The sequence below is a fragment of the Balearica regulorum genome, chromosome 8 (genome assembly GCF_011004875.1).
Source record: "Balearica regulorum gibbericeps isolate bBalReg1 chromosome 8, bBalReg1.pri, whole genome shotgun sequence".
NCBI classification, from domain to species: Eukaryota; Metazoa; Chordata; class Aves; order Gruiformes; family Gruidae; genus Balearica; species Balearica regulorum.
In genome coordinates, this window is record NC_046191.1 from 24,397,097 (window position 1) to 24,541,275 (window position 144,179).

Below are 144,179 nucleotides of genomic sequence, written 5' to 3' on the forward strand. Positions count from 1 at the left end.
TAAAGATAATTTCTTAATAAGATCCATGGCATCATCAGGTTATACAATTAATTTGTCTGTTCTTGCATCACTAAATGCATTTGTTTAAATTTTATTTTTAGTTTTTAACACAAGTATTTGGTGTCTTAGTTTTTTGGTTTTTTGGTTTTTGGTGGTTTTGTTGGTTTTTTTTTTTTTGTCAAAGAAGCTATTGTTTGTGATGGCTAAAATATCTCAGTTTCCTTTATTTGGAAATGGCTATATTTTAGCCACTGCACTAGCTAAGTATATAGCTGAATTTGCTAATTTGTTGTAGAATATTTATCTTAGCTATTTAACAGCTATCTGATAACAGTAGTAGAAGAGGGATACTGCCTGATAGAACAACATGAACACATGACAAAACAAACTTCAGAACATAGTAAGAATGCCAAGCTAACTGGATAACAGACTGTTCATACCAGCAATTTGCAGGCCTGAGAGACCGACAGTCAAAACCAGGCTCTTAGGATTTGGTGGCAATACTACATAGCACGTGGCCTACGCCAGCTCTCTCTTACAGGTCGTTGAATGGATGCCACATCATTTATCACAGAAGTGTTGGGTCCTTGGAAGGATGACAGAAGATGCTATAGATGCAGTTTTGCATCTATTATAACTGTTTTAGAAGTCCTGCTATACAGTGAAGGAATTTAGTGCACTCAAATTCCCCGCTATCTTAGCTCGATAATATGGATTCTGTTTGTTGTTGTTTTTTTAAATTTTCTTCTAAGTTTCTTCATACTGGCAATCAGCAGAGTTAAATATACAAGAATCATTCTGTCCTTTTTCATGTTGACATTGGTGATAGTATCCACTTGGTAAGTTCACTCCAGTATAAAGTCCTATATAGATTCCTTTGGGGATGTGTAGCATATGATTCACAGTTTGCAATACAAATACCCTGATACATCACTTATTTACTATTAGTATTTGATTATTATACCATTTTGCAAAGTCTTAAAACCATGTTTTAATTAGTGTTGCTTGGAGCAGTTCAGAATATATATATATATATATTTTTATTTTCCTTGAAAGCAGAAGCTCTAATGGGTATAATTTATGCTCTCTTTGCATGCAGCATTTCAATGAGAAGGTTATTACATGGCACATCCCCGTTCAGGTGTTTGTAGTAGAGGTATTCTTCAGCCTGCATACTGATGGCCCGGATTTCTGGTAGTCGCAGGAGAAGCTGCCCAAATTTGTCTGTTTGCTGTGGGTAATTACACATTGTGTAGTCCAGCAGAGCAGCATTCACTTGTTCCTGAACACCTTCCACAAGCTGGAAGTTCTCAAGATTTTTGACATCTGAATGATAATTAAAAAAAAAAGTAACATTTCAGTTGCATTTTAATTCCTGTTTACAAAGGCAATGTTTCACTAAATGGCTGTATTCTTTTTTTCCTCCTGACAAAAGCATACTTTACAAGCTGCTGAATATTCAGTGAACCCTTTTGCCAACTTTCCTGGGAAAATGATCACAAAAGAGCTTTAGCGGAGTGTCTTGTTGAAATTCTGCATATACCTCAAATCAATTAGACACCAATGGAGTCTGAGCAAGGTCAGCTCTTTTCACAGCTTACAAAAAGAAAGGTTGAGGATTCCTAAAGTAGAAGACCATAATATATTGCTAGCAAATGAGTCCCAAGAGGAAGCCCTATCTTTAACCTAGTATGTTACACAATTCATATAATTCTGTATTAATTTTTCTGACCCAAGGTGAAATCTGTGTCCAGGGTATGATGTAGTTAATTCTAATAAAAAGTGACAGGGTTCTTGTTTCTGTTTGACATTTTCTAAATGATTCTGAAAGCCTTTGACTTGTCTAGCCTATGTTAATGAACCATCTGGTACACTCCAGTGACTGCCAAAATAATCTTCCCTACTAGAAACTCTCTAAAATATATATTTCACTGACTAATGATCTTTATAAAATGAAATCATTGTCCTTTGGGTGAAATACCAGATAAGAATGGTGCCCTTTAACCTGAATATGGCTTCTGAAATCCAACACACTGATTTTTTTTAATTTTCTTTTTTTCTTTTTTTTTTTTTTTATTGGACAACAGGGGCATTTGCATCAGTAAGGCAGGTACAGGTTGTTCGCTCTGCCTCTGTTTGATTGTCTTCTGCTCCTATACAGCAAGTTCAAGCTCTGGAAATGCTGGCCAGTATATTAACTCCTCATTATTTGCTTCCCTGTGTAAAAGTTACTTTGATGGCATTGTCTTTTGACATGTCTAGAGAATGCAGAAGTTATTCCAAAGCTTGCCAACTACAGCTCTTCTATAATGCAGAAAGAGTGAGGTGACCAAAGTGCTCCTGCTGGGAGAACTTGTTTTGGTTGATGTTTGATCATTTATACCATCAGTAGAGTGCTGTAACACAGTTTCTGATAATGCTAAAGCATGGCAATACTGAGCATAACTATGCTGCTAATTCACTTTGAATGAAGATAAATCTGCTCTTCTATGGATATTCTTGGAGCACAGAAGTTGGGGAATTTGGTGTTGTAAATGCCAGCCTTTGATTGGAGGGGAAATGAGTGGTTTCCTTCCCAAAACAGGAACACGTGTTGGTCCCTCAATCCATCAGCAGCCTGGGAGGCTGTGGAAATTGGGTCTCACTGCACCTTTTCCTAGAAGTGCTTTAAATAGAGCAAATATTGGTTCCTGCACATAACTGTGTGCTTGAACATGAGGGAAATGGTTGGAGGAGGCAAACATTTTCTTCAGGACAAGAGGATAGGAAGGATGCCACGGACCCCAATGGCAGCCCAGGGTAGCACGCGCAGCCTCCAGGGCCTGAGTTACAGGCTTTGAGCAGGAGCCTCTCTGGAGCGTGCGGGCTGCAGGTTCACTCTTGCCTGAGCTGGAGTGAGCGTTTCCTGCTGGGGTCATTACTGCCTGCCTCTTTCCTGTCCCAGTTTCACTGTGGAAATGAAGCAAGTGGCTCCTGGATTTGTGCTGCTTGCTTGGGAACCAGGGACACGACCTCCGTCCGAATTTTGGTAGCTGGCTTAAGGAACTCACTAGCAATACTTGAATTATGATGACTGTCCAACAAAGTTTGTCTGAACTTTGCATTATCCAGAGTAAGGAGAATTGAAAACTTCAAAGGTGCTATGCCTGGTCCCTTAGCTATTTAATCTCATTTATCCAAAGTCTTTTCGCCAGCGTCTCTGGAGATCTTTGGAAAATCATGTTTTCATGTATTATGCTGGACATTTTCTCACACAAAATATAGCTGTTTATTTTTTATGTACCTGCATGAGACTCCCAAGGTATTCTGTAGCGAGTATAACCTGGTTTAAAAATTGGGTGTTCTAAGCATATTTTCATAAAGTTAAGAAAGGAACAGTAACAATTATTTGAAATAGGTTGCTTTCAGATGCAAAATGCAATCATGAATGAATTGTTAGAACATAAGAAATTCCCACAGAAAACAGGGACTATGCTGAAGATTAAACTGTGTTCAGATCAAATGTATAATGATTTCAGAATCGGTATTTTGAACTTGTTTCCCCTGTGAAAAATAACTTTAAACATCAGGAAGTTTTAGAAACTTTAAATTCAAAGTGCATCTTTCTGTTGCTGCCTGTCTGTTTTCAATCATACTATGAGATTAAATTGTGCTGACTTCTTGGAAAACCAGGTTCGTTCTCATTTTTGCTCTCTTTCTAAATGTTACTGTGTGGAATATATTTTTATTGGTAACATCACGAAATCAATTTTTACAAAGATCAAGAAGAAACAAAATCTGAGAATTGCAAATTTTCTGTGTTTTCCTGCAAAAGTGGTGAATTCAATGTATGTTTTAGATGCATTCAGTCTTCAGCTGTATTGATATCATACTCCTAGTCAAAAGGAGGCATAATATTTTATCTCTGTTGCCCCCATATACAGGACCAGTGGCTTCTGGCAGGAGGTGTACTTGTGCATTGTATAGGTGTTCCTATACGCTTGTCAGCTACATGGCCTGGCTTGAATTGCATGGAAGTTGCAGAACTACGGGGGGAAGAAGGTCAGTGTTGTTTTTTTTTCCTCATTTCAGTGAACACTTCTTTAAATATTCATATGTGGCAACATAAGCACTGAAGTCAGATGTAAAAATAAGTCCAATTAACACCGACAGTAAACAAAAAGTGGTTCTGGGGCTTCTATACCACATCCAGCCTGAGGAAATACTTTTAATGTATTTCCTCTAAACAAATTCTTGATATTTGTGGTGAGGCTCAGTGCTTGTAAACCAGATGTTATTAGTTATCCAGTGAAAATATGTAGAATCTTCCTGACTGTTTCTATGCTGAATCAGATACTCATAGCCCAAATGATTACAGTTTAGGACATCATTACAGAATTCACCTGTGTATAGACCTCTCCAGGACTGCAATTGTAATAGTAGGGATGTAAAGGGAACTTGATGACCAGATATGTATTTTGGAGTGAGACTTCATGAAATAACCAAGATTTTTGGATATGACTTTTGATAAGTGCTCTCCTCTCAGGTATATTAACAATAAATGCTGCAGTAAAGCAAACGAGAGAAATTGAACAGAGAGAGAGAAGTCAAAGGAAATGTGCTGCGCAAAGCTCCGTTCTCAGTCTCAAGCTCTTGTATGATATTTTGTATATGGTTAAAAAAGGGGTTTGCCAAACACATAGTTGCAATATAAATTACGTAGTTATCTTTGAGAGAAAGAATCACAAACTCTAGCTCTAATAAAGATGAATAACAACAAAGAAAAACATGTGAATATTAAGTTATTTCCAGTAGCTCCAAGTTCTGCAGGTAGAACAAGAAATGCTATACAGTTTTCCCTTCTGGTACTTAGTATTTATTTGATAACAATACAAATGTTATTAAATGACAGCTTTGGTTTGTAAGTAGATGGTTTCCCTGTGGTTTGGTTTTGGGTTTTTTCTCAGTATTTATTATATAACTGGCTAAAGGTATGTGATTTAGTTTTCCAACTATTTTTTTTTTTAAATGAAGATCCTTTGAATGTTAATGAGTTAACTTGGTGAAACATCAAGCAATGCTGGTGTAAGTCTGCTGAAGGCAGTGCTGCACAATGAGCGTGAAATCCGCTACCAATGTGCACAGCACAACAGTCTTTTATGCTTTCATAGAATTCTTCATTCCTATCTGCTTTTTAGAATTGGAATGTCTCTTATCAATCTTTACATCGGTTAGTAACAATTTAAAGTACACATGTTTAAGCTTAATGCAAGAAATCATTTTCTGAGATTTAGATGCTTGTAAATTAAGTGAGCGGGAATAGGCCCCCCCTCCCACCCACACACCCTTTAAATCCTAGCAGCTAGAAAAAGTGTTTTGTGTTGCTACAGTAAGTATCAGTCTCTTATCTCTTCTACTTTATTCACTCAGGGACTAATTACCAACTTTTTACATGAAACAGCCTTACTGTGAGCTCACAGTGGGGCGCACATCTTTTTCTATCCTTATTGGAAAGTAAACCCTTAGGTCTTCTGGAATATATTATATGTTTTACAAGAAATAGCAATTGCTTTTCTGTCAAACAAAGAATTTTTGTTCTCTATAGCTTACTTTTGATGATTAAGACAAAAACAGTATTATAGTGTGTCAGGATCTGCTCTGCAGTCACAGTAAAGATATGCCAGTATTCCCAGAAATCTCCTCATTTTGATTGTTTTCTACATCTGCTATAAAACTGTGCATTAAGCTGAAACTGCATACAACATTCAGCCCGAGGAGAACACTTTTGCATATTTTCCCCAAAAATGGGTCTGGTCTTTAGAGGGGGAAAATATTTAGGTTTCAGAGAGATTTTCTCCCTCTCATATTCCAAACATGAAATACTGAAAATTTGGTGGTGTACTAATCTGTAGAGAGCTTCTCTTGGTCTGGGAATTTTGAAAAGAAAAATGAAACAGAATGAGAGATTAAAATTTGAAAAATAGTAACTCCTTAGGAGATGCATCAATATTTCCCAAAGAAAGCTGGTTAAATTTTACTGCTCATGTCTTTTATCAGATACTCTTTCTACATGAAGCGATGGAGAGGTGAGTACACAGACCGTTCAGCTGCCTCTCCGCATTTTGCACCATTGCAAGTCCTGGTTTTGCAAGGACGAAGTAAGGTTGTGTTTAGGCTTCTCCATGGGGAGAAATTTCTCACTTTCACAAGGCTGGAAACAGTCTTACATACTGCAGGCAATAGGACTCGATACCAGTCCAGGGTAGAGCTTCTTCACCCTGAATGGGCTGATGAGCCCCATCGTTTAAGGACTTTATTAAAACCCAACTGGCCCGAATGTTTACGATGTCTTCCAAACTCTAGTGATGGTATTTTTGGTCAGGGTGACCTTCAGGCTGACCCTCCAAGAGGTTTGTCTGTGCTTTCCAGCCAGACAAGCAGCATTGCCTCCGCTTAGAAACATGCTGTTTTATCAGGGACAGATACACCGTGCCTCCTCAGCCTGAAGTTGGGGTTCCTGTCAGAGGCTTTGGTGTGAGGCCAATCCCCGTTTGACCTTTCCCCAGAGGAGTTCAAAGAAAGGGCATTGCCCAGGACTGAGGTGACATTACCAAACCTTTCTCTATTTAAACACAGCTTTTTCCTAATTTTTTTCCCCGCTTTCTGCTAGCCTTGCAAACCCTGTGGGTAACAGGACTTAAAACACAGGTAGATTTTTGACATGTGATAACAATTTTTTTGAGGGCGAGAGTAGTAATGGTTGATAAAGTGCCAATCTCTGAAAATTACCCACAATTCTCCTTCATTGAATCTAATGGCAACAACAGTGGTTCCATATAGCACATCTGTCACAAAGGCAGATGTGTGCCATTCTATAGCTAAGCCTTCTTGACAGACAAAATGCTATAATGAAGGAAGATTTATGGTAAAGATAAGCTCCTTACTGCAAAATTCCCCTCAATTTTATTACAGCAGGGTTGTGCTGAATATTATTCACTTAGAAGTCATGGGAAACAATTCTTGATGGATATGTTTGTTAATCAGTGGTAAGGCACTATATTTTGCACGTTCCAAACTTTGAAAAACCTTTACATTATAACAATAGAAAGCACTTTTATTTTCAAGTCCAAACTGAACGTGTAGAAAACTTTTCCTGTCTTTAGAAGGATTATTTTTTTTTTTTGGCAGTGGTTAAGCTATCTGTAACAGTGCAATGATCGATCTCTGTTTATTAGGGTCATAAAGTAATTTTCATTTTCAGTTGAACATAACTTCAGATAATGGGCATATTGTTTTGAAAATCTTGATTAAATTCTTCTACAGCGACGTATTTCATTCTCGCCTAAGTATTGGACAAAATTATATATATTTTTAAAGTGAAAATAAGATGCTTGTGAGAGAACAAGCTGTAATTCTCAGGCTGAATCCTATTTCATCCCCTCAGTCTTCAATCGTGATGGACCTTTGGTTTGTTTCAGGACAGCTCAGACTCAACTAAAACATGTTTTAGTGTTGTTTTATAGTGGTAGGCTTCTTTCTAGTGCTATTTAAAATATTGAAGTGTATTTTTCTATTCTGAAAAGAATGTAAAATGATAGATTCTTACTGAGAACATCAGCTCCTGATGCCTATTAAGACCCATGCTTATTGGCTTTTGTGAATAATTTTGTAATTGCTTTCACTACTGTTAGCTCTGCAATGGAAAGGGAGCGATGGGGAAATAAGCTTGAATTCCTCTCCTTGCATGACTGTGAAATTATGTTACTAAATTTCAGTTGCTTCTTTTCTTGCAGACCCAGTAAAGACAAAGGGCAAAGCCTAATATGATTTCTTGAATCTTTATGACTGATGTAATTACTGAGTCATCACTCAGGAAAATAAAACAGCTTGACTTTCAACAGCTCAGGCTGATTTACTCAAAAGTTAAACAAACAAACAAAAATCTCCACCTGCTTCTTGCCCTGGCACCCCAGGAACCTACATCCTTATTACTTGCAAATGAGGCATACGTGATATGGTGGTCATCGAAACACAATAAAACAAGATCCTGCCAGGCCTCTTTGGAGGAAGAGCTGCTCACAAGCCCCGGCCCAAAGTCCACAGCCAGCTACACCCTTAAATACAAAGTGCAGTGTTTCTCACCGAGAATCATGAGGTTAAAGCGTGACCAGGTACAGCCACACAGCCAGGGGTGTGGAGAGCCAGTTGGGATACCTGGGTGGGATACTATGGCCTGGGACAGACCATGGGCACCAAGTCCCAAGCAGTGGTTCCACTGCTGGCGTTTCATCTTAGCCATGCCTAAACTCCAGTACCACATCACTTACTTTCACTTTGTAAAGCTTCCTCTGTGCCTGGAGTTACGCCCCTGTTGATGTCCCAGACTTGCTCCTGCTTTGGGTGAGCAACACAACATGTTGCTTCTCTCTTACTCATCAGGGACTGAGGGCAGCCTATTGCCTGAAGGCTTATCCTGTAGGTATTTTGATCCACGCTTAAGCGTTCACTGACTGGATTAGGTTCCATGTAAGAGGGTAGCTGCTGCTTTCCTTGAAGACATGACAGAGGAACAGGAATTTGAAGAGCGCTTGCTCTGTCATGTCTTCAAGGGAATTCCCCAAACAACTGGAGTCTCCCACCATGCCAGAGGGTGGTCTTAGCTACTGCTAGCTACAGGTGGTGCTCAGTGAAGGTGTGCTCCAGTCTTCGGGTTGAAGCTCTGCTGCTGCACTGAAAAAGATAAGCCTAGGTCATTTAAGCCCAAGTTTATAACCTGCCTTTGCAGGCTGGTGGTGAGGGACCCTGCCTGGGCCGATGTGGGTTTCTGGTTCCTGTTTCCAGGTTTGTTTGTATATTTGACCTAGTGACCACTTAAGGCAAACGACAGATCAAACCTAGAAAAAATATCTCAATCTAAGTCTTTCTTTGCCAGGGAAAAATTGTGTAACCGCTATCCTGTGGAGCCATGGTCATACTTGTATGCTGGCACATGTTGATAAACTGGGGCAGAAGTGATTTAGCGAAGGTCTCGCATACAAACTGAGAAAAAGCGTGAGTAAAAACTCATCTTCCCTAACTATTCCCACAATGCCAGGTTCATATTATATGTCTGGGCTAGAAATGTTTGTCTTCCGAATATTCAGTTGGAATAAGCATAGGTAAGAAAACTAGTATGTTAATTGTCATGATATCAGCGGGCTTCAGTATCTATATATGCTTAAATGCAGACAAATCTACAGCCATAGCACTAGTTTATATCACACAGTTACCAGAAAAAAGTATCACATTTGACAAAAGCAGAAACTAGGCTTCTGATAAGAGTTAAAAAAATCAGAATAAATAGTAACTGGTTTCCCCAGTTAATTTCTGAAACATCATTTTAATATTCAATAGCACATGAACAATACAGGATTGTTGGTGTTTTAAAGGGTACTGGCTGTCAATGTCTACAATTTGTAGGGTGTGAATGGTTTAAGATGTCATAAATATTTATGAAGTTCCTGGGAATGGTGATAGGGACATCATACAAAATCCTTGAAGTTATGAACTGAGGCAGAAAGAGTGTTATATGCAACTTGCAATAATAGACAGTGCGGCATAATGTAGACAGGAGCAAGAAACAATCTATGATTTAGCTGAGAAGAAGCTGAATGTTTAGGAAAAAAGAAATGTAAATTCTAGAAAGATTTGCTTTTATCTAGAAAATATTTGCTCTGCTTTTGCTTAGACATTTGCAACTTTTCTGAATGATTTGATTTATTGCACTTATGAGAAGCTTGCACATTACCTATCCTTTCCCTTTCTATCCCTCTCCTACTACTCAAGTACTGTTTAAAATAGGAATAATGGACCAGATTTATCTCAGAGGTATTTCTACTGCTGCCACTGGAACTACACCAAGGAGTGATATAGTCCTAAAAGAAGAAATATAAATATTTTCTGGAAAAATATTGAATATAAATTTCTACTTAGGCTAAAACACAGAAGTGCAGCTGCCACTGAAACCCTTTTGAGTAGCAGGCTGTATCCTTTTATAAAGCCCATCTGTCTCTGCAGAGTATAAAAAATGCATGATCATAAAAAGCAGTACTCCTTAGGGGAAAAATCTCTCTGTACTAATCTTGTAGTCACTTTACAAAACAGTTTTTAATCCCAAATTTGCATTTGATTTTCAGTCAGGAACTTTTGTGGTTTTTGCAAAGTTTTCTTATTCCATTAGAATAAGATATGAGGTACAGTTTGTTCAGGTGGCAAGTCCAGACTATGAATAAACCAACGTTATCATATGAAAGAGAATTAAACAGGCAGATCCAAGTGGGGATATATTAAGCCAAATTTAAGCTCCAGTAGTTGAATTTAGCCTGTACTAGATGTCTGGTTTGCCTCAGGATATATTCAGCTTTCCAGCTAATCGACTGAGGAAAACTGCCTCAGGTATGATAAAATTTACAAGAGACCTCAGTCGAATAGCTCTTGTTATAAATACTAGCTTAAAGGCATTCTTCTGGTCTTTGGGATCAGGACTGTATTTGCATTTAATTATTATATTTCAAACTTTTTTGAACTTGGCTAAAAATATTAGACCAGCCAGTTATATCATTGTAGTGGTTTCCAGGTAAGGGTAGAACTTCATGCCACTTTTTTGTTATTTGGTGAATTTTGTTTGGCTTTATCCTTTTGTTTAGATCCAAAGTCCCACGGGAGCAAAACTTATTACGATATATTCCCTTTAAAAGAAGGAAATATAGTTAAACAAAGGTGTTTTAGTGATATGCTGAGCTAAGAGGTACAATACTATGACTTTCTGTCAACATAATTGTCAAGTAATTCAGAGTTTTAAATCTTTTGCAATATTTTGAGACAGGGCTTAGTGTGAGACAATCAACCAATCATCTTTCAGACATTCATTTCAAAAACTTATTTTTCCTCTCTTGATACTTTTGAAGACGTGATTTTACTAGTTTTATGTGACAATATTTATCCTAATAAGGTTTGTTTGGTTTTTTTCACTGAACTAAGTTGTATGAGTGGAAGCTGATTCTGGTTTAGAAAGAACATGAAAAAGATAGTCACCTCTGCCTGTGTAAGATATGGGCAGTGGAAATCAGTAAAAGAACTATTTTCCTATATAATTATGTTGAAATAATATAAAGCAAAATGCATTCATTTAATTGCTCAGTGCTGAAAGCACTATAGTAGAAACAAATATATGACTCCTATTAGGCAAACATTTGACTTTTATTATTTAGAAGAGCTAGACTTTACTTTGGGCAGTTACAGTTATTTACTGTGTAAATGTAGCTGCATACAGGTCACGAGACCATTGATGGTACATTGAAGCGGTTGTCTCTCAGATGTGTCAATTCATTGACAAAAAAATTGCTGGCTTAGATGAAAAGCGCCAGTGAGTTTGGTCCCATTGTATACATGTGTGTATCAGTCATTAGATCGTTACCACGCCTGACTGCAACAGCCCATGAATTTGCTTAAATGCAATGCATGATGCACTGGTGCTCCTCACTGAGTGACAGCAGAGCTGGTGGCCCTGAGCCAGGGCTCCTGCCCTGTCCCTCTGGCTGGCCCAGGCCACTGGGCCTCCTGCTAGGTGGTAGGAAAAAGCACTTTGTTCTCCTGTACTCTCAGTCTTGCTTTCATGGACAGTAAACACAACTAAGGTAAGTAATTTTCTGCTGCTGTATTTCAAAGCATATTGTCTCTGACATTGCAACTTCCACTCAGAACAGTAGGCAAATTTCATTTTTTACTGTGATATGTCTGTGCTTAGTTGTGGAAGTCGTTTGGCAAATAAGAGTGACAGAAGCACAAATGGGCACATCTGCAACACCTTTGCACTCTGCAAGTGTCAGTGCTGACACGCAGGAAACACTGGAGAGTCACCCAGGTGTGTGTTAGCCTTTGGACTCTTTTCCCAAAGACTTTGATGTGTATACCACTCTTTTTTTGTCCTCATTGCTTACACTTTTAAACACACAAATAGGAAAACTAAAGAAAAATCCACCTGAAAGTCCCTCTGGCAACTTGGTTACTCATCAGTTAAACAGATGGGGGAGAGAAGTGTGGAATAGAGGAAATATTCTTACACCTGCATTTCAGATATGAGGCTCTTAAAAGAGAGTTTTATTTCTCAGCTAGCTCTCATCTCTTGACAAGAAGCCTTGATCAGAAAGGACTGGAGGCTCTTAGATAGTGCCTCAGCACACTTTTAACGTTTCAATTGCTCAATAAGGAATGGCAGAAATAAGTCAGGTAAACTCCAGATTTGTGCTCACTGCTCAGCTCAGACTCAAATGTTTGGTCAGATATGGATGAAATATTTCCATAGACAACACAGTCATAGGTTTAACATAAGGAGCATGAATTAAGGGGCTCCGGATCCCCATTAGCCTCTGGAGCTGCCCCTAACATGGTGCCAAGCAACTCATGTTCCCTGCACGAGGGCAGAGGTAGTTTTTGGCCCCTGATGCCACATGCCAGATGAAGGAAGCGAGTGCGCCTCTGGCACTGCACAGTGTCTGCTGTGATGGTCTGCAGAGGGGCTTGGGAACATGAGGGAGCTTAGTTTCATGCAAACCGAGGTTTGCACTTTCCCTGCCCTGGCCAGGCTTGCTCCACCAGTGACATACATATCCTCAGGGTCCCGGTGATGCTCTGCCAAGTCCCTTGATGCTTTATTGAATTAGACTGTGGATTTTGTCTTTATTGCTTAGGATCTGGAAGGATTTTTAAATTCTAGATCCACCTAAATCAACACTCATTGGATTAAGGTTGGTTCTAGCTAGATCTCACTGTACTCTTCAAAGCAGGGATGTTTCCCCACCTGTAGGTATTTTTTTTTACAGACAGGACTGTGAATTGCTATTTGGAATGGAATTTGTTCTATTTTTCATTTTATGGTAAAAGTTATATGAGTTAGTACTATGAAAATTGTAAAAGAAATTCAGATTTCTTTCTTTTAAGGTTAATTTTCCTGAAAATGATGTCCAGGCCAAGAAATAGAGCTTTCCTGTAACCCTGCGGCCATGGCAGACAGTGGGATATGTATTTGGCAGGATACAATTCATGCAAGTACACAGGTGCATCCTCGTGCTTTGGTTTCATGGAAATGCACAGGCTTTCAAATGTAAGGTATTCAGCAACAAACAATGCATTTATAGTTGTAAATCGGCATAGTCTCAAAATGCCAAAGTAACCACTAACTCCCATGGCAGAACTGCCCACCCACCCTGACCCTGCAGGGACTCCTACCCAATTGCTGGAGAAATGGCCTGGACAAGCTCAAGGCAATACACTCACATGTTTCCTGTTGTTCTTGCCTCTCTTAATTTACATTCACTAACTGGAAGTTAATGTGTTCCCAGAGGCAAATAAATATATTTAAAACAAAAATTATACTATTTTTTTTCCAAACTATGTGTTGAAGAGCAGCTCAGTGCTTCTCCTAGTGCTGGGTCCTAGGAGCACCTCTGAGTCTGTGGTAACACTGTAGTACCTCTTTCACCTCTACTCTATCTGTGTTTAACACAGAGATTATTGGTCTGTTCACCTTAAACAAAGTCAGCTTACTTTGACTAGCAAGATGTAGACTAGTTCAACAAAGATTAACACAATTCTTACCACTTCTGTCCAACCAAGCCTAATTAGCTTACAGTTAAGCACAGCTCAGCAATACTTTATTTATTTTGATATTAATTTCCTGTGTCAGCTTCAGGTTTAAAAAAAAAAAAAAAGCACAGATCACAGCACAGAAAATACAAATCAAGCCTGACACCTGGGGAAAAAAATCACATACTGGAAAAACTTGACACAGAATCCAGTGGTGTCAAAAATCCTAGATATTTGTTGTTTCAAATTCAGACATTCTTCATTTAGACCAAAATAACAGACATTTATAGTGTACCTTACTGCTGGTGACTATTTAACAGCTAGGTGCTCTCACAGCATGGTACTTTTTATGTGCACAGTAATGAAAGTTCGCTATTGATTTTTCTGTAGCTGCTTGTAACTATTATAGTTGATACATCAATAGAAAAGGAAAGCACAATGTTTCACAGGAGGCAGAAAATCAGAGAATACATGATGCTGTGACAGTAAATCATGGCATAATCTCAAGAATTGATAGATGGTTACTGCTAACTTGAAACCCATGGCTTTCTCTGAAAAGACTAGCCTATAATCGCCCAATATGTTCTAACAGACTGACTGCCTGTAATAGTGGTAAAGGACACAACACAATGTTTCATCTTCAAAATAATGGTTTCATGAGCCAGGTTGTTTTGTTGTGGTGGAATTCGTTTTGTGTCTTACTGTGGAAGGAGGGAGAAAGAACGATTTGAATGCCATTTAGACTAGTACTCAAATGTTGTAGGAAAAAGAATTTTTTTTTTTCTTCAGAAAAGAGGACAGAAGGTTTTTGTTTAAAAAATAAAAAAAAAGAAGAAGAGGAGAAGTTGTCATTAATTTTTAACTTGCAAAAGTCTGCAGTTAGTTGAAAAGGAAACGCAAAAGAGCTGATTATTCTTGAGATCAAAATATTGGAGCTGTTTTCTCAAGAAAGGCAAATGCAGAGAAAATACATTTACCATGGCTGTTTCCAGTTCCACGGCATCCTGAAAGGGAGCCAAAGGCATGTAAGTAATTGAAAGCTCTTTTAAGTGTCTGCTTCTCTCTGCCACATTTTTGAGGGGCACAACTATCTCTGAATTTTACAGTATGCCTGGTGAATTTTTAGCGGGAATGTTCTTAATTGCTTTGTTCCTTCTTTACTCCCAGGCTCATCTCTGGTAGTTTTAGCTATGGTTTTAATTAATTGTGAGGGTCTTTTTTCCCTGTTTCAAATCAGAAAGGGAGGAAGGAACGCGGGTGAGAGCTGGCCAGCTGGAGCACAGTGTGCAGTCTAGATGACACCACTCCCACCGTAACCTCTTAGCAGTATTCCTCTCTGAAAGACTATTTTCAGTGCGCAATGTTTTCCAGCACTACTTTAGGGGATGTGAGTTGATACCTGTCCTTTTCAACCTTGCTAGTGACTCCATTCTCTAAAGCCAAATGTCTCCCAGAAGAGATGGACTTAGACAAGAGGAAAAGGCTTTCTCAAGCTACCACCGATCCAGACTGCCTCCAATGGGCCTTGAAGAACAGCCTGTATCATTTGTTCTGCTTAGGCTATGGGGTTTCCCCCAGTGCAAGACTGGATAGCATTGTCTGTCTTGTCCTAAGCAGTTCACTGATCTATATCACAATTTTTGGGAGAGGAAAGATGCTGTTGTAGTGTCATTCCCCGTTTTGCAAGCCACATGGACTGTTCTGGGGCTTACTCTTTCGGTTTGTCCCATGCTTGATGGCTCTGCACACGACCACAGCAATATAGAGAACCCGTGCTCTGAGAGGTTCATCCAATCTTGGTAGCAGCTTTGCCAGAGCCTAAGGAGTTGCAATTTTCACCTCACTCCTCTTTCCTGCCAGCCGAAGTCATCAGAACACACTCCAAGCCATGGGCTTGGGAAAGAGTGTTTCTGCACAGTCCCCTTCTGCCTCCCAATTCATGATCACAGCTGCATTCAAGGCTGGGCCATAAAGCTTGTTTCTGAATTTTCCTTCATTGTTTCTTTCCTGTTTGCTTCTATTTCCTCCCTCTCCACCTCTGGCTTGCCTTCAATCACAGTTCCATGGTTTCTCTTTCCTTCCTGGCCTTTTCCCACTGTTTTCTTGACGCCTTTCCTATTTCAAGCCCTCCGGTCTCTCTCTGTTCCTCTGATCCACATCACTGGTGTCCCTTGTTTTCATTGACCGCTCCTGGCTCCTGGGCTGCCCAGGTATCCTCTTCTCTGCCACTCTTCTCCCATCACTCTTGCAGATTCTTTCTTTCCCCTGGCCTCCTGTTTAATTCTCGTGCTACTTCTTTTCACTGTTTCTTTACACTATTTCACACCTCTATTTTAACTCCCTCCGAGATAGCCATTGCTTTCGTTTCTCTTCCAGTGTCCAATCTTGCACAAGCATAAAGGGGTAGGAGAAAGAGGGGAATTTGTCATAGTCTACAGTGCATCTCCAATAAATGGCTGACAGTCACCCATATATAACCTTTCAGGTAAGAGCCTCTGCAATGTGTGTTTATAATTAGAAATACATGAGAGGCAGTTTTAGTCTATATGTTCTGGTTTTAAAAGTATTTAATAAGTTGTCTGCTACAACTGCAAACTGAATTTAGCCATGACATTCCTTTAGGACGTTCCATGTTCAGTGAAGCACCTAAACACATGTTCAGATTATGACTATAGGGTGGTCTTATTGGGTCCAAGATTAAGGCTATTAATTCATTTATCTATGTCTTAATATGCTGTGAAACTTGGCTAACAAAAGTAGCTGCTGATGCCAAACACTTCTGCCAATAACAGCTAAAAAGATTCTACATAATCCCATACTTCCTCTGTTACATATATAATACATTCAAACTTGCACCTTAAACATCTAAAACATATATTAAAAATGGGGCAGAAATTGTAAAAGTATTCCAAAAGTAGACACACATGTAAAATGTGGGTTATGTGCAGGTAATTTTTCCCCCTTACAGGAGCTGTTTAAAAGCCATACTTACTAGTATTCCGTAAACATATTAGAGAGGGAAAAAAGTGCAGAGCTCACTGATTGGGTTATTCTGAAATCCCCACTGTCTCCATACAAAGGCAGCAGTACAGAATACAAATATTGCTTGATACCCATGTTTCTAATTACTTGCAAGATTTGTATCTAAGAATTATATGACCTAATTTTCTCTCAAGCATCTAATCCTATTGTTATTTCAAAAACTTGTAAAATATGCATTTTAGAAAAAAGCATGGAAAAGTACTTGCTGAAGATGGTTAATTTTTTTTTTCCATGGCTTGCAGTTGTCAGACAAGCAGACAACATAAACCAGTAATGATCAGATTGGATCAAATTCATGCCTCGAATAATGCCATTGTACTCAACAGTTACATGAGAGATGGATTTGCAACATTCATTGCATTTCATGAAATAAAATCAGGACAAATCAACAGTGATTATTAATTTTCCTCTGTAAGTTAGTGTAGTTTATTCAAAAAACTCAATCAGCCATGAAACAGAAGGCTTTCTCTGGAATTCCTGCAAGAATTTTATCATTCTTGACTCTTACACCCACGGCTGAGATGAATGATTAAGGATTTATTTATTAAAAATACTGGTTTAATTCTTTACTATACCTTATAACCCCGGCATTTGTATTTTATTCCCTTTATGTGTTTGGTTTGGGTTTTTTCCCCACAAAAATAATTGATTGGAGATTTCATTAAGATAGATACCTGTAAAATAGACACTGTCCTATTTTCATGCTGCCTGCACAATGTGTGGAACCTCCACAGGAGGCTGGACTAAAACCTGTCAGCTCACTGAAAAAGTGTTCTTAGGAGCAAATGGTTGTTTATCAAAGTCGTCACTCCATACATCATCGTTTAGCATCTATAAGAAATTTAAGAACTGATTTTTAATTGTTTGGCTTTGCTATGGGTTTTGACAGATAAAGTGAAGGGAATATGTCTTTGCTTTTGTTTCTCTACAAAGAAATGAAAAAAAGCAGAGAAATGAAAGAACAGAGCAAAAGAAAATCCACTTGGTCCTGCAATGTGCTAAAATGCTAAAATTCACTTCTAAAAATAGTCTCTCAAAAGATGAATTTTCAAGGTTTTTTGCAAAGTTTGAGACCCTAATATGAAAATAGAGCAAGGAACTACTTTCATGTTGAGTAATTTAAAAAGGACAGGATCACATTTTCTCAAAATCTATTCAAGATATTTTAAATCAGATTCCTTTTTACAATGGTCTTTGTTACGGTATCTGTAGATATTTCAAACAACATTGTTTCAATTTGGTTGTACCTCACATAGTATCTTTAATACTCTGGATTTCACCATTATTTACAAAGATAGATAACTATTGTTTTCATTTACCAGATAGGGTAGTTGAGATATCATTCAAGAGACTTCAAAGCTCCATACTCAATAATGGAGTTAGAAGCAGAATTAGAGACAAGAGGGTTGATTTCTCTGTTGGGCAATGCTGGCTCCACAAAAAGAGAACATCCCTCATGAGATGATTCTGAAATGAGGTTTTGTCCATATTCATTTGCTTTACTTTCCCAGAGGATTAAAGGAGAAAAGTGGAATAGCTCTTCTAGTGGCAGAGTGGAGTAGCCTGGCTGCTTTGCTTGAGACCCAGAGCAGAGTTAAATGTTCTCTTGGACCTCATTATCTCTAATAAAAGATTTATCCTTAGTTTCCAAGGCAATGTGGGACATGCAGCAGCAAGGGACTATATAAAATTGCTGAAAACTGCTCACATTAGAAGTTATCAAATTTGAACTTGGCAAATGGAGAAAAGTTTGTAAAAACTGCGAAATTAGGATTCATTATAGATTTAAACTTCTTGCCTATGAAATTTACTTTCACTGATTTGGGGACAAGAAAGGACCGATATAATCATCATTATCACCACCTCCTTCAGCCTCCTGCTCAAATGCAAGCCATGGATCTCCATCCAGCAGTTGGACATTGAGTCTATAACTTTTGATTGAGCTGTGTCATAATAATTTAGAGAAGTGGTCATCTTGATTTCAGATGTCAAGAAACAGAGCCTCCATTATACCCAGAGATGAGGTCTTCCAAAAGACAGTGATCTTCACCTATAAATTTGCCTATTTCTAATATAATTAATCCCCAAACTAATAGTACATAGCTAATCCTGCAAATCTGTTCTCATTGACTTCCATGGGATGTGCACAGGAGCCATTGTTTACTAGATTAAACTTTTAACAAATACCAATGGTGCCTCACCATATTACATTTCCATTACCACAGCATTTCTTCCTTTGGCCTCGGCAAATGCTGCTGCCAAGATACCCTTCCGAGCTCATTCCTTCCCTGTCTTTTTGCATCTTCCCTTTTCCCTGCTACATCACAGATAAATTGTCTTCACTTTCAAGATCTTGTACCTGTTCCTTCCTTACCTATCATCAGTCATTCAGCATTATGAGGTCATCTCCTGCTTCTGACTTGCCCACAATGCCATCGCCATTTCCCACTCACCGCCTTTCCAGACCAAGTACTTTTCTGCTTTCTCCTCTCTGCCTTTCACGCTTAATATGCCAGATCTATTTATCCACCTTCATATTACCTCTCAAAATTTTGCTGTGACATTTGAGACAAGCCTGGGCTGTAAGTGTGTTGGAATTGTGTCTGTCATCCTTTGTCTGTGAGTCAACACCTGTTCATCATCACATGCAGATTGTATACTTTAAAGGAGCATTTTAAAATATCACCTGCCATTAAGGATTCATAATCATGAAATTAGGAAATGTTACTATGGGTAAGTTTGGCACAGTGAAAGGATCGTCTCATTCTACGTTCTCTGGTTTCCTTCCCAGCCTATCTGCAGATGAGACAGTAGTTTCAAAAAGCCTGTCTGAAATACCGTTAGTCCAGCAAAAAATAATCAAGAATACAAGGAGGCAAATATTTTGTCAGAAATTAGTATGTGGAAAAATGTACTTAAATAAATCTTGGTTTTATCTATTAGTCAGCTGTCAGCTAATAATAAATTATATTCAGTCCCTCCCTTGTTATAAATACATATTGATTAGCTTTAAACTCTGAACTTCAGAATGAGTTATATCTGGTCATTGCTAAACTGCTCTCTTCACTAAGAAAAAAAATCCCCAACACCTATTATACTGCATTTAATTAAGACAAGCATCAGCTTTATGTACCATTATTTGCTTCTGCCAAGTCTCCATGGTATAAATATTGAGCAGTCACATCTCTTGAATACTAATCGATCCTTCCTGAATTCCAAATGATTACATAAAGTTTAGGAAATGTTTCTTTGCCAGTATTATCCTCTGATGCTTACTGTAGTTAGGCATTAGGGTTGAGATATGAGCCTGGATTTGACAAATGTGCAGTAGGTATTTTTCTAAATTCAGACGTAATGTGGGGAAGCTTGAAAGCCCTGGCTGAATGCTAATTGTGCAGAACCCCTTGACTGCTCGCTTACTGGTGTTCACCAGGTGCAATCTTACAAGTACACTTGGGTAACAAAATGGATGAATATAAGAAAACTGCCAATGGATTTAATACAACAACCTCATAATAACAGCCCAGTTATATATGTGTATTATAAATAACATATATATATATAAAACTGGTGTAAAAGTAGTTGAAGATTTACAAACTACCAAAAGTAAAAGTGGCTAGAAAGAAGAAAACTGCATTAAACCCGAAGTACTGTTTGTCACTGCGAGTAAGAAGTGAACACGTTTGTGATGACAGGTCCATCCCTGGATAACAGCTCTGTTATTGGCTTGCATTGGCTTGCCAAGGAAGACTGTCATGAGATACTTTTCAAATTCACAGCACCTACTTCAGATCTGGGGATTGAAGGTGCTTTGAGGAGACAAAGTAGTGTTATCTGTGATCTTCTTGGTATCCTGCCAAAGAACCACCAGGCCCATTTTAAAGGAAGGAGAATAGAGTCCCTGAAAACTACAAATGGCTCACACCTACCCAATGAGAGGATGAGAATGGCCGTGCTGGCACTCTGGATCATCTAGACTGCTGTCCCATCTTTGACAGTGACCAGGAGCAGATGCCTTAGGGAACAGTTTAAGAAGCAGCAAAGCAATACCTCCCAGGAGCAGTTGCTCAGGCTCCAGCAGCTGGAGGTTTGCAACAGCCAGAAGTAACAGGTTTTGATTTTCATAGATTTCAGTGGATTTTCCTTCCGTTAAATTCTCCAGGGACATTGGTAACCACAAAAACTTTCAGCATCATCTACTCCTTAGATCAAGGAGTGCCAGAGCTGGATAATATGCTGTGTTGAAGAATGAATTCTTGGGTTTTGAGTCAGTCACCTGCTAGTTTAATTAGTTTCATTCTGATATTAAAATACCAGAATGATGGGAGGAAGAAGAAACTTTTTGGCTAATTCTTGTTCTTAGTAAGTTCCCATATTCCATGGACTGAGCTTTGAAAAGCTAGTGCAGTCTTATTAAACAGAGAGCGTAAAAGGCAGATCTGTATTTGTAAAAGGTATAATATGATCATTAGGAAGGCTGCAATAAATGCCAAAATTTGCTAGGTTATGCCTTTATGTCTGTATTACACTTAGGTGTCCATAATCTTGCATGAATTTTCCAGTCTTGTTTCCTGTTTTCCTCTTGGTCTGATAAAGTCTCCTGCCTCACTAATTCCTTCATTTCTTTCTCCTATTCTTTTTGTTTATGTACCCTTAAGCATTATAAGTACTGCAAAAAATTAATCAATATTCCTTGATATATTACTTCCAGTTGATGCTTACACACTTATTTTCCTATCTGCATACATGATACCCCAAATTAAACCCTCAGCAAAAACTGTGGAAGTGAAAATATGTGCAGCCCCATATTTCATCATTGTTTGCTGCTGCATTTTTTCTTATCTTTTCTGTATATTTAGATTGCAAGCTCACAGAGGCAGAGATTCTGGCTAGTCTGTAAATCTAATAGATCAATGATGTTACATAAAGTGTATTAAAAAGTGCAATAGCTAATATAAAATGTGGATGTTTTTCAGCTCCAGAATGTTGCACAACTGCATTGATGTGAGTTACTGGAACCAGGTGAAACGGAGCACAGGCAGACTTTGTGTTGCTGCTCCTCGAGTGCATGTTTGCAGAAAGCTCCTTCTAGTCCTGTGAGTGGTGAGGGTTGAGTCTGCCTCAAAAATGCTTCATTTCAGCCTGTTTCACCTGAATAAAGATCTTAACAGGCATGCATCTTTTCCAAAAATGCAAATGGTGGAGGCCAGTACCTTCAATACCTCCTCCCATCTCAGCTCTGACACTTTAGGGAGACTGAAAGCAAGAAAAGATTTATTTATTAATATTCCTCTTATTTAACAGAAATGGGAATGGAACGTTGCATATCCGGATGGATTTCTGCTGAACCCTTAAGTAAGGCTATGGTTTGTTTGAAAATTGAGTTCTTTTTTTCTTTGTTTGTTTGTTTTTTGTTGTTGTTTAGGCGAGAGCCCATTGTTTGCCATCCACAGCAATCAAATGTTTACCATTTCTACAGCACCCTCTTGTCTCATGTTAAGTGAGATGTGAGATCAATAGTGGCTCTGCAATTATTTGTCCATTGATAAAGCCTTCATTTCTTAAATGAAGTACATTTATCTGCGTCCTGACAATGATAAGGGAGCAGTACCAGTCAGCTGCTGCCTAGTCTAGCATTTAGCTCCACAGGCAGACAAGTGCCTGGACATGGGTCAAATGATGTCTAACTTTCTTCCTATTGGCATTTCACTTTACAAACTGCTCTGATGGGAGGTTTGACAAATCATCCTTGCTGAGTTCAGATAATAAAAACTAGCTGGACAAATGGGAAGTTTTGGTAAAGAGAAAACAATGGCTGATTTCAGGTTAAGTGACTAGTCTGTAAAGCTACCGGATAGTAAAATGAAGAGATCTGTTGCATCAGAAGATGATAGAAAGTATCCCATGTAAGGCACTCATTTGGTTCTTCAAACATCATTTAAATTTAGTCATTTAGCAAATTTAATTGCTGAAAAATTGATCTGAACTTTATTCTGTGATAGGAAGCGAATCAATGAAAGAGTGAGACACATTTTGGCTGCAGTAAAAACAGTGTGAAATTCTCTTTGGTGTTATGAGGCCAAGATTTCACCCCAGTGGAACATGGCACTCTATTTCAGCCCCAGAATTAGAGAATTCAACAGCACATGGGGGCTGAGTTTTGGGGTGTGTGTGTGTTTGTTTTTAATTTCTAATTCTGATTTATGACAAAGGAAGGAGTTTCCAAACTAATGTCAAATTTGGTAATGAAAATTCAAAGAGGCTGCAAAACTGACACATTTGGGTTTTATATCTGTAGTGTATCTTGATTTAAACCAGCAATTGTTGAAGACTAACCATTTGTATTTATTTTTAGGCCTACTTTCTGATAATGTGTACTGTGGGCTATACTAGTTATATGCTGTAGAAAAATGAGGTGTATTATTACTTGGGGATTAAGGTAAAGAAACTGCGTTATCGTCAATTTGGCTAGCTTTGGGGAAGCCAGATATGTTTATTCTCATTTAGTGGTAAATTTGATAAACAGTTATACAACTATGTGATCAGCATCTTTCTCAGATGTGCTCTTTCCATGTTTTTGACATGAGTTCATAAAGTAATATTAAAAGTAGGTTTAACATTCAAATCTGTCAAAGAATTCTTTATTCTTTCCCCGTTTTGCAACATGTGCCTGGCCACTAACTCCCCATCAACTGTGTGATTATAGTTGCTGAATTGTCATGGCTCTGTCTTGGTTCTTTTTGCGTGAAAGAAACCTGCCAATGCAACTAAGTACTCAAGAAAATCCAGGTTTGTGTATCTCTCGAGCTACTTATTTTTTTTTATCCATGTATGTTCAGATTGTGGAAAAAAATAATGGCTGATATACCTGAGTTAAACTGTGGTTTGGTATGTTCATTACCTTCACTCCCTTTGCTGCAATTAAGGGGAGGATACATCTGTATGTGAAAACATAGGAATGATGCCCCAGAAAAGAGGCATGTTTTGGGTTTGCAAATATAATGTAAACCTCACCCAAAGAAAGGTTGGCAAGGATAATTGCTATCAGAACTCGTGTCCTGATTTACTTGAAAGCAAGCTAATAGCTCAAGATAATTGAAATTGAGATTGATAACAGAAATTGCTATTTCTAGGCCACCTAAACAGAAGACTTCTTTCAAATAAATCATGCTGGTAGATGGATTGCTCCTTTGCAATAAAATGCTTTGGCTTCAGAAGTCCAGCTCATCTTCAAATAAAACATTCAATCAGCATCTAGTATATCATTGCAGCAAAGACAGATGTTAGTACAGAATTCAGACCTGCCCATCAGAGATCAAGTATGGGAAGAAGTGACTACAAGATGGCTTAGCAGTTATACCAGGCTACACAACCAAAACTGTGATGGGCAATTTTGATCACAAGACCTGTTTCTATTCGCTTTACTGTGATCTGAGGTGTCAGTTAGACTAGTTGATTTGTGTAGTGCTGTTCTGGTGTGCAGTGAGAGTGGAAAGCAACATACTTCATGTGTAGTAAGGAGGTACACAGCGAGGGAATTGCCACAGAGAACCGACTCATGGAAAGATTGTGGTTCTCTAAGGGAACCTTGATGGAGTAGATCTGTAGATAATGTAAGTGGATCAGAGTAATGTGATGGAATTTAAATTTAGTCCAAACTTCCTTTGTCTTGACAGAGTAATTGAGTGACCGCTGATGGTGCAGTGAAGCTGTGAAGGAAGGGGTCTCTGCTGGTGCTTTAATGACCTTATGAATCTGGGCTCTTGCTAATCTACACTACAGCTGAGTCCAAACCATGCACAAGATGGTAATTTCCAGTGTGATGGTGATGATTGTGCTGGTTGTAAGGACTGATTTGTTCTCTGACTTTTTAGCTTGTGGGAGCACAAGATCTGAAGGACTGATTCAGCTGACCTGGTTATCTGGTGAGAATAATAGTCCAGGTGCGATGGACTTACTCCTCTCCAATGGTTGGCAGTGACTGGACTGAAGGATGGCATGAGGAAACACTGAGGGTACACAGACAATGACTGAAGTATGAAGATCCATGGACATGAAAGAAGACTTTAATGTACAGAGAGGTAAGAACTACCTAGCTGTAAAGACATTTGCTTTTTATAACTGATGGAGGGAATTTAAAAGTAATAATACTATATAGAACTAAACTAAAGAGATGTCACACTTAAAAAAACTAGTTACCAATGGCTTATTGAATAATTGCTGAGTCAACTGTACCACTATATACTTGGCAGTGTTGGTCAGATGGGCCCAGACTAGATGGCTCACTGGAGAAAGGAGCTGATCTCCTGTGCCTGGATGTACCACTTGCTGCAGTGGCTATATGCACTTTGACTGCAGGAGGAATTGTGCACTGCTAGCCACAAAGGCTACAATAAATATGCATCTGTCTAAGCTTCAACAGCATCTTCTTTAGTGCTACCATCAATGAAAAGCATTTTCCTCTATAAACCCTTTGGAACCTTTGATGAGTAGATAACGAACAATTACCTCTCTCATTTAAAATCTAGCAAGCAAAACTGATATGATTTAATTGTGTTTTGAAAAATTTTCCTAAGTGCTTTGGGTTTTGAACATTATTTTACTGTTAGCAAACTAAGATAATCACTTCTGAAATGTTAGGGAAAAAGGCAGAGACAAAATTCTTTGCCCTGAAGGAGATTGCCATCTTGTGAAGAGACAGACAATACGGTACAGCCATGAATAACAAACAGCTTTACAAGGCAGTCTTGTATCTATAGGGTTATAAAAAACAAACAGCTTCTTCTCAATAAATTAATTCTGTGGATTATTGACTTTGTGTTGCCTTTCAGAGGCTTTATATTAGCCATTTATTTTTCAACCAAGCACTATACTAAAGAACAATAGCATAAGGCTTTATTGGTTTGGTTAACACTGTGGCATGAACATCCTTAGAAATGTAAAAAGGCTGGTATGCCTTGAAGTGCTTTTTATTCCATTAAACATTAGAGGTCCAGATTTTTAATAAGAGCCAGCTGAGGTTTTTGAAATATTTTTTTGATTAAGTGATGTATTTTTGACATTAAGACCAGTTTTCTGTTGAGATGTCTAAGAGATATAGATGTGTGTCAAATGCACCTAGATACTCAGGTACAATAATTGCTCCCAGTTATTTATGCAGAATTTGACACTTAGCTAGTTTTGACAGCCCTGCTGAATGCCTACCAGTGTCATTAGGCACTTCAGTATCTTCAAAAACCTGACTTGCTTTTAGGATGTGAGGCATCTTATTAAGTTCAGCCAGATGATTCATTCATACTTTTGGGCACAAACTTAAGTACTTAGCCGGAAAGGGTATCTGTGTTTTTCATTTCTGTTTCGTCATCATTCTCATTAAATATTTGCCTCAGTCCTGTAGGTCGAGTGGTAACATCTTTACATTTTACTCTTTGCAGAATAACATCTAGCTTTGAGTATTAGCAAATGGAATTATGCAGTATGCTAAATAATGAACTAATTGGGTTCAAAGGTGTTGAACCTTTCTTAGCTGCATCACTTTTTTATGCAAGTGATGTGACTACAAGGCTCCTATTAGCAGCAGAATTACCTCTTTTTATAGTAGCATAAATGAGAGAAAAATGGGATAACCTGGCTTGGTACAAGCTTGCAAGGTATTCCTGCCCAACTGCTTCAGAAGTTCAGTACACTACCTAGCAGAATTAGAAGAGCTAAACGTGTAAGAACGATTCCTAAATCAATGCAAAGTACTAGAAGAGCCGATGAAAGCGATCAAATAAAAAGGTCACCTAAATCTGAGAGTTTTCCAAATGCACTTCACTTATTCAGGTAATTGAAAATATCACTGAACTGAGATGAATTCTCTAAAATTTTATCAGAGGAAAGCTACAGGCTCTTTAGATGTTTCTGTGCCACTGTCTAATGACTGAAAAACCTACTTATTAGGAATAAGGAAATCTGAATTCTTGTTATTCATCAGATTAATTCAGAAAACATAATTTCTGCAACAGATGGCTTGCTTTTCCTTCCTTGAATCAAAAATGTGGAAAGCAATGAAGGCCTGAATACAAAATGTTAATAGTTACCAGGGAAATCCATCATCTCTTCCTAGGATTCAGAATGTACATATGTCATAACAGTAAATTCTGTTAGCATCATTCAAATTTTTAAAATAATTCTTATTTTTTCCCTACATGTTCCGTGTCATATACTGCTGAAATATTGATCTTTTATGCTCCTTGTATTTAAAGAGAGTTAATCTAAATTTTTCTAAAGCAGGTTCAAATTCTATAAACACCACATGGAGGGACTTATTTAAAACAATAATTGATGCTTTACAGTGTAACCAAAACTGTTCCTTTTAGTCTAATTGCAATTGTATTATAATTTATTTGTAGACTTTTATTCCTTTACAGAAGATTTTTTTTTTAAACTGAAAATTAAAGAAAAACATTACTAAATGTCACCACTGCTGATATTTCTTTTGTTGTTGTGTTTGGCTCAACTGTTCACTCTCTTTGTAGACAAATACCTTTTGAGTAAAACAAGAATTTTGGCTATGGAGGTATGGTTGGGTCTGACCTTATTTATGTTTTTAAGTCTCTCCTTTCAACTATTTGCCAATAAATAAAAATTCACTTGGCGAAAGTTTATTTAGAACAGCTTTATTAAGTCAACAAAGTGCAAACCTGAAACAGAGGACAGGCAGAAAAATCTGTTCCTATGAAGTCAATAGGAATACATCTCCCTAAGCCCTTTTTTATTCCTGGCACCGGTGATTTTTCTTGGCTGATTCATTGGAGGGCACTGGTTTAACTAATTTGTCTTGCATAGGTATCTTTCCCATTCTGTGCCCTCTCCACTAGTACAAAACAAGCTTCCCTTTAAAGGTTATTTCCTAGCCAGATCTGTCATAAAGCTATTATCATTAATTTGCACTTTAAGAGTTCCTTTCACTTTTTAAAAACTATGAGATACATTCCTGATTTATGGGTTACGATGTGACAGCCATCATATGCAAAGAAGATTGTTTATACTTACCACAGATGCCCCTGAAAAAGAGGGATATTTCAACCGTATCCCCACTCCATCTGCTTTACATAACTATATTCAGTATCATAGAAAAATATGGCAACCTGCATTTTCCACTGTTCTCTCGAATTTCTAGTTAAACTGTATCCTTGTTGCAGAATATTCAGAAATCACATACAGAAATACAGAAAGCTTGTAATACTCTTAAATTCCGTCGGTTTTAGGAGTCATTTCCATAGAAACCCATTTTTAATCCTTATACATAATTTTCCTGCAAGTGATAATTAAAAAACAATCCTCAGATTACTGTGAGCCTAATTAAATGTATTTCAAAATAGGGGTTTTTTTCAGGAAAAAAAATTTAAGAAAAGCAAAATATCTTCAATGTTTTTAGAAAAAAACAACACTATTAAGTATGAAGAGTAAAATGTACCTACCTAAACTAAACAGCACCAGGAATTTGAGACATACAAATTCTCGTAGATCAAACTGCAGGGAACGGAGCTTTGCTACTAGCTCTTGTGCATGGCTCATAAGATTGTTGAGGGTGGCTCCAGCTTGGGATGCTATTACGGAATAATCCACCTGTAAGAGAGAATTGTATTTCTGTCTGGTTGTCATGCCCGCAGAACCACTTTAGGATGTTTCAAGCAATCACATACAACCGGGATACTCCTGGATAAAAGAATCACTCTCAATTTAATGATGTTATCAAGTCAAGATGATTTTATATATAAACCGATTTTAGCACAATGGTATATATTGAAAATATTATTAACCATTTATCTTAATGGTATGGCACATCACTGTGATTGCTGGTTTATCTGTATTAGCTTTTTTAAGAAGCTTTATATATGAGAACTGCTTATGACACTGGTAGCCATCCCCATATCGGTTTGTTTTATTCATTTGATGTCTCTTGTTCTCATTGTAATTGTATGATCTTGCAAAGAAAGACTGATGAAGTGAGCTTTGTGCCTACACTGGGTGTATTAATCCAGAGGGACATAACGGTATTCATGGGAAATGGTCCAGCGTCCATAACTTGGCCAGAAACAGCTATTCAAGCCCAGCAATGTTGGTTTATTCCCACAGGAAACAGAGGTATTGTGTGGGTGGTTTCTGTTCTCCTTAGCTACACAAAATCCTGGTATTTGTTGGAATTGGTTCCAACGGACTTGTTCTGGCAAGTCCCCCCCCGCTAGTGAAGGAGGAGCAGCAGGCAGGTGCGTGACACAGGCCAGCTGCACTTGCATTGTCCTGAGCAGCAACCAGAGCGCACGAAACTACTTGCTGTGGGGCACAGAAAAACCAGGACTGCTCTAGGGGTCTGCTGCCCTTGTCATGCTGCCCATTTGTTCTCGGGGGAGGCTGACTTGTCTGTGAGCTTTCCAAAGTGACACTTGTATATAGAGATCCAACAGAAAGCTGGAATTGATTTTATTAATTTATGCCATATTTAAAAAGGTAACATTCACAAGCAAATTATACTTAAAGCCTGCCATAACCAATACATCCCTGGGTGATCCTTGACTCTCAGGCAACCTCCCCACTGCTTGCATGCTGAAACTTTTCTGGCTAATGCCAGTCCCACGAAGGGGACGTTTCCATGCAGATGGCCGTACCAGCCTCCACCACTCTGAAGATGTGAACTGTTAACTTTTGCATGTTTTGTCATGGGATGGTGACCAGTGGAGAAGTGCTCAGGTACTGCAGCCTGCGGGAATGCTGCAACATGAAGGTGAAGCACAGGGGCTGGAGCCAGGGTGAGCCGGCTCTGACACAGGGCTGGTGGCTGTGACACTGGGCAGCTCCAGTGGAGGGACAGCAGTATGGAGCAGGGTATGGCTGGTGTATCAGGAACCAGGGTGATCTGAGCAACTGCTTCAGCTGAAATGCCCTGTTTTCATCACAGCGTGTTACACGTCCCCTACAAGTGCCACTGTCCCATGAAAATGGCCAGGTAGGTTGCTTGTTCCTGTGTTGAACTGCTCCTGGCCAACTGACTGAGATCTAAATGGGTTATTGATGCATTTAAAAAAAATATTTTCTTTCCTGGCTGCTCTGATTTTAAAAACACCTTTCTCTTTTAGGAGCCTCCATAACAACAGGGAAATTACTAACCATACTTCATGTAAGTACACATAAATGAAGTCTGGCTCTAAGCTAAGACTAAGCACAATGGTAAGTGCACACTTTGAGTTAATGATGTGTTTACCGGTATCGGTGCTCTAATCCCATCTTTAAGGTCTCCCACAATGAAGTAGTTAACAAAGAATGGCCAGGTATCATCAGAGGAAACAGACCAATACTGCAAAATTTAGTTTTTCCAGGCACTGATTCCTTAAAATCTGTTGTGTTTTTTTTAATAACTCTTAAGGAACATGTATTTTGAACTTTTTATTTTATTTTGAAACTATTGAATTGATTTTGCTGATGTATAAACAGCAGTAAAGCAAGAAAAAAACCTGAAAGAGTTTAAACCTGACAAAATTTCAGCCAGGAAAGACAGATAGATGATCGAAAGGAACTAAAAATTACTTCTCCTAGTGATGACCTTAATATAATCAATAGGTTACTGACTTTTAATAAGACATTTTATTTATATGTACTCTTAGTGCTCCCAAGACATTGATTGAAGGCAACTGTACAAGAAAAATGAAGTTGCACTTTTTGTATGGATGTTAAGAATAACACTGCTCCAATTCTGTAAAGCATTTAAAGTTGTGCTTATGTTTCAATTAAATCAATGGATTATGCTTAAGTATCCTGTGAGGTAGGTTTTATTGCTGTCTTTTACACCTGGGAAAACTGAAGTAGTGATGTTAAATTGCTTACTCAGGGCCAAAGAAATCTGTGACAAAACTAGGATCTAGTCTTTGGAAATCCCAGCCAAACCATCTATCATAAACTACTTTCTAGTTCATATGCTGTTTCTCTCTCTCTGTTTATACACATATACATATTTCTTTACATATAAGTATATATACATATATAAATAATAATTTAAAAAAAGTAACATATCTCAAATACTTTTTACTCAGAGCAGTTGAATATAGTGACATGATTCCAACTACTTCATATTGAGAAACTGGTCACATATAAATATCAACTATCACAACTTAATTTCCCTTTTGTAATTGTCAAGGGGGGGGAAAACCAGCTCAAAATCCCTCACTGAGGTTCCAGTTTTGGGGGGGAAAATATGCTATTCAGTTCATAATAAGAAGTTAAGATGCCTGGATGTCAAGAATATCAGTGGCCTTAGTGCAGCGATTATCCCATAATGGAAAAACCCAGTAGATGCCTGGATCTCCCACCATCCCTCTACTGGAGAGCTCTCAGGCAACCTGCTACTCTTTCAGGTGCTTTTAATATTTGCAGCACCAGCAAATTTGTCTGGGAGGCAAGTCCTCATCTGCCACTCACCAAGAGCAGGCTGTATTAAATTTTTATATTTATTGACATTTCATTACCATAATTGACTGCAGTTGGTTCTCTAGTAGAAGGCACAGGGCTGCCTCCTAAGCAGGAGAATTGGTCCCTTGAGTAGGATTTGCAATTAAAAACAACGCAGAATGGATTTTTTTTATTGTGTAAATATGATGAGTTGAATTTTCAGCCTTAACTAGAGAATACTGGGTGTGCAAAAGGCTTTTTTTAAGAGTGAGCAAAATTATGAGTCAGTGGAAAGACGACCCCCAAAGGTGTCAATCAGTTTATACAAAATCAACTGTGCATGAAAAAGCCTCCGTTAATGTCTATTCTGAAAAAGTGGTCACATTAAAGAGCATGCTGTCCTGCTTGCTTGGTCCTGTATGCAGAAATTGATACTAAAATGTGTATTAATTCTTTTACCTTCCAATTAATGATTAAAAATGCTTTTAAAAGACAAAGATTAAAACAGCCTAGACATTGAGCAAAATGCTTAATTGCATATGGAAGTCTGAGCATTTACTTTATATTGTACCATTAATTTAATTTGGTAAAATCAAATCCACAAGTGAAATAAATGATTCTTGCTTCCCAAGTAATAGTATTACATTTCACACTTGATTTTGATGTTGAAGATGGTATCTTGACTGGCATTGTCAAAACCAGAAGCTTTGGTGAAGGTTCCACATTACCTAATTCGGAAGTAAAATGTTGGACGTAAAGTTACAGCTGTGCAGACAAATGGAGGTGTGAATTCCTCATGTACTGGTACACAGTGCTGTGTTGCATGATGAATATAGTAATGATGAAGAAGTAATGATATAAACTTAATTGGGTCAGCTAGTTCCAAAGTGATGCAGACAGAACAGCACTGGATAATTTACACTGCCGCCTGTTGTTGCTATTCTGGTGCTTAAACTGGCACGTTTAGTATGGACACTGCTATGTATGTAATACTGCAGGTTGTGCTATAGTATACCACTTACTCACTGAAGTACCTAAATCTAAAATTTGATACTTTAAGTCTCTGCTCTGCTGTCACCTAACTTTGTGCTTAAAGTCCTCACAGGTCCATCTTCCACAGCCCTTTGGGTGCCATACTGTCCCTAGGCATGGCTGGGACTACCCAAGTCATGACAGTGGTAAGTAAATGTGTGTCCAGCTTATGCTACAGCTCTTTTTAGATTTACGGACTATGGGGCTTTCATCTACTTAAGACAGCAAAAATACCAAAGGTGGGATTTGGTTGCAGGCCAGTGGCTGGAGTGACTAAGATATGGGAAATCTGGGTCAAATCTCCAGTCCAAAGAGTGCATGAAATAAGTAAAGCTGTAGCCTGGCAATTGGGGCATCTTTCTGAAAGTCAAAAATATCAAGTTTCTTCAGGTAAATCTGGCACAACCTGTGGATATCTTCTGATCGTGAGTATTGGGCAGAAATGGAAGGGACCTTTGACTAGGTTTGGAGAGGAAAGATTTGCTTAGTACTTATCTCTAGGAGGGAACTTCCAGCTGGGAATCCCAAGTAGAAAAGTGTGCATAAGTCCCTTGGACAGGCAGCATTCGTGTCATACCTCTCTCCTCAGCATGTCTCAAGGCTACTTCTTACAGTTAGCACCTGGTTTGCTGCTGGCTTTCCCTGCTCCCTGCATGGCAGAGGTAAGGGCTGGGCAGATGAGGCTGCAGTCTCTGCTAGAGGGCAGGGCAGTACAGAGGCACTAGCAGCAAAGGAAGAGAAATAAAAAAGCTGATTTAGTATTAGTAAGAGGGTTGTAACTTAAATGGGACTGCAGAAAGACACGGTAATACTGTCTATTTTTTCTAAATCCTTTTCTTGATACAGCTGAGATATATTTAAAACAATATATCACAGTAAAGTACTTGGAGTTCAGCTGCATTTAGATATTCAGCTATCAAATAATTTCTCAACTCATAAACAGAGAGGTAAGAGAGATAGAAGTGACTAATTCTGCAGGTTTTTTTTCACATGAAGGTCTCATTTAACACAGTGAGATATTGTTTGAGGCAGAACAAAAGACAAACCTTTTTTACAACATGAAACTATACCCTGGGCTACATAAATGCTGAAGCTGAAAGCCAGAAATACAGGGAGCACTTGTGCTTTTTTGTTTTGCAAATGATTTATCATGGTAATGAATGATTCTTGAAGCCAAATCCCGGGTTTCACTGGGCTCAGATGGAAACTTTCTGGTGGAGTCAGGTGGTGGCCTCTGGTATTGACTGCTCTCTATGTTTGCGAAATGGAGCCTAACGTTTAATGGTGGAATCGGGTTCCTTCCTTCTAAAATTAAATTGTGTTTGATTTCTAGGATATGACAGTGGGGTCATATGGCATGTGGAAATGTTTGGAACTGTACTATCCATTCTTGATGCTTCAGCAAGCTTGCAACAGTCTCCAGAATATAGGATTAGAGTGATTTTACTTGTTGATGGCTGTTACCAGGTATTGACTATCACTGACTGACATTCCTTTCAGCTAGAACAGGAATTGTACAAGTAAGGAATAAAGCCCCTGCCAAGGCTGTATACAGTACCTGTATAATGAACAAATGTTCTAGCAGACTAAGGTAGTTCAAGGTAGTGAAAGACTGATTTCATATTTAATTTAATAAATTAGATGACTGTGTGTTTGGGGCACAAAGGCAAAGGAGGCAGTGGGTGCCTAGGTACACCAAGGGGACTGCGCCGCTGCTCTTGCTCTGCTCTGTGCAGCCCTGGCCAGCACCGCTGGCTGCTGCTGATGGGGACTGCTTCCTCCTCGGTTACAAACTGTGCTGAAAGCCTGGGGAGTGGCCTGCAATTCTCTGCCCTGGTTTTTGACGTCCTGACCTTGCCGAGAGCCTGTAAGTTGGCTCTAGTGTATGGCTATGTGGTTAGATGAGCCTTTCTCCCAGAAGGATGCCTTCAGCACAGTATATAGCAACCAAGTTAATTTACTATCACAGCTATAATTACTCTTCCACTGTTTCCTGAAATGTATATTTCAGTGGCAACTACGGTGGTTATTAAACTCATTTTGAGTTTTTCATATAATTAATACTTTCATTAAAAACATTTAAAGCAGTATTTGTGTTTCATTTCTAAGCAAGTGATCATGGAAAAATGCTTTGAAGAGGCACCTACGTACTAAAAATTGAGGAGGACTCAGCACAGACAAAATCAGGAGATATGCTTATATCAGGTTTGGATATATTAATTAAAATTGTGATGACTTATACAGCGTACAATGCTTGTCATTTTAACATGATACACAATAATAGAAGATAATGAATTAAGTTGCCAGCGGACCTTTCCCCCAGGATGATGTTATTGTGCTTGCTAATTAGCTATAATATGCAAATCGTAACACTCCAAAGTACTGCATTTACTTTGTCTAACTTAGTTTCAGAAAAACTAGTGCATCAAGACTAGAAAAATTCTATGCCCTGTAGTTGATCATATATAGATTCATTTATAGTAGATATATTTGTTATAAAGCATATAATAATAAAAATATTATTAAGTTTCATGCAGATAGCTATTTTAATCAGTACTATTAAATTTTCCACTCTAATAATGGTGAATATTGGGTTCTTCAAATTACCAGTAGGAAGACGTTAAAGTAACGTGCAGAACATAGCTAACCTAGAGTACAAAAGAATCCATTTCTTTACCAAAGTGTTGCAATGCACTTTATGTTTTTTATGTAGAGATGAGATGATATTGAATCACTGGTGAGTTTGAATATCCATAAACATACTCGGGAGACAATCACTGGAAATTCTTTGTAAATGTTTAGGTAACATCACAAAGGCTGTGCTAACTCAGACTGTTTCTTTAGGAGCTTTTAACCATGTAAGTTCATTTCCCCTTATTACCCTCTTCTCCTTACACAAATTTCTACTCTACTATTTTAAATCCTTTCCCATCAATGGAAGATTGGATGTGTGCACTTTGAATCCCATCAGTAGCACTATTCCAATAGGTGGTTGGGACGACTGACGTGGTGCTTTCTTCTTTGAGTTGGGTCTCTGAACAACTTGTCTTTCATGTTGGGCAAGCTTAAAACTGAATATGAGACTTTACAAGAATTTACATGAAGAAATTTGTTTGCTAGTATGAGACTTGTATGGAGGACTAGCAGCCTTGAAGAAATGCTGCCAGATTCCAGGCACATATCATTTGTTCTTTTTATGGGAGCAATGTGTACAGAATACAAAAGAAATGTGTTTCCTATGAACACAACAGAGTTAGCATGCGGGAAATGAAGAATTCTGGTGTGCAAGGATTCACGTTGGGTGCCCTCTCTATAACTTTTTACTGGAACTGGAATTTTAGACTTAAAACCATAGTGCTATGATGGTTTCATGGCAACAGAGCAAAGTAAATGTAAATTGAGATCAGTTTGTTCACAGGTGTGTCCATAGCTACTTGGAAGGCTAAAATGTTTAATGAATATTTGGACAAACCTGAATTGGGCACTTCATAGTTATAACTGAATTTTGATGTGTTTTACCTAGTTTAACTGAGAACATCTAGTTCAGCCCCAAAAAGCAACTAGCATAATATCTTCATAAGGCGTGAGGCACTTCTAATAACTAGCACAACCTTGTTTTCTTTTCCTTTAGGCAGAAACCAGTAGAGTGAGGAACTGTGCAAGCCTGGATACAAGAGAACAAATACTACGCTGAACAGCAAAATGATTGCTTGACCTTGTTTGTATCCACCTTGAATCAAATCCTGTATTTGCCTATGTAAGGACTTCTAGATTTGGTCCCCAAGTGCCAATACCTCTTTTCTGCCAGCTACAACTATGAAACCTCACTGATTGCAATCACAAATCTAAACTGAAATATATGTATATATTTATATAAAATAAAAATTACTGATTTCCAAGAACATATGAAGTTATAGCTTTCCATTAGATATCCATTAGCTTTCTATACCTATGACTAGCGTATGTATTTTTAGTCATTTCTTAGGATGAACAAAAAAGCCTGTTTCCTTACATACTTTTTTTGCCAGGTCCTTTCTCTTGTCCTTCGGAGACAGTCCTTCCTCTAACACTCTTCTAACTTTTTGTCCAACAGTGATAGTTCTGCAAGGGAGATCTTTCTTTGTGATATGGTCATCCGTAGCCCACAGTTTGAAAGCTCAGCGGCCTCTTGAGAACCTTTTCAGTGGCAAGGTAAGCTTTCCTTGAACTTGCAAGTCTGTTCCCTAGACAAACAGATTCTCCAAAGGCCTCAGAAAATACAGCTATATTGGGATAGTAGAAGCCTTCTCTGCAAGTGGGTAAGTCTAACAGAGATTACATTGCCACAGAAAATTCCCCAGGCCACACATCACCATCTTTCAATAAGGTACAGCTGAAAGATTTACAAAGTACCCTGTGTAGGGAGATGTTCAAGCCACAAAATTCTGATCTAAATTGAAGTTAAATTTAACTTTGCTTCAAAACACAACACTGTCAAGATCTTGGTAATCTCTCATGCTCTTCTCTGGTGCTATGCTTTAGAATATGAATCCAGGTGGAAAGATATATTTGTGTCATGACTCTGAATCAGTCGTTTCAGCAATCTCAAAATCTGAGACTTAGGTATGGTTTTGGACAGCCTTTTTAATCTGAAAGGCTTTGACCAAACTCAGCAGAGGGAAGATTTGGCAACGATAAGTAGAGTGTAGGTATGAACAAAATAAGCAGCTTGTGTCTGGGCAGCCGAGGCTACAATTTGTGTCTTGACTGCTGCACAAAAATGCATGAACAATGATATTCTGTACAGAGCTTTAGTGTCTACCCTGTCTGTACTGGATATTGGAAGCTGGCGGTGTATTGCTGTTGTAGAAGATGCAAAAGGAAAGTGCTCAAGTTGGAGGAATTAAAGTTCTATAATTAGAACTGGTCTGTTAAAATTACATGCCACATGTTAAGCCTACGAAACTTGGCGTGTGGAGAGCATATTGGCAATGATTTACAATTAACCACCACATTGCAAATCACTCCTTAGCTGTTTTCTATTATGAAATTTGGAGAGTTGTAAAATGCATTTGTGCTACTTTATTTCCTTTTGAAATGGTAATTGCTACTGCTGAGGGGCAGTACTTAGTGCAGAAAATGAAGTGCGCAGCATAGGGAGGAACTTGTTTCTGAGGAACTGCTGAGGAATTGTAATGATCTGAAAAAAGTGCTTTCTTGAAACCCATACACACAAAAGAGCTTCATTTATGAAACTCCAATAAAATAAATAACAAAATAAAATAAAACACAGTCTTTTTTTGTGCAAGGGCCAATGCTTACTACTTTGTTGCTGACTGTACTTTTTCCCCATCAAAGTGGGAACAGTGGATTGACACTGGGTAAAATTCGTAAGCCAATGGCTTGAGGGAAATGCAGATGTATGGAAATGGCATAGGAATGCCCTAAGGTAACGGGTTTTGAGCCAATGCGTTTGAAAATTACCGAGTGTGCTTCTAACTACTAGCCCATTTTAGATACCTAGTATAGAACTGACAGTGGTATGCCCTGGGGAGCTGGATGAAGTTTGACTTTTGTGTCTGAGGAACAGAGGCTGTGCAGCCTAAGTGGAGAAAGCAGGTATGTTCTAATTAAGTGGTGGTAAGTTCCCCCCCTTATAGCTTCCCCCTTGATTGTGATTGTAAAAAGCACTGTGTTTATGAGTAGCTTTTATGGAGGGATATATTAAGGAAAGCAAGGAGTGAGGCTTCTGAGGTCTTAAATTTGCTAACTTGTGACAATAATCATGATCTCTCAGGTAATAAAGTAGGCTATCTAGCTCAGGTCCTCAGTTTAAAGTTAATATCTTTGAAAGCCAGATGATTGACTGTAATTTTGGTCATAGTGCTTTGCTGGTAGCAGTAAATAAAAACATCTACAGCACTTTTCATCAGAAGTGTCAGAGTGTTTTCCACACCTTAATCAATTAATTTTTATGAGATGGTGGCATGGTTATTTCCCTTTCTCTGCTGTAGGAACTGAAAGGATCAGGGCAGCCACCAGAAAGCATGCAGCATTTCATGCAATAGCAAAGACTCATAATGCCTGGGTCTGTAAGTGTGGCTTTCCAAAATTATTTTACAGTTAATACAGAGGAGACAGACAGTCAGAATCGTCCTATCATAAATACATTTGATCTGGCGTTGTGTCTTAGAATGACAACAGACTGAGTTGATGCTGCTAAGATGGTCCATCCTGACCCTTAGGAAAAGTGTTGTATTGGATCGGCTTGGCTAAACAAGTAACTGAGCTAGAATGCAAAAAGGCAGTGTACAGCAGCTGAAGCCAGGAATGGCTCAGAACAAGTAATTTAGAAGCACTGTCCAGGCACGTAGGGATGATGTTAAAAAGCAAACAGACCAGACTGAGGTACTCAGTGCCACCTTTGCCTCAGTCATTACTAACGAGGTCTCCCAGGCTGTGTGTGTTGCAGCAGGGCTCAAGGAGGAGGAGAGTGACGAGCATCAGGTGCAAGTTAAAAAAAAAAAAAAGGAGATTCAGACCAGAACTAAGGAAAAATTTTCTCCCCATGAAGATGTTCAGGCAGTGGCACTGGCTGTGCAGGGAGGTTGTGCAGTTTCCATCCTTTGGAGTTTTCAAAGCCCAACTTGGAAAAGCCCTGAAAAACCTGGTTTGAGCAGGGGGTTGGACTAGAGACTCCTTAAAATCCCTTCCAGGTTGGACTATTCTGTGATTTTAAGATTTGTGGCTCTGGCAATTCTAGATATTTTAAGCCTTCTGCTTAGTTCACCCAGCTTTGTCTCTAAGTAAAAGAGGTTCTTCAATGAATGATTTTCACCCATGAAAATAATTTAAATAGATTATGTTTTTAAAGTAAATGCTTTTGAATGACAAATTGCATACAACTCATGTACTGGCATAGTAGTGGCATTTCTGCAATAGCTCAACTACCAGCAGTCTTTCTGCAAGCATGCATGTCACTCACAGCCCAGCAAGAGCAGGCACAGTCCGTGCAGCTGTGCCCACTCCTGTAAGCAATCTGGCTTTTAATCTAGGATGACAGTGACCAGAGCTGAATGAAATGAGGACAACAGAGTGGCATTATGTGTAGATTTCAGTCTCTTTCTAGTTTCAAACACAGCAGCCAGAAACTGCACATTTACTTCATGTCTGGTGTCTCCCTGCTTCTGAAGGAGAATCTGTGGTGCATGCATGGGAGTACGTTCTCCAGCCGTTAGCAAGCGTGAAGTGGAAAAGGGATCCATCCATAAGGAAAGAAACTGACTGTAGTGTTCTTATTTGGTGTTCTCGTAATACGGCTCCTTGCTCTCCAAGCAGCGTAAGTGCGAAGAGGAATGTACAGAAGATGATGGGGAGGGTGCTTGCACTGACTTCAAAATGACATACTTTGGCACAGGAAAATGAAATTGGGTTGAAAGGAGGATGTATTAAACCTATTTGACAAACCTGGGGCAAAAATGGATGCAATCAGTCCAATTTAGCCAGCTTTTAATTTAGTTGGAGATTATAATTCTGCCTTGAAATATACAGCTTCCAAAACCAGCTGATGATTTGCAAGCAGTACATTTAATAAGCATCCTGCTACCTGTTGTCCAACAGTGATGAAATGCTGTGCTTTGCCTTGAGATCATGTACAGCTGGGGTATTTTTGCAAGAAAAGATAAAAGTGGCTAATGAGGTAAGAATTATTACCATGGAAAAATGGGGACAATGGTTAGAATTTAAGGGTATTTAGGTATGTCTAATGATTTCAATGAGACTTAGGCACTCAGTACCTTTAAAAACTAGCTAATCACATAACAAATGAGATGCTAATTTAGCAGTTCTCTCAGGAACAGAAAACTGTCAATATACTTATAGCTTTATAAGCAAGCACCCTGTGTGGTAAATAATTGCCAGTACAATTGTCCATGTTTTGTAGATGATGAAATGGAAAGGGGATCAATCATTTTCTCAATAGCACCAATATAAATCAAAAGTAATGAAACTAATTTTTGCTCATATAATTAGGGAGTATAACTTTATCTCAGATAGGTTAGTGACTTTCCACAAAGGCGTAGGAGTCAGTTCCATAGCTAGAACTTGAATTTGCCCACTTCTTTTCTTGGACAAGTTGATTTTCTCCCTTCTACCATACACCTTTTAATCATAAATGCAAACAGTTATTTCTCCTTCTGATTCTTATAAACACTTGTTCTCAGTGTTAAGAAATGGCTACAGTTTTAAAATTATAACGAAAGCTGTAAACAGATTCTACAACATGCAGACACAAATGATGTATCTTAGAAAAAGGAGCTCTTTCCCATGTGTGTATAAATTAAGGCAGTTCAGTTTGCATCTACTTTAATACCAATGGGGCATCACTTTTTTTCACTTTGAATCAGCATCACAATGTACATAATATGATTTTATTTTTTTTTAAACCAGAATAAGAATCTTAGCAATAAGATACTTATTTTATTGTCACATTCTTTGTGCCTTGGAAAGTGAGGGAGACAAAACTTTTTATTTCCTTTGGGTTTTCACATAGTTTTCCTAATATTTGCCACATTATTGCTCTTGCATTTTGGGAAATCTCTGCATCTGACACCTGAAGAAAATTAACCCTTGGAAAGCTGTGCAGAAACTGCAGGGTGCATATTCTGAGACAGCTCCTGAGACAATACCTGTATTGATAGCCTATGGGCTGAATAATTTACCTGGGATTAGATGTCTCAGCTCCTCAGTTTCTTACACATGTGCATACTTCTCTAAAAGCAAGATATTTCTGAGGTAGTAGCTGCAGGTTCTCTAGGTTTCTGACCCAGCTAGTGATTCTTTTGAGTAAACCACAATTCTGAAGGGAAAATAAGCTATAATTGCTTAGATCTAAAGCATCAGCTTTGGGAATTCTGTTGTTGTTGCTGTCAGAAACCATTTTAGCCCCAAGGAAATACAACTTCTCAAGCAACACTTCTCATCTGCTATTTTTCAATCATTGAAGTATACAAGTATATTTGAAAAGCAAAGTGCTTATGATTACATCTACTTTTATAAGTTTAACTGTAATCAGCAGACTAGGAACAGAGTGCACAAGTAATTTTATCTGCATTATTTGTGGAGAATCTCTGAGAACACAGGAGTGCTTCTGACCTAGTTAAACTCCTGCTATTTTTAAAATTATTATTAAAAAGCCATCAATACTTCTCTGAGCACACATACTCACTTGTTGCCCAGTAACCAGAAGGATGGAGCCTTCTTTCCCGTGTACCACTTGCCGGTAAATGTGATCTAGAATTAAGAGTTCACTCCAGCAGTTCTGAAGCAACTTCATTTGGTCATCAACCTGTAAAGCAAACACAGATGTTGGTGGCATCACTCTGAGAGTAAGTCTTACATCACACTACAGAGTCAGTTCTCCTTCAAGCATCTGGTTAACGTCATGAGAACAGAAATGCTATCAAAAATTATGCATCTACAAAATTGTTATTATCAGCTGAATAAAAAGGGCACTGCTGAAACTCTTATCTGTAAAATGTATAGAATATTTACTACTGATTACATTCTAGGAAAGCAGAACTACACATTATTATGCAAAGCAATAATAACAGTATATTTATGAAATGCTCATGGAAATGGGATATTATTTTTACCCAAAACAAGAGTAGCAGAAATAATGCTAATGTGTACTTTCCTCATACTCCCCATCCTTAAACTTCAGCTTCTGGAAATAGTAAGGAATCTGCAGATTCAAGAGCATTATTGCTGCAAAAAGCCCAAGTCAGAGATAGGTCCCTTGCAAAGGACAAAGTGAAGAGAGGTAGACACTCCCTCTAAGAATGGTCATGGTACTATGAAAAAAGAAGAAAACTACAAAACCAGAAGCTGAGTAGCTTCAGGTGTTACCGGTAGGGCAAGAAAGGGCTGGGCACAAGGCAGTGAGCAGTAAGACATATCGCTGACTCCAGTTTGTAATAGAAGGAACATACTGGGCACTCAGCACAAGCAACCTACATTAAGATGTTGTGCAATGTTATTTGGGATGTACATATTATAGGACAACAAAGTCATTCACTAAACTGACTCTTATTGCAACTGGATTGCATTCAGTTTTATTCACTTTAGAGACTGAAAAATAATGAAGATTTCCATGGAAATGGGAAAAAAATTTCACAAATTAGTGGAAGGCAGACTATGAATTTAAGTCATGGTAACCATCAATATCCTCTGGACCTAAAAGAGTTAAGAGATGCATACATTAGCCTTGCTACAATCATCTGGTGCGGATGTAGTAATAGCATGTATACAGTTAAAAGGACTCTAAGAACCTGCACAGATAGCAATTGCTGAACAGATTTAAAATGCTATAAATGAGGAGAAGTAAAAAAGAAACTAGCAAAAAGAATATTTAAAGTGGAGAAATACCTAGAATTTCTGAGACATGGAACTATTAAAATTGTTTTTTAGGGGTTCTAATTTCAGTTGCTTTAGAACTAGATTTGATAGCGCACAGGAAACCCAATTATAAGGAGCAATCTTGCATAAGCTGAATTAGATAATGCAATACATGTTTTCAGATTTTTCAGCTATGACCTAATGAATTTTTGAACTTTATTTCTTCAAGCTTGTTTTCTGGTTGTGCTGTAGAGAAGGAAGTAACGTTTGTTACTAACAGATTTTTGTAGTGTCACCTGTGAAAGTTACCTAGTATTGTCTCCCTCTTTCCAGTTACTTGCCATATAGTTCAGACTTTGACATCTTAAACATCGAAGTCTTTGTTTGCCTCCTTCACTCATTTTAACTTCCCTTCTCCCCACTCACAGTCTTCTCCCAACTGTTCTTGTCCCAGTTTCTCCTCCTTAGGTATCTGTCCCAAATTATTTCCTCTTGCTGGACTGTGCAAGCAAATGAAATCAGAAGAGAAAGGGAGCAGATTAGCACAAAGCCAGTGGGGAGAAAAGGGCAGAGGAACCCATGTGCAGCAGATCATGTTCTCCGTCACAGCCTGTACTAGGACCCTTGGTTCTTGCTTTTGGCTGCTCCGTGACTGCAGCAGGTATTTGTGCTGGGAAACTGCACAACTCTCATTCCTTCTACTACTGCTTTATGTACAGGATGATACCATTTTCAAGGGGTTTTGGTTTTTTATTTCTCCCCCCTGCCCCAACCCTCCCATGCTTACTCTTTAAAGAAAAAGAGAGGGAAAAAAAGAACAAAAAACCCTATAACCAAATATCTATGCCCAAATAATATCTTAAGGTTGCTAAATCAAGCACTGCAGAATTAGTTAATGCTTGTATTAAATTTGTATGTCCTATTCCTATTTTGTCTTCAATATGCATTTGTGTTATAACAGATTTTAATGCATAGACACACAAAAAAATGAATTAGTATCGTGCAAACACTCTCAGTTCTGATATTTCAAATGTCTTGCCTGCTTTGGCTTCCCGGTATTAAGAATAATCTTTTATCACAGTTGCTGTTCTGCCTATAGTCACAGTTAATGCATGTATGCTCAGATAACTCCTACAAGCTACATATCCATTGGCAATAGAGATGGAGGAAAGAAAGAGGTGTGGACTCTGTAGATGGATATATTACTAAATCAAAGTAAAGCTAGTGCTATCACAAACTCAGCCTTGCTCCGATCCTATGCTATCTGTGCCCATGATAATTCATTTCTGTTCAGATCACAGAGCAAGGCTGCTTCTGTATTAAAGAACTCTTCTTCTTCCCACAACATGTATTTGACTACAAAACTATCTCTACCAAGTGACTCGTTAGCTCAGGAGGGGACAGTAAATTACCACATTGATGCACTCCCTACCAAAACATGGGCCAGGTTTAAAATAAGGCATTATTTAAAGAACATGTTTAAAATTTACAGATTCTTTTGCTTTTTAGGTGAAACTGTTTTGTGACCATTTTCTCCTCTGTACAACAACATGTTACAAAAATCAAATAAATCATGCTCACATGATAATTTAATCCAAAATTAGCATCTCACACAAAGCTATCACAGCTTACATCTGAACAAAGCAAACTGTGAGACGATTTAAACATTCAGCACCCATATCATAACAACCAATACCTGAATAAGAGGTCAAGCATTTGATTATATTATAAATGACGTATTTCCAGCTAACCCATCTGTCTCAGCCACAGGCTTTTGAAAACAAACTGCACTTTATAGGTCTGGTTTTCTGAAGACCCCAACAGCAGCTAGTCTGCAATCAAAGCTTACCTCCCAAGCTTTATCATATCATTATTTAGCCAGTGCTGTGAGAACAGTATGAGATGGCAAAATCACAAAAAAAAATGTTTTGCACATAGTCTGTTCCTGCTGTTCTACAAGTCTCATAAAACTAGCAACAGCGAACATCTGCTAGTGGTTCACAAAATCTGCTCTTTTCTATTCACTGTAATTTAACCAGTGAAAGCCTATAAAATGGATAGCATAAAAAGCACAATACACATCCAAAACACAGTATTGCCTTTAAAAGACTATTAGATCCAGCTGCTTTTGCCATTTTAAGAAAGCTGGCAGGGCAGCAGAATGCTTCCCAGTTTGCACTAGGAAGAAACAGAGATGACTTTAAGAAGGGTCATGGATTACTAAAATGTAGGGTAAGTAAGTGATCAATTCCAGCCTATTTCTGAAAACCATGTAGATGAGGAAAAACACATACTTTATCTCTGCTAATGCATATGAAATGAAAAATAGAAAACAATATAGATCACATTAAACAAAAATGGTCACACATCACTTCTTGTGTTAGAATGAGCCGGTAAACTTTATGACGTGTGTAACTTCAGCCAGGACACAAACACCTTTGGGTTTCTGTGGCACGTCAATAAATGAGTTGCAGAAGCATATTATCTGGCAAAATGAAAAAATCAGCCTTAACCAAAACATGTGCAACATGTGCATCCTGAAGGCAAAGAGGCTTAAGTTTTGGTGGCTGGAGTGGAGAGTGAGTTCTGAAGAGGAAAGTCCTCTGCAGAAAAAGCACCTTGTGGACTTCAGTCTTGTGACACCAAAGCATGCTAGTCCACCATTAACAGGGTAAGCAGGAGAAGAAGATAAGACTCTGTCACCAAGATAACTTAGTTCCAGTCTGGAACTTCCCTATAATCAACATAATTTTCAATCATGGTATACATTGAAATAGAAACAAGCTCATAAACTTGTACTACTGGTTAAACTTTGAGGTTTTTCAGTTTCTGGAGATCTTTGAGTATTATCGATGTTTTAACAAGACAAAAATAAGTCCCAAAAGGACAAAGGGCATGCTTATAAATACTGGGAATGCTTATAAATAAAACTCATACAGCCAACCACTGGCTGCTGCAAGAACACTCCCCAAATTTGCAACTGCTCCCTGCCATAACAGAACGTTGAGACAAGGATAATGTAACCCATGTCTTACCTAAGCAAGTTGTCAAATGGGATACTCATTTTACAGTTATCTAGCCTCAAGCAAAAGTGTGAGTAAATACCATGCCCAGATGGTTAAATTTAGGTCCTCTCTGGCCAGGGGCGTTCAGATGACAACACACCAGTGGGGATAGCATAACTGGAAATTATTGCTGAAGAAACGGCTTTTAAGGAAAGATGTGGAGGAAGCTAAGGGATGGTGTGTGACTCAAAAGAAACAGGAGATTATCTCCAGCATGCAGGTTGGCATGAAAGACTAATGTTATGAGTATGAAAGGAATAAACCATCACACTTGTAAAACTGCTGCTAAGTGACAAGGGAAGCAACGAGAGTGCTTAGGAGGAGGCTTTAGAGGAGGGGAATGGGGAGGCAGCGCAATGAGAGAAGACATAAGAGGAGTTGGATGTCAGGTAAAACCTTGAAGGTGAGGATGATGAGACTGGATGAGATGTAGACTTAAAGGGTTTGTGTGACAGTAAGTGATGCTGTGGGGGCACAGTAGGAGCAAGGACTTTGTGTTAGAGGAGCAGAGGATGGTGGTTGTTGCCAGCACAGGCAGGAGAAGTCCCAGAGGTGAAAGTGGGCATGTGCATTGTCTACTCTCTCAAAGAGTAGGGATACAAAGGTGGAGCAAGGGGTAGCTTTCTGATAGCATTAATACATGGCAATAAGTAAATCCTGTTTCCTATAACAAAATCCTATTTACCTATCCTTGCAGTGAGGACAAGGAAGCATGTCAGAATTTGGAGCCCTCCATAACCTTGTATGTCACGCTGTTTGGGCTACTTGTAGCATATTCCCCAAGTCATAAGCTGGAAGACAAATGGTCATTGCCACAACCGCCCAGTGCTATCCCACTATGCTGCCTACTAACTACCAAGCTAGCCAGAATAAGCTGACGTTAGAGCATAACTCATTATGCAAAAAGGGTCTCTCACCATCTGGAATGCTGACAGGTAAACTGGTAGACGTGGTGAATGAGACACCATGCAGCCAGTTTGCCTGTGCAATATCTACTGACAGGTGTTTTGTGTACAGGTGAATGGCAGGATGCAATGCACTTTATTCTGATAAGGTTTTAAGATTTTGTCCTTCTTGTGTTGACTTGGAAACATATCTTCAGTGACCTCATGGTAGAAATGTGCACAGTATCAGTATTAACTGACAATATTTCAGTATTGTGGCCTCTGTGAAAGAAACCTTTGGCGTGCTCACTCTCTCTTTTTCCCCCATCCCAGGAGGGAATCATTACTTGCACAGCCTGTTTGCTGCAGCTCTCAGGAAAGGCTGGCTGCAGCCTGCACGCTCCCCTTGTTGTCCCAGCACTGGCCAGCCCAGTTCTTCTCAGTAAAGCACCAGAGCAGAACTGCTGTACAGCTGAGTCAGGAGGAGGACTGGGTGAAGGTGGGTCACAGTGCAGTAGGACAGTCTATGGCCCAAGCATGGGAGGGTCACTGTGCTCCATATATTAGCTTACTCTTCAATTTCACTACAAAATAACGTTCACCATTTAAAACTTTAAAAAAAAATAAGATTTGTGAAAAGAGACAAAGAGGTGTGTCCCCTCCACCAAGTCTATTGACCTATTTTTCCCAGGGGTTTAATGGAACCATGGAGCCTGGTGGAACTGTGACACTTCTTTGTGTCCACTGTGAAAGATTCACATGGTACTGCTCATCTGCACAGTGAACTTTATACTGTTAAAGATCTGAATATAGTTTTGAACACAGAATTCCCTGGCGGCATGCCCGAGTTCCTCCACTGCCAGCTGGAATTAAAAGGTGGCTTTAAATCACTTTTCTGAGTTCTCTGCTAACAAGGATTAGAAAACAGGCATGTATGAAAATATATTTAGGTGCAACTATTAGTTGGCATAATTTATCCTACCAATATAACACATGCCATATAGGATGTTTCCAAGAGTGGAAGAAATAGACTCTCAATTTGAAGTGTAAAGGTCTAATTCTGAGCACTGTGGTGACACACTATCTCTTGGCAGGACAAAAAGATGGTCTGGGGTTGGGGATGGGAATGTCATGTTTGTCTGCTAAACCGCAGACTCCCACTCAGCTGGGCCCTGAGCTTTTGGTATGGGACTCAGTGGAAGTTTGTCAGGCTCACTGAGGCCTCTGTTGACACTGCAATACACAATCACACATTATCAATTGTAGTTAAAGGAAGGACTTATCTCAGAAATGCTGGTTACTCATCTGAAAAACTATTTGTGCTGATGTTATAGATGAGGAAGGTTAGTGCGACACAAGAGTAGTATTGTTGTAGTGTGTGCTTCCCACAGCACAGAACATTAATCATTATAAACTTTTGTTTTCTCTGAAGAACATTGAAATTGCCAAACAGTAAAATGAAGAATAATGTGTATGCTTTGCTGAAATGCACCTTACTCTTATCAAAACCACACTGTGTCTTTCCTTTAGGAAAGTGTTGCACAATATTTAGCATACTGTAACCAACAACTGCAGATTTATTATAATTTTTCTTCTGAAGAGGTATTTTCAGCCTTACACTTGATGAATTACCTGTTAAAAGTTTCAGGGTCATGGGGTTTTTTTGTCTTGCCCTAGGTTAAATATTTTCCTTGTAATTATTGCTGCAGATTCAGTTAAACAATGTACTCACCTTTTACCCAGTCTACACCTCCCTTTCTGAGAAGCTGGAGAATCCTTTTTGATCTCTTTTCATTTGCATCAACTTGCGCTATAGCTTTGGGCTTTTCTGCTACTAAAAATTTAAAAGGGTATCTAATGATTAAAAAAATACAATTATTGAAATTTATGTGATAAAACCAGGTTGGATTCAGCTGAATTGTTTTTACTTATGCTTCTAAAAGGGAATGCCAATATAGAAATAACACGAAGCATTCATCTCATAGCGCCACTTTTAAGTTCTACGGCCATTGAATAGCCATTTCCTAGTGAATATGAAGTGATTAAACATCTGTCTGAATTACTGAGCCTGAAGCACACAGGTTCAAGGGATGGTTGAACTTTCTTTCAAATGTAGTTAGGAGATCACTCACAAGTCATTGCAGACATACAGCTTGAGTTGTTACTCCATTTTCTTATGTTATAGTGAAGCAAATCACTCCAAATCAAAGTTTTATAAGACGAGTGCACTCCAGAGGCTAATTTTCACTCCTGTATGCATGCATGGTTTCCAAATCGTTACATAGCTAGAGGATTTGGACTCTCCAGATGGGTTGCTGCTAACAGTGGGAAACCTCCTGTGCAAGGTTGCTGTCAAAAAGCAGCATGTAACAGCCAATGTGGTTTTAAAAGTAAATGCACATAACTTTCAGAAGCAGTGAATGCCCTAATAAAATGGGATTACTACCTATAACCTCAGTAATAAAATGCTACAAAGTTCAAGAAAAAATGATTTAATATTAACTATGATTGTTCCAGCTCTTTACTAGAAACCCGTATGTTATATAAAATTTCTGGGTAAAGGCAGGGAGTGATCTTTACAAGCCCGTGTTGGGTTAGACGACTATCCTCTTGCCGTCTAGCTCCAGTGTGAAGTGAGTATAAAATCTGTCCAAGTTTGGTAGCATTTTACATTTTTTCATGATTTAAAAATGAAAGGAGATATAGAAATACTTCAGTGTGTGCCTTTTCCTGCTCCTTTACAGTGTGTTATAAAGGTGCAGTTATACTTGGTGTGTGCGTGCATGTGTGTGTATATACCTCTTCCTTCAATAACATCTGAATCCATCAGTGTCAGCTTATTTCAACAGGGAGTTCACCTATCCAAGAGATTAAGTTCCTATACGCCTTGTGTGAGTCGGTATCCAGGTAGAGGAAAGTAACTGCTGTGTGCCATGCTGGAAGAAAGGCTAATATGCCCGCCCTTTATTCAACAGCAGAGAACCGAGAGAGAGGAAGAGAGGACTAAAATGCTTCATTAACTCTCTGCTCATGGAACCATTACTATTTGGAATATCAAGGCACTTCTCAGTTTTTTAAAGGACATAGGTAAGGAATTTATAGCACAAAGCAACACTATAACTTTGAAAATCCCCACACTTTTACCCTTCCAAAATGTGAAACGGTAAGTATGCGGTGCCCATGCTCTGAATGGTGTGTGGCGTTTCCTGCTTAGCAAATGCACACAGGGAGAGCGCGATGGCTTTGCAACAGCTTCTCCCTTGCATGCCCCTGGACAGCTGCGTGTGTGTAAGATCACTGTGAAAGACGGGATCGAAGCAGCAGTGACCAGCCATTCCCGGTTTCAGTGCTAATCTTCCACTGAGTCAAAAGACTTTAATAAAAAGCAGCCTTGAACATCAGTTCACACTCATTCCATTTTCCTGCAGGAATATAACACAAGATGCGCGAGTCTAGGGACCTCTGATTGCGGAAGGAGTATGGGCAAGTAGAAGATAGTGATCCTGCTAAAGAATAAGACTTTTCTTCTTTTATGGATCTTTGGACTCCAGTTAGAGGGTATTCCCCTCTATTAAGGAGAAGGTAAATGACAAATCTCAGTTTTTCACACATCAGATGAAAGGGCTGTTACAACAATCTTTGTGTGTATATATATATAATATAGTGCATCGACTGCAAGATGTAATACTCTTATTTTTTCTCCTTTTCCTCACATTCATCTCTGTGCAAACGCCATGAAAATTACTTAGTATTTCACAGTCAGCATTATTTCTGATGAATTATAAATGTGTTTTTCTTAGGTTCTTTTTGGGTGGGTTTTTTTTTTCAAACTGAAAATAAGAAAAGGATTTCTTTTTAGTCCCAGCTGAAAATTTTGCTTACAATGCAGTGTTTCTTCCCTGTCAAAGCGAATGCAAAGATAAGGAAAGAGGAAAATTAATTCTTCTTCTCAGTGTCTCACAGGGTGAAGATGGAGGTGCCTTCTTCAGGACTGGACCCATAGAACTGACCTTTGAAATCCTACTCCTGTGAGCATCTCTACTGATATTAGTACAGCATAAGTTCATGCATAGTTGGGTCTAGAATTTAAAAAAAATCAGATAATGCTGTTTAGTTTGTATAGCAATTTTGGTACTAAAGCTGTTTTGTTCCCTTGAATTACTCCAGAAAGACACCTGTTTTTTCTGATGTCAACAAACTAAGTGCAAAAATGCGCCGGCCATATTCTTAATTCTTAACTTGCATGAACATATGACTTCCACATAAACAAAATCAGAATTAGGCCCACTCGATTAATCCTTAGCCTTGCAGGTCTGATCTGCGTTTTAGGATGCACAATGATGTCCTCCAGGGAATCAGAAGACAAGCCTGAGCCTAGTAAATTTTATGGTACTGCTGGTGAATTTATTCTCAATATATTGAATCAGCAGTTTCACTCTGTTGTAAAGCAGCCTTCGATTAAAGTCTCTGTGATCTTCTCCAAGTCACACATATTTTAGTATTACCTGAAAGGATTTCTAATATGTAATGTTCCTTTCCTGTTTGGTGATTTATTAGAAAAATTATGATTTCATTTTTCTTACAGCTACGCCATTTTTCCAGCTGACACTTATTCTAAGGTAGGTATTATACGTAAACTTTACCTCCTACATTAGCTCTCATTTGTAAAATTTCTTAGAAAACAGCAACAGCAAATTTCAACAGAGATCAATGCAACACACAGGGGTGGATTTGTTAATATTAAAGACAAAGTCCTAGTAAGAACTAAATTTATTTTCCACAAAATAAATATTCTATTAAAACTCAATCAACTAAGTGTAATATGGAAAATATTTTTAACTTGTGACACAAGAGACATGCTAATTTCCGAAAGACTCTTTAATATGGTAACGGACAGGCAGAGTAATCTCTCAAAACACTTAGGGTCCTGTTCTTTCAAGTGCTGCATGCCTCAGAACACTGGGTTTCGCATGCATTAACACAAGAGTTACTTAAATTGGCTCTTGTTTAAATTACACTAAGTGGTTACTCTTCTGTTTAATAGGATTTGCATTTATTTCCAGTACAGCTATTCAAGAGGGTGTGGAGTATGGGAAAAGGGCAAGCCGTAAGAGAAGTATAACCTTACTCTTTTAACAGGTGACACCTACAAAGGTAGGTTTGTGTACACAGCGTGGGACTGTATTCACAACTATACCGATGGCAATATGCAAATAATCTTTCATGTCATGACTAAAAAGGAGTTACTTTAACATTACAGCACTGTAAATGAGAGAAGAATAATTTTCCAGGTAAGTATTAGTGATACCCAGGTTTGGACACTGACAAACCACACAAAGAATCTAATACATTGGATGTTCCATACCATTGTTAGTTATCAAATCAGCGTTTTTGTATTTTAAATGTTATCTTTTGATTGCACAGCATTGAAATCTTTTTCAGGAATTAAAGTATGTTGGTTTATATTTTACTTTTCATAGTCCTCTTAATACCTTTGACAAACATCCAACTATGTAAGGGCAAGTATTTCCCTCTGCCTATACCTGAATCACTGAAACATATGGATCTGGAGTCTCAAGACTGGGAGCTATACGGTGCTAAACAGGACAGAAAGTCACCTCTAATACACCGTTGGCAACAGAGGCCGGTGTTATCCTAAAACACTGCACTCCCCATACAAATGTATTCCACTGTGTTTTCCTCTGTTTTGTAATAGAACAGCCAAAAAATGCCACAGCAAAAGCAGTAAGAAATCATGAGAAACACTATCTTCAGTCAAGATATGAAAGGAGATGGTATACTGATAAAGAAAAAATACAGAAAGGTTGTCTTACATCCCAAGGGCTGCAGCAGTAACAGTAAGTCACTGGGGCAGAGATTAAATGAGAAAGAAGACCCAACAATAAGGGAGAAAGTGAAAGAAAATTCAGCATTATGAATGGAGGTTGTCAGGTAGTAAACCAGTATCCATCTGACTTGATAGAAAAAGTTGCTTAAAAACACCACCAAAGGAATCTGAAGTCATACAAGAAGGTTGTGCAGAAGTAGTGAGAACCAGTGATGCATGATCCAATGAGCTACTGTACATGGGAATGATCCAAAAGACTTAGTACTTCTCTTTACATCTTAAAAGCATTGCAGGAGGCTCTCGGCATGCAGCTACTACCATCTAGCTAAATCCTTTCAACTGTGAACATCATCTTCAAAAAAATTAGCTCCTTTCCCAACAAAGTCGAGTGTAAAAGAGCAGACAGAGCCTTGCTATTAAAAATCACAGGAAGTGTTGACTGAATGAATGTTTAAGGAATAGGCAAGTGTGTGTTAAAAATGATTTTTCCATTTATCCTTTCATTTGGCTTTGTTTCATTTATTCCCGCTTCCTGCTTCCTCTATTCTAATTTGGAAATCTCTGAAGTATCATTAAAATAAGGTTGTCACAACTCTGCCCAGGCCCCATACAGACATTAGCACTGCAGTTAAGATTAATATTAACATTTAAAAATATCCTTGAAGAAACTGGTTTTATTTGGGATGCTTGTTATGTTGGTGAGAGGAACTTTTGCAGTACAAAACACAGAATGAGCAGGAACCTTACAGGTAAAAATGATTGTGGACTGTGACACAGCTCAACCAGCCTCTGACTTTCTCTGCTGTCACAGCTGGACACAGGTATCGAAATTGTGAGTCTCTAAACTGGGTTCCTACATGTCTGTATGCAATAGAAGATTAGCTGTGAGTTTAGGAAAAGGGAAGACAGTCTGTACATCTAATTCATTAGGTTTTTCTTAGCTCATTTCTGAACGACAAGAAGATGAACAACAAAATCAGGTTGCTCTGATTACTTTCCGTTCACCCACGAGTGCCACCATACACCACAACTGTGGGAGCTAAATTTTAATCAGACTGGCAGAAACTTGGTCAATGGGCAACAGCTTGTAATAAAATGGCAATATTTTCTTAAAAAAATCATTCTTTGCATAGCCTGTGTTCAAGTGTCTGGCAACTTTCTATTAATCTAGGTCTGAGTACCAGGTCCTTTGGTTTGTAATGAAATTTGAGTTTTATTTTTGAAGATCTACCATGACTAAAATATTACTTTGATACCGAAATGTAAAATGATTTATTGATTAATCCCAGATTTATCAAAGGAAAGTGCATCTCAACTCTGCCTCTAATAAGTTTTTCTGAGGTGTATTAGAACTTTTTTTAATATGGCTACATAAGCCTATACCAGGGCAATTTTCCTGGTACATAAAATAGCCTGAATGATTTAGAAGAATAAATGAATGCAAGATTATACAAATATTCAGCATCATTTCACTGACGGGTAACGGATTGAATTGTCTCTTTGGCGTTCTTTTTTTTAAACTAATCTGCCTGAGGGTCTGTTTCTTGTAGAATATAAGGTCTTTAGGGAAGGAACTCCCTATTACTATGTTTTTATGCAGTACCTGTTCATGTTATCGTTAATCTAATAGTAGAAAAGGGTCGCCTGACTACATGAAGCATACATGGACACTTCTCTGTAAATAAAATTACTTGTCTTTCAATTTAAACTGCCATCCCCCAAAATAACAGAATGTCCACTTAAATAATACAAAAAGATATTACTAGTGAAGCGCACTGTCTCCTTACATAAATATAAGCATCAGCTTAACAACAGCATGAGAATATTTTGCTCAATATTTTTTGTACTGTAGCATAACCAAACAACTTGACATCCTATGTAACACCATCCTAGGTATGGTATTATACAGTACCCTGAGCTTGGATAGTATATAAGAAATTATTTCATTACAAATGTCTTTGAGACTGATTCTACAACTCATATGCAGGCAGAAATACAACAATGCCTTGGCTTCAACAGAAGACTTCAAGGAGCTGGTCCTTAATTTTATTGCTTTGTACCTGTGAAGGCTCTGATAATGCACACATTTTTTAAGTACAGCCTAACATAAGCTAACTTCTAAATTCAGCTTCTGGCGACAGCTCCTTTTATAATTCCTCTTGCATGAGCACACACAGCACCAAAATCCAATCTACTGTGTCAAATATATGCATTTTGCAAATATATGACTATTTGATAAATGGAGTTGAATCTGGGCTTTTTAGGTTACTTTTAACAACAGAGAAATGTGCATAGTTTATTTTTTAGCTCATATGTTGCGTGCAAATTGCCTCTTTCTACAGTGCAACATGCATATGAAGTTCCCTGAGATGTCTGAACTAGATTCACTGTGAGTACTTATCTAGAATATGCAATTAAAAATGTAATTCATTTCTAGATATCATCAATATTCTGTCATTGCATAAGGGGAATGGACTAGATGACCCATGAAGTCTATTCTTACCCTCATATCTATTATGATTACCTCATATTAGTAAAATTGCTTTTTAAGGTCACTTAGATGTGGTGGTTCCCTTTACGCAAATATTTGGTACATTTGGACGTTCATGTGTATTTCTTCATGCTCTGTTCAGAATGGATTCAGTACATCAAATGAAGCAAAAACCTGATACTTTGTTGTAAATAATTCATAAAACAATGTTATGACCTTTATTCCCCGTGAGGCATCCACATAATGAGCCACCCAAATGAAGCAGCGAAAACATCCACTTCCCTTGCCGTGGGTGTGCCCCTGACAGACTCCTCAGGGTCAGAAACCCATCAATCTCTTTTCACACATGAGCTAATCAATTCAAAGGGGGAAGTGCCAATGAGCTATTAGATCAATATGGTGAAGTATGGAGATTGATCTTATCCCAGAGTGACTACATTAACAGACTCGTCAGTGTGACCTCTGCCCTGCGGCGCACATTATACAGGATTGCAAGTCTGATATCTGAATGAAGACCTCAGGTCATTGCTTTTAATAATCTGCTTTGCTGAAAGAATTAAAAGTAAATCTGTAAAGGGATGACTAATGAAAATATGAAGTGCTTTCTTCTCCTCTACTCTTGGAACGCTTGCAGAAATCATGCCAGCTTTTCACAGCGACCAGCAAAATTGACTGTCTCGCAGAGAAACCTTCTCAGCCATGCCTGGCTGTCAGCATTTCAGATAACATGTGCATGTAATACAACCAATGATATTTCTCTCTTTTGCTACAAAAATCTAATAAAAGAAACCAGATACAAAATGATAAAAAGTACTAGCTGTGTCAAAATCGATTCAAGTCTTAGGTGAATTACTCCACCTGGTTTACGTGAACTGCCAGGTTGGGAGCTATACTGAAGTCCTGGTGGTCTGAATTATTTCGCTGGCGTAAGCGGGATCGCAGTAGCTGCCACTGCTGTGAAAGTTGCTCGTGATGCTGCCATGTACTGAGCATACCGTCCGCCGAGCAAAACGTTCCCAGTACTTACATCAACTCAAGGTCCAACCGTGGGGCTCTCAGTCTGTTTTCATTTTGGCCAAATGCCAGTGACTTTGGGGGGAACCAATCTGATCAGAGGAGCCTGGCTTCACAATGGTTAGGAGCAATACGTGCATACATCCTATAACGCTTTCCTGTCCCTTAATCAACCTATGCTGGTAAGTGTCACCAACTTTACAGGAAGTCTGTACATGAAGTGACCGCAAGTAATAGCATAAGCAACAATTGCAGGCCTCTCATCTGAAAGACTTAGTCTTTTTGATATATAGTTTCAGAGATGCTGAAAAAATGTGCGCTTTGTTGTCTCAGTGCATGATATTCATATTGTTAATATTTTTAAAACCCTGAATAATCTCATTGCAATGAAATATTTATGTATATAACACATTTTAATACTTTATTTTTATTATACCAAACATTTTTATTGTTATTGTATAATTAAATCAATGAATTAGAAGAAGGTTACTAAAAAAGGATTAATGCATTTTTAATGAAACTGAATGATATAACTTCTGTTAGTCACTAAGAATAATGGCAGATCTATCAGGTTTATACAGATAAGAGCTTTGTGAGTTTATCTGAAAGCTCACATAATGGCTCTCATTTAGCTGTAACCTAGAAAAACAGACTTAGCAATCCTATTCATTGTTTATGTATATGATCTCTCTTCCGCCTTGGATCTGATCATCCGTCTAATCATGAAAATATGAATCTGTTTAGCAGACACATCTACTTTCAGTTGTAAAACATTTTTTGAAAACAATGCTCTTTCAAAGTCTAAATGGAAGAACCGAACTAGCTATACAATAGCACTGGGAAATGTTTCTGAACTCTTAGGTTAATAGACAGGGGAACTGGTGAGAACTTTGTATGTTAATAGTGAGAACATGGACATTTCAGTGCTCGCACAGCTCGAATCCTTCATTAGCCCACCAGCCTAAATAATAAATACTTTCCAGGTAGAAACTGCTATGCTTAAAAATATCCCAATAGAAAATCCTTATATTAGTATAACATTGATTAAAATTTTAACACTGCACAAAATGTGAAATAGAAAATTAAAACAGCAGTTGCAAACTTGGCTCTGAATCCTACACAGATATTGTGTTCTTCGCAGTGTAGCACTTAATTTTCTATTATCTTGCAATGGATATAAAAATAGATAATGAAATTTTATATTAGTATAAGATATATATACATTGTGAAGGACAGACTTTATAATGACACCTTTAGAAATGTATTTGCATTTTTGAATGGGAGGTATGTTATCAACCTTCTGTAACAGAGAAGGATTCTAATATTTTTTCTGTCTTTAAGTACAAACTGAAAGAGAATATATGCGTAATATGTACATGGGTATGGTACACAAGATGTATTGCTCAAGGACTTCTGTGAATTTTTTGAAACCACATAATTCATAGTGGTAAACCACAATTAAATAAATCACACCACCAAAATGGGCATACATTTTTTTTCTACCACTATGATGCGGTTTTTACATCATGTTCTTTCCAAACCAGCTAAAAAGCTATTCTATAATAGAAGTGGTTTAGATTTAAAAGGGTTTTAGAATTCTGATATTATATTTGTATCTTTCCACTGATAAAGCAAGGAACTTAATACACATCTAATAGTACAGGCCTCAGAAGGACTTTGACTCAGGAAAGCACTTTACATGTTTATTGAAGCATTTGTCCTGATCTCACTGATAGGAAGGAGACGCTTATATATTTTCACTAAAACAAAGGTGATTCTTCTGAACAAGGGCAAGGGAAAGTAACTGTATAGCACATACAGGACTAAAATACCTTTTCCATAAATAATAATATCTTTTTTAAATTCAGTATCTCACACTCAACAAGTGCTAGAAGTAAATGCTGCCTCCCAATGGAAATGTGAAGTTTGTTTCCCGATAAAATAAACTACACAATTTCTAGTCGTGTTGTTTTATCAGATGTTTGGTCTGTCACTTAATTCTAGTAAGAATGGAACAATTTTCATTCTGGATTTCACAACCAAATGTTTTGTTTTACAAACTTCATATCATGGGCTTAAAATGCACAGTTTCTGGAGTAAAGAAGATGTTTTTTCCTTCAACTACTTGAAAACTGGTCAGGAATATGGATTAGTGGTAGAGTTCCAATGAGGTCACAAAGTTCATGAAAAATACAATTTATCTTATAATTCTGCAATTTACCACATAGCTCCACGACTCATAACTGCAATATCACTGTCACACGTGTGCTATCAACAGATGCATCTGGTCACAGAATCTACGGCTGCATTAGGGATCTCTGCTAGTGGCATTTATTTCGATGGTTGTTAGGTATCTGAGTACAAGTGAGTGATACACATTATTTTATAATCAATGAAACAACATGTCACTAGCTTCTGTGTAACACAGGAACGGCTGAAAGGATTTTTAAAAAACAAACAAACAAACAACCACTTTTTCCTATTTCCACTGTAAGAGAGCACAGGCAGAGAACATTCATGAAAACTTTCAGAACAAAAAGATAATCTTCTGGGAAAGTTACAATAGATTGAACATACATGTCTAGAATCGAAATGCTTCCTCAGCCTCGACAGAATAAATAATAAATGCTTTCTAGGTAACTACTGCAGCTCTTTTGATAACATATATATTAATAAATTAAAAATGTCTGTCAATTGACAAGTGTTTTGTGGGCTTATACTGGAAAGCCAACAGCTAATTATGAAAGCCTGACTTGACTAATCAATTATTCAGATGAACATTAGGTGTCTATTATATGCATAAACGTGGGAATTATATTTCCCCTAAGTAACTTTCTAAAATAACAAACCCAAAGCATGCAAATTTGAAACAGAAAGAACTGGCACTATTGTGCACTTATTGCACATGCAGAACTCCTACTGAATTATTCAGGGAACATGGAATTGGGAGCCTCAGTCTTCTGACTCTGAGCAACACAGCAATAGCAGCACATGCCATGTTGTATTTGTTATGCATGTAACATTGATTTAGCTCATTCTTGCTTGTCATGTTTCAAATTCATTTCATGTTTAGGAGGTAGGGGAAAGGAGAAGTATCCCTGGATTGATATTTGCAATATATTTTTATGCCTGTTGAACATAAGGTTATCTGATAAATTAATAAGACCATGGTTTTTGAGTACAGGAAGAATAAGCCTTTGAAAAGGAGCATAAATGAGGTATTGAACTGCGTTTGAAAAGGTTTATATTTGCTTCATTCCCCACCTCCTGTATGTAAAGATTGGGAGCGTGCTAGTATTACAGAATGGATTCACTGGTGTTTTATTAAATTTGTGAGGCACAAAACACAGTAAGGTAATACATAATTGTCCTTTGCATTTCGAAAAGACCATGCTCTTAAACAGAATACAGCAACAGGGAAACCAGAAATAGCTGTGACCAGACACCTGCTGACAAACAGTGACAAATCCCACTGACACTGCAGTGACCCCCAGTTAGTCAAGATTTAATTAAGGAGTATAATTAAGTCAGTGGAACAGAACACTAATGAGTGGTGTTTTTTTTATATGGGTAATTACACATAAGAATACAAAGTAAGCTAGGCCCCTAAATATATCATTAAAATGAACAGTGTAGAATGACAATCAGAGCTTTAAGTACTTTTTTTTTCTTTCTCTACAATAACACAGGTTGAAATACCGCAGCTCGTCAAGCATCTGTACACATGCTAAGAAACGCTGTTGGCCCAATCCTGCGTGTGTCTAAGTATGTTGGTAACATGACCTTGGTGGTACAATGCACACCAGTAAGGCTGGGCATGCACAGATAGGTTTGCTGGGCTCGGTCTGTCATTGTGTTTGCACGTGTCTGTACCATGCAGGGGTCACATCGGCTCATTTTCTAACAAATGACATTCCATTGCTATTCTCTTACAAGTAACACGTCCTCTAGATTTCATTTATCAAGTGTGTTGATTACAAGGAAGACGTACATTACAAATTGTTCCTATGATTATCTGCACGTTTGGTGCAATATACCTTTACAATCAAACAGAGATTTCTTATGGCAGTGGTATTTTTTGCCTGATCCAGTTCTCTGGAATTTATTTTGGGAATCTTTAGGCAGTTGAATGAAATAGCTGAAATATCTTTGTCTACGTGATATTTGCTTATATTTCAAACAGAAAAGTATTGTGAAGTAGATTTACTTGACCAATGTATTAAACTGGGGAGGAAAACATCATAATGAATAATGATGATGATGGCAGGGGAAAAGCAAGTTTCCTATGGTCTCGAAGATTTGAAAGAATGCCAGTGTAGTTTGGGGCCAGCCCTCTGCCGGGATTACTCTGTCTGCTCCCAGCTGGTAGCCTGCAGTTCATGACAGCCTTTTATCCGTTATCAAAGCAACAAGTGGAAAAGCAGATCCTCCTGCCTGCTAACGCTCTGTTCAGTTCTCTCTGTAGAACTTCTGCTTCTAAATCTTTCCTTTTAACAAGTCCTCAGATTTCCTTCCTACTGCTGCAGGAGACACTAAATATGTCTCTCAAGTCTTTAGCTTGCTTGTCTAACTTAAACTCTGCAGGACATTAAAGGAAGAGATAATAATTGCATTACAACAGGACGTTTTCTACAGGAACTGACTGAAATGCAGAACGAGCCTGATCCTGCTCACACTAGACTGCTGAGAGTTGGCAATTGCATTCAGTGACAGCAAAACCAGATCCTAATTACTCAAATAACACAGTACTGATATAACACTTCAATTGCAATTTCAGACTAAGACATGAGTTAGGCTTAAATTTATTCTACTAATCTATTTATTTATATAAGGACAAATTTTACTGTAACGAAAGAAAAGCAAACAAGCTACATCGTTGAAACTTACGACATATATACTGTGCTTTCTTTGCTTTTTAGTAGTATAGGAAAAATTTAAAAAGGTACAACTGGGAGATATTTAAGTGTAATTAATGTGAATTCTTTCAAGCAAAATCTATCCACTGAAACTGAACAGTTGTTATTAAAACAAATCTAAATGAATATACTGTATATAGTAAAAATATACATCCCACTTTCCTTAAATCATGCTGTCATAATGGGTCTTAGAAATGCAATCCTGTAAGTTACTGCAAGCATATTTTTAAGATTAAAAGAACAACTTAACAAGCTGCTACGTAGGCTATGTTAAACCATAATATATGCTAAGAGGTTTTAATTCTTTTTTAAACTCTTTCTTTTATAAACAGACTTTCCCATGATTTATGACAGTTATGCAATGACAGAAGGTGCTGTGGGAATGCCAGCGTGGTACTGAATCCAGGACTTGCTCCTTCTCTGAACTGAGGCCTTTGCCACCAGGCTCCTCCACGCATGCCGACCCAGGTGCCTCTTCCAGCCTGGCACAACAGACAGAGCAGGGGCCAGATCCTGCCAAGGATCCTATCGCACTTAGCAGAATTAGACCTCTGTATCCAACCCTACTCATTTAAGCCTGTTAGAGATTTTTAATGCATGCAAAAGCGTGATTCGGCTCTGGGTCCTCTGGCGCTTTGCTACGATGTGGGCAGTAGCATTTTTGCGTGGTGCCTGAGTTAACTGCTCTGCATAGGACCCCAATAAAAGTAATCTTAAGATACGGAGTTGCTATTTTTGTTTTTTCCCGTGAGCTGGCTCACATGTGAAAACCCTAACAAAACTGAAATACAATATGAGAGGTCGTAAAAACTGTATGAATTATTTCCCCGTTTTTATCTTTTGGCGGGCATGTGCCAGTATAAAATACACGATTAGCTGGAGCAACTTCCGCCCGGGCTGCAGACACACGCATGCATAATGGATCCCTGACATCTTCTTCTCCCCCATTTTTGTCCCCACGAGGCCGCCCCTGCCCAGCCGCGTATGAATGAACAGAAGCGCCTTTCATCCCCCACTTGCCTGGCGCTTCAAAAGGAACTACGAAAATAGCAGCAACAAAAATCCAGCCGCCTGCCAAAAGGCCCGCACACGTCCCATTCTCACAGGCATGCGAAAGGTTGGAGAGCTCAGCAAAAATTTTATGTACGGGAGCAGGCCCAAGGAAAACTCACACGCCATAACCAATTGCGGACAGAGGATCATCTATCAGCAGACAAATGCAGGAACTCCAGAATGTCTCTCCTCAAATGAAATAATATATCTTTGAAAGCCAATGCCCGTTTTAGGCCTGAGGCCCATATATCAAGCCTGAGAGGCTTGTGGATACGCTCCAGGGCCATTAACCTTCCACCTGTTTCCCCTTGTCCTTCAGGATGAGACCCTGCCCTTGATTTTACTCCCTTCCCCTGTTCATCTTCCGACAGAGTGTAAATGTAAAGCAGAGGGCCTGCGAAATAATTCAAAGGCAATGGACCAGGGACATGGTTACAAATCTCTGCCACTGGCACTGTGACTTATGCAGGCAGTTTGTCACACATGAGCCAGGTGACCTCTGTGACATAACAGAGAAAAATATCGCCCGAGATCAAAAGATGAGATTCAGAGCACTCTAACTAACTCTGGTGTACACAGACGCGCTACGCAGTGGCCAAGGGTTTCCTCTCTTCTGAATACTGCTCGCTCCGCTCGCTAGCGGGCAGGCCGCTCTCCTGCTAATTGCAGTAATCTCTTTTTCTCTTATTCCTTGGGAAATCTTTCCGGTAACCTGAACATCAACATTTGCCTCCTCCTGAAGCCTCTCTTTTTCAAAAAAGATGACTGAATTGACAAGGAGAGACAGCAAAATGTCATTCAGCAGATAAAAATTAACACATACAAAGCAGTACCATTGAAAATGGTGGAATAGTCACTTTTACAAATGGGTCTGTTTTAATCCAGTAATTTTTTAAATGCTAAGGAATACTAAAACTTTGTAGGAGCACATGTGTCTCTGGTATTGCAATGAGAAGTCTTCAAAGTCTAAAACATTTATTGGGATTCAACTGTCATGACGGTTAAAATGAGAGTAGAGTTGGTGTTAAAAATTATGTAACGCACCCAGATAACACACATCCGTCCTGATTCGTATTTTGCAAAGAAATATATTACAGAACCAGAAAAACAGTCATTTGAAATAATGCCTAATCAGATAGATTTTTCAGATTGATATTTCTTTAAATCTTGAATTCATTTTTCAAGCTGTGTACTACATAGGAAGTTTCCCAGCTGTTTTGTACATTCAGGACTTCTCTGATGGGTGCAGACAAAAGAATAAGGTCTAATGCACTCTCTTTCACTCCCTATAACCTAATGGTATGTCTGGTATGGACACTTAATTTTGTCTATTTCATAAATTAAAAAAAACAACAAAACCACGCAACTGTCACAGTATCCCTGGCATGATGATGAAATGAGAAATACAACTGTAGGTAGATCAGCCTAAATCCCGTTCTAATCCTAAATCACTTTGGCACTTGCGAACACCTAGTTGATGAAAAACTCAGTTTAACCCATGAATGTATATAAAAATACACACATGCAGACACACACACACACAAATTCAGCACATTTCTTACAAGTGTGCTAAACATTATCTCATCAGCCATTTCATTCTGTCTTATCACATGCTGACTGAAAATTTTGCAGAGTTAAAGCTCTCATCCAAAATCATTGGAAGGGGTAGTGTTCCACTATAGAAATACATCTAAATTCCCTAAATCTAAAAGCATAAAAGAAGTTGAACTATGGATAGGACTTGAAGCTAAATCATGCAGTAATTATAAAGAACTGCACAGCTGAAAATCATTTCATGTTTCCCATTGACTAAAGCCTGACATAGAGCATTAAATGACTCTGTTGCAGAGCACTGCAACAGTAAACACAGTAGATGCAAAATTAATATTACAAAAGGATTACTGTGAAGTGTTACCACAGGCATTTGCAAAAAATAAGACGATTGCTTGATTTTACAGTGCTAAAATCTTTTGCTCTTGTTTGGGCCCTGTGATTACACACACCTTTTCCTCTTTTTAATATCTCTAAAGAAAGCCTGCCAGAAATAAAAGTCAGCAACTACATGCGGGTTTTGTCACTGGTTTCAGTGAACTCCAATTCAGATCCCAGATGTCTTCATTTTTGAAAATACCTAGTGTGTTACTTTTTGATGTAAAATATAGGTGATATATCCAAGAGTTCTGGCAGTCAGATCTTCAGCTCTCTTTAACACTCCTACTGAATATATTAATAAGTATTTAGGCCTGATTTCACTTAGGCTTTCTGCATCCTTTTTTTTAATACATTTGATGTATCCCTGAAAAAAATTAATATTTAATTTAAAGAGCACCTAGCCCAATCCATTGCCTTTTACAGTAAGCATGATCTAGTGCATCTGCTTTTGTAATATTCATGACATTTCGAAATCAAGGCTAGGCATCATATGCTACTCTAATAGAGGATTTTGCTCATTTGAATGTTTGGTCAGTTTTGAATGCCCAAATGGCCTATTAGAATTTCCAAGACATAAAGAAACTTTTTATATGTATAAAAATACTATTATATGAATATAATAAATTATAATCTTTATAAATACACACTTAGATACACAAGAAATTATTTGTTCCATTTACCTCCTACCATCTTCTTTTTCTGTAAATAGCTACTGAGCATCAAATATTTTATAAGATTAAAGGTTACAGCACCCGGTTTGTAAAGAAGAGAATTTGACTCTTGTTGGTTTTAATATAATGTGATATCTTGTCTTGAGGAAAAAGCCTTAAACTAACTGGTTGACATACTACACAGAAGCTCCAAGTCCAGTTAATTGTATTTTTGCGTGCTCATGCCTGCTTGATTCAGTCATTTAAAAGAAGAGAAAACAAGGAGTATTTAACATTTTAAAATAATAATAATAATTTGGGGCATGAATCATTCCTTACATTCTTTTGCAGCTACAGACAATTCTGTTGGGAAAAGTGCCATATAGTATCGACAGTGACAACAAATTGTATTGTCCGGTGAACATCTGTTTCCGACTCCCACACTGATATTGCAGGTTGGGTACTTCTGATTTAGTCTTCACAGGCTGCCCAACCACAGAGGAACTGGAAATTACTGGTACGTTCAACTTTTATTATTGGAACACAGGAAAACTTTATCATCATGCTGGGAAGTTCCGTGTCTTTTGAAATATTGGAAAGAGGGTTATGTTAGCACAGAAAGCCACATGCGTTAGTTCTTAGGGAGAAAAGGGGCTCCTGTTCATTGTGCCTGTCAGTACATGTGGGTATGCAAGTCTGAGATGAAAATCTCAAAATGGAAGAGTATTTCTGTTTTCAGGATGCAAGGTTTGATGGTGGGGGTTTGGAGGGGTGGTGGTTATTTTTTGTAAAATAAGCAGCACTGCAAAAAAAAGAACCCGATTCTCCCAGTCTTGCTCAACATGTAGTATTGTGTCCCTATGCAAAATATCTTTGAAATCCAAAGCAGTTTCTATAGGGCAGAGCAGGCTGAGGTTTAGTATGGGTTGCAGGAAATGTCAGTCTCAAAGAAAGAATTGATCTTTTCTAACTTGTATATTTATGATAGCAACTTATAGGGAAAGGCTGTGTTAACTAGCTAAAATTTTTACTGTTAAAAAAACCCAAGACAATACTAAGCAATCTTTTCAAAATTGAGGGGAGTTGGTTGGAATGATCAATGTCATTTTTCTCACAGTTATGCCACCATTTGTTATTCATCCTGGAGAAAAAGGTAAAGTTCCGCTTTAGCAGGGACAGAGAACAAATGAAGATACCATGTGCCAGTTTGATAAAGCTCCAACTCCTGATCTGTAAATACACCAGCCAGTGGTGGGACAAACTACTGAAAACTATCCTCTTTTACAGAGAAAGAGAGAGAAACTCCACTGAAACTCCCATTAACACTAATTAGAGTTGCCAGCATGCAGGGGAATCAAAGGCAAGAGATGTGGAGCTCCCACTGAAGTCAAGAGGAGAAGGATATGCCTTAAAGGAGAAGCATGCAAATTAAAAATATATGCTGTTCAACATTATCATATGAGCTAGCCATTTAAACACTGACTTTGAGGTGTAACCCTTCCTACTGGGAACGCTCCCCCTGATAATTCATTCTTAGTCAGGAGAGAGCATTGTCCTTGACCACACTTGCAGAATGAGACCCTGGCTTGTGAATGACAGGTCCAAAACCAAAGTAAAGTAATTGCCGTGTGTTTATTTCTACTTAAAGTTGTTATTATTGTTGTTGCTGTTGTTAACATTCTTGTTTATTCACTGTATTATAAACAAGGACCATTGTTTTCCAAGTCCTGCATCAGAAAGACAGTTTTTTGATGCAATTTTGGATTTCTCAAAGACCAGGCGGTCTGGGTAGAATCTTAGCAATAGAGCCAGTACTCAAAATACTGTTGGGAGATTCTAGGTCTCAGCCTGAAATGCAGAAAATTGCCTGATTGTGCTTTTTACGAGTGTAATAGGTACTTAGATGTGTACTGACCCAAACAATACTCCAATAGTATTTGTTTGTGAGTAGTTTGCTTCCTATCTCTCTCTCACCTTTCCGTACATAGATAGATGGAACATCAGTGATTGTGGAGTGGTTACAAAAGCTGAAACTGTTTTATACCGTGGTGTCCTGGTTATGAGCTACACATGAGTCTTGACTTCCACTTGCACACTGGATGATTTGCACCACCACCTCATTTAGTCTTATGCCTCCCAGCAGCCTGTCTATACATACCTACCATGTCCCACAATTCTTTCTAACATCAGGATTGTTATGCCCTAAAACTACTGCACAGACAAATGGGAGCAGAAGCAGAGACTTTGGGCAATTGTCATCTGTTATTATCCCTACGTGTTTTTGCTGTTACCTGAAGGAAAGTTAATAGTTTGGATTTACTATCTTTGTGATATCATTGTGATTTTTACTGATCTCCAGGAGTAGCAAGATGGAAAGGAGACTGCTGGGCTCTCCGACCCACCTATACTCTGAACCTTTTTCTCAAAGATGTCCTCCTTTTCCCAAAAGGGTGCACAAGGACTTTAAGAGGTTGGCACTAAAACACGCTGACTGTTGTTGAAGATCTCTGTGGGATAGGTCAGTGGAGCCCAAAACCACAAAAAACTGTAGTTACTGCTGCCTATGTAGTGGTTGTGGTACTGACACTATTCCGAGGAAAGAGAAAGGAAAAGAAGAGAAAAGAAGAAAATAACAAAAAGGGCATTTAGAAATAACACATAGCAAATGAAACGTAAAAACTTCATACAGGCAGCTTTACAGAAGAAAACAGGAAACTGGCAGATGCTGTGAGTGAAACTGGAAATACAGATCTTAACTTGCGCTCCTTATTCAGACAAAATTCTCTTTGGCTTCAGTAAAGTTTTCTTCTGATAAGCAGTACAAGACTGGGCCCATAAGCACCACCTGAGTTACACTGAAAATTACTATATGCAAGACTGACTTGTTCAGCTCTCTATTTAGGAGAGTAAGCAGTTGTAGGTATACATTTATTTTCTTGTACAGGGAATTCTGCCCATAGCATAGAGATGAGAATGATGCCCGGCACTGTTACTCTTTTCTCCCCATACCTTGAAGAGGAATGAAGTAGATTAGGGGATGACTAGACAGCCCTGTCTCTACCTCCTCTAAAGTGCTGGATTAGCCCTCAGACTAAATAAGCAGCTGGTGCACAAGGGCTACAGCAAGCTGCTTCTCGAGTGGTGAAGGATTATGACTCAGCACCGCCAGTCACTGCGTGTGCTTATTACTCAGGACAAATTGCGAGACTGAAGTAAGTATTCCCCGATAAATACCAAAAGGTATCCAGATGAAACAAACAGACAGTGCTGACTGTAACACCAGAATAAAGATACAATTCTTCGTCACATCCAGTGTCACTTAGTCAGAGTGATGTTTCCTGTATTCAGCAAACATGCCAGTAAAAGAATTTCCTTGGCATACAGACAACATGGAAATGTCCTTTTAAAAATCAGTTAATACCAACAGAACTCATGAGCTAGCTGGAACCATTTCCTATGCTATGGAAAGAACACTTGAATAAGGTTAACCGAGACTTTTCACCCTCCCAACCTCCCCCTTCCCCGTCTATTTCTGGATGTCTTCTTTTGTTCACCCTTTGCTAATTATAGTGGCCATGCTTAGGTGATATTTATAGTCTTAAAAGAGTTGCCTGACTTTTAGAACACTTTATTCATGTATATTTCCTGTGTTTATTGTTGCCTTAACTAATTTTTTAAATTAAATTTACTTGATCCAAGATTTTATTTAGCAACAAATATCAAAGTAACTTTTCTTTCAACAAATGCAAGAGCTGTATTTAGATGTAAAAGCATTTTTCTATTTCTGAATTTCTGAAAACAGATTTTAGTTTCTTTCCCTCTCCAAGTGGTGGGTATGAGAGACGATTCCAGAATTAGACAAAATGAAATTTATTTGTTCACCTCAATATATTTGGTATCTTATATTACTAATTTATCGTTTGTTGCTTTGTTTTGTTTTGGTTTGGTTTGGTTTTTGTCTGTAATGGTTACTTTAATGACTGGGGTGTTTACCAGACACATTGTTAAATATTTGTTTGCCCAGACTGCCTCGATGTTTACCTAACCACCTATAACTGAACTTCTACCAGTTACAGGAGTGGAAAAAAGACATTGAGGATGTCCACATAAAATTATAGCTTTGCTTTTCTACCAGCACTGTATTTTATCTCTTTCTTAGTTTTCCTTAAATCTGCCCTTTTATTTCTTCTGTAGCTGCTCTACAAATGTGCATGTAGTGATGCCAATAGCAACAACTTTCAGTCCTTATTTCAAAACAGCAAATAAAGAACATTTTTGGGAAAAATTTGGTGTGTTTCTTTCAACTCTACTGAAAACAGACAGATTAGGAGAAATGTTAAAGCAAAGCGTGAGATTAACTGGCGGTTCACCTTTCAGCAGAGACCCTTTCTCCTTCCTTGGTAGCTGCCATCCACTCAGACACGCACAGGCAGAAGTAAGGGCGCTGCACCTCTGTGGAGGACAAACCCTGGCAGCTACAGCCCCATTCGGTGCGCTGGTGCCCCAATGCCTGTGTACGTATCTCTGTCTTACACACAAGCCGTGCTGCCTAGCGGGACTGGTGAAGGGCAGAGCAGCCCGTTGCAGCCCACTCTAATGGCGACACGGGGAAGTGGGTGGCCCCTTCCCGGGCAGGCTGCTAGAGCCCCTCAGCCCTGCTCCTGCCCAGGTTGGATGTGTTTCAAGCCCAGGGTTGGGTGCCAACCCCGACGCCTGCCTCGCCCTGCCCTGCAGCGGGGTTTGAGTGCCATGCAGGTGCAGAAACACGGGCAGCAGAGCGGCTGCCCAGGGCACAGTGGCCAGCCCCACACAGCATAGCATGGCATGGCAGGCATGCAGGCTGCCTGTACCCCTTTTACACAGCAAAGAGTCAGTCTCAAGTCAGGGAAAAGGAACGTGTGAGAAAGGCAGAGCTGCAGCCCTTGAGTTAGCTGCTTTTTTAGGGTTTGCTCCCAGAGTTATTTGCTGATGTCCTGTGTAAGGCACAGCTCCTTTTCCTGACACAGGGCCCTGAGGGCACCTGAGGGCACCTGAGGGCCCTAATGGCTCCACCTGGCCCCCACCCACGGCGCCATTTAAGCTCCAGCCAAGGCTCTAGCTCTCCTTAGGCTCTCTCACAGGTAAGGCTTCCTTTCTGTCTGTGCGTGCTCTTGGCTTTTTCCTGCAAATCCTACCTTGTCCCTGGGGCTCACAAGGCTTCATGTGGGAGTGGTGGGGTGGACAAATCCTGCTGGCACCCCTGGGATCTCCCCTGGTTTGTGTAGAGGGGTGGTGGGCCTGTGTTCCTCAGCTGGGCTGAGGCGGTGAGGGCTGCAGCGCCTGCTGGTTTCTGTGGTGTGTGGAGAGCAAATGTTTCACATTGATTTTATAATGTGGTAAGCCAGTGTGTTGTGATTTAGCCAACATTGACTCTGAATAAAAATGTGCTTTCTTTTTTTTATTCAGAGTTGAAATGAAACTTGATAAGTAAGAGTTGTCTTATTAGGAAAAAAATCTGAAAACTGTTAAAGGCTGTCCTAAAGATAGTGATTGACACTTCAGTTTGCTTTTAACTGCTCTTGCTAGCTTTGTGTGGGAAAAGTGGGAGGGTTTAAATTGCTACTTTATATATTACTTGACTAAAAGATCTGTACTGTACTCACTTAAGAGAATACCAGATTTTGGACACTGCTACTGTCTTCATTCACATTGCCTGTAATGGAGTTCAAAGCAAATGTTTATCATTCATTTGGATATTTCTTGAATTTGACTCAGGTTTAAACAAATATTGAAATATTTCCTCTCGTACTAAAACTCATCTTTTCTTGAGGTTGTTATTTTTGCATATCTTATGGAGGGTGGGGAGAATAAGCAACTGAATCTTATTTCCAGCACATGAATTTTTTCTTCGCTTCCTTTTTACAAGTTTTCTGGTAACTTGAGGCTATGAAATAGAGCAAACCATGATAGCTTCAATGCATGACCCCCCCCAAAAAATAATTAAATATATGGCTAAGTTTTTGGCTAGTATAAAATGATATGCTTCCTTTGTAATAGATGGGTTGTTCTGTTTTAGAAGTCTGAAAATCTACTTGTTAACGCATACTGGCCAAAGTTTGGAAGTAGACAGATACAAGATAGATGTTTAAGTGCAGTCTGCCTGTTGACTTTACTCCCTCTGTTTGAAACTCCATTTTATAATCATTTTAAAATTGCAAACTGAAGATACTTAAGTCTCTTAGTATGTTCCTGTGCCTATATAGCTGTATAGTGCATCCAACCTGTTCTGAGTGATTTGAAAGCTTTCAGCTTAAGGCCTTCTCTCCAATAATGAGTTTGATGACTGAATGCTGTGGGAAGCATCTTATTGGTGCTACTCCAGGTGGAACACAGTTCCTCACCCTCAAAGGCCTTTGTTTTGTTCAGATGTTGTGCTTCTATGTGGCTGCCATATAGAATCATCTAGGTTGGAAAAGACCTTTAGGATCATTAACCATTAGATTAGCACTGCCAAGTCCACCACTAAACCATGTCCTTAAGTGCCACGTTTACACATGTTTTCAGTACCTCCAGGGATGGTGGCTCCACCACTTCCCTGGGCAGCCTGTTTCAATGCTTGACAACCCTTTTGGTGAAGAATTTTTTCCTTGTATCCAATTTAAACCTTCCCCGGCACAGCCTGAGGCCATTTGCTCTTCTCTTCTCCCAAGTGATAAGAGACCAACATCCACCTGGCTACAACCTTCTTTTAGGTAGTTGTAGAGAGCAATAAGGTCTCCCCTCAGCCTCCTTTTCTCCATGCTAAACAACTAGAGCTCCCTCAGTCATTCCTCATAAGACCTGTTCTCCAGACCCATCACCAGCTTTGTTGCCCTTCTTTGGACGTGCTCCAGCACCTCCATGTCTTTCTTGTAGTGAGGGGCCCAAAACTGAGCATGGTATTTGAGGTGTGGCCTCACCAGTGCCAAGTACAGGGGGACAATTGCTTCCCTAGTCCTTCTGGCTGCACTATTTCTGATACAAGCCAAGATGCCGTTGGCCTTCTTGGCCACCTGGGCACACTGTGGGCTTGTATTCAGTTGGCCATTGACCAATACCCCCAGGTCCTTTTCTACTGGGCAGCCTTCCAACCACTCTTACCCAAGCCTATAGCGTTGCCTGGGGTTGTTGTGACCCAAGTGCAGGACCTGGCACTTGGCCTTGTTGAATCTCATACAATTGGCCTTGGCCCATTGATCCAACCTGTTCAGGATCCTCTACAGAGCCTTCCTGCCTTCAAGCAGATCAACACTTACACCCAACTTAGTGTCATCTGCAAACTTATTGAGGATGCGCTCAATCCCCTCATCTAGATTATTGATAAAGATATTAAACAGAACTGGCTCCAGTGTTGAGCCCTGGAGAACACCACTTGTGACTGGCTGCCAACTGGATTTAACTCTGTTCACTACAACTCTTTTGGCTTTGACTATCCAGCCAGCTTTTTTACCCAATGAAGAGTATGCCCAAAAGTGTGATTGTATGTGTTGCTTCATCAAGCCATGAATATTCAGATCTCTTAATCTTTTTTCATAAATCACACTTTCCTGTTTTTCTTGTCATTTGTCAGCATTTTTCAGCCCTAGAGCTGAGTGGCTTATGTGAGCTATTGATTCCACAGTACTGTATACACAAAGATGATCATCCCTTGATCTGGAGCCACTTAATTCTACATAGGAAAGTATACAGTAACATCAATTTATATTATAGGGCTTCAGCAGGGCTGACAGGAAGTCTGTAAGTGACTTCAGTATGGCTAGGGTTTCATCCTTACTGTAGGTGATCCTAAAGGCTACAGGTTAACAGAAGAACATCCTTAAATCTGAACAGTCTTGATAGATTTACAGAGGCAAACTTTCACTGTAACTGGGAACCATCTCATACAACAGAAATATCATACACAAGTGTTGGATCTGAATGATACAGAATGTACAAAAACTCTGGATCTGAATGAAACAAGTACTCTTCCTATAGTAAGATTTACTGCCTGGTTGTAAGAAATCTCATAATTTGCAGAGAGAAAGAAGCACTTTTTTGTGTCAGAAACTTGCAAAAAATTTGAGTTCTTTGCAAGTGAAGATCTGTCATCCTACCAATAAAACTGACTTTCTTAAGCAAAACCAGGAAACATAGCTCTGATTTTTCAAGAGACTGGAATTGTTTAATGTGCAAAGCTCTCTCCATCATTTGGCAAAAAAGAGCAAATCCTCACAGCAGAAACTAACAGTTAAAACTAGTGGTCTGGAAATACAATAGATTATGTTAATATGGCTGAGCATTCACTGTTCAGTTTCTTAGCCAGTACAGCAGTCATTATTAGAATTCACTTTAATATCACTCTGGACTAGCCACAGCATGCAAGATCTAAAAAGCACTATTTTTTTCATCTTGCCCTACAGTAATGTGGTACAGTTTTGGTGATGCACCCAAGTAATCTTTCTACTGTCACTGCTGACAGTTGTTTAACTTAAACTGGAAACTTACACTTTGAAAGAAAAAATTAAAGTGTAATGCTAAACTTCTGTTTTGTGTAACAAATGCCTCCAGCTCACAGATGAACATGGAAGGGTGGCTCTTCCCTCCTATCAAGGCTGCAGTGTTTGCTCCAGGCCATGAGGTGGGAGCGGCTGTAGCTATGTAATTCCCTGTGTCCATACTACAGCCGATTTCATCTCTGCTTGTCACTAGCATTAGGGTGAGCTGGACAGCTTTTGGAACTATTACTTTCTCAAATTTTTTCTAACTAACAAAAGTTCATTATTGCATCATGGCTGCTCAAGGGAACCTGGGTAAGTGTGCTGCAGTGAACTGGTGACTGCAGATCCATGCAAGTGTGAAGTGGCAGTCTTTCAAAAAAAAAAACCAACCACCAGCATGGACCATGGCTCTTAGTCTCAGCATGATGCTGAACATTGAGTATTAGATAGAAAAATGACTCAATCCAGAGTGACTAAGCTCAGTCTCCTGCTATCAGAGATGATAACATCATATGGCAGAGTGAGACTAAAAGTATCCAGCTCCAACATGAATGGGCATAGGAGAATGTCATCTTTCTTCTTGTGCATAGAAAAAGTGCCAGAGGCTTAGCACTGAACAAACTGTTTAGAAAGGCTGCAAAATAACATGCTCACATCCTGAAATACAGCATTTAGTAACATCCTCTGTTCAGAGGACAGCCAAAAGACGATCATGAAGTTAACTTCTAACAGAGTGTTCCCCTATAAGGTTCAGCTAGGTGGCAGGTATAATCCCATGCTTCGTTAAACTCTGGTTTCTCTGCTGAGGCTTCTTTCTACAGCAATGATTGTACTATTTGTGAAATTAAGTTAATGATTCTAAACCAAAGAATTACTTGGCTGTGTAAGAGATACTTTTCCCCAATGTTTTTTAAATATTTGAGAAATATTTTTTTCAGATCCAGATATGCTTAAGACAGACTAAAAATTAACAGCTATGCATGACAACATATTAATTAATCTGATTACTGGTATTAAGGGAAGTGCTGGACCTCATTTTCTGGTAGCTGCCCTGATTGAAAGAACACTGCAGAAGCTTCATTTCATCAGTTATGTTAGTTACATTTCCTGTCCTGATAAACACATACTACAAAGTCCAAAAGCACTTCAAGTTATCAAATTGCCTTTGATTACTTAAGTCTAAATAATGTATCAACCTTTCATCATCCTGAAGAACTTTTAAGGTATTCCACTGCTTATAGTTTTTTCTCAAAAAAACCCCCAAAAACCAAAAAACCAAAACCCACAACCACCCAACAAAAAAACAAAACCAAAAAAGCAGAAGTATTTTCTCTTCTGTGTTAATTCAGTTTAATGGGATTGCTGTACTGTAATTTTTTATTTTCTAGCCATTTCTTGATACTTAATTGCATAGAGACTGAAATTTAAAATCAAAGCTGATGTATTGAGTATTATATTACTATATCTATCTATATACATTTCACAGAAAAAATTAAGGGACTCCAGGAGTTCTGTTAATGCTATTCATACTAAATTTGCACTGCTTTAAGAAATAATTTGAAACTTGCTAATACAGTTGTGCTTATGGGGAATATCTAATATAAAACTAGACTTCTGTTCACTTATTAGCTGCCAAACCATCTGTGTTACCAGGTACAGTAGAAGTTCAATAGATAGGGTCCTTTTGAGATACATAGTTAAACTGTTGTTTCTTTGAAGGCCACATTTGCAGCTAGTGTAAGCATGGACAAATTTATACTTATAGCAAGAACTCCTAGAACTGATAGTGTGACATCAATGAATGGCCTAAATATGTAAACTGAGTGAATAGTTCTAGGATGAGCTGCTTTAACATGAAGTATACCAGCTCTTCCTGCAATCATTCACTAAATGGGTTTGTGCTCACATAGTACTTTGACCTATGACATCCTCACAAGAATAGCCAAATAAGTCACGGTAATATTTTTGTGAGTCATAAGTCCTTTAGTGCTTTTTTGTAACTGTCAACATTTAGTTAATTTTCTGATCCTCATCCAGGATAAAGTATCCTGAGGACTGTTCTACAGTACAGGTGCTGTTTTCTTCCTGCCCCAAGCAGAGACTGCTTTCTTTTACGGGTTCAGGAGTACTTAGCTTTGGAAGTAGTTGTTGAATTTTCCCTGATGTGGGCTGATGAGGAAAGACCAGTCCAGTGGAACTATCTGTATCCTTTCTTGGGGCCAGGTAACCTTTGGGCTCTAGAAACTCTTGCAATATTTTCTTTTTAGCTTTGTACAAAGACCTTTCACCTGACTAAGACAGCTGGCTACAAATCTAGCATCCCCAGGGCACTCCTGAGTTTTCTTAGCAGAGGATAAGATGGATATATCTTACTTTTATATTTACTGAGCTTTCAACAACTCTAGAATAGCAAACAAAGGCCTTCTTTACTATTACTATTAGTATCATCATGAGTCTACTAGGAGGTTATCTCTGTATTCTTATTTCATCTCTGTACAAAGAACTATACAGAAACATTTCTCATTATGAATAAGCAAGTAATATGCAATGTCAAAACCCAGAATTTATGATGTAATTACTAACTACAAAGTATTCTGACTTCACAAGACAGATAGGTATGTTTGAGACTTTAGCAGGTGTTAAATTGAAAGTTACCAGATTGCCACTGGCTGCTTTGGATCTTATTCTGACATTATTACTAATCCTGACTGGTTAGCTTCATTAGTATTTCCATTAATTTCTGATATCCAACATGAAAATGGGAGGATCTTAGCAAGTATGAGCATTAGCCTTGAATTGCATAGTTAAATTCAGATCAAATTCTGTAAAATGCAGTGCATGTTGTAGATAGTTACACCCAGTCAACATTTTTACCTTTTACATGCTTACATGTATAATACATTCCAAAAGAGGTGCTGACAATTTGTAGAGCAACAACAAGAAGATTGTCATAAGCATAAGATGAGAAATGCTTCATGAAATAAAGTTTCACACCATGTTTGTTATCACTTCAGATCTCTTTAAAAAAACAAATTTTCAGCCAAATGGAGAGAAAAAGATAAAATTTAACATCTGTAGTTCACTGGTGGTTTTTGTTATCTCTACAGTAAGTGTGGCCTAACCCACTGATGGACTGGGACAGCATTTTTTTATCATGTCATCCTCCTTTTCAGTCCCTCCTGAACTCTGCTAGCTACAAATCTCTAGATGCAGCAGAAAGGAACATATGAATTGAAGAGACAAATGTGTAAGAGTAAACTTAGAATGAAGTGAAAGGATACAGTAAAGAATTGCAAATATGCTGTTTATAACTCACAGCCAGTTGCGCGTGGCATCGCTTATGACAAAATCATGATGAATTTCACACAAACCACATTTGTACTTTTTACTGTTTAATTATTTGAGTAATTTAAAATTTTAGTCCCACATATCTGCTAATGCACCTGTCTTATCTGAAAGACATCTCTAGATTCAGTTAAGTTTAGACAGGTAGGAATAATAGGAAAATATCTTCTCAAGCAAATACATACTTCTTGGCTGTATATAGGTAGGGAACAAAGTTAGCTGTTCTGAAAATCTAGTTGCATCTTTATTACAATTGGCTTTTCTCTTCCTCCTGCGTTTAAAATCTCTCTGTCATATCCTTAGGTTTTTGGGTTTTTTCCTCCCCCACAGGTATTCATGTTCTGTGGAGCAATCTGAACTAGCTGCTTTTGCTGATCAGACAGAGCTGAAACCATGGATGGATAGAAGAGAGCTGTGTTCAGGAAAGGTTTGGAAACCCTTTATTCTGATCTTCTTAGTTCCAAAGAGAAATGGTGTTACCCGGTGCTGTTACCAAAGTAGAGTCTGATCTAAACATGTTTTGAGCAGCTCACCTTTTTAAATCTGAGAAGCTTAAAGTTCTTAGCATTATGTATAGTCTGGTCCCTAAATATTGGATGTGGGTGAATTTCCAAATACATTGTTATTGTTTTGGAATGCTGTGCAGTTTAGTTGATCTTGTCCAATTAAAAACAAACAACTATCTGGATATGCCAGAAGGTATGAAACTGAACTCTAAGTTTCTAAGATGTAAAGGGTACAAGTACTAAGATGAAACCAATACCTTCTAAAATGTGTGAAAGTCAGTTCACTAGCCAAAGGTTATATGTAGTGAATTTCTAGAATATATGTATTTCCAGAAGTCTGTCTGTACCTGGTAGTGTATATATGTGTCAAGAGCCAGGAGAAGTTGGTCAGCATTTTCAAGAAACAAATATCTGCATCTTTTTTTGTCTATACTAGTAAACATGTGTTGGTTGAAGAATATCACCCAGGCTGAGGTTGGAGGTGAAGACCATCTCTCAAACTCTCCCCAGTATACCATGTTGAATGCTTATAAACCCTGCCTATAGATTAAGCCATGGAACCATAAAAAGTAAATGTTGCTTGAATATCTTTTCATATTTTCACTTTAATCATAACTGGAATTTTAAGACCGATCATAACTTAAAAATTCTTACACTGAAGAGTAGCTTGTTCTGCAAGTACTGGTGATTTTTAACATGATTTCTCCAGACTAAAGTGTATGGGTAGAAAGATCTGGTCCCTGATATTTAGGACATAGTCTATTGGAAATGTAACATGTTTGCAATTTTAATTTTAAATTACTTAAAATGGGTATTATGGCTTATAGCTTACTATAAAACTGTAAACAAAGATATGCCAGTCTTTTCCTCTCTTTAACCCATTTTCTTTTTCCCCTCTGAGTAAACTTCCTCCCTTCTTTCTCTTTATATGGATGAGTGTTCAATGGTTCCTGCAACCATTCTCTTGAAAAATTGGAGAGAAGTTGGAGTTGGTGTGTGCAACATATACAGCTTGCTTTTCTTGTAATCGGGCTTTATCTCATGTGTCTGCATCATGATGGTTACAACAGAAATGCTGTTGTGACAAGCATCCTGACTGCAGCTTTTTAACGGGATCTCCCTTCTGTGTTTTTCATTCCTGTAGATTCAATTCTCAGTCAACTTCTACAGTAATTTTTGTATTTGGGTATTGTGTTATTTTCCCTTGGCTTGACAGTAGTCAGGGAGAAATTATGGATGGTTGCAAAACTCTACAGATTTCAGCAGCAAATAGTTGTGGCAAAACCATCCCTGTGTAGCAGACAGATTCAGTATCTAGCAATATAATACAGAAATTCAGATGTGATTTGAGCTCATCTTGAGGTTTTTCTGAGACAGAAGATTTTTTATTCATTCCAGAGCTAATTTCTATATCAAGAGTGGTTAAAAACTGTAGTTTATCTCTATTGTCTGATCCCAAGTTTCTGGCTTAAAAATTCAGACCTGATCACGACAGACCACATTAAGGCATTGCCTTAACAAAAAGTCTGAGAAATGTAAATGGGGGATTTTCTGGCCACCAGAGAGCTGTGCATGATGATGTATTGGGGCTCCAAAAAAATTAAGAGCCTAATGGTCATTGTAGGTAGCCTAGATTAAAGGAACCCCCCATGTATCAGTGGTGATGAGTACCAAAAGGAGTCCTTAAGGTATCTTGTTCCTCCTTGCTTTGTTCTGTGTATACCTGGCTTAGGATTCAGCCTTCATGGTTAACTACACACATGAGAATGCACAAAATATCCCAGTGAGAAAGTGAATATTCCAAATATGGACTTATATAAGGAATGTACAGAGAGGTACAAAAGTGGCATTCCCCATATGTTAAATGAGGTAATAATTAATGTAGAATGGTGTAAAAGATATGGTTAAAACTCTGAATACAAGCCAGACAGTGAATAATACAGACAGGGAAGGAGTAAAATTTATGCGAGGCTCTATGGAGGTTAGTAAGTTGTAATAAATAGTAGAGTACAGAAGAGCTGCACTGAAACTTGAATTTTTGTTACAGCTAATTATAGGCTGAGGTGAAAGACAACTACAAGTTTTTCCTCTGAACAGTCTGCCTACTTCAAGCCAAATAAATTAAGAATGAGATCCCTGGGGGCGGGGGGGGGGGAGATAAACCATACTTTCTTGCTTGAATTACAACACTGTAACAAATGGTATTTCTCTTGATTGAATCGTAATATAATGCAAGATTGTTACCTACCTTAAGTTCTCTAAAAAAGATGCTACTCCTAGCCCACTCAACAATGGAGAAGAGGGTTTGGTCAGCCATTTTACACATAAGCCCAAATGTGTTGAGCTTCTCGTGTTTGCTTCTGTTGGCTTGTTCTTGCTGCAGATATGCCATGATCTTAGCTTGGACTTGCGGCTCATCTGGCTCACATTTCAGGAGTTCCAATATCAGATGTGGAATACTTGCTGGTGAGCTTGTTTGATAACTATCCATGTATGAGTAGCCCATTATTGACTCTGGTGAACTAGTGTAAGGGTCAGGGTACTCAGACTTGATAGCACGGCTTGGAAAATGGCCATAGGTTTGGTAACCTTGCAAACTGCCGTGGGGTGGCATTGTCATACTAATTGGAGAGGTTACAAAGGGACTTCTGTCATAGTCTGTAGGAGGCAAGGCAGTATGGTTCAGAGGTAGGCCTTTGGAGGCAGAATGGATGTTCTGGATTGCAGAGGATATTGTCAGGTCAGTTGGCATTGCTTGGATCACCTGAGTCATGGCTTCCAGTTTAAGTCCATTTGCTCGGATAAGAGCTTTCTTCTGCTGCTTCAATGCCCTGTCTCTCTTGTACATTGGTCCAAACTTGTTTCGACCGCCACGCATTCGGTCAGCTCGCACAGCTGCCAGGGGAGAAGTAAATCATAATTAAAACCTGGAATCAACATTCTTTAATGAAACAAACATTAAGACAGAGCAGAAATGTAAAAATGTAACTTTTTTCAAATTCAAAGCAGCACTTTTATTCCTAAAAAAAAAAAAATTATTTTGACTTAACAAATGTCACTTTTTTTCTGGTAATTTAAATATCACATGCATGTATTACTAACATAGAAGGACTCTTCTTTACATTGATTAGGACACAGGGACAAACACAATGGTTGGCTACAGGAATTTCACACCTGCTATGGGATCATGTGGAGATCTCAATGTATATTTGGTTTTATGTCAAGCTACTATGTCATTAAGAAACAAGGGATGATGTCCAGAATTTGTCTGAGACGTATCCAGCGGATCACACTGTCTCATTATAATCATTCCATTACTGCCTTCCACCGCAGCAAAACATCTGAAATGTAAATTGTGAAATGTTCAGTAGTCACAAAGGGGAATACCTTTTTCTTGGCAAAAAGGAAATATTTCCTTTTGATGATTCCATTCAGGTTGGTGTAAAATTTTAAGAGATTTCTAGTTAGCTGAACAGCTCTAGAGAAATGTTTAGCTGCAGTTGGAATGTGCAGAGAGAAAGCTGTCAGCTTGCTGCCTTCCACACAGAAGGTGGAAACAGAATAGAAACTATTGACACTGTTCTGGCTTGTAATATCTCTGGAATTAGAAATAATTAAAACAAATCCACCTCAACAGCTGCCTTGGGAGTCATACAGGTGGTCTCTGTCACAGCAGTGTCTGTCACCATGGTATATATGTAATGGACTAGTGAGGAGCTCTCACCAAGCCCACCTTGCCTAACGGCAATTAGATTGAAAGAGGAACCTTTGACAGCCTGGTGACATGTTGAGACTACTGAGATTGCTGGAGGTTAAGTTCTTGAGCTTTTTATCTTAGGGATTAGTAGAACATTAAAAATTTATTATGAATGCTAGATACGCATAATACTGTACATTATCATAAGGACTTTAACGTTTAATGATTTTTTTGGTCCATGGTGATTTAGGAACTAGACTTTATATATATTGCTATCAGGGAAATACACATATAAATGTCACAAGTATTTACAATTACGGAAGCATGTGTTCTTCCAATTTTCTACACAAAGGAAAAGTTGTATGGATGTGTGGATAACAAAGCTAAGCTGCATTTTCTAGAGTATCTTTAAAACTACAGGCACTTTCCTTAAATTTGTAGTAAAAATGCTACTGCTAATATTGCTATTGAATGTGGATTTTGAGCAAAATGCAGGAAATTAAAATAATTAAATCATCATGCTGGTAACTAATTAACTTTAAATCTGTATACACAGTATACTCCCAGGTATTCTACAATTAAAAACTGTGAGCCAAATTAGATTAGTGAATGCTTTTGTATAACTCCTATAGAAGACAAGGTGAACTGCATGTAATCACAGAAGACAAAACTTGATTCTGTATCATTGTCAGCAATTGAGACAAGTTAAAAGTAGAAGTCGATAGGAGTAGGATATTTTATCCTTATTAATGTCAACAATGAGAAAAGGATTCCAAATGTCCTGTTATTGTACTATTTGAATTTGGAAGAACATGCGGTGATTCAGGATGTTTACTGCAGTGTGTCAGTGCTAGCTCAGTCTTGTGGGCAAATAGAGTAGTAGTGAATCCATCAAACTGCAGGAGGCTGATTTTTCTGTTTATCTTCAGTTATATCAACAGCTTTCCTCTGCCAGACTTAGGTGATTGGGTTTTATCCTTTACGGCTCCCTTAATGGTTTACGGTTTCCCTCGGCCTGATTTTTCCTGGTTAAGTGTCTAGGGTGAATGCCATTTCAGTACAATTGTAAAAATAAGGAATTTAGGAGCTTGTTCTCGGTCAAGGACATGTCATTTGCTGTGAAATATGAATTTTAATATTTTATATATCAAAGATACAATGAACTGTGTATGATTCTCAAATTAAAGTCTGATAATTCTGCATTTGTTATCTCAAAGGGTATTGTACACTTTTCATTGTTCTCTGTACATTAGAAAGTGAAATGAAGTCAAAGTATACTTCAAAATGCCTTATTCTCTTTCATTTCTAATAGCATCTCAGGTGTAGCATCATGAAAATATAGGACACAACTTTAGAGATTATTTGGTTCCTTATCAAAGACAAGTCAGTGTGAGAAAAAACCCTTCTTTTATCTGTTTCTTTTTCTCTTATTGTCAGAAGTGTGTATATATATTAAACTTACATAAAATATAAATAAAATCAGATCACTCTCCATAGCAATGGCTATCTTTTTCTAATCTGGACCCTTCTTACATATTTCATGCTTATTCTAAATTAAGTCTTTTTTTAAAAAGGTGCAAAACTAGTCTATCCAGATCCATTCATTCACAAACTCTAAAATACTGAAATAACAAATTAGATAATTATATGAAAAAATGGATTATGCTTTTGACTAGTTGTTAGTGATTTACCATTTAATCATTACATTCTTTTTTATAAAGCAACAATTTGAGTACAGTCACCTTTTACTATAATTTCAAAAACATGATAAATATGTAGTATTTTTAAAACATAGTTATCATATATGTAATCCTATCATTTTTCAGAAATGAATCTATAGTATAGTTGACAATATCAGCAAGACTATAGCTCTTACCTTCCAATTTCATTCCAACACTTAGACATTTTTGAAATCGACAGTAAGGGCATCGTTTTCTCTGTGTTTTGTCAATCTGGCAATTCTGATTTTCTATACATGTATACCTTTTGTTATTCTGGACTGTTCGCTTAAAGAATCCCTGTATGATAGATACAAAAGTTAGCCTGTTTTGCTTGAATAGCATGCTTCCGCATTTCATTTTATGGCAATCATTGACATATTTTTCAGACATCACTCAAGCACTTATGAAGTTACATAGTTTGTTTTAAATTACAGGGAGATGTACCCAGGAGAAAACCACCAGATTCCAGAGGAGGTTTTTTCTATTAGTGCTGTTTTATAGACTTTTGTCAAAGCCATGACTAGCTGTAGTATCCTGTGTCCCTGACAGTGGTAGGAGGAATAGTCAGGCTGACCAGTTCCTTTTGTATTCTTTAATCATTGCAAAATGATTGAAGTCTTCCTTTTAAAGTAATTTTCCATGAAATAAGTAGGGACACTTGCAAAGATAACAAATACAGAGTACCTGTGGCTACAGTACATCCCAGTGGTGCATGCTAGAGGCATAATAAGTGCTTGTTGTTCATTTCTCATTGATTATTAATGAAACTATTATGTGCTAAGTTAATTTTTCCATGCAACTAAATATTTTAAATTGTATTGATCAAAGAAGTTTCCTTTACAGTATATTACTTAAATAACCATAAAGAACTTTAAAAATATTTTGCATTACAAATTTGACATGTCATAAATTCTTAAGTATTTAAACCCTTTAGTATAATAGAACCATGCAGATACATTTATCTTCAAATATAAGTTGCACTTCCAAATATTTTATTTTCAAAATTAGTGATTGATGTAAAACAAATCATATGTTACTTGACTTTGTGTCAAGTGAGTTCTGACAGTATATAGTTTGTATGAAAAAAGTGCATGGCCATTATAGTCACAGAAATTTACATTGTAATATTGGAGGATGAAGAAATCTTAAGAAAGCTGCATTAGATTTTGCAATTATCTGTATTGAGGATACTTTTCCTACTTTATCTTCCAGGAACAGAAATACCCTGAATGTATATAAATCAACCAAAATCAATATTTAGGGTAGTTAGGAATTAAAGTTGTCCTAGAACTATGTCACTTCACAACAGCAAAATACTTAAAAGCAATGATAAAACTTCAATGCAAAATAGTCCAAGTTGTTTCCATTTGGGCAGATGAGACCTCTCAAAGAGACTTCTAAATCCTAAAGCTTTTTGGGAGTTAATTTTTTTTACATTAATGTAACAAGACACAATCAGAAATAAGTCAAAATATTACACATCTGTTTTCTTTATCTTTTTCTGCTTATATTTGAAACTTTTTTGCTGTACTTGTGTTTGTATGAAGTAATTAGTACAGAACCTTGCAGCTTTCACAGGTGAGAAGTCCATAATGGTACCCAGACACTTTATCTCCACAGACTGGACACAGTTCTTCAAGGTCTTCATCATAAGAGTAATTCACCATTTTAAACTGAGACACTGGGGAAAGGAGAAATAGCACATTAATTAGAATTCACATTAATAACTCAAATTTTCTGCAACTGTTCTCATCTAGAGAGAAAGCTCACTTATACATACCACTGCAAATTGGGGGGGAAAAAACCCACAGCTTGCATTAAGACATGCAACTTTTCATCAAGCAGCAAATCTGTATGATACTTAGCAAATGAAACAAAAACCGTCAGATCCTCGGTTTTATGTTCTAAATGTTTATATTTACAGAGTGCCTTTAACCTAGTCTGTAGTTTATGGAATCACAAACTAAATGAATTCATTTCAACCCAAAAATGATCGGGGCAAGCTTTTAAGAAAGCAGAATGAAAAGATTGTGTCACTTGTGTATTTAAAGTAATTCAGTTCGTTTCTTTTAAAGTTTTTTTTTCAACATCAGCCTGCAAATATTTACTTAGCCTAAACTTGTATCGTACAGACCCAGCACTTTTGCGCCGCGTTAAATGCAAGTTACTTACTTGCAAGACCAGCAACGTCCTCCGCGCCCCCCCAAACTCGTTGTCTCGAGGTGACCGCCGCCCCCCCGAGCCAGCTCGCTCTGCTGCCCTGCCCCAGCCGATGGGGTGAGAGCTGCCTGCCCGGAGCCCCCGCGTTTCGCAGCCGGCGGTCCCGCGGCGGCGGGGGAGACGCTTTTAGCTCCCGTCGACGCGTCTCCCCGCGGGTCGGCAGAGGGATAGCGGGCTGGGACCGCCGTCCTCAGGGGATACGGTCGCGGTCTGTCCAGCCGGCGCCCCGGGCTACCGGGGGCGGGTGGGAAACCTGCACGCCGGGACCGCCTGAAGTTTCTGCCGCACGGGGAAAAGGCGGGGAGGAGTCGGCTGTTCGGGGGGGGGGGGGGGGGGGGGGGGGGGAAACACGCTGAATAAAGGCATAGAGCGCGGTCACGCGAGCCGGGCTCCCCCCACAAACAGTCCAGTCAGCCGCTCTGGTTATTCCTAAAAAGAAACCCGCCGCTCACCACGGGACCGGTTTCCTTCCCTTTCCCTGCTGCTAAACCTCCGATCTGCTCGGCAAGCGCCGCGGCAACGGAGGGTTCCTGAGCAAGGCGAGAGGCGCCGGGCATCGCAGCGGCACCGCTTAGGATGTCGCCTCTGCCGGAAACCCCGTGGCTGCCACAGTTCGGGGGTACGGGGGCGGTCATAGTCTGCCCGAACCCCCCGGACCGGGCGCCCGGCTGGGGGCCGCGGGAGCTGTCCGCCCCTCCGCCGGGGCAAGGGGGCTGCGCGGGGGGGGGGGGGCATTAACCCACCAGCACACATCCGGGAAAACGTTTCCAGAGCGACCTCGACACGGCCGGGGATCGCCGCCTGCCAGCGGCATGGGGCGGACGCGGGGCGGACGCAGGCGGAGGAGAAGAACGGCCCGGACCTCCCCTGTGCTCCCGGGGCCGTGGCTCCAGGGCTTGGCGCTGGGACAAAGTTTCCCCTCCTCGCAGGAGAAACCAAGCGGCAAAACAGGGGTTTTCCGAGCGCCGTGCCCTGGCACGGAGCTTCCTCCGCGGGCGAGGAAAGGGGCGGGCGGGCCGCCCCCAGCCCATCCCGCCCCTGCTTCCCAGCAGGCTCCCGGCAGGAGAGGGGATAATTTCGAAAGAGCAGCGGGACGGGAGTTTCTGCCCAGCGAGAGGCGCGCAGGACAGGGCGGGTAGTGCCCGCGCACCGGGCTGCCGGCTCCGCGGCAGGGAGCCGACCCCCCGCGGTAGCCCTAGGACGGGGTCCCCGCCTCCTCCCTCCGCGCGACGCTCCGGCGCGGAGCGGGGCACCGGGAACGGCCCCGTCCCGCCGCGCAGAGGCATTTCCAGCGCTGCCCCAGCTCGGGCATCCTGCTACCTTCCCGTGTACCCCGCAAGGGAGCAAATCCGCCGCGGCGTCGGGGCTGTCTGCCGCGAAGTTTCGCACCACGGCCGCTACCACCTGCGCTGTGCCTGCGGGCGCCGCACCCGCGGAGCAGAGCCGCGGCTGAGCTGCAGGGACGCCGGCAGCAGGCTGTCCCGCCGCCGTCCCCTCGGGACGGTGTGTGGCACACGGAGTGCTCGGCAGGACCTATTCGCATAACTCCCCCGCCATAAACTTCGAGTCAGTTTTGCGCGCGGACCGTGGACGAGACGGACCCTCCCCGCCCCGAGCAGTGACTGTCGGGGCGTCTGCAACCTGGGGAAGGCTCCTGCCGGCCAAATGCTTGAGGGTTCCCCGGACGCAGTTGCACCTCCTGGCTGGGGTCTTGCCGTCGCCTCGGCGCTGGTGCCCCGGCCCCCTGTGCCCGCCTAAGCCACGCCGGAATTTGGCCCGCGAAGGCAGGGGCTCGGCGGGGCGGGAAGCGGGCGGCGGCGGGGGAGCTCGCAGCCAGCGGCCGTAAACTTTTTTGGCAGGACGAAGGGGCGGTTTGCCGAGGGGGGCCCGAGCGTGCGCGGAGGGGGAGCGCTGTGCCTTTCCCCCCTTACCTTGCATGTTTTCCGGCATCTGCCCCTGTTCCCCATTCGACCGGGCGAGTCCCAGGGCCTCCGTCTCCACTTTGGGCAGCATGACAAGGCGGCTGCGGGCCGGGCTGGGGGCTCCGTGTCCGTCCGCGACACCAGCACCTGGACACGGCAGCACAGATTTAGCTGGAGCAAGGGGGGCTCGGCGGCCGCTGCCTCTTCCTCCTCCTCCTCCTCTTCCCTCCCTCTGCTCCACGCCAGCCCTTGTCCTGCTGCAGCGGGAGCACCGAGCGGCCCCGGCCGCCGGGAAGCGCCGCCGGGTGCCCACGGCTGAGGGAGCCGCGGAGCGGTAGTCAGGCTGCAGGCGGCGGGGGCGGAGAGGAGAGGAGGAGGAGGAAGACTGGGGGGTGCCGGGGAGGAAGGAGGAACCCCGGGAGCCCGCAGCAGCTCCGCCCGGGGCTCAGCGCGGCGGCAGCCGGGCGCCCCGATCCATGCGGAGCGGCACAGTGCACAGGAGCGCTCTGCCGCCGCTGGTGCTGCTGGACAGGGTTTCCACCCCCGTCCCTCTCCTCCCTTCCTCCCTCCTCCTCCTCCTCCTCTTCCTCCTCCCCTTCTTCCCCCCGCCACAAGTGCGGAGGTGCCGAGTCGGGACCTCTAGCCCCAGGCCCGGAGGGAGGCGCTCCCGGAGCCCGGGGGCTGCAGGGCGCGGGGGGCTCCGGCGAAGGGAGGCCCCGACACCGTCCCTGCAGCCAATAAGGCAGAGGCGGGATGAGCAACACCCTCGGCGCACACACACGCACCACACATACACGCACGGGAGCACACACACTTGCCCAGCGCGCTCACCCCCCCGGTTGTTAAACCGGGCTGTGGGTTGGGGGCCCGGGCGGCAGCCACCCCTCCCCGCCCCAGCGGAGCCCGACGGGCCATTGGCCCCGCCGAGCCGGGCTGCGCCTGCCCTCCCTCCCGCGATGTGCCGCCTTGCCAGGGGGCAGCTCCGCTCCAGCTCCCTTGGGGCCGGCGGGGCAATCCCCCCGCCCGGCCACCTGCGGCTGCGGGACCCCGGCCCTCGCCTTCCCTTCGGGCCGGCGGGGGTGGACCGCTGAACTCCCCGCTCTTGGAGAACCCCAGCCTTTGCGGCCACGTTGCCGCCGCGCAGCCCTGGAGCCTGAGAAAAGCGGGCGGGAGCCGCGCTTGAGCTCTCTTTACCTATTCTGGCTTTTCGGGTCTCCCTCCCCTAAACTTCTTGCGAAATCTGTCGGTGCCGCTTGCACCGTTTGCACAAAAGCCAATGCCCTGGCAGAGCCATCGCTTGAGCAAGAACCTCCCTTCCCCGGCTCACGATGCAGCAAGCGGCACTCGTTTTCAAATTGTCCCAAACAGCTCGTTTCTCGCAAGCGAGTGCCTCAGCGGCGAGATCGGGCGACCCCGCGGCGCGGCGTGGCGGGGACCCAAGGGGCGACGGGGTGCCGAGCCGCCCGGCAAGTCGGGCCGGGGGTCTGCCAGCCCCCGCTGGCCTTCCCGCCCCTTCCGCGCCGAGAGCGTCCGAGGGGCTCCGCTCCCACTGCGTCGCGTAGGTTTGGCGATGTGGCATGAGTGATATTTGCACCTTTGAAAGCATCCGAGCCCACCGCCCGAGCGCTCGGCTGCCCGCACTGTGACACTTTAATCTCCGTTGTGTATATTAAGAACTGAAAATATTTGGCGGTGAAAATTGCTTCCGATTGAAAGTGAGGCGCGAAACTCTCTCCAGCACAGGGTATAGTGTTTCCCATCGGTTGGGACAGAGCTTGCGAAAACTGACCCTTGTTGTAACTTACTGAACACTTGTGATGGTCGCAAGGTGACCAGCGGTGGGACAAGCCCTCCACGTGCAGAGACCGGGCTCGGCTGTGCTCTTTCCTAGAGAGTTTAAACTTTTCGCATCCAGTAACTGGAAGAAGAGACCTTTGCTTAATTCAGCGCAGATCCCGAGCCAACTCAACACCAACACCACCGGAGCAGAAAATGTCTTTTTCTTTCCTTTTCTGTGCCGGGTTTGATATTTCGGAGATGGACCCAACGCGCAGAGAGGCTCGGACCTCTCGGGCTCCTTCTATTCTCACCCTTTCCCCGTTCCCTTTTGGGCCGGAGAGCGTGCAGGCGAACTCTTGATCTATATCAACACGTTATTTCTCAAGTTAAAATTTCACAGTTTAGCAGTTCGCCTGCGAGTAAGTTTTAGCACAGCAACATGCGAGCTGCAGGAGCGGCTAGCTCGATGGCTAAGACGAGGTGGCTAAAAACCATCCCGAGGGAATGCCCTTGTCTCTAGGCAGAAGTAGCTCGGGTTGAGAAACCCATGTCGGCCCTTGGGAAGCTGTTCCTAGATACATTAATTATAAACAACCCCTCTGACAGGCGTCGCCGTGTGGCATCGCCCTGCGCTGAGCCCGGGCGGCTCAGCCCTGGCGGCGGACGCAGCGCAGCGGCGGCTCCGCTCCGCTCCCCCGGGCGCTCGCCGGGAGGGGGTCGGGGCTGTGGGCCGGGGGTCTCCGCGGCGCGGCGGGGCCGCGGCCCACCGGCCTTGCGAGCCTGGAGCCGGGCCGCTTCAGCCTGCTGCTGGCCCGACGGGTGGCCAGAGGACCTCGGGGTCGGCTCGTAGAGGAGCTTCGCCTCCTCACAGCCCTTCCCCGCAGGAGAAGCGTTGTCAGAGCACGGCTCCGGCTGCGTTTACGGCACAGCGTGGGAAGTTTAGCACACATCGGCAGGACACCGCCGGACCTGGGTCCTGAAGCCCGCTGGGCTCCATCGGTCCCTTCCCTCCCGCTCGCCGCCGGGTGGGTCACGCCGCTTGGCGACGCCCCGCCGGGGCGCTCCATGCCGCCGCTCTCGTTATTGCTGCTCGGGGAAAGGCACCCGCATTTTAGGCGAAAGCTGGGGAAGGAAACTCCGCGTCCAGACAGGGCAGGAGAAACCAGCCCGAGCGCAGCCGTGGCCAGGCGGCCTCCGGTCTCCGCGGGCATCCCGGCCGGGACGGCCGCCTGTCCCCGCCGGCTGCTGGCCCGGGCCGGGCCGGCTCTCGCCGGCGCCAACACTCCCCCTCGGTCACGGCCCTAGCACCAGTTCCAGGGCGCTTCGCTCCTACTAGTGGGCTTAATATAATTCCGCCGGGGAAGGGTTTGGAGAGAGTTCAAACTGTACATCGCAAAGCCACTCCGCGAGCTATCGCTATGGATGAAAATACTTTGGAGTGGTTATTACACATCCTCATTTCTCCAAAGTAACAGTTTAGGGCAGTGCATATTATAAGTGATACCTGGTCCCTTGTGGCTACATTTAATTTAACATGGAGTTCTAGCTCTCACGATTGCCTTGAGCAACCTTAATTACCCTTTCTTCTAATCTCTTCTCCATTCCTTACTAAGTTCTCCAAACTTTTTTTAATGGTATTTCTCTCCTGAGTTTGCTTGCCTTGTTCTGACTTTGCCTGAAGGTCTTGATTGACGCGTGTAATTATAATTATAAAAGATGATGGCTCGGGGAGCTTCCAGCAGCCTTGATTAGTACAAGGAGCAAGACCTGGAATATTTTATACTTCCCTATTTAAATGTATGTAGATTTACATTAAAAAAACACAGTCTGATTTTAAATAATCTGAAGCTCCTTCTATCTCTTTGTTTTCAAGGTAGAGGGTTCTATGTGATGATATTTCAAGGCAAGCTCCAATTTCTTACAGCTTGAAAGAGGTCACAGAACCTGGGCAAATTTCAAAGCCTTTTTCCCTAAGCAGGGACATTTCTCACATTGAGGGTCTGCTCGATGAGCAACAAATAGCACGCTCCCTTCTAGCTTTTTGTCAGAAAGTATCCCGGAGAAGGTTTGATTTATCTTCCCAGCAAGGAAACTCTAGTGAAAGAGAACTTCTTTTGGGGGAATGTTCACGATAAACTTCGCAGCAGCAAATGAAATAAATAAATAAATAAATGGAGGACTGAACCTTTTCTTCTGGGAAGTCTAAATCCAACGCGATCAAACAGACTTAGAGGGAAGTATTTAAGAAGGAGAGGAATCCACATCCTCTCTCCCCTGCCTCTCCTGCTGAGCATTCCCGTTTGCCGCCAGCCCAGAGCCGCTCTGAGCAACCACTCACTGAAACCGGTGGCTTCAGTCAGGCGCGGGGCAGGAGTTACCGCCACGCAGCCTGTCCCCGGCGCAGGGGCACAGGCTGGCAGGGCCCCAGGCACGGAGCGGCGCAGCCCCGGGCACGGAGCGGCACAGCCCCGGGAAATGCCCCGGAGGAGGCAGCGTGTGACAGTACGGCAGGCACAGGACCCCTCCGCACCTGGTAAAGTTTATAACGCGAGTTTGCTGCTTCACCTCACACACCTCTCACGCCCAACTTTACGAGACTGTTTACACCACGAAAAGCGTATCCAATGCAGTCCTCTCCTCTCCTCTCCTCTCCTCTCCTCTCCTCTCCTCTCCTCTCCTCTCCTCTCCTCTCTCTTCTCCCTTTCATGTCGTGTCTTTCCCTCTCCACTCCTTGTCATAAACAGATCACCCCCACGGTACGAAGGGGAGGGCACCTCAAAACCTTCCAAATCCCGTAGCCAACGAGCTCCTCTCATCACTTTGCAGAGGAAATAATTGCTTTTAATTCCTAGGGATTAATTTGACCGGGCGCTGTTAGTGCCTCCAGCTCAGGCTTTAGAAAGTAAACTGTCCCTTCTAGGGAGCTGAAACAAACAAATAAACAAAACCCCCCAACGGCAAAAATATACTTTTTTTTTCTGTAGGGTTGTTTTTTTTTTTTTTAATCCACTGTCAGAGAAGCAGAGTGGGTGCTCTAGGCTGAAATGCTTTCTGTAGTAAAACGCGCGTCACAGGAGATCGCTTTCCAAAGCCTATTGCCTTTTTTCTGCTGCGAATCATTCACTGTTGCCTTACGGAGATGTCGATCCTCTCCGGTCCGACACAGAGAACCATTTCCAAACAGTCAATTATTGACGAGAAGCTATTTTTCAAGCCCAGCCAAGCTTACTGCTGCACGCTGGAATGCACTGCTGCCTTATAAACACCCGGCAGCAGCGTGATGCAAAACTACGGGAGACTCCGGAGTGAGGAGTGAGCCGGGCCAAGCGGCTGGTAAAGCGTCTCTGTGATTGCCTTTCTTTTATTGCTAAGTGAGTCATCAGTGAGGTGTCGTAACACTTCACCTCCTCCCGCCGCTGTCTGCTCCGGCCCGCCCGGCTCGAGGCGCGCTCCCTCCCGCGGGGCCGCCCGCCCGAGCGGCGGCACGCGCGGGGGCAGGGACGGTTAGTCTTTCCCAGCTGCGGGGCCGCTTTCTGGCGGAGGTGTTGCCGAACAAACCGGAAGGCGTGGAAGGGCTGAGGCCCCGGGGGATGCGACAGCTGAGACACCCCCGGGCGCCTTTCGGGAGGCGGCGAGCTATGCCCAGAGCTCGCGGGAGGGGTTCCCCGGATCAATAGCGTCAGCAGCGAACCGCAGCCTTTTCCACACGGCAGCCTTTATCCATTAGGACGCTTAAAGATCCAGTTTTGCCAACAGGATCTCTGCTAGATTTTTTTTTTTTTCTTTTTCGCTAAATTACGTGACTTCTGTAGGGAAAACGCCGCCTAGTCCCGCGCTGCTTGGACCTGTTGCCGCTAACGGTGCGACGGGCAAACGTTCTCGCTCTGATCACTCCTGCCTGCTGCAGGGGTGGCGGCTTCCCCTCTCTAACGGGAGGCGAGAAGGTGAATCCAAAAGCAGGGTCCCCCTCTCCGCGCCGGCCCACCCAGAAGCGGAGCCGCTGCCCGGCGCGGTGCTCCGCGGTGCCGTGCGGCGCGGCCGGCAATGCTGCCGGCGGGAGCCGCCGCGGGGCCAGGCCGAAGGGACGCCGCGGTCGGTCCCGGCGCTCCCCGCCTCCGCCGTGAGCCCACCGCCCCTTTCCAGCACTTATAATTATTTACTTTTCTGATGAGGCTCTTTTGTTTCTGCCCGTGCTGCCCTTTTGGAGCCGAGTGTGGAACTTCCAGTTAAAAAAGCTAGAACTTGGTCTGGAAAGACAAAACCTCCAAATATATTTGTATATAAAGCAAGGCTCCTGTCAGGGCTGAGCGCCAGTCTCTGTATCATAAGAGATAATTGATTTCTATCCTGCACAGACAGGCTTAAAAATGAAATTTCTTTTGCTGAGGCAACTGACCTTGATCTGCTGGTGAAAAAAAAAAAAGATGTTTTAGGTCTGCTTCTCCCCCCCCCCCCCCCCCCCAATTATGTTTTGAAGCTTGGAAAACTTTATTTAAAAATAATTTAATAGGTGATCTTTATAATGAAAAAAGTTTAAGCTTTTATATATATCATATAAGATTTCTCCACATATAAGCATAGAATAGAATCATAAAACAAACCATAAGAAGATAAACTAGGCATAGTTTATACTGAGAAATCTTGAAATCTTGATAAGGATTGTGTACATATGCATGTTTGTTCATTGTATATAAGAATGTATTAGTGTATATTAATATATAAGGTTGCATATCTATGTAATATATATAATATACTTGTGTAATATGTGAGTAAACTCTAGACATTAATAATAATCTGGCATGAGAAGTTGTAACGGTTTTCCCCATACTGCAGCCAAACACAACTCCTCTTCCCTTTCACCCTATATAAAGACAACTTTGAGAGGTGACTTCTAAATTACCCACACGGACAAGTGGCTGGAGGCGTTTTGTCAGCATTGGAGGTTTCCCTCTGGAGACCACAGGCAGCATCGTTTTTACTTTGCCTCATGCATTTGAGTATTTAAAATCAGACTAACTGGAAAAAAATCGGGTGTAAATGTAAATACTGTCCCTTTTGTAGATAGCTCATTTGCAATATAACAACGGGAAAAGTATTTAATGGGAAGAAAACTGACAAAAATAAAGAATAACAGCAAAAGTTCACTGTTATAAAAAAAAAAATTACATACAGCTTATGTCTCCCAGTACTCACACAGCCCAAACTGTTCACTCCTATGGAAGCTTTCCCTGCATCATTGCTGGCCAAAAACCCAATCCAAAAATTCAAAGATCATATTTGCTGTCTTTGTTAATCATATGAAATTTCATTATATATGCATTTTAATAATAATAATACAGAAAAAAACCCCGTTGCCAAACTCAAGAGCACTAATTATAATATTGTAAACTGCCTGAGGACAAACATTAGAATTAAGATGGCAGTAAGTATTACACAAGCTGAAAAAATTCACAGTAAGAAACTACAAGTATTTTTTCCTCTTATACAACCATTTTTTCACATTAATGAAACAGTTATTTCTGTTAAATAATAATTTCCTATGCTTATAAAAATTGCATAGTGTCCCTGAGAACACTAAGACAAAAGGCTAGTTAGAGGCAAAATAAAACTAGTCAAGTAGCTTTGTATTGCCCCAGCATCTGGTAGAAAAAAATCATAGCACATCCATAAAAATTTTTATAAGTCCTTACGATTTTCCTCATCTGGAAGATAGGATGTACTATTAAGATTTGGTGAGTTCTAGCTGCCTCTTTGACTATATGACTACAGTCTAAAAGCAGGTGTCAACAAACAGTAGTGCCCACTCACATTCCAGCTCCAGGCTGGCTGTGTTGCTCTCCAAGGGACAGATCCACTCCCATTTAAATTGGGGGAGTCTGATTTGCATTCATGGGAGCTGGATGAGGCCCTCCTTGCTGGGAGAAAGCTAGGTCATTCTTGCTATGGCACATCACTGATTTATACCAAAACATAACTTAACGCCAGGTGGGGGAATGCACTGGGTGCATGTCCGCAAAGCAGGTGCTCCCTGACAAGAGCACCTCTCAGCTCCTGCGGTGGGAAGCAGCAAATGCCTGTGGCCTGAGGTGCTGGCAGAGTGGGAGGCTGCCGAGGCCATGGCAGGCCCTCACAAGCCCACCTGGTCTGCCTCAGATTAGAAAGGAAAAAGCCAAGGAAGCGCTGGGAAGAACTTGACAAAAGTGAAAGTCCAGGGATGGGATTTACTCTTAAGAGCACCTGACCCTGCTGCTGATTGTATTTATACCCTGGGAGGACAGCTTTTTCTCCCAACGAATTACTTTTCAAGAGCAAATAAGAACAGAATCCAGCTCCTTCCTATTTGGTTCCTCCACCTGCAAGCAGAGGCCTGCAGGGTGGTGCCGGTTACATTTAACCCTTACAGGTACATGGTGATCAGTTTACAATGCTGACTTAGATGTGCTTTTCAGGGATGCCACCATGGGCTCTGACCATGCAGTGTCGTGCAAGGGCAAATTCCTCCCCCTGACTTAGAGCACGCAGGATTTCAGAGACTTTCACAGGATTTAGACCTGCTTTTTCTGATTCATGCTTTGCAAATCTGTCCTAGTTTGTCTGTGATACAGCACACATATGAGTGCATTTTGGAGGTGTGGTGACAACAGTGCCCTGCTAACTTATGTCTCCTACCAACCTGTTTCTCATATCCGCATGATTTAGGGATCCCAGACCTGCCGGTCTTTTGGAAGCCATTAAAGCGGCACTTGGTCTAAATATGACAGACAGGAGTGTCTTATTTTCCCTTCTCCTTGGGTTGTATCCTTTCACCCTGAGAAACCTTACTCGAGCGACCACTCTTCAGATACATGAGATGTATTATTATTTTACTGTTCCACGAAGACTGAGGAGAGAGGACAAGAGGCTCCTCCAGCACCTTTCCCTCCCTGGCAGCCAAAACCAGCAAAAATCAGAGCAAGGTCCAGCTGGGCACCCCTTTTCCATGTGTTTCTGGGGGCAGAGCTGTGTGAAGGAGCACCCCACACCTACAGAGGAGCCCCAGAAGGTCTCTGGCTTTGACTTCTCTGCGGCTGTGCTGGGATGAGCCGAGCCTGATCCTGGCCAGAGCCATGTCCAACATGCCTGGGACCATCCTGCGTGAGGCCTCTGGCTGTTGCAGATGGGATACACTGATGGCACTGCCGAGGGGGTCCACATGGCTCCCTCCAAGGAGAGGTGTCAGGAGCCCAATGTGAAGTGGGGCTGGCACCAGGCACAGCCAGCCAGAAGGCAGGCAGTTAGTTGCAGGCGTGGTAGTGTGATCCATGGGGCATTACTCCTCCAGCCATCCATTTGCAGCCCAGCAAATCTCACTGTGGTGTTGGGCACAGTTCTGGTGTGGGAGGTGCAGGGCAGCTGAAGAGGGTGAGAAGTGAGTCCCTACCGGCCAGCTGCCTGGGACACAGCCAGGTCTGAGGTGGGAACCCTTCCCATGGGCACCCTTCCCTTCCCCGGGAGAAGCAGCAGCTCCACCCAGGAGATCAAGGTCAGGTTTCAGTTATGTTTGAGGTTATTTCCTGCAGCTGGTGCTGTGCCCTCCATCCCCACGGTCCCAGAACCTCCCTTGATGGTGAGGTGCCCATATCGCACTCAGCATCAGGGTGAGCACCTCACCTGCCATGTGATGATGTGCTTTGGGGTCAAGAGGAGGAGAGCGAGCTCTGGTTCCCACATGGGGGCCAAAGCTCTCTTCTTTCATCCTTGCCATAAATTGCTATGCCGAGGTGCAGCCTTGCAAAACCCTGGGCTGTGGAACCTGCAGCGCTGCTGGGCTGGAGGAGCTTTCTGGTCTGCGAAGGAGAGGTTTCCCTTGGCAAGCCTTCTCCAGCCCCTCTCAGGCCTGGCAGAGAGGCAGGGCATGCTATCACCCTGTCAAAGGGAAAGGCACCTTGATGCCGCGGCGTCTGGCGAGAGGCAGAATACGAGGAGAAGGGCAGAGAGGTGGCAGGGAGAAGCACCCGCTGGGGCTCGGCCACAGCCGCTGCAGCCCTGGCAGCCCGGTGCAGCCGGGTGTGCAACACCTCTCGTGTTTGCAAGCCAGAGCAACCTGTGCCTGCTGGCTTCCTGATGGGGAGTGGGTGCTGTTTCCATATGATACTGAAATATTCACTTCTTTGCTGCTCTGAAGTCTTAACTGACTTTTATTATCCAGCCCACCCCCAATGAATGATGATATATCTGCATTTTTAGCTATAAAAAGAATCCACATTTGACATGTATATTACAGGAAAGACCTGAAAACATTCCCGAGGTTTTCTTCAACAAGAATAGTCAGGCCAGAAGCAATTTAAATCTTATTTTTGCGAATGTTTATACATGCACAAACACACAATTTCACAGTTATTAGCAATTGTAATAGATAAAGATACCATTAATTATCTGGTTATATATTTGATAATCACATTATCTCTGAAGAAGAGTGTTACTCAGTGAATCACCAGCTGTTTTCTTGCATTTTTACATTGTATCATAAAGTTCTTTTTTGCCTAAATACAGGTACAAATTAATCAGTTTTGTTGGCTTGCCCAATTGTAACGATTTTTTTCAGTTTGGGCAACCGCAAGTCTAATATATTTATGCAGAGCCTTCAAAACAGTTAGAAAACTGTTACTTACCAACTGATGTAAGTCCATGTTTTATAGATTCCTGTATGGTGGCTGTGTGGGAACCAGAAGACATTATTGGGTGTAAATATACAGTACCCTTGGGTGCAAGGTGTACCACATTGAGTACAGAAGAGGTGCAGCCTGTAAACTTTTCTGGCCTTGAGACCCAGGCTATAATAACCTTCAGTGAAAGTCGGCGTGATGAACAACAACAAAAAAATTATCCAAGAATTCAGAAAGTAAGAAGCATGTCTTTGAGTGGACTCTGTACTTTTTCCAGCATTAGTGACCTGCTGTAAACCATGTATCCCATTTCATGATAGTCCCTAATCAGAAGAATTGGAACTTGTGATAGGTTTGGCACTGTCACGTGATTTTGTACAGCTTGATAAGAGGACCCTGTTATAAAGTGACAGCAAAAGAGATAAGAACTCTTGGCAGATAATGGCAGAGAAATGATTAACCTAGAGTGGAGAGGTGCTATGAAGCCCAGAGAGTGGAAGGTTGTAAAGTTGTGGGGTCATAAGAGCATACTGAGTGGATGAAAAGCCATACCAACGTAAGTGTAATGACTATAAACTCAGACTTATGACCTGTCTTCTTGATGTCATCACCTCTTTGCACAGTGGACAGCAAGCATGGTTGTTTTGGCTTCTGTAAACACTCTTTGGATGGCAAAACAAGCAAGTGTTAATTCCTTAAAGGAGGCTTCTGAATGCGCTTGGGATTCTGCACTCTGAGTAACAGCACTAGCAAATCTCTGGTGGTGGTTTGTCAGACAAAACCATTTTATTGCCCCAGTACTCAGGCTGGAGACTAGCTCCAGGTTGTAGCCGTTTAGTTGAAAGCATACACTACTTTCTCAGTAAAGAGCTTTACAGCATGGTTAAACATTGATATCCCAGGATTATGATACACAGACAGTATTGCACTCACCTTTAAAGCTGCGAGGTACAATACCTATTCACAGGATGTCAAATGGCTGTCAAGTGTTTTGCTGTAAATAATTATTATAAAGGTGGGCAGCTGCGTAGATGACTGGGTGATTTTTCAGCTCAGCCGTGAGTGGGTCAGATTCTGCTTTCACACCCACCAGAGGAAACGCAGGGGCACACCAGCTCCCCGGGTGAGACCGTGCTGCATTGACAGCAGCCTGAGTGCAGTGTGGCTTCTCCTTGCACTGCACTGCCATTGGCAGCCTTTGCAGCTGTAACCCAATAGATTAAGTCTGCATACACTTTGTGAGATCAGACTCTAGCCTGAATAATCAGATAATATTCGATATTTCAAGTCTCTTGAAAAATAGAGAGAAGTTATTCCACTGTGGGCTTGATCTGAAGCCTCGTGAAGTCAGCGGGATTTTTTTTCTCTTGAAATTTGCAGAGGGCTGTAAAGCAGCATATGCTTTTTTATATACTTTGTCATGACAGTTAGACTTTGATGATACAGTGGCAGACAGGCTAGTTCCTGCTCAAACCAAACTGCTTTTCAGGCTCCTCCCGGCCAGGATGAGAACTAGACAGCAGGTCTGAAAATGGGGCTGATGTGGCAAACTGTGCAGTGACTCGGGCCTTACAGCCGGGAACCCTGAATTATTACTTGGTCTGTGCAGTACTGCCCTCCTCTAGAGCACCTTGGAGCAAGGATGGCAGGCTGTAGAGGGAAGGCCTGATTTTCCAAATTCTTATTAAACAGCTGCATGTGCATTTTGTATGCTTTATTTACCATACTGGAGTGTATAAATCAGACATTTGTTGACCCAATTAATGAGTCAGAATCATAAACACTCATTTTGTGTATGGTACATGCAGCAAGTAAAATCATATAGATTTGTGTACCAAAACTTTCCAGAAATCAACTTTCTCTTCCTCTTTTTTTATACTTGTAATTATACTTGTAAAGTGAGCAAACTGTACCAAGCTACCTGACAGCAACGCTGTGAATATTATTGGCTCACAATGTGTATGAAATGCTTTAAAAGCAAAACATGCTATGTGATAGTATCTTCCTATTTATTACAGGAAAAAAAAATTTACAAGTCTGGTTAAACAGATACCGTGAGTGTATTTTTCAGGGTCACTGATATTTTTTATCTGTTTAGACTGAGTGAAAGCTGGAGGCCAGCTTTTCCAGCAGATTTCATACAAACCTAAAGAATTTCACTCTCTGTCTAGCCTAATTCATTTGGTCATCAAATAGATTTTCAATTCTATTTATAAAAAATGAAAACAATCATTTATTCCAACAGAAAAGGCACGTCTTTGGGGACTGGGGATAAAATAAAAAAGAAATGCTGCAAATGATACTGTGGTTTGAAACTTTCCACTGTGGCATCAGAGACATTGCTGGAGCACTGTTGACCCATATAGAAGAGTCTCTATGAAGCAATCTGCTGTATGTGGGGGGGAGAGATACTAAATCATAGGAAATATAAAGAAACTTCATGCTTTTGGCTTCAAACTCTGTCATTCCTTTCCTTTTTTGCATCAGTATCAAATGTCAGGGTCACTGAAAAATGTTATTTTTTTCCTTTCTGATACTTTGTCTCCATGGACAGAGGAATGTATGCCAGGTGCGAAACCAGACAGACTTTCTTTGCTTTTCTTGATACCTAGTCCAGTGGGGGGAAAGAAACTCATAGGGAAACTCCAGGACAATCTGTATCAACCTGTGATCTAGCAGCTCTGTATGTTTAGCAGTCCGAGCTGAAAAAGGTGTGTGTAATGAGCCATACCAGTTGTACCATTGAAGCTAAGTACCTGAGTTTATGGCTGAATACTTTGCTTGATCAAGAATTTTGAACTGTAACTCTTCACATGGAAGTCTGTGGTAAAGCAGCCACTGGCCTTACTGGGATCAGCTTTTCCTAACTGTGGTTGAAACATCATAAACTCATTTTATATTTCAGTGTTTTTCAGACTTTTTTTTTTTTTTTTTTTTTTTTTTTTTTTACCGTGTCATCCTGAGAGGGTGAGACAGGGGGCTTTGGGAAGGTAGTTTTATTATTTCACATATGCTTTTTTTCTATCTCTGTTCTTTCAGGAAGATAATTAATTGAAAAAATTTAGTGGTGGTTTTGTTTTGTTTTTTGCCAGTTCTTGTATGATGAAATTGTCCCTTGTTTGTCCCTCAGACAAATGTCCCTCAAAGAAAATGTACCTGATTTCAAAAGCTTGGCAACAATCCCTCCTTTGACTCTTGCACATCAAATTATTTTGCAACCATTTGCCACAAAAAAGGAGTCAGAAAGAATTTCTCCTCTAATGGGCTTTTTCACAAGCAGCATTTCATTTGGGCAAGTGAGGATGTTTAGAAACAAGCTCTGGAAATGACTCGATGAATGAACAGTGACCTTTTCAAAGAGTTTTAATCCCTGGCTTGTATATGTTGGTGTGAATTTAGTGAGGTCAGTCAAGAGTTTGTCATTTTCCTGTAACATTTTGGATGTTGCTCTTCTGAATCCAGTATATTCCCTGTTGTCTTTCTATGCCATCTCAAGGTATTGCTGACTTTATCAATACGTCCCAGCAAAAGTAAGTGTTTGGCACAACACACATCAAATGATGGACATGATCCTCATTCTACTGAAAGTCCAGGGCAACTGTGGCATTGACCCTGGCATAGCACCTACCAGGCGTGAGCTGTCTGCTCCTGAGAGTAGTCCAGTTGGTTTCAGCTGGAGGTTTGCTTGGGTGGAAAGAGATTCACAAACTCTGTTCTTTGATCTGGATATCACTCTTTTAAAACTTTTCTTCATTTCAGTCATTCCAATATTCCTCCATATCTATCACAGACATTTAAAATTCTTTTGGATGCTTCAGTGTATTTTCTCCACCTTCATGAATTTTATATTATTTTACATGTGCAAAACCAAGGCATTAAAAATACATTTTTATGTTTTTTTCCCAGTAGTTCTGTAAAAGAAATTAAGAGAATCTGCTGTATCTGGTGATCTTCACCTTCTGGGTTTTTCAGTGAAGTAATTACAGTACTGAAATGTAAAGTTCTAATTTATTAAGTTATTTCCATCAGTTGATTCTCAATTCCTGTTTGGTCTTAGTATGACTACACAATTAAACATCTTGTTAGTTTTGTTTTCTTATATATATATTTTTTACATGTTATGTTTATCACCTCAGTAATAGAATGTAATTTCAGCATATGCTACTCTTTATTCATGATTTTCAGCACATTCGAATATAACTCTGGTGAACAAAAGCATGGTAAGTTCTTCGTCGCTGTTCAAAACATGAACTGTTTTCCCTGATTACATTCATCAGAATATTTTAGTCTTTCATATGTTTCTGTTTTCTGTTGGGATGAACACAATTTAATAGAAACCATATTTGGAGATGAATAATGAATTGTAAGAATTATAAAATTGCTTCCTGTGACTTTTCCCTAATAATTGGTTACAAGAAGTTATTTCAGTGGATATTTCTGCTAATAAATTAAGAAGAGGAGGTAAATGCAGACATTTGTAAGTACTTTCTTAGGCTAAATGAGCAACCAGAAAACCTTCAGAACTGTTTAGGAGGGAAACTCAGTTTTGTGCAGAAGAAAGCATACAGTTGTGGATCACAGAAGTCCTCATTTGGCCTTAACTGAAGGAGTAGCGTGAGCTTTGTTGGGACACAGATTTAGTGCTAGCTCTTTGCACTGGAGAAATAAAACTTTTTCTTGGTGTGAGAAGAGCTGTTTAGGCAAGTTTTATTTGTTTTTCTCTCTGTGTAAGCAGCTTCAATTTTAATTTCCTGCACACCTCCTTTTCTTCAATAATCTAACTTATTGGCATACAAAGAGAAATGATATTAATTAGTTACTCACGGAATCTTTCCAAAGCTTATCTAGGAGATATTTACTAGAAATAGGAGCAGAGTGTTTGACTTTGTGAGAAAAGAACAGATTTCTGTGAAACAGGCAGGGGGAAATTACTTCCACGTACATAGCAGTAACAGGTGTTGTGAACTCATCCATCATCTCACATAGCAGTCGGGAGCAGAAAACAGTTTCTTCTTAGAACACTACTAATAAAATATCAGGAATATATTACTTTGGATGGAGAAGAGGAGAAAAGAGAAAGAATCTTAAACTAGATCTTAAGTGGAACTGAAAACATTTTGAATCTGGTAGATAAATTCTCTATTTTTTTCAAGATACGTACATATGTGCAAGGATGACACAGTTACCATCCCCACCTCCCCAATCCAGAAAACCCCCAACACCTTAGCTTCAGGCAGGGTGGAAATACCAAGTCTTACCTCAGGAAACTAAATCCCAGAAGACCCTGAGTGCTCTGATGAGTTTGTGACTAAGTTCTACCCCTGAAGAAAGCTGCGCGTGTGCTATGCTGAGCACCGACTGGCTTTGCTTGAGACCATGGAGTAAGCGCAAGCTGAATGCTAATGGAAGGTGAAACACTGGCAAAAGAAAGCAGTTCAGAGTGGCATTTCATGTCTAAGCAGAGGGGGTCTCCTTACTGAAACTCATTTATTGAACCAGCAACAGAAGGATGTCTAGAGGCTGATGAACTGCAGAACAGCATGTAACACATGCTCAGTGGGCCACATTCCAGCTGGAGGGAGGAGGAATCAAGGCTTACTGCTCAAGCGATGGGTCAGATCTGGTGCAGAGGAGCACTTCCACTTCTTTCTATCTTCCCAATGAGCAAATGCAGAATTTGTTCCAATTTCAAAGCTGAATTTCATTGAGAAGGGCACTGGACAGGAGAGAAAACTGGGGTAAAGGCCATTCAGAAATAAGAATTTCTGGTCATTTTATTAATAAGTGTGAGAAATGTAGCACCTGGCAGGAGAGATAAGTGGATTTTCCTAAGCTCTGTTACAGGCAGGTAAATATTGCTCTGGTTTATGGCACTAATAATTAAACAGAACACTAGTCTTTCTCTTGGCAATTTAAAATTTAAGGTGGTTGTTTTCTGGAGGCATATGCTGAAATCTGAGCAGCAATAACTACTTCAGATGTAAGCTTCATAATAAAATAGCATATATATTCTGTCCAATGGATATATTTCATAAGCATATCTAGCACTGAAGAAACACAGTTTTTTCATTGTCCTCCAAGTCATCTAGGCACCACTCTTGGTAAATATTGCAGTTCTTAAAAAACCAGAAAAAGTAGACTTAAGGTCTGAGAAATACCTCTTTCCTTCAAGAACATGGTCTCCCTAGTGCAGTTACATGAATAACAGATTAGTATAACCTATTAATTAATATTTTTATAGCTTTTTATACAATGTGCACACAGTTTGTTAGACTATACTTATTTAATTTTATATGCTTAGACCACAGTAAAAATTGCAGATAACCCTGGAATCTGGATGCCTATATTTCTGGGGAGAGCAGGAGCACCTGGGATTTCTGAGGAGCCCTGACTTTCAGGGAGCAGCTTAAAATCAGACTGTTAATACGTCTGCAGTGCCATGCAAATCTTTAGCTCCTGTTCAGTTATTCTGTTTGTATAGTGCCTAGATCAAGTTCTTTATCTCAGCTAGGGCTTCTGGGTACTTCTACCACACCAGGAAAGGCAAACTGATGTTCAAGTACCCTTACTAGCTGTAAACTCATATTATTCCCATCCTAAAACTTACCCTTGCTTTCCTCTGGTCACCACTGCCTACCCTCCCATTAGACTGAAATTCTTTTGAGTGGTACAACAGTGTGTACAATTAAGATGGAGACCTGATCATGACCTCTGGAAAACACTGTATTAGAAATATATACATATATATATATATACACAGTAAGAGATATTTAATAGAGCAATAGTAGCAGGATGATAAAAAAATAGAAGCTTTTGTCAGGGCCCCGAGGTCACTAAAAGGTCTTAAAGGCCCTGATCAGCTTCACCTGGGCCCCCATGCTAACACTCCCCGCCCAGGGCCACGGGCTCATTTAAGCTCCAGCTGGTGAGATAGTCCCTTTCTTCATCTGGGCTGGATGGGGGCCTGTTCCTGAATTATTCTTTGGATTTCCTGGCATGACTTCAGACCTGGCTGATTTTATTGCTTTTTGCCCAATGACCACTGGATCATCAGCAGGACTTGCTACTGCTCTTGCTTGACCAGCTCCTGCGCTGTGGGACTGCGCTCTGCTGGTGAGTTCCCTACCTAGGCTGTGTTGTTGCTGCCCTTAGCTCCCAGTTTGCCTCCTTAGCGTGCAGCTGGTCCTGAAAGCTTTTGTAGGTGCTCTCCTAGAGACTTGCTGGGGAGTTGTGTGTGCTTTTCAGTTAGAATGTGGAGGCTTTTCAAATAGCAGTTTGATCATCTTGGGGTTTTCACTATAGACATATAGTTTGGGATTTTTTTTTCCTTTTATAAAAGGGGAAGCAATTTTGCTCACATAGTTCGTGATGAAGGGCAGCTAAGAAGAATGTGCTCTTTCCCTTTGATGGTGTTTGGACAAAGCACCACTGGCCTTCACAAGATCTTGTTTGTGAAAGCTTGCACCAGCTCCAAACCAGGTGGCACATAGCCCTTCTCAGCTGCTCACTAGTACCTTGAGAGGGAAATGAATGCTTCTCCAGGTGAGAAGTTAGGGTCAGGACATGTGAAATGTGTGGCTCAAGCCTGTTTCTGAAAAATAACCCCTGTGTTACTATTAACTTACTGCCATGTTTGACATGTATGCATCAGTTGATGGGAGGTAATGACTGAACAATAACTATTGATTTTCCATTTCATATTAATGGCATGGAAAGTTCTGAATCTGATAGCGAGGGTAGGAAGCCAGTGCAGACATTCCTATTTGGCTGTAAAAGTGTCATCTTGCCTTCCCTGGATTCTTATCTTGTATCTCAAGAAGCTGTATAGAATTCCCTCATTAAGCATTGGACTTTCACAAACTATAAAATATACACAATTTTGTGATGATTTTCAGTCTTGGAGCAAGCATCTGTTAAGCTTAAAATAAATAAATGTACTAGATCAATTATTTACCCAAAGCACACTGAGACAAATGACAAACACTGAATGATAGAAGAGGAATGGAATGGAAGTTCCTTCTGATTCAAGATAATGCTCAGGCAAATGTAGAGAGACATTGACTTCAGTTGGTGGAGATTCCAACCAGCTCTATCATGTTTTCAGTAAAAAGAAATAATGAGCTAGAATTCTTTCCTGACTTATCCTGGTGAGAGCTGCTTTAGTCAAGTCATTGACACTGTAGTTGTATAAAATATTGGGAAGGGACAAGAGCTGAGACTTTATGGTTTTGAAGTTTCAAAAGTTTGGAAAATATTCTGTAATTTTGCAGTGGACTCTAGGATCTTGGTAGGAAGTCAAGCATTTCTGTATCGCTTCTCCTATAGTATCAGTGGACTTAAACTAGCAGAGTTCAAGTGAAATTGTTGTACCTTAAAATGTTTCCACAACATGAATAAAAGCACATTTTGTTACTTCAAACACAAACATTTTTATCTCTTGTGTCTTTATTCTGTTACTGTCTGATCTTCTTCCCCCTCCCTTTTGACTTTAGGTCTCATTTTTCTCTCTGTGCCTGGTCCTTCACTGTCTCCTGTTGTGGACAGCTTTGCTCTGACTGCTGCTTCCCATATATATCTGAAATTTTGTCTTGGCACCTGCACTGAGAACTTTCTGAAATGAAGATGTTGAGGATGTTCCCAAGTTAGGCTTTTGCACTGCTTGCAGTAACAGCACTGCTGTTACTAGAAATTATTCCCTTATATAAAAGGTATGGTAAATATTCTATATATACAACACTAAAATAGCAGGCAACACTAGTAACTTAAGGCTGTACTCTTGCACTGTAGTCTTTGAAAGAATAAGGATTACTTTTAACCTTTGAGCTTGCACTGTATTTCTTCACCTCCTTTGATAGTGTTTCCCTCAATTGCAGCATGGCATTTGGATCCCCATGGTTTTGTTCTGCTCAAAAGTTGCAATCCACAATGTTGTTTCAGTTTTGAAGTCCCTCTGACTATGCTGGATGCTGTTGGGACCCCATTCCTGATCTGGTCTGTGCTGAAAGCAGCTGCACAGGGAAAACTTGTCTTGCAGGGAGCTTTCTTTGAGCAGAATAGTTCGTGAAGCTACAGCCTCAGTGGTTATGCTGCATAAAAAAGCCGTGTTCTGTTTAAAAACAAAACAAACCCCAAAACCAAAAAAAAACCCACCCAAAAACCCCAACCCAAACACCACAGCAAATGCTGTAAGGTTTAGCTCTGAGACTTTATAATAGATTCTTATGGGATTTGAAGCTAATCCTGAGTCTATTGCAAAAGGCTGTTGGTTGAGAAACGCTCAGACAGCCGTGTCAATATGTGTGACTGCCTCATACGTGGGAGGTGACTGTGTCGATAACATCAAAAGTGAATATGTATTTATCACATCTGGAAGGGGTCTAATGGGCTAAGTTCTATACAATCTTTACTAGAAGGTATCATATCTTATCTGTGAAGCATCTTCTATGCCTCGATTGCTATAAAACCAACTATGATCCTATTTCAGTATCTTACAATTTGACCAATGTGCCCAAAATCAAAGCATGCCAGAATTTCCACAGCTACGTTTTTTGATTCTGCCAAACCACCTTTAAGATGAGTTGACTAGAAAATACAAATTAAACATGTTAAAATGAAACATCCATAAAACCTGAGCCTACCATGCAAGACCTCTGTATGCACAGGGGAACTCTGAGACCTGGTAGAGTTTCACAGGCTGGACCCGTAAGCCTGCAGCATTCTGCTTATGGAAGATGCAAAGAACCATCTTTAAAGCAGACAGACCAAAATGGCTGGATAGTGAATAAGGTGACTCTCGCTTATCTTGTTTGATTTCATTACCCACATTGTTGAAAGCTGTCTGCAATGTATGCTACTTTGCACTTCTCTTTAAGCCTCAATTGCTTTTATACCATTGTTCTGAGAAGCCATTTAGAGAATTTTGAATCGCTGTGATGATATGATTCAGTCCTAGAGTCACTCCAAAGCACAAAGGCCCTATTGTCCTACCAGGTTACCACAGTGTTGTAAAGGAGAGTTTGTTACTTGTAGTTTTCTGAATGGTTTATCATGTTTCAAGCATGCCACACAGGAGGAGAATCCTTAATAAAGTACATAACTTACAGATGAAGCCTGCTTGGTACACTTCCCACACAGTGTGAACATGCCTTTAGATAAGGCACCACTAATACTGTCTATATTTCTTCACAGCAAGCGTCCAGGACCATCCACCTGTTTCGTAAGTGGGTATGCAGATTGACTTGTAAGGAACTAGGTTTCATTAGATATATTAATGGTTTTGTTATGGCCAAATGGTCTTCACAGAAATTTGCACCAGTTTTACGAAGGTGTGATGTGAAATTGGGCTGCGTTATTGGCAAATGTGTTTCTATTGACATTTTAGTAGAAACCAGGTGAATTGTTATCATGCTGGCTAACCCAACGGAAGTACACCTGAATGTGGAATTGCACTGATTTTTCAACTTTTACCAAGTGCTTTAGCAACATCAACAGCTTTAGCTGTATCGGTCCTAAAACTGTGTTTAAACAGCACAGTCATAACAACAGAAGGGGAAATTCAGTGAAATATAACCTGTGTCTTTGCAATCAGAACAACATTTTTTAGAGAGGCTAACAGAACTGGTTTGGCTGACTTAGTTTCTTCTGGATTTATGTATGTCTTGTTCTTATCCCATTTAAAATGGGAGAAATGTTATTAGCTGAAATTCAGCAGGTATCTTCTTAGGGTAAAATGGTGGTTGTGAGTGGAAGAAGACAAAGCCTTCTCCTTCTTCCCTTAGAAATCTGAACATCAGCAGGGCACAACTCCATCTCATGTTTCCTGGATGACTGGGCAGAGAGATCCCTTGAGTACTGAAGGAAGTAGCCTTATTCCCACCACATCACATGTGTTTTTACAGACAATTACAGTTCTGTGGACTCATATTTCTTATTAATATTTTTCTGTGGATGGTTTTTTTGACTTTGTGTTACTTTATTTCTCCTCCTTCTTTGTAGTTATCAAATGAATTCAATCTTTACTGATGCTTAGGAAAAACAATAGTGTGAGGCAATGCTATTTTCATTAATATAAGCAGTTTCTGTACAAAAAGGATTCAGCTCTTAATAGGGAGGAACTATTCTGTAGCAGTGTTTCCTGTACATCTGTGCTAAAGTGGAGCACGTCTCATCCTAGTGAGGTAAGTGCAATATATGAAGCTATTAGAGACAACCTGTAATATGGAGTAGAAAAAATGTCAAGATGAATGCATAAAAATCCCTTTATCATGCTAGTATTTGTGTTGAAGCAAACTATTTTATAATCCAAGCTGGCATGAGGGGCTGCCTTACCAGGATGAATACAATGAGAAGGTGGAGTAGTCTGTTGACTTATCGTTATTACGTAGTGTATATATATAACGTGCGCTGGAGTTAATTTTAAAAGTGTCAAAACCGCATTTTTAATTGTGTGACATGATTTGTTTTACTGGAAAACAGCCCAGATGAGACATGCGTAATAGTGTTTAACATGGACAAGGTGGTTAGAATGCTTTTGGTGAGATTTAAGCAGTGCTTAAAATCACAATTCCACAGGATGTTTTTATCTCATAAAATATTAGCATTATACCTGAGATCTACTGCGTGTTAATGTCATGTTATTGTTACATGTCCCTTCTGTCTACAAGACTGTGCAACATAAGTTGATCACTCTTCAGGTAGTGTGATTCAAAAGAGATTTTTTTAAAGTCAGTATTGAGCTATGCTGATTCACACTTGCTGAAGATCTAGTCCAAGGTTCATAAAGTGCATTGAAATAAGAGATAACAGGTACCACAGAAATGCAAAATATTGTATCAATGAGATAAATGGAAGAAAACAGTCTTCAGTTTTTACCAATGGAAAAACACAGAAGTCTGGAAGGCAGTCTTAGTCATGTTATAACTTTAATCTGCAATGACTTCTGTTTTTCTGATATCAGTTCTGTATTTTGTTATACATAGTAAAATATCCTGCTTAATTCAACTTCATCCTTCCACTCCAGATTAACAATAGTCAAACTGATTGTCTTGGAATTACAGTTGCTAGATCTTAGGCATGAATAGAGTTTTCTAATGTATAGACTGAGACAAAAGGATTTTGGAAGTATTTCAGTTTAAAAGGGAGACAATGAAATGCTATTTGTACTTTCAAAATGCTTGGTCAGAACAGCCAGCTTTATCATGTTTGGTTTTGCTGGGGAGAGGTGAGGTGAGTGATGCACTTCACATTGCAAACTTGATTGATGCTTCTGCATGCTATCAGGATACAAATAGTGTGAAGAGGAAGGTGTCTCAGTGACACATGTGGTAGGCTCTGTCATTCCTGAGGCCTGGCTATTTCTTCTGCTTTTGCTCCAGTAGAGTATTTGGGAATTTACTTTAGTCTGGGAACCTTGGCCAGGGAGCTTGGAAGCCAAATCAGGAATGATGTCTATTTGAACTGGCAGACAGTGAATGACTGGCACTGAGCATAAGTAATCGATGTTGTGAAGCTTTAAGGTGCCATTAGTTCTGAAAAAGTACTTACTGTCAGTATTCCTGAAATACTAACTTTTTGAGGCATAGAAGTCTGTCCTTTTGAATATTCTTGAATAAAGCATAAGGTAATCCCTCTTGTAGGCATTATGCATGTGCATCCCACAGTGAAAAATGTGTGTCCTTGGGCCTGGTGGGACAAATTCTTCCCTAGGTTACCTGAGAGAAAATGCAGAGTAAAGTCATAGCTGTTGCTGATTTCTTCATTGCTCAGTGATGCAAATTAGTGCTGAATTCATCCCACTGCCTATATCTGGTATTTAGCATAGAAATGCTCACTGTGCTGAAACATTTGCAAGAATGTGTCTGTGTAGTTTACATTTCCAATTTTAATTTTTGAACCATGCGTAAGAGACTCCAGGGAACAGTGTGTACTGTCAGCAGAAGTTATCTTTTTGATGAATCAGGCACATTGTTTGTACCCCTGCATTTGATAGACGTGTTGTAATAAGGTCCTGAACTGCTTACTGTGTCTTTATGTACCTTCCCTCTCAGCAGTTGTAACTATTGTGCTGCTTGACCTATATTAATGGTACTACAAACAACAAGTTTAACCATTAACTTGTGAGCTCTGTTTAAGTGGATTTTGCCAAGAGATGCGAACTGAGGATTTAAGGAGGTAAAAATTAAAGAGAGGGCTACCCAGTGTGAAGTTTTTAGTGCTTACTGATCTTATGTGGAAAGTGGGAAGAAGGAGTTCAAAGACCCAAGAATAAAACCTAACATACTATGGTCTGAACAACTAGTGCCATTCAAGGTATGGAAAAGTGCTACCTTAGATGCTTTTGTTTTGCATTTTTATCTGTCTGGTTATTCCAATGAGGCTTGCTTGCTGTATTATCTATATCCACAACATACTCTGTAGCAAGAACAGGCTGAGAGGGTTATAGGAATGGGGGGTAAATATTGCCTGCTACTGCTGCTGGGGAAAAGGGAGGCTTGTTCTCAGTTACTTGTGAAGAGATAGTGAAAGCTAGAGAGTCCAAGTGAAAGGAGCCAGTGTCAGACTAGTGCTTTAGCTTTAGAACGAGCTGTCTGTTTTAGCTTGATTTAGTTGGGCTGCATGTCGGGAACTTAAGTTCTGTGCACAGAACTTGAATTTTAGGCCATTTAATAAAAGCCAGAACTCTCATTTCTGATAGATATGACTACATCACCTCAGATATAAGCAACTGGGACTGCTGATCCATGGTAACTGCCCCATGTGTGCACTAAGCCAACAAGTGTGTAATGGTTCAATATCTAGTGTGATTTGATCCTTCAAGAAAAAGTGATTCTGTGTTTCTAAGTTTATTGACATCAGTGACTTTTTTGACGGAGGCCCTTAAAGGGTGGGCATGCAAAAGTTAAAGGGAAGGGGGGAGAAGCGGTATGCTCTGGGGTGTCCTGCCAAAACTTCTGTCTTCCCTGATAAAGCTACCTCATCTTAGCATGCAGACATTTAAATCTGCTACTTTTTTCATTTGGTGGTTATCTCTCTCTCTGGGATTGCACCATTCTGGCTCCTCAGGACGTATGTAGGTGTCTTGTGCAATCAAATAGTGTGTGTCCTGCTGGGTCCTGGTGATTGACAGTGCCAGAAATGTGGGCTTTAGCTAAAAGTAGCAGCTGATATTCATAGGTGCAAATGCCTATGGTTCATTTGCTGCAGCTGAGCTGTCCTCAGGCATTGTTACAGCTGTGAATTAAGCATTAGGTAGCCCTGTGCACGTAATCAAAACTGAGAATCTGAGTGAAAATCCCTCACATTTGTTTGAGATGCTGTTGCAGAAGCACAGAATTGCCTATTTTACTTTAAGTGCAGCAAAACATACAGTTAGAAAACATGCTTTTTAGAAATGTGTGGTATTTGCGTTGTTCGTCCTTATTCCGATGTAGTTAAACCGAGGTAGTAGAACTTTATCTGTCTTGTCACTAATATGGATTTTTGGGTGAAACAGGTAAACTGAGACAAATCCTTGTCATCCCTGATCTCAAGAGCTGTTAACTGAGTAATGCTCTCTGAGTCTTGATTTGAAGATTGCAAACAGCTTGGTAAACATTTAATTAAACCACAAAAAGCTTTGTAATGGGAAGGGAAGCAGTGAGCAAGACTATCAACAATTTAGTGATGTATAAGCCAAGTCAGGGAGGGAAGCCTGTGGTTCTGGCTGCCAGAGGTCTCTAACTAGTGACTTCCTTGTCTGTCTTGCATTCCTAAAGGGAAAGAGGCACAAAGTCACCCTTATGAGGAAGTGATCTCAATTAATCAACAGGAAAAAACAGAAACATTGGGGAAGGCTTATTGGGAGCAAACAAAAATGCAACTGTACCAACAGAATTGTTCATGGCTCTAGGTTTCTGTAGTTGCACTTTTCTCTGATGCCAGTAATTACCAAGGTTTCCATTTAATCCAATTAAACTGGTAAAATGCTTGTGTATATGTGATTCCTAAGGGTTATTTCTGCTTACATTACTTTGTTATTCCTGAAATTCTACAGAAACAAATTTAGAGGAGAGAAATTTGTTTTAAAGCTTATCCATACAAGTGGCGATATTAATTTCTTTAATCTGGATTAGCAGGCATAGTTTTGCTTCATGCAGAGCAAAGGTGGGAGCAGGGCAGGCCCCCGTGGCTACTCTTTTCTTGTTTGTCTATCCCTTCAACTCGGAAACAGCTATGTTCAGAATGAGGTCACAGCATGGTGATTTTGTTCTGTATGTTAACTTTTGTTCTAGCAGCTGTGCTGGCTGGCACCCATGCAAGGAAATTTAGCATTTCCCACTGTATTGGTACAACAGTATGATTTTTATTTTGCTCTGAGCCTAATGGGCACATTCCGGCTTGTAATCATGAGAGAGCCTGGCAGATGAGCTTTTGAGATGCTTGCTCACAACTCTGAGCAGCTCCCTAACAGTTTTGTGTGTTCAAACTAGCTTGCAAGTCATTAGATTCTTCTTCTGGTGACTCTAGGTGGGAAGGCTTGTTTACTTACCAGTTTAAAGCACCTTGTTTAGGTGTTCACTTGTTAGCCTGATGGGAAAGAAAGGAAAAATCTGGAGTTTAATAAACTGACCCTTTTTTGCCAGTTTTCAGGTATGCGAGATGTGAAAGAAATTTAGTCACAGAATGTGACCTGTACAAATATGGGCAAGACAGGTTAAATTAAAGCAGCGGATTTAACTTCATGTCTTGTTATAGCTTGCAAAACAGTTGTCTGCCAAGGGGAGTATTCTGTGACCCAGTGACAATAAACTGACACAGCAGAGAACAATTCAGTTACTTTTTGCTCGTTTAGTCAGTCTCTCTATCCTGCAGCAGCTATCATGATAGGACAGCATCTTTTAGTATCCTGATACTTTCTGTGCTAAAAGGTTAGTGTGAGCTGTCTTGAGAGAATTTGGTCTCATATCAGAGCTATAAACCTTATCTCAGCAAATAGAATAAAGCTGGCTAATGATCACCAACTTTATTTTCTTTTCTTTCTGGGGATAGGTTTGAAAAGGTAGTAATTTCTTTCAACAATACAAAAAGTATCTTAGAGAAAATAGTCTTCATTACATATCAGTAAAGATAAGTGGCCTTTTTTTTAGCCTAATCACCTATATTCTCATGTAAAGAGTGTAAGTATGGTGTGTGTGTAGCTAGCTTGATGGTAGATCTGTTTCTGAGCATTTATATCTCGAGACCATGCTCTTACGCAGACCTCTTATGGAAGATAGTGGAAGTCTTGCATGGCTCAGGGTTGTGTGATTTTATTTTTTTATTGAGGACGTCTCAAAGACGACAAACTCATTAGAACCATTGGGGAGAAATGGAAACAACTTGTGTTCATTATGTGGCTCTTCTGAATGGAGGGTTGCCAGCTGGAGACAGCCATATGTATGTACAAGATTGCAGCTGGGAGTGCAATCTAAATTCCTTAAAAGCAACTAGATGGTGCTTGTATTTATTGCAAACTATTGCAAGGTAAATCTCAGGAGCAGAGAAAGCTGTTGTGAAATGGCAAAAAAGGATCATGTTTGGAAACAACTACATTTTAAATAAGTAATAGGACAAAGTGAGCATTATATTCAGATCTTGCGACACCTTGGGATCCCCACGTGCAAGTCAAGCACAGATAGACAGAAAAAACTGTACAGGACCAGAGTGTCTCTATTTGTCTCTATTTAACCCTGTGCATTAAAATCATAGAATGGTTTGGGTTGGAAGGGACCTGAAAGGTCATCTAGTTCCAACCCCCCTGCTGTGGGCCGGGACACCCTCCACTAGACCACGTTGCCCAAAGCCTCATCCAACCTGGTCTTAAATGCTTCCAGGGATGGGGCCTCCACAACCTCTCTGGGCAACCTGTGCCAGTGCCTCACCACTCTAACAGTAAAGACTGTCTTTCTAACTTCTAATCTAAATCGACCCTCCTTCAGCTTAAACCCATTCCCCCTTGTCCTGTCACTACACTCCCTGATAAACAGTCCCTCACCATCTTTCCTGTAGGCCCCCTTCAGGTACTGGTAAACTGCAATTAGATCTCCCCAGAGCCTTCTTTTCTTCAGGCTGAACAGTCCCAACTCTTTCAGCCTGTCCTCATAGGAGAGGTGCTCCAGCCCTTTGATCAGCTTCGTGGCCCTCCTCTGGACTCTCTCCAACAGCTCAATGTCTCTCCTGTACTGGGGCCCCCAGAGCTGGATGCAGTACTCCAGGTGGGGTCTCACCAGAGTGGAGCAGAAGGGCAGGATCACCTCCCTCGACCTGCTGGTCACACCTCTTTTGATGCAGCCCAGGACACGGTTGGCTTTCTGGGCTGCAAGCGCACGCTGCCAGCTCATGTCGAGCTTCCCATCAATCAATACCCCCAAGTCCTTCTCCTTGGGGCTGCTTTCAATCCATTCCTTGCCCAGCCTATAGTCGTGCTTGGGATTGTGCTGACCCACATGCAGGACCTTGCACTTGGCCTTGTTGAACTTCATGCGGTTCGCACAGGCCCGTCTCTCCAGCCTGTCAAGGTCCCTCTGGATGGCATCCGTTCCCTCCAGTGTGTCAACCACACAACTTGGTGTCTTTGGCAAACTTGCTGAGGGTGCACTCGATCCCGCTGTCCATGTTGCCAACAAAGATGTTAAACAGTGCAGGTCCCAGTACCAACCCTTGAGGGACACCACTCGTCACCATTCTCCACTTGGACATTGAGCTGTTGACCACAACTCTTTGAGTGCGACCATCCAGCCAATTCCTTATCCACCGAGTGGTCCATCCATCGAATCCATAATGTACCCCTGTCTTTATGTGGGAAAACACCTTGGACTCAGTGGGAGATTTGCCTGTGTGAGGCTTATAGGGCTGGAGCTCAGCTGCAGCACTATAGAACTTGAGCTGTGCCAAATTATGTATTTTGGAATGATTTGAACATTTTTATAACTGTTGATATTTGAAGAATGTTTTAGTGTTTTTCTTCACAAAGCAATTGCCTTTTATCAGCGTCACATTAAAGGGGTGCCGAAAGCAGATGATGAATTTTACATGACCAAATGTTGCAAACCTCTGAGAAATATAATTAAACTGTTCATGGTAGCAGATTCATGAAGAGGTTCATAAGTGAACCACTCATTTATTTGCAAGCTGCATCAAGAAATAAAGATGTATGCCTGCCTCTGCTGTCGTCTAGCATCTTCATCTGGAAGACCATTACAAATGTGAGACTGAGAACTTTTTCTTCAGAAAATTACTATTTTCATACCAAATGGAACACTGCTTTGTAGCTCAGCTCTTTCTTTGCCTTTTAAATTAGGTTCTCACAAGACAGTGTAATTTTTGTCACAAACATTATTTTTGTTACAGCTGGTCTACTTGGTATATTTGGTACAAAACTCCTGGTCTTGGCAATCCACTGGCTTGCTTCCTGGCCATTCCTGTGTTCCTATAAAATACATTACTCTTCTAAATGTAATAGTTAACATTGTAAGACTTAATAGTTTGAGGGTGAAGAATAAGAAATTAAATGCTGTTAGTGTGGTGGATACAATGTGGACACTGAGGACACTGGTTGATTCTGCACTAGGGTAGTGTAGATCCTGAATATCTCCATATTATATATTGGCAGATTATGTTGGGAGGCTCTGGTCAGGCTTCCCTGGTCCAGAGCTACTCATGACTTTGTTCATTGAGTTGTCAGATATGGTACCTGTCTTCCAGCCATGCTCATGGCAGGTCAGTGCAGTGTCCTGTAGTGTGTAATGTGGGAAGTAGGCACCAAGCTTCATGTAGTTCTTCTGCTTGAGTACTCCTCTCCTGCCCTATTCTAGTTGTAATGAGTTTCCCATTTAGGGAAGTACAGCTGGACCAAAGACTTGAGGACTGAGGATTTGTGTTTTACTGAAATCCAAAAGAGGTCTTAGTATCTGCATGAGAGTTTCTGCATCCTGAGACCATTGTGTTATTCGGAGCCATCAGAAAAAAGTCTTCCTGGAGACGTGAGGAAACTAAAAGTAGCAGCTTTTAGTGGAGAATAATCCTGACTTGCCCCAGTGTTCCAGATATTGGGGATGTAATGAAGTACCCATAAAGCTTACTTGTATGCTGGCAAATAATATTTTTTACTACTTCCTCCCAAAAGTCTCCAGGACCACTGTCAGGCCAGTGTGAAGCTATTCCTTCATGATCCTTACTTAAAAAACTACAAGACGACATCTCTTATTGGAAAAGACATAATGGTGCTTTTAATAATGTTTTAAATATTTTATTCCTTGGGAGTAGCCTGGACATGTTGTGTGTAATGAAATGAGCCAAATGGCTCTTCACAACAGCTGTGGTAAATGTACAAGTGATTTTGCTGCTTTGAAAACAGGAAAAAAAAACCTCTTGTGTTGCATCATTCTGGCTGGGAAGTGCTCAAAGTTATTGTGACAGGACTGTATTTTGAGCAATTGTTAGTGATTTGTTTTTTAGCACACAAAGAAAGTAATAAATCTGTCACCCTGAAAAATCAGGTTGTGACCTAAAGGAAGGAGCAAATTGTGGCTTTAGGTAAAAAAGAGTGACCTGTCTATGAGGGTCATTTATCATTATAACAAAATTGCTGGTGCTCTACTAGCTGACCAGGAAGAAAGGCTGTGGTAAGCAGAATCAAGGGATGCAAGCATCCGAATATTTTTAACTGATCAATATTTTCAGGATTTACAAGAAGCCAAAAACCTGTCAGCATGCAGAGTAAGCGCACTGTGCATCTGTTCTAAGAAAGAAAACAAGGGAGAATGGGTTTAATTTGGCAATTAAAAATAAAATACATTTTAGATTTGGCATAAATAGTTTAATTCAAAACTGTATTTTAGTACAGATGCCCTTAGCAGCCTGTATACCTTGTACAGAAAATGGGTATGAAACTGAACTCCCACAAAGGTTGAAAACAATAAATAAGTAACAATGTAAATCTCTTCAAGGTGGTGTTAGCATTACTTCATGGTACTGCATGTGGCACATGCAGAGTGTCTCAGAACATTTGAGTTACATGGTTTTGTTGTTTGAAAGTAACAGTCCCAAACTGGTTTTGATTAGAAAAAGAAGCAACACCCCCAAAAACTTTCTTACCCTACCATCATTTATTCTACGTTATCCTATATGTAAATAGTTTTCCATGTATCTTATTAAAAAAAGGAATATCAGAACAAGTTCAATGCCACAACTGAGGTTGGCAGGGATTGCATCCATTGCAGAGGATACGTTCAATGAGTTGAAGTCTGACTTGCATGGAATATCAGCTGAACGTGTTTTGAAATAAAAGATTGAAAAGATGAGTTCTTTTTATGTCATTATTCTTAAGTATTCTCTTTCAGAATTAAAAATACTTCCGGTTAATTCTGGAAAATATTTTCCTGCTGTTCAGTCTCTCCTAGTTGTGAATTTCTACTTTAATATACTTTTATACGGTTTGCAAAGGCATAATGAAAGGAGAGCGGGGGGGGGGGGGGGGAACCAACACAATTTCTTGTACAGTAATTTTCATGCCAATTGCTAATTTCCACTGATTGCTTTAGTGCAGGAGTGTTCTTTCAGACTAGAACATCCAATGCTAAAAACCAATTCTAATGTGTTTAGAAAAGCATTTATGATTCAGGCTATCACCTATCGTTAGGCATTACCAGTATGATAGTATATTAGGAATGCTTAACAAAGCTATTTTAATACAATTTACGAGGGCATTTTAATATATCAAGGCTGGTAAAGTACTGTACCATTTCAATGTATCATGAATACATTAAGATAAAAATCATGTAGAAGATAAAATAGTAGTTTACAATATGAACTGTCTTTTTAATGCACATACAACGCATAATGCTCTGTTCATTGTGGCTTTATTAAGGAAACAACTTTGACATAACTTTAAGGATAAATACAAATTCCATTTATTTACTCAGACTTGCCAACATGGCAGTGCCAAAATATGGTGTAATTCTGCACCAAAGTGCTCTGTCAGATCTTAACGTTGCAGAGGACCAGGCTGGACTGAAAGCACTTAACTGAAGTTTCATGTCTCATGTTCTAATAAGATTGGGCTTTTTTCAACAATTCCTCCAATTTAAGGAGTCAACAAAGTTACCTTGGAAAAAAGTGTCCTAAAGTTGTCATTAAATAGCAATGTTTTCATTTCACTCCTTCCTGAGAATGTTGAAAGTGATCTTTATCCTGATAGCATGACTTTTTTTCCCTACTTCTAATTAAAAAGGAAATGAAAAAGTTCTGTCACCAATATGTCTCAAACATTTTTTTTATTTTGGCTTTCAGATTTAGTACCAAATTTTGAGTGTGTGCTTTTGGCCTTGTGCTCAGGAATGTCTGGGGTTTTTAATTGCATTTGATACATACTTATAAAATAAACTAGATAACTCTCCATGTCAGATTTGCATTCAGTGAAAAACTGAATTAACTCTTTTCCATCTGACACTCAGCCCCAGAAAAAGAGAATGTGCCTAGTAATAAGTTAACTGAGGTCATCTTTCCAGAAAAGCTTTTGTCTATTCTTTTCAATTACTGTATTATATATTCTGTTTTTTTTCATTAAAATCATTATCAAAGTTAAGTTTCTAAAGGTGTCTTCCAACACTTTCATTACAAATTCTAAATTTTGAATGTTGAAAAAATTGTCCAAATAAATTATGGAAAATCCTAGCTGAAATTTAATAGGCAGGAGATATGCGAAAGCCCTTTTTAAAATCTGTTTCTTGCATTTCTATCTGATGCAGCATGTGGCTACAGATCAGTAAAGAGGTAAATGTGTAGGTTAGATTTCTTGTGTAAAGGTAACAGCATAAAAATGTGGACCTATTCTGGTGTATTTTTTTGGTATCTTCAGGCTTAATGTGCCCCTAAAAAGTGTGAGTATAGCTTTTGCATATGTTTGTATTAAGTCATTATGTTTTCCCTTGAGGTTTGGGACTAGGCTACCAGGAGTGAAGAGTCTGGTCCACTACTTAGCAAAATCAAGGGGAGGCTCTCCTCACCTCACAGCTTAACTTCACTCTAACCAAAAAGAAATGCTGTGACACACTCATTTAAACTGTAATGAAAATTGCTACTTGTGCTCTAGAACAAAAATCAAGCTGTTTTGTGAAAGAACTGAAGCATGGAGTTCTGTAAAAGTGTATCTTTTGTTGTTTTATTTCCCTTGGCAGCAATAATTTGACTCTTTTCCTTAGCCCTCCAGATGCCTTATAGTGCCTGTTTTCTTCCCTCCCTTGATACTGACTTTCTCTTGGATTTTCATTACTCTTTCAAATTTGATTTTAAACTAGCTTGTCTTTAAAAATAAAAATTTATTGTAGGATGACCAACAGAAAGACAGAAAAATACCCAAGGAAACTGATCTAAAACTACGTCATATTCCTGTGCTGAAACAATGGTTTTTCTTCCTAATACCTTAAAATATGATTTTTATTCACGTAAAAAAAAAAAAATGTATATGGCAAATTTCCAAATTATAACAGTGAAGTAATGCACAAGTACTAAAGAAACGTGTTAAAGAGAATTCTGTGTTTGTAAGGTATTTCACCATAAATACAGCTGGGTTTGGTAACTTTTGGAATGGATTTGAGGAAGGTTTGTCTGGAAATGTCACTTTAGAAAGTAGCAAGATATTGAATTTGCCATGAGTTTATAGCAAGCTGTAGGCAGCAGCTGAAGGAGATATCTTGACACACTGAAACTGATAACATTTCTAATTTTTATAAGAGCATAAAATTTGATGCTGAAGCCTCTTTTCAGTTAACAGAGGATAATGCACATTTTGGCTTTCTCATCCCTGAGAACTATGGCTGAGATTGCAGAGGCATAAAATACAGGATTTATGAAAGAACAGAGCATGCACAACTTTGTGTAATCCAGGGACAAAACTATTTGGACCTTAAATTATTGTCAAATGTGTGGATAATCCTTCCTTCCCAATATATACGTAAGTTAATACTACTAAATATCTATAAAACTACCAATCAGATGGTTTTTTTACTTTTCTAGATAAAACATCAAGAGTTCTGATTTCTCAATGCCCTGTTAGTACAGAAACCACGTAATAATGTCTGCAACACCACCACTGTTTATTAACCAAATTCTAAATTGCAATGTGTTTTCCCTGCATCTTTTTTTGTGCCTGGTAGGAGCCATAGATGTTGCTAACCAGTTCCTTTTTACCTTATTATTTAAGAACTTTGATTCAGATGTGAAGTACTATTAGGACAAAGGCGGTGGGTTTTGTCTGGCCAACTTAATTTCTTGCTATTTTTAGCAACAAATGGGCTTGTATTGTGCACCGTAGATTGGCACTTAGATGAGGTTGGGGTAAGCAGCTAATCAATCATATCTGGATGATAGACATCAGTGATATTGCTTTGCAAGGTTTACCCTCTTTGATTTATACTAGGGGATTGTTTTTTATGGGACTTTTAGAATATTTGTCACTGAATAATGTTTTTATGACCAAACCACAAACACAAAGCCATTATTTCTTTTAAATCTGTTGATCAACAGTTTGATTAAATTTGTACTTATTTTGAAAGCATTCAGACTGGATGCCATCAAGTGCGATGAACAGAAGATGCTTCTAAAATAATAATGGTACTGGGCCTGAATTGCTATTGACCATCACCTTGTAGAATCATTTTCAACAGGGGGATGTGAAAATACAACCAAGTCAAAATGGCAGCATTTAACAGGCAGCCTGTGCTCCCTTTATGCTGGTCTAAAAGTCTGCGTAAACTTCAGCAAAATGGAGACTTGAGCCATTGTCCATTAAGCATCAAGAAATATTCAGCTAAGACACTTCAATTAGTTTTTAGCCTGCTTTATTGGTTCTGAAGTGTTTAAAATCTTTAATATAACTCAGTTGCAATGAAATTAAAAGGTTTAAAAACTGTTGTGAAATGAAATGAAAAGAAATGTGCACGCACAGCTGGTGTATTGATACATGGATATCTTTGTACAGTGATCTTTGTGCTTGTAAGCAATGACAGTGTGTGCTATGTTTGAGTATAATAGCTGATATTACTATGCTGATGAGTAACTGATTAATTCATCTAGTTTTGGGTCCCCCAGTACAGGAAAGAATGAATTAAACTGGAGAGCGTTCAGCAGAGGACATCAAGCTCCTTGGGGTTTGGGGCAGAGGCCCTGTGAAGAGAGGCTGAGTCCAGGCTTGCTCACCCTGGAGGGAAGGGAGGGTGGTGGGGGCACCTAACAGCAGAAGATGGAGCTGGGCTCTCATTGAGGTGCACAGCAGGAAAACAAAAGACTGGTCATCAATTGAATTGGGAGGTTTCGTGTGGATAAAAAGAAAAATGCACTATGAGCATCATGAAGCAGTGGAACAGGTTTTTGGAGGAATCTGTGCTGTAGTCAGTCTTAGAGGTTTTCTGGACCTGGAAAAGCCCTGAGAAATCTGGTCTGGATTCAGTGCTGAAGCTGCTTTGATTGGGAGGCTGGACAGCATTGCTCTGAGATCCCTTCCAGCTGGAATGATTCCATGACTTTTTCCTTGACAGGATTAGGCGTTGAGATGTTTTGGAACTGTACAGTGGATTTGGATCCTCCAGAGGACTTTTCAGATACATGAAAAAGGGTTTGCAGCCTAAATGGGCTGTCTTTCAGAGGCAAGTGAGTACCATGGGCGATGCCCTTGGGAATCTGTTCTTACCTGTAGCCTCACTTATCTAAAGGGCTTTAGTGATTCTAGTAAACTCATTAAAATATACCCAGAGCAGGTGCTCTGCTGTTTGATGGAAGTGTAGAACATAAAGTTACCAGTGAGGCAATTGCAGTGAAAGCTGTCAAAATCTGTAGAAAAATTACACTTTGGGGTAAGTGATCACAGCAAAATGCATGTAGGCACAAGGAAGATGTGACCAAGTTCCTTTAACTATACTTTAGACTGAGACTTAACTACACTGATAAGATTAAACCAAAACATTACAAATGAAGCAACAGAGATGACTTAGCCTGTAGTTTACTGTCAAAATTAAATGCCATTTTAACTGTATCCTTGAGAAAAATTACAATGTTAAGTGAAGAGAACTACATGTTCCTCAATGCTATGCAGAGGAGGCCTCAAAATGAAAAAAGTCTTATCGAACTGTTTGTAAACTAGTATTTTGTCTTGAATCTACCAGTGTACAAACTATTCTGATGCCTTTCTGTTGTTTGCTTTGGTCACTCTAGTGCTCATGTACTTGTGCTTGATTCAACTCCAAAGCATCCTTCTTAACCAAGATATTTTTATTAACAGCCAACATAATTCTGATATTTTGTTAAGAAATACTGATAATGTTCAGCAAAACAGATCACAGCCTTAGAGTGCCTGGTTTTACATGGCTCTGATTACAAAACATTTGCAGCAGAGAATGGCTGGTCAGGGTAGGGGAGAGGAACAGCATCCTGATTCCTCGAAGAAGAGTCTATCAGTAATGCCGCATGCTTCCTTTTCAAAACCTTTGCATTTTAACACATGAATTAGTATTTCCTCCTGCTGTCTCAGACTGCATATCCCTGTGCTTAGGACTCTGAAGTCCAAGAGCCATATTGGGATAGAGCTTTCTAAATAAGGTAGTGCTTGTTCTAGTTTTATTTTCCCCTCACTTGTTTGTTACGCTACATGAAGGGAGGTTGTACAGAAAGTAACTAGAGGAGTCTTATTTTGGAGCTATAGAAATAAATGCAGTAATTACTCTGAAATAAAGGACTGCAAAGAAATAATATCACGATATAGCAAAGAACAACACTGACAATTTACCTCTGCATTTAGATGTGACACAGATAAAACAATCATCAGAAGGATGTGGAGAGATTTGCTGTATGGATCATTGGTATGATGAGATGTGCCTATGCAGGATGGCAGAAAAATTTCAAAATTTTAACCAGAATAGTATGGGGAACTAGAGAGGAGGTCTAATAACTAGAACTACTATTACTGTTTAACTTCCCCCAAATGTTTCAAGGCAGTCTGTAAGTAGGCCTCCCCCCCCCCCCCCCCCCCCCCCCCGAAAAAAAAACCAAACCCAAAACAAACCCTGCCAAACCAAACAACCCACCACAACAACCAAAACCAACCCAAAACCCACACCCAGATATGAAGAGCATTACAAAAGTGCAAATATTAGAATAACAGCCTGTACTAATGTGATACATGTCATTAGAGGGCATATCATAAGTGAAATAAAATGCAGAAAAGGGCATAGATCCATCTCTAATCTGTTTTCTTATGGCAATGATTAGTAATTAATGGCTTGTAATACATCTTGGACTCCTAAATGGGATCTGATTTTCATGAGCAGCATAGGGTGATCATAGATGCCCAGAATTTTTGGATGGATAGAGCTCAGCAATACCTAAAATTTACTGAAGGCAACACACTTTGATATTTAATACCCTGGAAAATTTTTTTTCTTAGTAGAACCCTTGTCCTGCTTATCTTCCTGTGCCCTTGCCACAGATTTTGAGCACTCTTATTCCAGAATAAGTATATTCATATGAAGTTATATCCCAGAACAACCATTTTAGTACATTCTCAAGAGGTAAACCCCAGGTGTCCAGCGTAGGGATCAGTTTTTCAAGAACAGGCATGTTTCCAACCTTCCTTCCTCACACATGGTATTCTTGCTAAAGACTCAGCTTTCATTATTCTTTAAATCACTGTTTTTTTTCCTTGCACCTCTCTGGCTGTGAATGCTGCTAGTTCATGGGTTGTAGCTTTCTTCAGTGGAAGTCTATAGTTTCTGGATTATTGTGGTTGCCATCTCTGGTTTGATAGGATACAAGCAGAAGTGTCTGGGTGATCATCTAGTGCTTTCCATCTTTGTATTAATTTTGGACCATGTTGCAGAGCACATACAGACTGTGATGGGCTGGGGTGAACCGAATGAACAGCAAATGTATCTCAACTCATAAGCACTCACTGAGCTTAAGCAGGGCTCACCACTTAAAAAATAATATCAACAGGAATTTTTTGGCATTCTAAAATATACTTTTCACCTAGTTATTACTGTAAACCCTTGAAGTCATGTACTTTTTTTTTGTCAACCTGCCTTTATGGGTTGGTTAGTACGACAGTGAGCCATATAATGTCAGAGGACTGGGAAAATTGTTAGTTAAATATGTCTGCTTTTGGTCTACTATAATGTGTATATTTTTGTGTTTAAATAATTTTCCTCTCTATTGATATATATGTGCTAGTGTGTACAAATAGCATCCCTATAACACTTCTAGATTTCTGTCTCAACAGAGGGGTTTATGAGCAGTCAGGCAAGGTGCCAACTTACATAATAGCAGCTATTCTTCAGAAGTTGTTTGTTTGCCAGAGGTACATGATAACGTACATCTCTGAATGCAACAGAGGATGCTGTGACTGTGGTCTAAAGCCATCCTAGAACTCAATGAATAAAAAGACAAGTTTCTGTAGCAAATAGTTTGCTGTACGGCTGTTTTATTTTGCAGAAAATGCTTTTCAGCAGACTTGTGGCAGGGATCAGATCACTTTTTCAAGGCTAACTCATCTTAATGAGCTATTGACTAAATTACCTACCTAGAATAAGTTACAACTTAATAGCATTACACACACCTAAGGAGCAAGTATCCCTTAGGGGAAAGGACACTAAACCTGACTACTGCAAAACTTCCAATGCCATTGTTGCTGGTGGAACGATACTGGCATTAGCGTGATGGCACCAGCTTTGGGTTTGTCTCATCCTCAAAAGAGAAGTGAAGTGGCGTACAACGGCTGCTGAGTGTTCTGTTATCCTTTTTCACAGCCCTGTGGGTGTGGAGTATCTCTTTACTGAAGTGACGAGTTGAGTATCTTTAGGTGTCATAGTTTGTTCACAAAAGATGCGATTCATAGAACTACTAGGCTTTGATAAGAGTTATGGAGTTACAACTAAAATAAATGCACAAAGGAAATGCAAAAACCTGGGTTTGTACCAATAAGGAATGAAGAATGAAATTTAAACAGACATATAAAAGTGATCTAGACGTTGTTTCATTCAGTGAGACAGGAAGCCGTCTCTGACTGTTGTAGAGGAAAGTGGAGATATGGATAACATATTCATCACAGACAGTAATAAGCAGTAATGTGAAAGGGGGGGGGTAATTTAAAAGCACTTGCTATATTATTTTTGAAAGAAAATATTAGCAACTCTTCCAGTACCTGTAAAGACTGCATTGCTCTTGAATGCTTGCTTACTACTTTAAGTGTAGCTATAACATGTAAAATGGACTTTATTAATAAAAAAATATTTTTTCAGCCTTAAGAAGTTTAAATCCTCATGTCAAATAACATAAATTTATGAGTTAAGCTTTAAAGTAGAGTCAAGAGTCATTAATGAATCGCTGAAGATTTTGACTTGTAAACCTACACCATTTTTTTAGGGATCACCATTTATTCCAAATAAGGAGAAAATATTTGTTATGGCTGAATTAAGTTAGATGGAAAAATAACTTTGATGTTTATTCTCAGTCAAGTAAAATAGGAACAGTTAGTATACTGAGTCCCCAAGTAATTGTGGCTTCTAGGTCTTGTCACATACTGGTGTAACAGGATGTGAAGTGTTTCAATGACTTGCTTAAGACAGCACAGTGACCCTATGGCAGAGCCGAAAATAAAACTCAAGTACTGCTTCTGGATCAGTGACCTATGCCTGGAAATATTGCTGGTTTAATGTCAATAAGCAAGAATCTATGAAACATGGAAGATGTACAAACTTTTGATGATATATTTAAAGACAAAAATGTGACATTGCCAGGCAGAGTGTCTCCTGTTTCCCTTTTTAGCCCCAGCTCCAAGTCTGTTTTGGCATATGTCTGTTTTTATGACTGTGATAGCAGTTAGCCCACTTTAGATATTTGTAGAAGAATTTTTCAGACAGGTACACTTCTGTATCCAAAGCAATTTACTGCAGCAAGGGAATGCTGACTGAGATGAAAGTCGTGTAATCCCCCAGCAGGCAATCTGTGAGCATACCTTTGAGCCAAAATGAAAATAATAGTACTGAATTTACTAACCCTGGTGTGCAGTCTCTGAGCTCTGCCATAGATCTGGAGAGCTTCCCCAGTTTTTAAGATAACGGGTCATTTTAGAGGCAATCAAACCTATAGCGTTACTGTTGACTAACAAAGATAACTGTGGGTAACAAACTGCCAAGTGTGTAGAAATTAAATGCCTGTGTGTAAATACATTTTCATTACATACATGTGTGTATCAATGCACAGAATACTTGAAACAAACTTGTTGTGGGGGTTTTTTGGGGGTTTGTTGTGTTGTGGGTTTTTTTTTTGGTTGGTTTTCTTTGTTTTTGTGGTTTTTTTTTTAAGCAATATGAGGGTCTACATTAGAGGACTTTGAGAAGGGAGAGAAAAGTCTGTAGTGTTACTGCTAGGAAAAAGAATGACGCACAGAGCATCCTAGATGTGCCCTGTTAAGCTCTTTCATGCATGCTATGTCCATGTTGAATGTCAGCTTGAAAAAGCCAGATCTGAGAGTACACACGTGTGTGAGGTTAGATGTCAGTTGCATACCAGACACAAGACAGAAAACAAAACTCCTGACTCAGACAATGCTTTTAAAGCTACTGAGATAACAAAATGAAATTCCTAAAATGCAGGATGTCCTGCTGCAGGAGGGGCCATTAAGAAGGAGGTGGAAGGAAGCTGGAGAATCTTGAAGAGAACGATTCACGCAAACTTATTTTCAAGATCAAATCCAAAAATCAAGCATGCAAGTAAACTTATATGTGAGAAATTATTGCAGCTAATAAACTCTATGCCACCTGTTATTTCAAAGGGGATATGGCCAGTGTTGACACTCTTAATAAAAGAGCTGAACTTTTCCTTAGGCATTTGATAAGTTTTCATAATATTGGCATATGATTTATCTCCCCAAGCTAATAGAAAAAAAATAGTAGTTCTTATCCTGATATATCTTGATAAGGTTTAATATAGTTGATAAATGTGCAATAACTTCAGCCATACAAAACAGTCTCTAAAGAAGCTTAGGGCCTGCTCCTACTCCCTCTTTAACTCACTCACAAATGTTTGAAATGTGTTTTAGGTAAAATCTTAAGTTTCAGGAATTTGTTTTTGCTTATTATTAAGCTGTTTAACTGTTTCATTTTCCTAGTCGTCTTATAGCCATGGATCTTTGTAAAGAGAATTTTATTAACAAAATTTTGTGCTAAATACAAACACTAAATCAAAATACCTAACAGTCTTTGCTCTGTGTATATCTTTGTGTATGCTTATATATATAAAAATACATTCAATACGTATAGTTCAGTATTGATGTGTGCAAACATGTATATATACAAGCATACGTATATTTTATAAGAACCAATTTGTCTTCGTTAAGATGCATAGAAAAATGTGGCAGAATCTTTGCATTTTTGCATTCTAATTAATATTCATATGTTTGAAGTTGTCTCCTCCCTTATGTTTCTAATCATGTTGGAGAAATGTACAATGTAGCTTTTTCTTGCCAGATGAAGTGCAATACTATGGAAAAATATTAAGCTAAAAAAAAAAAAAATCCTGGAACATTCTCACTGGCGTCCATACAATGTAGCTCTCAAATATCAAATGGATGTACATGACAATTAGCTCAGGCTTTGCCTTAGAGAAGCACAGAACAGAATGCCAAAGTTCCTTTCCTATGATGCAATACGTTCTATTTTATTAGTGGAGCTTCGGTTTTCAGTTAAAAACAACAAAACCTGCACTATGTACTTTATTCTGTTTGTGATGCGACTCAATTCTCCTTCATGGAGCAACTGATGCAACTCTTCACAGATATTCCTTACAAGAGAACCTTTAGCAAAAAACAACTGAAATTAAAGTACTTTTGAGTGTAGTTAAGATTGATTTATACCAGTAAGAAAATATTTCAAACTATCCTATTGCTGGTAACGTTTTTTCCTATTTATTCTACACACACGGAAAAGTAATATAATCTGTGGAACATCAATCATCCAATAGGCCCCGTTTCTTCTGTGAATGCTACTTTTCTTTTTAGATTTTCTGTGCAACTGCATTTTGAACAGATAATAGTGTTTAATGCATTTGCTCATTAAGCCAAAAGTAGGAATAATTTTGCAGTTGTATTCTCTCAACATATGGAATATTCTACCACGTTTTGAAAAATGTAATGGACGTTCTTTTAGTAGATAAATATCTACTAAAAGAATATATATAAAAATGTTTCAGAATATTAGGAGACTTGCCCTAATCAGGTTAAATGTCAAATTATTGCCCATTAGGGGCAAAATGAAGTATGGACACCCTTAAATTGAACTGTCTATATCAGTCTAAGACATTATTAAGGATTAATTAGACCTGATACAAGGGACACCAGAGCTGATGGCATAACTTAAATTCTGCTTAAGTTCTGTTTTGCTGGTACTATAAAAGGGTTTGCTAATGATCACAAATTTTCCAAGTGATTCTCATTTCAGAAACATGCAAAGTTAGTATGTTAATAGTACAAAAACAATTACACATGCTTCTTTTCCTGATTTGATTTGAGATCACTGGAGATGAGAATTGAACCTTATTTAAACTCTGATAGCTCTTTAAAATGTGTTTACAAACTGTCTATGTGAGCATGCTATGTCTCTGTCATTTTAATGCAGTCCTTTCCACAACAGCTAAAAGACTTCACAAATATTCAGGTGGAATTTTTTTTCTGTTCAGCTTCACTAAAACCTATGGCTTTTCATCACTTAAATACCACCTCTTCTGTTTAGAAATGTGTTCTACTTGGACTGTCCTGGCACCATTTTGGGATAAAACCTAAAAAGAAAGTCTAGCTCTAGGGCATCCTTTTTCCTGTGGCTATGTTAGTCATGTTTTCTAATAGGAAAGGTTACCTCTTTAATGACTGATACAGTAAAATGCCTAAGTCTTTGCTGAACCTTAAAAGTGACAAGATGTCCTAAGTACAAGGAGCCTGCACTTTAAATTCAAAACTATTAAAACCAATCAAAACATTATGCTATTGCAATGGCTTGGCATTATTTTTTTGGCATGACTTCGGTTTCATTAAGTGTTTTGCTTGCATTATGGTCTTTATTCAGGTAAAAGATTAATTTTGTCTGACACCTCATACAGCAGGGTTTTCCACAGTCCTCCATAGAAGAGCTGAATGTCTCCACTGATGAGCCAAACAATACAGCCACAGTCCTGGTAGCATACAGACCACCTAACAGTGGTACATGATGAAAAATGCTTGTCTGAACATGCTGTGTGTCCTATGTGAGCTCTAAAGGAGAAAAGCATTTTCCTTACAAGCCAAGCTAGCTATTTTTCCTATAGGACCAGTGTGTTGTCACAGGACAGATGAATTTCTTTACTTCTGTTCCAGATCAGCTTCCTTTCCTTTGTAATCAGGCCACTGTCAGGGGAGAGTGCACGTGAACAGACTGATGTATCATTGCTTGACTGGGTGTATGTTCTACCTCCTGCATTTTTCAAATGCCAGACAGACCAGCATGCTTTTCTTCACTGTGAATTTTTTTGGAGGATGACTAGGTGAGATAGGAAACTGGCCTTCATTGGACCAGTCTTCAGTCTGGACCAGTACCTCTCTCAGACTGTGGCCAACAACTGCTGCTCCCAAAAGGAGTGCAGGAAACTACCCTGGCCAGGTACAGATTTCTGCTCCTTAAGGCCTCCAGGGTTTTCCTGAAGGCCATTAGGGATTTGCATAAGCTGCTGGCCAAGAGGGTGACTCCTATCATCTGTCATGCTAGAATAATCTGCAGTCTGATGGTGTGCTAGAGAAGAAAAATATATACTGGTATTACATAATTAGCATACAGCAGGATAAGTTACTTAGGAAGTATTTTACTGCCCAAGGGCAGCTGAGCATTACGAAGAGTCATTACTGAGCTCTACCAAAGATTTTCTCATCGGGATTATAATGATTTCCTCTAGCCATGCAATGCCTTTTTTTTTTTTTTTTTTTTTTCAGATGGGGAGAAGAGGGAGGAAAGCACATGGTAAAACAGTGCTCAGGCTTGCTGAGTGTAGGTGTTTCTTGCATGTGGCCCTGCCAGCTGCTTTCTGTGAGTGCTCTCATGTAATGCTGCCTGACAAAAACACTTGTAGGTGGACAAGTCCCAGATATTTTAAACATTGAACTATTTCCAGCTCTTTTCTATGTTTCTTTGGGCAAGTTAATAATCTATTTATGACTCTTGTTGTTTCAGTGCAAGAGTTTTGGTATAACTTTCCTCTTTGCTAGCTCAGCTTCACATCTGGGTGGCTGAATTCGGCAGGATTCAGCTGTGCAGGACAAAGGCACTTTATAAATGACTAACACTGCAAAAGCAGTAACAACAATGAGTGAAAGAATGAGCTCAGTGGAGAACTTTTTCATGGAAATAGGAGCTCAAATGTGATAATAGTGTAGAAACATGTCACAGCTTTTCTACCTTTCTCTGCTGGAAGCTAAATGTTTAGGGATCAGCTTGCGCACAACTGGGCTGTATCTCTGTTGGGAGCCTTGCTGTGGGTTTGGCTTGGCTTACTTGGGAGGCACATAGCATTTCAGAGTACAGTAGGAGATGCAAAGTCGTCCTCCTCTGCAAGCATCAGAAGATTTTTGCTGTTTTATCTGCATTGGAGAAACCCTTTGTGAAGTAAAGCAATTCAAGTTACAGGCTTGAGAGGAATCTAATCATCAGACCTTGTATGTCCTTCCTGTCAAGCAGCTCTGGGTTGAAGTAAACCAGTAAACCCATTTTACAACACTTTGTGTTTTCTGATGCATATGCAATGGAGAGAGAATTTTTAAAGTGACGTCTGTGAGTTTTGGTGCTAAGCTTAATGAGTACTTATTTTCATTCCAACTTCTCATAACTGCTGTTACTTCATTTTGTTTTATAATTTTTATATGTGCTGATGTGTGTGTTCAAAAGTAGATGCTTATGCTGCCACCTGCATACAATAATCAGCTTGTGCAACCTCTAGGTTGCTCATCTAGGGATGAGCTCTGCTGGTGGCATAAGCAGCAGTACTTAAACTGGGACATATGCTGAAGCATATGCCTTGATATAAGTAGATCAGACACATAGATATTAAGGAACATACAAGACATGGGCTGCTAGACCAAAGCTTAGTAGGAAGTCATCCCTGCTTGGGAGAGCTCATGGGTTAGAAAATCAGGCCAAGGGTGACGTGGGAAATGGAGGCAATGCTCCCAATTTGTAATGCAGCAGAAGAGCAGCACAGGCTTCCTGGCACCAGTCTAGTGCCACTTAGGGTCCTCTGCCTCCTTCTCACTGCTGGGTTAGGTGTTGGCCTAGACCCCTTGTGCTTTATAGTCACCTGGGGGCAAGGAGGGGATGTCTTCCTTAAGGACAGGGAAATCTATCTCAGTTGGAGAACAAGAAGCTTCCAGCAGGTCAGGGAGCATATTAAAGCTTCAAGGTGGTTTGTATGAGAAGCAGAAGAGAGCCCATGTTTCGTGAAACACCACTGCTAGTCCCATATGAATGATTACTAGATAAGGAAAAACACAATCCAAGGAACACCATAATGTTACTAGAAGCTATTCAGTGCAGCACAGTACATGGCCATAAATTTAATATGATGGTTATAACAGTTTTCTCCTCAACAATTACACACTCTATGACTCTGAAAATGACAGTGAGTTCACTCTGAGATGTCTTTTATAATAAAATATTAGAAAAAGAAAGTTGGAATGAGAAAAACACGAACCGTTCGTATTTTGTCTTCTCCTGGAGTACCAGGGAACCATATGTGCAGGTGTACCACAAACTCATTGGGATACAATGATGGGGAGAAGTGAGAATTGTATTCCCCCATGGCCACAGCCACACATGCAAAGGCAGAAACCACCCCTCCTTCCTATGGTCTGTGCCAAGAGGAGTAGAATACAGCAGCAAAGGCTGGAGATTGAGGTGTTCCAGACTACCCAGGTACATGGAGACTCTTCTTTTCTAAACTGTGTGCACAGAGGCATTTCAATAACTGGCATGCTCCTGCAATGGAGCCTCACTTTTTTTCTGTCCTCCTCCCTGTCCCCTTTCCTTCAGGTCTCCTCCAGTGTTTAATAGTTATGGGTACCAGCTGCTCCAAGACCAGAACTGTCTCTCTTAGGTAAAACCAGTAGCTCCAGCAGCATCTGGCAGGATTCAGGACCCTGTTCTTTTCCTAGTTCTTTCCTAATGTCAGCTATGTCTTCTGAAGAATGCGCTTTTCTATTTTTCTTCCTTTCCTTAGTAAATCCTTTGCTCTAAATTTTTCATCAGTTCAATGCATTAGAGGAAATCTTGAATCAAATTTGACTCGGGAAACTAGTGAAATCGGTCTAGATTTTCTTAAATAAAATATTTATATATTAAAATATATATCACACTTACTCACATGAGCAAAATGATATTTGTCGTGTGCCAAGAGTTGGAGTTGTTACACTGAGTAATGTTTGCATGCAAGCCGATGACTGTGTGGCGCTGTGAGGATAGGTAGTATACTACAACATTGTGGAAAATACTGGTGTTAAAGTTGCAGTTTTACTGTAAATATTGTTAGGGAAATAAAAGAAGTTGCAATCTACCTTTAGTGGAAATGAACTAACTGGCAGTATCTTCACTGGCAATTTGCCTGTTTTACCCCAAAGCCCAATTTGGTTCTGTAAGAACAGACTCAACACAAAGATACTGTAGTAGGAAGCTGCACACAATGACTCCTACTTAAGTTCTTCTATCCCTTAAACTTTTACCAGGGGTGATTTGGCCAGGACTCATATAGTGTAGTTAAACTTCCTTCTTCACTATTGCACTTTTTTTTTCCCTTTTCCCTTTTAAGCACGTGTTTTTTCTCTCCCTCTCATGCTAGCAGATGGTCTACAGTTATGTGCAGGAGCTTCTATTCCCTGGGTTGCTATGCAACAAAATGCATCCTATCTGCATCCTTTCTGTGCTGTATCCCGTTTCCGTTCAACAACTCAAAATAACCAGCTTAGTGCTTCAACATGCTGCTTCCTCTTTTCTACAGAGTTGAATATCTATCAAGTATCTTCCTGGGCTTCCTATCTCTTCCTGTTACAGCCTTGAAAAAAATGTGTTTGCCCTGAATTGATTTTCCTCATCACTTCCTATTTACATCAGTCCACTTAGTGCTAAGGCAGGCAAAACATACATAAATGAGTCACGCAGCTGCTAGCCCATAAAAAAAAAGTCAGCCAATTGTGTGATGTTTGAAAGCAAGATTCTTCATTGTTGTCAGGTGTGGGGTTCCTGTTTGTCCTTTTTATCGTGGCTTTGTTTCCCTACTGATACCAGAAAGTTGAAAACAAACTTTTTCTTTTATTTTTTCTTTTATTTTTCTGCTACTGGACTTAGGAAAAAGAAAATATTCATTTCCAGCACAGCAAAGGAGAAGATGATCAGACAAACAGTAGCATGATTTGCTCTGGCTGGTGATGAGGCAAAGTTTTTTGTGGGGTTCATTTTGTTTAATGAGATATTTACCAGTATGGTTGAAACTGCAAATACTATGAGGTACTTGTCAAAGTGTGTTTACTGCTGTTGATGCCAAGCTTTGCTTGTTCTAAGCTGCCTGTGCTACTATTTAATGGTTATCAGGCTATGTATAATTACTTTTCACCCTTGTTATTTTTTTTATAAGCTTAATTCCTATTTTGATCATATATTGGCTTTCCCTGTAGCAGGGAATGTCAGCTCTGGAGAACCTCTTGTTGCTTACCCTACAGATAATTTAGTAGGTAAAAGGAAGCACAGAGATTTATTTTGCCTTCAGTAGTCTACAGCTGGTCTGTAGATTGTGGTCTGTCCTCAGCAGCTCCACTCCCTCTCTAGTCAATGGAGAGAGAGGCACCTTCCGTAAATGAATTATACTAATTCAGTCATTTGCTAAGATAGGTGGGATGAATCACTGAGACACGGGATTTCTGTCTCTAGTGACGATTGAAAGAGTTTGGCTGATAGCTTGCGTGAAATGCCTGATTCTTAGATTGCTGAAGTGAATCTGGGTGTTAGCAGTCTGTTTTCATATAATTCCAAAATAATTTCCAGTTGTTGATATCCCATGTCACCATTTCCAGGTACGAATAATCCTTTCAGTGTTTTGGAGAAGTAAAAAATGACTAATAACACTACAGTTATATGAGTGACCACTCAGTTTGGCTTCTCATTATTATTCTTCAGAGATCATGTATATGACTAAATATCTGTTCTTTTTGTGGCCTGGGTTCAGCCTATGTAACATAAAAATCAGTCTTGTATTTCTGCAGCAGCAGTGTGCCTAGCTCCCTCCCCTTTTTGTTGCAATGGAGATGCCCATGTTCAGATAATGACTAGGTCAAGACTAGCTGAGTTTCAGCAACTGAATCTTTCCAGCTTGTAGCTGAAAAAACTTTTGATAAGAGATTATTCAAGGCAGAGTGATGCTTATCTTATCCAGAGCAGTGTTTTAAACTATGCAGAACAACTTTCTATGTTGTCTGAAAGCGGAATTTCAACCACCATTACCTTTCTGAAGGAATCTGACAAGTTCTTTTATTAGATATCATTAGTTTTCCACAGATCAGGTGGACTTCGTAAGTATATGCTTCCTGCATGGTTACTGCCTTTTTATTTTATTTGTTTTGCCTACAACTATCAGCATTCTGGTTTTGGCTCACTGGCATGACTGTCCTCTCACTTGTTGCAGCAGCGTTGGAGCTGGACGTGCAGGGCAAGGCCAGTTCTTACAGGGCTGCTGGGCTCTTGCTCTCCTTGTTGCAAGTGCCCCTCTTGGCCCTCTCCCAGACCACTGGCCATCCTTCTTGGCTTTTAGCTTCCCTTCTGTAGGCCCAGGTGGACTTTGGGAATGTCAGGCCTGTGCAGGAAAGCAACTTTATGCAACTCATGAGGGCTGGCTCTGCACTACCTTTCTCCCTTTGTCCTTTTGTGTGGCCACCTCCTTGGCTGGGACCAGGAACATGGAGCAGAGCAACTGAATTAAATGCATTTCAGCTGAATAATTGCAGCAGTTTGCAGTATAGCATTTATGGGTCTTGGGTTCCTCTGCTTGCTCTCTTCCCTGCTGTGGTGGGTTGACCCTGGCTGAGGGCCAGGTGCCCACCAGAGCCGCTCTATCACTCCCCTCTTTCATTAGACAGGGGAGAAAAGGTACAATGAAAAAAAAACTTACGGGTCAAGATAAGGACAGGGAGAGATCATTCTCTAATTATCATCACGAGCAAAACAGACCGAACTTAGAGAGGGAATTCATCTTATTTATTACTAAGCAAAACAGAGTAGAGGAATGAGAAATAAAACCAAATCTTAAAAACACCTCCCCCCACCCCTCCCATCTTCCCGGGCTCAACTTCACTCCCGGCTTCAACCTCCGCCCCCCCCAGCGGCACAGGGGGACGGGGAGTGGGGGTTACGGTCAGTTCCTCACGCGGTGTTTCTGCCGCTTCTTCATCCTCAGGGGGAGGACTCATTGTTCCCCCGCTCCAGCGTGGGGTCCCTCTCACGGGAGACAGTCCTTCACGGCCTTCTCCAACGTGAGTCTCCTCCACGGGGTGCAGACCTTCAGAACAGACTGCTCCAGTGTGGGTCCCCCACGGGGTCACAAGTCCTGTCAGCAAACCTGCTCTGGCGTGGGCTCCTCTCTCCACGGATCCACAGGTTCTGCCAGGGACTTGCTCCAGCGCGGGCTTCCCACGGGGTCACAGCCTCCTTCAGGTGTCTCCACCTGCTCCGGCGTGGGGTCCTCCACGGGCTGCAGGTGGAATCGCTACACCCCCTCATCCTCCCTCCATGGGCTGCAGGGGGACAGCCTGCTTCACCATGGTCTTCACCACGGGCTGCAGGGGAATCTTGCTCCGGCGCCTAGAGCACCTCCTCCCCCTCCTTCTTCACTGACCTTGGTGTCTGCAGATGTTCTTACATCTTCTCACTCCTCTCTCTGGGTGCAAAAGCGCTCTCTAACTGTTTTTTTCTCTTTCTTAAATATGTTATCACAGAGGCGCTGATTGGCTTGGCCTTGGCCAGCGGCGGGTCCGTCTTGGAGCCGGCTGGCATTGGCTCTATCAGACACAGGGGTAGCTTCTAGCAGCTTCTCACAGAAGCCACCCCTGTAGCCCCCCTGCTACCAAAACCTTGCCACGCAAAACCAACACACCTGCACTGCAGACTGCAATAAAACCTGGGCACTGCCAGAGGGTGTCTTGGGGAGCAGCTTTGCCCCAGGAAGCTCAAACCACAGCTGCCACTTTTTTTCCTCTGCATGGTGGTAGACCATGCACAGGCTCAGCTCTGTCAGAGCCCAGTCTTAGGGCTTCTCCTTTTCCTGCACCTCCCTGATGTGCTGCAGAGGTGAGGAGTCATGCATTTGCTGCTCCCCCCCATTCTGCACCAAGGTCTTGGTAGCAGAGATTCCCACCTTGCTCTCAAGAGCAGCACTTCAACTAATTCTGGGCACCAGATTATAGTTCTGCTTATTCTGAGAGCAATCTCCATACTTTAATGAACTTGACTTCAGCTGGTTACGGAAATAACAGTAAATAATAAAATTAATACACAGAGGAACCTTTCCCCATTGAATCCTTAGAAAACCTTTACATTAACACAGAATGATTGCTGTAGTTCAGCAAGGTGTGGGAGTTGCTGGATGTTATTTTAAGCATGTGGAAAGGCAGCCTGGATGTTCATCATACTTTCCTCTAGCTTTAATATCTTGGAAACTGTGCATTAAAAGGATATTCCCTGCCAGCCTCTTTGTAACCATCCTCTTCTTCACCGCTTATGTTTTTAAGTAATGTGAGTAATTTTTTAGTATCATGAAAAAGCAGAAGAGTTAAATTCAGGAGGGGCGAGTGAGTACTACCCAGTAGGAGTTTTCACAGCAAAGGGTAAGATTGGTTTTGCCCTGAGAGATGATGGAAGGATCCCTCTAGACAGATGATGGCTCTTGACAAGACAGGATGCAAATTGAAAGTTGGATTATAGCCCACACAATTTAAGAAGGAAAAAGAAAAGGCAGTACTAATCTATACTTTATTTCTTCATTCCAATTAGTCCCCGCACAGCTAAACATCTCTGATGTCCCAGGATCTGTGCACATGGGTCACTTGAAAGCTTAGGCTTCACAGTCAATAGCTGTCAAACACAGAGCGGTAGCAGATGTGTTATGATTGGTATTGTTTATTTTATCTGTACGCATTGTAATGTGTACCACTGCTTAAAGTCCACATTAAGATTTCTGGACTCAAGGCTTACTTTTACTAAGAGAGGGTACATATAAATTGCAGCACAGTTGATTCTTTTTGTAGTTCTTGCTATGTTGCTTGATGTATTTCCTTTTAATAAAGCAAGCGTGTGTCACCATTACCACAGAATGATAGGAAATGCTAGTTGTGGCCAAGTTATTTCACAATAAAGTTTTTATTGTGAAAAAGATACTTCCTCTTAAATGACCTCAATGCCGATTTCTTCCAAATATAGAAACAGTGTATTTAGAATAATGTATATGGAAAAATATATTCTCAAGACTTTATTGATAATTAGAAGATATAGAGAATATATATAGTGGTTTGTGACTTGGTAAACTTATTTAGAAAAGGGAGCTCTGTGCTCTGATACCTGTCTTAGAGACATGCAACCTAGAAAGAGAGGGGAAAAACTAATACACCTTCAGTTCTCCTAAAGCAATGGAAATCCAGGTTTCATGGAGTAAAAAAGTTTACTTGCAATCTTCCCTAGAAACTTCCTGACACAATTGCTGTCTACTTTAACTTTCAAAAATTAGCAGGTACTTCTCCTGAATGATGATGTGTTTCTTTTATTCTAATGAGAGATATTTATACTGTCTTTAAAAATAAACTCTGTCATTCATGGATGTGGTGGGTTGACACTGGCTGAGGGCCAGGTGCCCACCAGAGCTGCTCTATCACTTCCCTCCTTCATTAGACAGGGGAGAAAAGGTATAACGAAAAGCTTATGGGTCGAGATAAGGACAGGGAGAGATCATTCACTAATTATCATCACGAGCAAAACAGACTGAACTTAGAGAGGGAATTCATCTTATTTATTACTAAGCAAAACAGAGTAGAGGAATGAGAAATAAAATCAGCTCTTAAAACACCTCCCTCACCCCTCCCATCTCCCCGGGCTCAACTTCACTCCTGGCTTCAACCTCCTCCCCCCTCAGCAGCACAGGGGGACGGGGAATGGGGGTTACGGTCAGTTCATCACATGGTGTTTCTGCTGCTTCTTCATCCTCAGGGGGAGGACTCCTCTCATTGTTCCCCTGCTCCAGCGTGGTGTCCCTCTCATGGGAGACAGTCCTTCACGGCCTTCTCCAACGTGAGTCCTTCCCACGGGCTACAGTCCTTCATGAACTGTTCCAGCGTGGGCCTCTCCCACGGGGTGCAGACCTTCAGGAGCAAACTGCTCCAGCATGGGTCCCCCACGGGGTCACAAGTCCTGTCAGCAAACCTGCTCCGGTGCGGGCTCCTCTCTCCATGGATCCACAGGTCCTGCCAGGAGCTTGCTCCAGCGTGGGGTTCCCATGGGCCACAGCCTCCTTCAGGTGCCTCCACATGCTCCAGCATGGTGTCCTCCATGGGCTGCAGGTGGAATCTCTACACCCCCTCATCCTCCCTCCATGGGCTGCAGGGGGACAGCCTGCTTCACCATGGTCTTCACCACGGGCTGCAGGGGGATCTCTGCTCCGGCGCCTGGAGCACCTCCTCCCCCTCCTTCTGCACTGACCTTGGTGTCTGCAGAGTTTCTTACATCTTCTCACTCCTCTCTCTGGCTGCAAAAGCTCTCTCTAGCTGGTTTTTTTTCCTTCTTAAATATGTTATCACAGAGGTGCTGATTGGCTTGGCCTTGGCCAGCGGTGGGTCCGTCTTGGAGCCGGCTGGCATTGGCTCTATCAGACACTGAGGAAGCTTCTAGCAGCCACCCCTGTAGCCCCCCCCACTACCAAAACCTTGCCATGCAAACCCAACACAATGGAATAGGTAAGGTCGTTTCTAGCTCTCCCTAATAGCGGTATGGAATTAATTATTTCTGAATTCTCATCATTTTCTTTCACTATTAATTTTAGAAATGTCACTAAGTTTATCAGAATAAATGTGAAGTGGATACTTGCAGGCAAAGGAACTATTTCCTCTTGACACGTTTGTAGACTAGACAATAGAAGACGGTGTCTTCTGTGACGAGGATCTGCAAGTCTGCTGTATGATGATGGAGTCAGAGGAACATATAAAATCATATTTTGTATCACAAAAAGCTAAACAAAAAATTTGGGAAAAATCACCACTGGGACAAATCTTTACTAATTTTCTTTCAACATCCAAGAACAAACAGGTACTCCTGGCAGAAATTTCTTTCACTCTGTGTTGTGTGTGGCTTTTGGTGATGTTTTGTTTTGTTTGTTCTTTGTTTTTTAAAAAAGTCAACAGAACTAATTCCTGGATATTGGAGAGGCCAGTCAGTGAGAGGTCAGAGTGGAAAGCAGAAGTACAAAGCTGCAGCTCACCTAACAAGAGATAAAATGATAACCATGCATTGCTATAATAAGCGATTTGCATTAATCACTTTCTGGTAGACTAGTGTGTGTCCATGGAGGGCTGTTTTTTCCCAAGCATTGATTGCCACTGTACATATGAGTTACTTTCAACATATTTTCTGATCATTTTCAGTACATATATAGGAAAGTTTGCAAGAAGAATATTGTAAACCAGATTTTAATAAAAATGTCAATTATATTGAAATGCTTCAACACTAGCTCTATCTTTATTGTTGACACAGTAATAGAAAAGAGACAAGCACAGTAATTAGCAAAGCAATCAATTCCAGTGTTATGCAGATCTTCTGCAAAGAAAAAGAAACTGTTCTGTTCATGTATCATGGATTCTTTGCTTGAGAAATAAGCTTTTTTGTTTCCTTGTTTCTTTTTGTAGCCTGGTCATTAAGACTCATTTAAGAAAGTCTGTCTGGGAATTTGTACTAACTTTACAATATGACTATATAAAAATCAATAATATATCAATATACAGCACTTGTTATGTAAATGAGTTATGGAAAGTATTGATAGAGATAGGCCAAGTTCTAGCTTGCTTGCCTGGAATCTATGTCTGAAATTCATGATGAGAGCCACATTAAAAACAAACAAACACCCCCACCCCCCAAAAAACCTCCAACCAACCAACCAAAATCCCACAAACAAAAACATAAAATTGACTTGTCATGCATGTATACAGAGAGGGGAGCATTATGCTGCAAGTTTAGCACTTTCAGATGCAAGTCATGGGTTATGGCAAGTGCCCTTGCAAACCACAGCTCCTAACCCACCCCTGGCAGTAGTGGAGCTGTCTCCTTTATCCCATGCAGGTTATTTTCACTCCTGGGAATTAAAGTGGCAGTAGGATAGCTTTGGGGACATGTGGAGTCAAGCCAACCAGCACAGTGTAGGGGTCCGGGCAAGGCCACTGTGGCCTTCTGAAGGTTGTAGACCAGCTTCAAACTCTATGGGGGTAACGTGTACACAGTATGTCCTTTAGCATGGTGTCTTTACAGCATCATGTATGTCTTTAAAAAAAAAATATTGTTATGATATTCTATCATAATGGTTTGATTATCTTAAAAGTGATTTGTCCCATTGCTGAAGAATTTCTTTTTAAAAAGCAGATTCAGTAATTAAACCAAACAATTGGAGAAGCAGTTTAGTTATATAAGTATATTACCTCTGAGCCCAAAATACTCCTTCTCAGTATGATATGTTTAAAAATATTTCTAATCTGAACTCTGTAGAAGGTGCTCACAAGGGACAAATAACTTAATATTGACATAGCCTTAAATATATTGAAAAGACATAAATCAGAATAATGAGATTCATAAATCTGTTAATATTAATGGGGAAACCTTTTGGGAAATGTAGTGTAAAATCAAAGAAAAAGATGAACTTGAGACGTAAGCGAAGATTCTAGTTAAATAAAAAATTGGATATTTTGTTCCTTCTCATGTCAGAAAAAGATATTACATCCTTTTGAAATTATGCTTATGTCTTTAACACTGTCATAAACAGAAAGAACACAAAAAATATTAGGGGAGGGGGTGAATCTAAAGGTATCTCTAAAAGCCTGTTAATAAATTAAAACCCTGGAACAATTTGTTTTTCGCATCATGGAATGAGGAAAGCTCCATGAAGCCTTTCTTTCAAAAATTCTCTCTAGAATCGATAGACTAATTCTACACTGAATTTCAAGGCTATAAAACTTTATTAGCAAGAAGAGTATGTATATTGTTATTCATTTGTTCACACTGCAATGGTTAAGGTTCTGTCAGCATTTCCGTTAAAAACCCCTATAATTTAACAGGAAATTCCAACACACATAAAAATGCATTCAGGCTGCATTTGACAAAAGGGCTTCCTTAACCATATTCTCAAAATTCTGTTTAGATCTTTTATAGCTTGAAAAGAAGTGAACTGTCCTGTCCTTAGTGGTGCCTACTGTCTCATAACCTCTGCAAATTATTACCAATGTCAGCAACTGCAAAACCAATGCTCTTTATCTCTCTCTTTCCTGGCTGACCCCCTCTACCCATCCACCATTGCAGTGAGGAAGTCTATAACTTCTGTCCTGCTTCCAGTTACTGTGCCATCTTTGCCTTTCTGCATCATTTACCCTTGTTGAGCTCTTGTGATTTTTGCCTTGAAAAATCTTCCATGGAACTTTGGGACTGTCCATGGCATGGGGGCAGATTTTAGATGCAAAGATCCTATGTTGGCTGGAAGCACTGCAGCTTCTGATGAGTACTTCTAGAGCAGCTGCAATGTTGATGTTGGATGAGGATCTAGTTCTGCTACGGACCAGGGAGCTGAGGGTGATGCACAGATCTCCTGAGCTTAAAGCCCAAAGGGGTGCTGGCCTGGCGCAGACTGACATCCTGGTTGAACAGGCCATGGGGCTGAATCCCATCCTAAACCCTACACTAAACTCAGCAGCTGCACTGATGACACCAATGTGTTTGAAGATACTTCACAGTCTCTTCCTTGAGTAGTTTGCTCCCATGATTAATTGCACCCTCTGCAAAAAGCCAAATTCTGTGTCTTAGCAACATCGATACATACTTTTTGATGTGGCAAGAAATGTTTTATTGCTAGTGACTTAAACAGCTGCTTGTTGCACATGTGTCTAAAGGGAGAATATGACTTGAGAGCGTTCAGAAAGACTTTAGTAGAAAGAAGACTTTGGCTGTTGGAACTATCACACGTTTGTGCTCTAAGCATATTCATGCAGTGTAGGGGCATCCTACCTCTAGGATATCAGACAAACCAGACTTCTGCACTTAACACTGATAAACTGTGCTTGTCAGGGTGAGGAACAAGATAGTTCAGAAGCTTTTATGTTTCCTAACTATATAATAAAATCTTTGGTAAATGTCTCAAAAATCTGTTGATTAATACTTGTAGAAAATCATGAGGGTTTCTGAGCAATCATAAGGTTGAAAGTGTTTGGAAAAAATTCTCAGATTCTCCACTTCTTAGTTGAACTGTCTGCTGCATAACACCGCAAGTCAGACTGTAAAATACTATTTACCCCATTTCTTTAAAGTTCCCTCAAAGATGGTTCTCATTCATGTGTAGCTGACTAGTGTATGTCAACGGTGTTTTCAAATCTCAGATCAATATCCTGGATGTTTTCAGAGAAATTAATTAGTCTCACTGAGGGGTTACTTTCCTAGGTTGGAAAAATCCCTTTGCTCCAGTTGGTATTGACTACATAGTCAACTGGATAGACACAATGTTTACCCCTCCTAAGAGGTCAATTTAAGTGCTCCAGGCAATACGGTAAATGTAAGAACACACTTTTCTGCTGTTTCATTTGTAAGCATTAACCACACACAGATTTTTGGTTGAGTAAAATTGTTTCAGGCTATTACTCCACTACCTGTTTTTACTAAGACTTACCCTTGATTCTAATATGATTCTTAAATTAGTCCTTTTCTGTTTATGGATGGTCGCTTCCCTAGCAGCAGTATATCAAAAAATCTTGATTGATTTTAATGGAAGCAGATGGACTTTATACAGAGGAAGCTCTGTGATCAAATAAGATTTCAGAAGTAGTGAAATTATACAATCTTACAATGTGCATTGTGAAGTAATTTTTGACTACAAAACACAAACTTAAAAATATAAATGACATCCATTTTCCACAACACTACTTATTCTTACACTGCAAAGTACAACAAATATGTGATGTAATATTTGTTAGGGAGTCAGAAGCTGCAGTTCACATTCACGCATGAGGTATTTCTGCAGGAATTGGCTGCATCCACTGTGTAACGTATAGATGTCCATTTTTAAAGCTACAGGAAAAGTATGTTTCTAAGCTGTTTATGCTTATGTGGTGCAGAATTTCGTCAGAAGCCGATGACTTCGTTAGTAGACTTTGGACTAGTGTTGCAGTCTCCTTTCAGAGTTGCAGACCTTCTTCCACCCTAAGTTCCTGAGAAACAAGTTTGGAAAGTGGAAGATTTAATTTTGATATTTCATAATGAATTTTTTTTAATTTCCTTTTAATTTTCCCTCACCAAACATGTTCCTAAAAAAAAAAAAAAAAAAAAAAAAAAAAGCCCCAGCAAGCTTAAGCAATCTGAAAATGAAAGTATGTATGTTGCCCTGCCTTGCACTGGTTTTTAAACATCAGTCTTAAAGTCAGTAATTTGTAATGTTAGCATGTCATCAGGAAATTAAAACCAGTGGTCAAATTTCTCCCTTATCTAAAATGTCTCAGCTCATTTGGAGTTTACTTCCCAAGAGATAACATGAACTGTAGGACCACTAAACCGTATCTCTTTGTTTCAGTGAATATTTCAATGTTTTCTGTTTCAAGAGACAGTGAGCCTTTCCTTTAGCTTAGCGTCTCAAATACACTCTGAATAGATGGGAGACACGGATTCTTGAGCGAAGAGGAATTCATACCCATGCTATGTTCTGTGGAGAAGTGCCCTCACCTCTGGGGTCCTACTGGCCAGGCAGGGACTGCTGCCTTCTCAGTTTTATTATTTTAGGCCTCAGTTGTTTTGAGATGAAACTGTTTGTAACTTTGGCAATAACTGAATAGGTTTTTGCTGAAATCCACACTTGATGAATGCATAATTTGCTGAAACAATTCCTCAACTCTGTATGAATAATTATGGGTTTTTGTAATTGTCTCTAGAGAGTTTATCAGATCATTTTATTGTGTATAGAATAAAGTTAGAAACCCAGAAAAAGTGTTCTACAGTCAGCTTCCTGCTGGTCTATTAAAAGTGGGAAGCCCTGTTGGGTTTTCCTTCCTATGACAGCTTGCCCATAACTCTTTAATCAGTTTTCCATAGCTGAAAAGTGTTGTTGGCTTTGTTTATTACCGAGAACTGTGAGTCTGTGTTCTCTTCTTGGTATACCCAACATGAATCATGGTTTATAAACATCCTGTT

General features: G+C 40.3%; 1 protein-coding gene across 3 annotated transcripts; it reads right to left on the minus strand.

The window, feature by feature from the left end:
* Nucleotides 1–720: 720 nt before the first annotated feature.
* Nucleotides 721–96,977, minus strand: NR5A2 (nuclear receptor subfamily 5 group A member 2). Of its 3 annotated transcripts, XM_075760138.1 has the most exons (8): nt 96,667–96,977; nt 86,246–86,383; nt 83,657–83,775; nt 82,250–82,391; nt 78,925–79,571; nt 41,309–41,428; nt 28,110–28,257; nt 721–1,326 (listed from the first exon to the last, which is right to left on the minus strand). In XM_075760138.1, exons 1-8 carry the CDS (start codon nt 96,728–96,730, stop codon nt 1,079–1,081), a joined length of 1,626 nt encoding a protein of 541 aa, XP_075616253.1. In that variant the 5' UTR covers nt 96,731–96,977; the 3' UTR covers nt 721–1,078. The 3 variants fall into 3 exon arrangements, with proteins under 3 accessions (XP_075616253.1, XP_075616255.1, XP_075616254.1); XM_075760140.1 differs by lacking the exon at nt 86,246–86,383 and having other exon boundaries at nt 96,667–96,961; XM_075760139.1 differs by lacking the exons at nt 86,246–86,383; nt 96,667–96,977 and adding an exon at nt 85,058–85,499 and having other exon boundaries at nt 1,038–1,326.
* Nucleotides 96,978–144,179: the final 47,202 nt, after the last annotated feature.

Coding starts and splice junctions, on each gene's coding strand:
- NR5A2 (XM_075760138.1), bottom strand. CDS start 96,730: ATGTCTTCTGGTTCCCACACAGCCACCATACAGGAATCTATAAAACAT. Junction 83,776..86,245: donor GATGCCGGAAAACATGCAAG/GTAAGGGGGGAA, acceptor TCCTTTCCCCAG/TGTCTCAGTTTAAAATGGTG. Junction 28,258..41,308: donor TTCTGGTTACTGGGCAACAA/GTGAGTATGTGT, acceptor TCTCTCTTACAG/GTGGATTATTCCGTAATAGC.